At 38.9% G+C, this 130,189-nt stretch overlaps 2 protein-coding genes across 5 annotated transcripts; both read right to left on the bottom strand.

The window, feature by feature from the left end:
- Positions 1–29,760: 29,760 nt before the first annotated feature.
- On the bottom strand, positions 29,761–32,466 carry irx7 (iroquois homeobox 7). Its single transcript, XM_039735324.1, has 2 exons — positions 32,250–32,466; positions 29,761–30,891 (listed from the first exon to the last, which is right to left on the bottom strand). The coding sequence occupies exons 1-2, from the start codon at positions 32,451–32,453 to the stop codon at positions 30,040–30,042; spliced, it is 1,056 nt and encodes a 351-aa protein (XP_039591258.1). The 5' UTR covers positions 32,454–32,466; the 3' UTR covers positions 29,761–30,039.
- Positions 32,467–66,415: 33,949 nt separating this feature from the next.
- On the bottom strand, positions 66,416–123,617 carry LOC120514455 (ankyrin repeat domain-containing protein SOWAHD). Of its 4 annotated transcripts, none has more exons than XM_039734846.1 (13): positions 123,410–123,617; positions 104,622–104,686; positions 104,274–104,495; positions 101,019–101,120; positions 86,957–87,013; positions 82,862–82,963; positions 80,343–80,354; positions 78,783–78,785; positions 72,503–72,587; positions 71,032–71,039; positions 67,312–67,384; positions 67,149–67,229; positions 66,416–66,898 (listed from the first exon to the last, which is right to left on the bottom strand). In XM_039734846.1, the coding sequence occupies exons 2-13, from the start codon at positions 104,640–104,642 to the stop codon at positions 66,711–66,713; spliced, it is 954 nt and encodes a 317-aa protein (XP_039590780.1). In that variant the 5' UTR covers positions 104,643–104,686; positions 123,410–123,617; the 3' UTR covers positions 66,416–66,710. The 4 variants fall into 4 exon arrangements, with proteins under 4 accessions (XP_039590780.1, XP_039590781.1, XP_039590779.1 ...); XM_039734847.1 differs by lacking the exons at positions 71,032–71,039; positions 78,783–78,785 and adding exons at positions 70,281–70,283; positions 77,124–77,126 and having other exon boundaries at positions 72,501–72,587; XM_039734845.1 differs by lacking the exon at positions 78,783–78,785 and adding an exon at positions 77,124–77,126.
- Between the last annotated feature and the right edge of the window lie 6,572 nt (positions 123,618–130,189).

The following is a 130,189-nucleotide window of genomic DNA, read 5'->3' as shown; positions in this document are numbered from 1 at the left end:
AACCTCGCAATTGAGGCTGCAACTTTCAGATGGGATTTCTCATTATCCCAGGATTTAAAGGGGCAGGGTCTTTGAATTTACATGGAAACCTGGGTGATTAGCAAGGGAGAGGCTCTTTTCATCTGTCCTCTGTTAAAATATTCACCCCGGGGATCTGTGGCTTAATCCCCACAGCCTATATGTCAATAAGACAGACCCTGCAGGGCCAATGCTCACCAGCTTTCCTCTAACTTTAACTTCAAAGTCAGCAGAGGAGATGGAAACATGAGCAGTCATCTGAACTCAGTAGAAGGCTATGAAGAAATAGAGAAAATCATTTTAGGGCCAAACGAAACCATTAGCCAGGTAACTATCAGGTAGTTGAAAACTACTGCAACCTTAACCCAGTGCATTAAAATAAAGAAGCAAATAAAGCACATGGAGATTTAGGAGGTTTTTAGGAGGTATTCTGTTGCTTCCACATATCCTATATAGACAAAAATTCACAAATCATCTTTTAAACCACTTGGTTTTGTTGTGGGTCATGGGCATAAATTCCAGTCATCTAACCAGTTCAGGCCTTGGTACAAGACAGGAACAAACCCTGAATAGGATAAGAGTCACCTCATTTTAATACCATCAGATGTTAAAGACACAATTTCAGTTTCAGGCCCTGACTTTTAGTCACCCTAAAACAGGATGGTGTACATTCAGATGATGGATGGATGGAGAAAATTTCTTGGGTCACTGTTCTTGTTGGCTACACTGCTCACCACTGCTCCAGAGTCCAGGCTTCATGATGTTTGTGTGGTGTTTGCATTCCCTCCCTGATTATTTGAATTCTCAGTGACTCTAAACTAGACTGGTATGAGTAAACATTGGTATGAACAGTGGCTACTGAACTTGACTGGCATGCCATGCATGACTAGTTGCAGCCTTGTACCTGATAATACGGTGATGGCCTCTGCTCCTATGTGAATTTTTATTATTACATTTATAAATCCAATTCATAGCAGAGTTGCAGAGAGCCAGATCTTGGCCCAGTAGCAAGCGCAAGGCAGGTTCAGCTCCTGTTCTGGAGATGCCAGTCCATCACAGGGTATGCCATATACAAACCGATGGCCCAATGTAGAGGCACCAAAGGATCCCATAAACCTTGGAGAAAATCTACACAAATACAAGGAGTGCATATATTTTTGTACAGACATTCACTGGATCAGGAATGCTCTAACCACCCATTATTATTACGGACTGTCCATGTTATTTAGTCAATTCAGTTCTGAACCGCAGGGGCGGAGAGGGTATGGGGTATCATTCATTCGCTTCACTCAGGTCATTCAGGAGCAAACACGAGAAGCATCAAGCATAAGGTAAGATGCCACCCTGAACTGTACTGTGTCACAGATTGTAATTACAGTCAGCCCTTGTAAATCATGGAAGTTAGCGGCACAGGATCCCCTGCCAATAAGAAGATCCACGAATACATTCAATGACTCAGTGTAACACACATACACACACACACACACACACACACACACACTGATACATAGTAAGAGAGAGAGGGGGGCAATACACATACTGAGTGACTACATTATGACACAGTACTCTATTTAGGTAACAATAAAATACTAAAGTTTATACTGTATAGTTAGGACTACCTTTAAATTGAAAAAGCATTAATATCCACTTTCCCACAACTTCTTTCTCATAATCAATGAATGATTATTATAGATGATCTGAGTATTTACCCTCCCCTGGAGTAGCTGCTGCAACAGCTTCACAGATTTCCAGTTCCTTTTTCTTGATATACCTTACTGTTGAGTCATTAGTGCCATAGTGGTGAGCAACCCCAGCTGCTGACTTACTGAGCAAAACATATCCAATAATACAACCTTTTTTGTAGGGTCATCACTGTCGTCTTTCACGTGGAATCACATTCACAACCACTAGAAGCTACTACTATGTTTTAGACCCATGATTATATTCTAAGTTTATTAAGTTGCAAAACTCACACCGTAATTTCCATTTAATTACTGATGACAAACCCGTGATTAGGCGGATCCGTGAATCCTTAATCCTCAAATCACAAGAGCTGACTGCATAATCTATCCGTTATGACCAGTTGGGCACTCTCAAGTCAACCCTTCATATAGAATGACCTGCAGACACCACACCGTCCTGTCACAAGGGTTTGTATTTATAGAATGAAGGGTACCACTGAGGTACATGGTTACATGAAGACAGAACAAAAAACACTCACAACTTCAGAGCCAATTTCTCTCTTTTGTCTCTCCCCAAGGTTGCTGGTGGGTTTCTCTCCACTTTCTCCAATTCCTTGCCAAGGGAGAGCTCTTGGCTACCTTTCCCAACTCTGATCACTCCAGCTGAGGGAAAGAGTCTACTTTTAAAGGGTAGCCCTTGACTACTTCAGGGGTCACCCAACCCTTTGGGAAGTATACCACTGACTACTTAAAGGGTCAGGCACCACTACATTTTCCTGCAACCTCATGACAGGGGAAACTAATGGGTGCTCTCAAATTCTCCTTCTGCAACTTTCACTACTCCATCTGAGAAGTATTCCCAGTTACCACAAACTAGTTTGCATTCTGTCTAGGCAGTGGTCCCAACCAGGTCCTAGATGTCATATTGGTTTCCAGTCCAGGCAGTGGTCCCAAACAGGTCCTAGATGTCATATTGGTTTCCAGTCCAGGCAGTGGTCCCAAACAGGTCCCAGGCAGCACAAAACCCTTGCAGTGCGACTCTGCATCCTGCTGACCTTCACATGATACATCCATCATTTTTTAAGCCATTTAATCCAAGTCATGGAGGGTCAGTCTTTTATTTATTCATTCAGTTTCTTAGCTCTGTTATTCTAATACTGAGTCCCAGTGACAGGACTACAGTATATATGAGCAGTATCAGGCACACAACTCTGGACTGGACACTGGTTCTTCATATGTTATTGTTAAATGTTACTTATCCATCTATCCACTCATTATCAAATCTGTTCCATCCATTTGAAGAAGCCAACGTCTGTTGGGTGAAATGCAATAACCAACCCTGGATGGGGTGGCCAATCCATGAGAGGCCGTGTCTCACCCACACACTTATCAAGATCACCCACACTGACACAGAGAGAAAGCGTGAACTCCACATTGACTATAACCAAGAATTTGAACCTAGGACGCAGCAATCATTTAACATTTCTTGATTTTCAGCAATAGCACACTAGTAGACAAGTCAATTTAAGCAGATAAATGCAATAAAAGATACTCCAAATACATAAGGAAGTACACAGTGTAAAGGCCTTCCATGATTAAAAAATAAATAACTGAACGTACCTGGGTTTGATTGAGAAGAGGGATTAGCAGACACAGAACAATCTGTCACGTTGTAAAGCAAGTCACATAATGGCATGGCCAAAATGAAGCATTAGAGGGAAGAGTGGTGTCCTGAGGTACCATTTGAAGCTACACAAGGAAGGAGGCCCATGGACAGGACAAAATAACAAATCTGAAGTCTCATTATGAAACATGTCACAAAGATAAGGCCTTAACCTGCTGTACTGACCACCAGATTCAACTTTCAGTTTAGCTACATGCTCAAATCCTTTTCCGAGTAAAGTATGCCAGGGTTTGGCTTGCAGGCCCCATGACACTAAACTGTGGGTTCAATAATGTACAGCAGGCTTAGTTGTTGTGGAAGGGTATAAATGTGTTGCTTTGATAAAAAGCTGTTTAAGAGGTTTTTAAAGTCTAATGCTACATAACTTGCAACCAAGCAAGTTGTGTTTAGCAGAGCAGCAGCAAAGCAGTGCATTTTCATTGTGGCCCATTAGTTAAGGCCCTGGACTATAGAATGCAAGGATGCCGGTTCAATTCTTGCCTCGGCGTGAACAATTCCACTACAAGTTTCTTGTCCCCCACCTGTAGATGATAAACTGTATGTGTAAAGTTAGTTGAAAGTACTCATAACAGTTCATTGTTTGACTACACCACCTAAGGATTTGCAATGGCAAGAACATAACAAGCTACACTCTAAAATTTTAAAATGTTCAAAGTAAATGGCACATATTTTCTATGCCAGTTCTCCTCCCTCATCCCAACAACTGGAATGACCCCTCTAAACTGACCCTACATGAGTGAGAGAGTATTTTTACCCTGCATTGTGCTTGTACCTTTTCCAGGGTTGGTACCAACCTTGCATACACTGTTGCCAGGGCAGAAATGGAGCCCTGAGCTTAATATGCAGGTTACAATATAGATGGATGGATGGAAGACATGACATGGCACAAGTCCACAACCATAATACTGGTCACTTCATACTGGTTCAAGGATTGCCAGTTGTAAAGTGAATGGCACAGTAGTTAGCATTGCTGCAGCCAGTGCTGGTGCTAGTTTATTTTGTGCTCTAGGCTAATTTTATTAGTGTGCCAACCGACTGTTCGGTGGTTAACCTGTGTGGCTGCACCCCCTTATAATCTGCAATGTAGGCAAATGCTTCATTTACTTTAATGGTGGCACCAACCCTGGTTGCATCAGAGCCTTAGACACACAGGCGTGAATACTGTCAATGTGAGGTAGGTGGATTCTTCTGGGTTCACGTGGGTTCTATCCCAATATGCCTACTTCTGAAAAGCATGTACATTATTTTGACAGTAAACTTGATGCTATGTCTTAACGTGAGTGCGAATTTGTATGCCAATGTGACCTTGAAGGACTGAATTGCACCCAGTGTTACTTGGATAGGCTATCATCCCCTAAGAATCCTAGCATTGCAATAAGTAGGTTTTAAGTGTCAGTAGATTTAACCTACAATGGCTTAGAGTTCAATTTTAGGACTGATTCATGTCATGTGTCTTTACTCCTGAGACAGGCTTATTGTACTTGTGTGTTCAGAAAATGAATGAGTGGAGGAATGAATGAATAAATGAGTGAGTTTGCCTTGGAATGGACTGACATCCCATCCAGCGTTAACTTTGCAAATTGTGAAAAAATGCAAAAACTAGAACGTTCAAAAGGAGCAGAGCTCCATAAAGCTCTGCATTATTGTAGATGTGTGTTGTGTGACACCCATAACTCTTATCATGTCTCATTGGATTTGTCACATCATATGCTTCAGTAATTGGTTGGCATATTCATGTTGTACATGCTTTATAGTTAAATTCTTAACCCACACACCCGACCTCAACAAACACAATGTCTAGGACTTTGTATATATGGGTTTCTTGTGCCTGCTCTGCATTCTCTGATTTTGCTATGACTTTTGATAATTCACTTTCACTTTTTGGTTGATGTTCTTGGAATGTATCATGGCACCAACCATTATTTGTTGAAAGATGTTTGTGCTCTGTGGCTACCAGTGTCAGTTGAACTGTTTAATTTCTTACCCAAGTTTGCAGGTCACTGACCATCTCATTATGATTGAGGACCTGAGTGGCTGGACCAGACCATAACACCTGGCTGCATCAGATATATGGTGTGACAGATAGGGGGCGCTATCGCTCCCTTGAACCCTTGTCCAAGTCGCCAGACACCAGATAAAAGTCCAAATGTTGACTTTATTAATTCAGCACAGTGCACAAAGCATCCTCCTCTCCACAATACCTATAAACCATAATACAAATCTCACTAATCAACAATCCTCCACTTCCAGACGCATTGCCACCCTTCCACCCAGCTCAGCTTGCCGTCTGGGAGTTCCCAGAGTCCTTTTATAGTCCCTGACCCGGAAGTGTTTCCCATCCTTCAGTCCATGATTCTTTATCACTTCTGGGTCAAATAAAAAGTCCTTTTCTTCACCCCGGAAATACGTCATCTCTCCTGTCGTTGTGACTAAAAAGCAATTCCGGGTTATAGGGGACAAACGACTCTCTGGGCCTCCCTGCAGCGTCCTCTGTTGGCCCCTGTGGTATCCAGCAGGGCTGTAGAGGAAAACACCATTGTCCATAATTCCCTGCTGGTATCCTCCATGCTGCAGGGAGCGCTCCATCTGGTGGCCTGGGTATTGGCCGGGATGAAAAGCCGGCCATGGACCTCAATGGTCATTTTTGGGGTGTGAGTCTGGAATGTGTGTCTGCTTGGGGGGTTTGCAGAACCAGTGCATGCTCCCCAACGTGAACTACCCTGATATGTGTGTTAAAATGTGAAAAGTCTTTGTGGCCATAGTTACTAAATTACTTGCTGTTTCAAATTTACTTTAAGAAGGTTGTTTCAACTTGTAAATTTTCCACTTTTACTGATCTGATAACCAATCCTGACCAAAAAATCCCAAAATAAGTTATTGAAATGCCAGCACATATGAGGTTGGGAAAATGTCATCAGATCAGTTGCTTGGGCAAACCTTAACATTGGTTTTTAACTCTCTATTTTGTACTTATGTCAAATTGTTTAAGTTTAAAGGAATACTCCACCCAAAAACTATATATATTTATTTTTTGTTTATGTAACTTACAACCATGTAGTTTCTGGTTGTGGTTAGTAGAGAGAGGAGGTTAGTAGCAAAAGCTGATACAATGCATTGCTGCACCCAACACATGACAAACCAACTAAGGATCCCAGAGCAGCCACGCAATGGATGACACCTCATGGAATGGAACCAGTGTGAGGTTTGTTATGTTGGCAATTCTGCCACCAACACCCAGATTTTCCCTGCAGGCCCTCCAACCTCCCAGGATGGAGCTATTGCAGGTTAAGGGCCTCAACAAAGTAGAGTCACTTTTGGCATTTATGGGATTCGAACCAGCAACCTTCCGATTGCCACTGTAAATCCCATCAGGTTGTGGGTGAGAGAAAAATTTAATCTCATGTTATCATGCAGAATGACAGGAAAAAGTTCATGACGTAAAGGTGACCCTTGCTGTACAACAGCAAACACCCATGGAAAGAGAAATACATTTTTCTGTTGCTCATGTTGCTTCTCCCCCTCTTTCATTGGTCAAGAGTCCTGGCTTCAATTCAGAAGCACAAAAATATAGGAATTTATTTGCCTGTGGATGGTTTATGATTTTTTCTGGAAGCATTTGTTAATAATATAATACCAAAAATGCATGTGAATGCAAATCTTGTGACACAAGTAACGTGAACATTTTTTTCTCTTTTCCATGAACATTTTTCACATTTATTTCCATTGTACACGAAGAGGGGGAAATAGTGAGAAAATATGAGGAAGGCATAAAACTGTGGTTTTTTTCTTTCTTCAATATCCCTTTACAGATTTATGCATTATCTAATGAGACTAAGTGTGCATTTTCTGAGTGAGTAAAATCTTGAAGGTTTAATGGGTGCTTGACATTAGCTTTCTGAACCTGATTCAAATAAAATAAATCAAATCTTGCCTTAGTAAAGGAGCTATGTGAATCTGGGCTCAACTGGGAATATCTTAATAGTCAGGGTAACAACACAGTTTAGTTGCATACAAGTAAGCAACACAACAAGTGCAGTAGGAAGCATCTGTTCTACATCTGCTATGCTGAACTGTTTTTCTTCCATGAAGGGTGACCAATCAGGGAGTAAGATGTTATAATGAGCAGGATCCAATCAGCAAAAGGTCACATATTTAGCACAAACAAATCAGAGTGCGATTAGAGTTTGTTTTTGAAAAACTGTGTTTAAGGCCGTCCTCATTACAGGGCTGTGACTGCATTTTCAGAAGTATACGGCACTGAAGAGCATTTTCGGTTTCCACTTTTGAAGAGTTGGAAACACCAGGGTGGGGTGGACGAAATACATAAATACAGACTGGTAGTGCGGACAGAGCCTACAGTATGTTGCTCTGACAAGAACTGGATTCATTTTATTATTCGAGTTGTAAAGATTGTTCAGAAGGATTGTTACTGTCGACCACAGTTAAAAACACTAAAAGCCACAAATTATTCATCAGATACAAAAGAGAATACTAACATGAAAGTCACCAAACAAAAGAAAAGTTGTAACCAGAATTCAAACAAAAATTCAATGGCCCAGAACTAAAGTCTTCTACCAAGCAATTCTTCCATTTTTTTTCCAACCAAGTGTAATGTTTCAGCCATCCTTAGATCATAAACATTTTCTTTTATTTTAAAGTTGTTTTTCATAATATTTTATTTATTCTGTTGTTAATTTTGTTCTTGGTTTTGTCTTGTCTTTATTGCATTCATTTGTAAAAATCTCTAAAATCTCATTTTGCTTTGTCGTTCTGGAAAATTGAGTGTTGTTTGAAGAAGGAAAAAATAATTTAGATGATTTTAGCACAACACAGCAAAATGTGAAAAAGTGAAGGGATCGGAGTAATTTCTGAACACACTGTAATATCCAATGAAAGGTAAATAGCCGGTGGAAATGTATGCTTGTAACAGCAGTCTGCTAAGTTAAGAAGACAAAAATGTGGCTTTCAAGCACCCCAGTGTCACCCCACGAGCCCTCCTGTGACTGCAGCATTGTATGTTGAGTGCATTACCGTCAGGGGTTTCTGGTTTTCTGGTTTTGTTTTTGAGGTGCAGTGGTTTAAAAAAAACAGTTATTACTGAATACGGATAGATTCTGAAGCACAAATGGCTACAGTGGCTGCCTTTTGTTGTAATGTACTTCTTCAGACAAAATGAACGCTTTTTGATCACAAATGACTGCTTCATTGCACATCCCTTTCATCGCCCCATCTTGTTTGTTTTGAGCTCCTGAACTGTTATTTGAATACTTAGCTTCCTTATTGAACTGTAATGGCCCTGTCACTTTTTTTGCCTGAACTGTTAGCAGGTCATATCTATCTACCTCACCTTCCCAATTTATGTGACACTAACTGTGAACTTTCTCCACACTGTGAAAAGGAGTTCATTAACTGGCCACTGGTGATGTGGCTTCCTTTCAAATCTGTTAATATGTGCTTCCTCTGGTGAAATGATGCTGCATCCAGCAAGTCCTAACTACAGCGAATTAGAGAGCTGCAATACCTACCCACCCATTACTGTAAGCTGTGTAGTGTGACACCCTCAGCACCTCAGTCACCGTGCTTTTTAATAGCCCAAACAACTCTCTGTGGTGTGTCATGGTAAAATCAAACTAGTTTCACTTGCTGTATGGTAGCAGCTAGGAAATCATAGGGGACTCTTGTGCCTGGGATATTTAGGAGTTACGGGAGCAGAATGCATACAATACCTAGAAACAGGGAAAAAAATAACAACTACCAGGAAAGCAGTAAAGCTAGTGTTTTGGACTGTGCAAATGTGGGAGTGAACATTGGAGCCACTGCAGATAAATGTTCAATTATTTGTTTCGAGAGCACAGGCTACAGTTGAAGTGACAAATACAGTAACGTGAAAAAGTACATACACCTAGAAACATGGAAACTGTTGACTTTTTTAACATATCTCAATAGGAAATTGGTAGGTCTTCATGAAAATAGTGCCCAGAGATAAAGGAGATTTACCTGAATAAAAACACAAGGAAAATTTGCCTTTTCAATCAATTGATCAACAAAAATATCAACAGATGTGCGCACTCTCATCTTTCATAAGCTTTTTGTAGGTGCTCCTCATAACTGCCCATTAGGCTCTAACATCAACTCAGTGATGTTTTTGACCTCTTCTCCATGCAAAATTATTTCAGTTGCAAGATGTTTGTGGGTTTTATTGCAGGTACTGTCCAATTCAAATCTCCCCACAAATTGTAAGTCAGGTTCACATCAGGGCTTTGCATAATACCTCACCATCCATTTCTTGTTTTTGAGCCATTCCTTGGTGGATTTGCAATTGTGCTTCAGGTCATTATCACAATGAAAGATCCATTTCTGGTTCATCTTCAACTTTCAGACAGACGACCTCACATTCACCTCAAGTACACTTTGATATGATACAGAATTCACTGTTGACTCGATGACTGTAAGTTGTCTAAACCCAGATGCAGCAAAGCAACCCCAAAGCACAACATTTCCACCACTATGCTTCACAGCTGGTATGAGATTCTTCTTCTGAAATGTGTTCAGTTTGAACCAAACATGCCTACTGCTACTGTGGCCATACAACTCTATCTATCTCTGGTTCATCTGTCCAGAGCATACTGTGCCAGAAGTCCTCACATATAGTCTTTACCTATATGTTCAATGGCAAACTGTAATCTTGCTCTCATGTTCTTTTAGGATATGAAAGACTCTGTCCCCGGCACACCTGAGATTGTTCACAGCCTCTTTATTTTGGTGAATGCATGCACTTTAACACCAACTGTGGCAAGAGTTAACATCAATGAAATTTTAGAGTTCTTGGAGACTTTTTTTAGTATCAAATGTTCGGCTGTTGGACAGAATTTGTTGGGCCAGTCAGTCCTGGACAAATTAACAGTCATTTGAAATCTATGCTGCTTGTTGATGATTTTCCTTGCAGTGAAATGATTGATTTCAAATAATTTGGTAATCTTCATAAATCCCATGATAGACTACTATGCGTTCCCAACCTTAATTGTAAGGGCCTTAGAGAGCACTTTTGATCTTGCCATGATGGCACCACATACGCCAATAGCAAAGAGGACATCAGACCCTAGATATCAACTGTTTAAGTAAGTCAGTTTGACCTGCACACTCCCTAAGGAGTTTCTAATCATTGACACCTCATCAGGAACACATTTTTCTAATATGATGAATTGGAAGAGGCGATAAACACAGCAGTAGACTTACATTTTACTTGTGATACATCTGCATTTTTGTTAATTTAGATAATAAGAATGAGTACACCATGTCAATTTTATGTGTCATTTAGTCAAGTATATCACCTTTACGTGTAGGTACTGCTGCCTAAATATTTTTTGTTCGCCTGTTCAGATATGATGAAAAAGACAAGTTTCTGTGGGTGAACTTAATTTTTCACATGACTATACATACTTGCTCTCCATACTGCCAAAATGAGGAAATACTCCTGCTGTGAAGTATAAATTTTGGAAACATAATGAATCATTATGAATCAGTTGGAACCTTTGAATCCTAATAGTAAAATCTAAGAACAACAACAAGATTGAGCAACTGTGGTTGTTAAATTGCAAACCGCAAGTAATTACTTAGCATGCCCACACTGGCTATAAAAGCAAGGAGAGGCCTGCTTCAAGAAAGGTGAAGAGCTGCCCTCATATATCTATCTTCAGAGGTGGACACTAGATGCTCCCCTGCTCCAACATCACACTGGCAGTGACATTGCCAAGAAAGCAGTGGTGGAACACTTGCCCCAGACCACACCTTTATGGTTTACCCACAAGCATGACAAGATTCTGGTATAACTCCGGTTCTTAAATCCTTACACTGGCTCCTGGTTAAGTTTAGGGCAGATTTCAAAATCCTCCTTTTAACATATAAAGCATTAAATGTCCAAGGTCCAGCTTACTTGTCTGAACTTATCATGACTTACAAACCAGAGCGCACATTAAGATCTCAAGATGCCGGTCTGCTTATGATTCCAAGGATTAATAAAATAACAGTGGGAAGTCAAGCTTTTAGTTACAGGGCCCCTAAACTGTGGAATGGTCTGCCTGCTACTATAAGATGCCCCTTTAGTCTTACCTTTTAAATCCCGGCTGAAGACTCACTACTTCAGTTTAGCATATCCTGACTAGAGCTGCTGATTAACTGTGAATGTGAACAGGTGTCTGACATTTATTAACTCTGACATGAATGCTATATTTTAAAATTGAAAGCACAGTAACTATATTACCCCAAACGACTATGAGACCCCTTGATCTAATTTTATTTCCACAATCGGAAACCTGTTGTCACTTCTGCTGCTGACTAACTGTACAGACTGCATCTCTGTTGCTAGTCATTAGGACTACAACATAAGTAACATGATAGTTATAGTTTGTTACTAACCCTCACCTATTCTGTTTCTCTTCTCTGTACTTAAATGTGGCACTCGTGCCACGGCCCACCTGCCAAGTTGTTTTGCCTTCCTAAGGTAAAGTATTCCCTGATGGAGGATCGCAGGACTCGTGGGAAAGAGGGGTCCTTGCATCGGATTAGCGATATTTCAACTGTGAAATGGCCAAATGGGGGAGGCAGCTTGACGGATGACGTCTCTAGGACTCTAAACAAATCCAAATCATATTGTGTGATATAATCTACTGTTAAATTCTACTTCTAAGACTTCTAAAATTTTTATTTTATACTGTATTGAAGATTTGTTCTGTTCTGTGCATTGTATTGTATTGAACACCTTCTTTTTGACACCCACTGCACGTCCAACCTACCTGGAAAGGGATCTCTCTTTGAACTGCTTTTCCCAAGGTTTCTTCCATTTTTCCCCTGCAAGTTTTTTTTGGGAGTTTTTCTTTGTCTTCTTAGAGAGTGTGCCCATTGTGGCACTTCTTGTGTGATTTTGGGCTATACAAAAATAAATTGTATTGTATTGTATTGTTGCAGTGGGCTGGCGCCCTGCCCAGGGTTTGATTCCTGCCTTGTGCCCTGTATTGGCTGGGATTGGCTCCAGCAGACCCCCGTGACCCTGTAGTTAGGATATAGAGGGTGGGATTATGGATGGATGGATGTATTGTATTGTATATTATAATTTGTGGCCCAGTGCTGGCATTGTTAACTTAGCCTCCTCTTTTAGGCTTAATGCTTAAAAACGCAGCTTCACCTAATGGCACGTACACTTATCCTGATGTCTCAACAGGTCCTATCAAGCATATGCTAAATCCTTGGAATTTCTGTGTGTTCTGTGCTAGGCATGCATGCCCACTAATGAGTCCCCTACCCAGTTCAAATTTCTTGTTCCACCACTGCTTCATGCCAAATAAAGAAGCCATAAAAAACATCCCAAAGTGATCTGAGAATCACAACCCTAGTTAAGGATGCAGATATTGAATCACGCTAGTATGCCTAAATCTGAGTTCCTTAGGACTTCCAACACATTCTCAGCCTTAAGCTGTCTAGTTGTTTTCAAGACCACCATGTCCAAAGGAAATACATGAAATGTAAATGAGTTCAAGACTGTAAATAACTGTTATGGTTAATGAAGTCAAGGACAGTGGCCAGGTGCACACTGTTATGTTGTCTTTTTGGACTGCCCACTGCAAACTGTTACTGTAGAATGCCCAGAAGAGGTTGGGTGTAGGTCTCCGGAATTGTGACTGCATCTAACCACGTCTTTTAACTTTGCATTTTAACCAACCATGAATCCCCAGAAGTTTATTTCCTCTCATAGCAGTTTTTGTATTCCTCTCCACTGTTGTTAGCTGGCCTTAGCGCAATGATACTGTCAAGAGAGCCCACTTAAAATAGAATGGCCAGCCTGATCTAGTATTTGCCTTTACTGTGCACAGCAGCTCTTTTTTAGTAGGGCTGCACTACCAGGTTTATTAGTCAGTACCCATCGTTCTCACCCTGAACATATTAGGTGATCTGCTGAATCTGATTCCCCAATGAGACACTTTAACTGCTATTGCTAGGTCATGTTGTAATTATTGTTCCACCTCCTTACGCAAGTTGACTGGGATGCCATGTAAAACGTTTGCAGAAAAGTTGATAGGTGGAATTCGGCCAACCCCCGACACTGAAAAATAAACCTACAAAAGATCATTAGCTGGAGTTAAATGGATTAATTACTTGTTACCCGAAAGAGACAATGCAGGCTTTTTATTCTTGCTAATTTGAGAAGATTTAGCAAACTCTCTTCTGATATGCAAATCCTCTAATGGTACTAATCATGGATTGAATGACCAACAGGGGATAACAGCAAAGCAGAAGCAAAACAATAAGAATTAAACCCTCAGGGTTTGAGAAAGACTACAGTCAACACCCCCACCCAAAAATACACACACATACACAGTGAAATTCCTGCTCTCACAGTCTCAGGTCAAATAGCAGGAGGAAAGCAGAAGAGAGGACAGGAGCTAATCTCTTCAAAGCACCTTCTGCTGATAAACTATGCAAATGCGAGCCTCGGAAATGTTAAAAAGCCACCAAGTAACAAAAGGTGGAAACAAAGGGCCGGGCCTGAGATTCTCCACTCCTGTGCAGAGGGGTAAATCCCCCCATTCTACCAAAGACTAATCCTGTTGATCTCCAAATCTCTGACTTTGCCATTATGTACCATTTCACTAGATGCTCAGAACCCTCTTGGCGGACACATTTAGACATGCACCAGATGCCCAGTTTTACTGTAAGGGGCAGCAACTGCCAGCTAAAGTATGCTTCACTCTGAATAAACGATGGTGACCATCCATGTGTTAGTCCAGTCAAGGGCAAATACAATGTCTGTTAGGACTTGGGCTTCTCAATTGATTAGTCATTAGCGGTGTGCAAGTTACCTGCCATTCTGGCTGAGAGAACTGCAAAATGTTTCAATGTAGTTGTAGGAGGTGTTAACAACATGTTCAGTTTTGTAAAAAAAAAACCATAACATTTTCAAACCCATTTTTTCCATTTTAAGGTTTTGGTGGGGATGAGTCTTATCCCAGCACTTAGCACAAGCCCCTATCCTATAGGACAGGGTGGCAGTTCACCACAAGGCTCACTCACAATCACACAGACAAATCTGAACTTACTGAACTAATCGAAGATGCATAATTTTGGAAGCCAGCATACCCAAAGGAAAACCCACAGACACAGGGAGAACATGCAAACTGCACTCAAGCAATAACCTGGCCAGTGATTCAGAATCAGTATGCTTGATCTATAAGACAGCCACGTGCAACACACGCACGTCTTCTATAGAAACTTGTTGGTAATCACTTCATAATAATTGTCACTTTTTTAATTAGTAAACCTTTACAAACCTGCAATGGAAAAATAGACGCAACTTTAGATGTGATACTGCAAAATCATCTAAATTTACCTTTACATGTATTTGCTTGGGTGGCACGGTGGTGCAGTGGTAGCGCTGCTGCCTCGCAGTTAGGAGACCCGGGTTCGCTTCCCGGTCCTCCCTGCGTGGAGTTTGCATGTTCTCCCCGTGTCTGCGTGGGTTTCCTCCCACAATCCAAAGACATGCTGGTTAGGTGGATTGGCGATTCTAAAATTGGCCCTAGTGTGTGCTTGGTGTGTTTGTGTGTGTCCTGCAGTGGGTTGGCACCCTGCCCAGGATTGGTTCCTGCCTTGTGCCCTGTATTGGCTGGGATTGGCTCCAGCAGACCCCCGTGATCCTGTGTTCGGATTCAGCGGGTTAGAAAATGGATAGATGTATTTGATTATGAGATGTTTTTATTTAAAATGACTTACAAAAGAGGTTAACATGAACAAGTAAACATCAGCATGAGGGACTCTTTGTGAATGAATGTTACAGGACAAGGGGCCAAAACTGGTCATCAGTGAAAAGTTTTAAACCAAAACAGAGCACAAAACTATGTAATCATTCCTTAGTTACAAGAACCTATCAAAGTCATTATCGATTAGACAGATATTAACAAAATAAGAGACTTCAAACATGCCTTAGACTCATTGAAGGAGTCAGCAGTTAGAATAAAGGTGGGAAACTCACTCCACCAGCACAGAACTACACAAGAAAAAAGTTTGGATTGAGATTTGATACCATGTAGAGGTGTATCACCAGACACCATTCATCAGAAGACCTGGGTAGTTGAGAAGGAGCGTAGGCACTCACAAGTCTCTCCATATATAGATGTTGACCCATTGACTATTCGTTGGGCAAGTATCAAGGATTTTAAACTTAATATGTGTTGCTACAGGAAGTTAATGTAATGATCTGAAGAGAGGAATGATATGTGCCCACCTCGGCCACTTGAACAGCAGACATGCCACAGCATTTGTGATTATCTGCAGCAGCTTGCTAACAAATGGCAGTACTCCAACCAGGAGAGAGCCGAAGAAACCCAAATATGATAACACCAAAGCCTGAAGCAGGAGTTGTGCTGCATACTCTGATTTCCTGAATAAAAAAATATGTAAAGCTGTAAAGAAGCAGTATGTGTTAGTTAATGACTTATTAATGAAAGTTATAATGAAGTTACCTATGCATGAATTATAATTTATGAATTTTAGCTTTTTGAAGGTACATAAACTACTGACCTGTCAATATTTCTTAATGACTTATTAACGAAAGTTATTGTAAAGTTACCTATGCATGAATTATTAATTTGTTGCCATTTTTAACAATTTGAAGAGACATGAACTAATAATCTGTCAATGTTTCTTAGTGACTTATTAATGAAAAGTATCTACATATTAATTTTTGCCAAATTTTTATTATTGAAGATATGTGAAATAATAATCTGTTTAATGACATATTAATGAAAATTATCATAAAGACACCTATGCATGAATTATCCATTTTTTGCCATTTTATACTACGTAAAGACACATGAAGCAATAATCAGTTTGTGTTTCTTCATGATATTTTAATAAAACTTATTATAAAGTGCTACTGCTTGTCTCCAGTTTTGTTCTACAAAACAAGCTTATCATCCCTTGTAAATTTCTGGTTCCCAAACAAGGTTCATGACTGTATGGTTAATGGAGACTTTAATTCCATTTAGGCTGAAGTATCGCATCATGTAAGGAGAGAAGTAAGACATGCAGAACACATGAAGGCAGCATTTGCATAGATAGTCTGCGTAAAGAATGCCTGCAAAAACCAACAGAGAAATTGTTGCAAGGTCATCATTTTGGATTACAAGTAGTGCATGCTATATTTAGAGCACTGAATGTTTTCTCGTCTTTTCTTTTCCACCTTTTGCCACATCCATTGTATTCACAGATTTGTGATACTGCAGCTGCTGTAAATGAGTAGCAGTACTAACTGGATGATTAACTAGAACATGTCTGCAACGGTATGAGCAGTAAATACAAACGGTAGTTCTTTGGGTCCTTTGGTTGGTGTTATAAAAGTTTAAAAAAGAACACAAATGCTAGGCTGTGCTGTGGATCAATATACCTCCCATAGTTCTTCATTTATATCTGAATCTGAAAGCAGGTAAAGAATATCATAACCAGATATTCTTGGACCCACTTAATTCAATTCAGTGTCAAAGGCAATCCTAATTGCATTAGGTGCCAGGAAAAAACCACCCCTGATCCAGGTGTCTGCCCATTCACACACAGGACCAATTTGAAAACCTTGATACCATACACCTCAGTAGGTTTGTGGGAGGAAATGGAAGTGTCAGTCAACATATACAACATGAACATTCTACACACTAACAATGACTGGATTGGGCCCCAGGATACTGGACCTGTAAGGCAGAAGTGCTAACCACTCCATCACTCAAGGCATGCAAACTTAACTGAAATTCTATAAAGAAAAACGCATAGCCTACGTAATGTTTTAACCCTTTAAAGTCAGCCCTATTTTTGTCCATGTCCTGCTACTTTGGTTTTACTGGCTATATCGTTATCATCCTTCACTCAATAATAAGGCCAGACAATTATTTTTCAGACTTTTTACAGCTGGAGAATTAGTTGTTTTGTATACATATGTTACAGCAGAATAAGATGCAAATGTCGGTAACATTTTTACCAAAAAAGTACTTTGAATGTTATTCTTATTTTCATAGGTGTTGGAATAAGCTTACAAGCACTATAAAAGTGTCAATGGATGTGTTAGGGGCACCCAAAAATTATTATTAAATATCTACAAGTGATATATCTAGCTTTATTGCTTTGAATCAGTACAAAAACAGTACAAAAACACAGGATTCAATTTTACTGCTTTCAAATAAGTATCCATAGAGTACAAATCCATTATTGATGTATGTATCATTTGTAAGGGCAACAACAACAACAACAACAACATTTATTGATATAGCATATTTTCATACAAAAAAATGTAGCTCAAAGTGCTTTACATAATGAAGAATAGAAAAATAAAAGACACAGTAAGAAAATAAAGTAAGTCAACATTAATTAACATAGAATAAGAGTAAGGTCCGATGGCCAGGGAGGACAGAAAAAACAAAAAAAAAAACTCCAGACGGCTGGAGAAAAAAATTAAATCTACAGGGATTCCAGACCATGAGACCGCCCAGTCCCCTCTGGACAATCTACCTAACATAAGTCAAACAGTCCTCTTTGGATTTAGGGTTCTCACCGAAGGACCTGATGATGATGGTCACGTAGACTTCTGGCTTTCAGTCCATCAATGTTGGTGCATCATGATGCTTTGAGTAGGTGGAGGTGGTGCAGGCTGCCACTACAAAGAAACCGGAAAAAGAAACAGAAGAGAGAGTTGGGGTCAGTATGGATTTTAGAGCCACTATGAATAGTTATTATGAAGAATTGAACATACAGAGTATCAGGATTAAGTTAAAGTGAAGTTATGAGAAGGCCATGTTAAAGTAATGTGTTTTCAGCAGTGTTTTAAAGTGCTCTACTGTATTTGCCTGGCGAATTCCTATTGGCAGGCTATTCCAGATTTTAGGTGCATAACAGCAGAAGGCCGCCTCACCACTTCTTTTAAGTTTAGCTTTTGGAATTCTAAGGAGACACTCATTTGAAAATCTAAGGCTACGATTTGGGATATAAGGTGTCAGACATTCCGATATATAAGATGGAGCGAGATTATTTAAGGCTTTATAAACCATAAGCAGTATTTTAAAGTCAATTCTGAATGACACAGGTAACCAGTGTAGTGACATCAAAACTGGAGAAATGTGTTTGGATTTCCTTTTCCTAGTTAGGATTCTAGCAGCTGCATTCTGCACTCGTTGCAAACGATTTATGTCTTTTTTGAGTAGTCCTGAGAAGAGTGCGTTACAGTAATCTAGTCGACTGAAAACAAACGCGTGAATTAATTTCTTAGCATCTTTGAATGATATAAGAGGTCTGACTTTGGCTATGTCTCTAAGTGAAAAAATGCTGTCCTAGTGGTCTGATGAATATGCGATTTAAAAATTCAGGCAGAATATAAATGTGGTAGTAAAAATATACTGTGCCTCCAAATTACAACACCAAGAGCTTCACGATTCAAAAACATCTTTATAAAAAGAAAATCTAAAATATAGAAAGGGGAAAACATAGAAAATGGAATTGTGAATTTCCCCTTGGGATTAATAAAGTATCTATCTATCTATCTCTATCTATCTATCTGGTGTCATGTGAAAGTTGAGACACCCCTATCATTTAGCTGATGGCCATCAAATTATATGCAATTGAATTAAAGTATTCAAAAATCGTGGAAGAGGAGGTTGGGGGCATGTGTGGCTGTGATGCAGCAATTCACACATCTCTAAGAGACCAAAGGTATCTAGGTGTGCAAAACGGCATTTTAATGGCAAAATACTGAAATTGTATTACAGAATTGAGGAAAAGAATGATTGTATGCAGTTTATTTTTTATTTTGAATTATTGTACAGTCTCATTGGTGGGTCCCAAACAATGGGGCTGAGTTTAAACAGTTCATTATTCACAGAATTACAAGCACCTAGAATCCCATAAATGAAATAGATACATTTTAAAGGACACATTAGACATGACTTCATTGACCTGTGAAAAAGGTGCCATCTGAATAAACTTTAGAGATAAAAAAAGAAAATAGTATAATATTTTAAATGACAAATGATAACTTAATCATTTTCTGATATCCATCCATCCATTATCCAACCCGCTATATCCTAACTCCAGAGTCACGGGGGCCTGCTGGAGCCAATCCCAGCCAACACAGGGTGCAAGGCAGGAAACAAACCCCGGGCAGGGCGCCAGCCCACCGCAGGATTTTCTAACATGTATTTGTAAATGATGAGCCTGCTGAGCCTGTGGAGTGGAGTCAGTATTTGGGCACTCCTATAGATAGATAACCAGCTAAGTGTCACTGACTCCAAGTCGAGCTCGTTTCTATTGTGGATGGCAATGAGCTTCAAGGTGTGTGAAGGCATTTTGTGAAAAGGCCCATAAAGACCTAATTGACAGCATGTTCCTTTCATTACACGACTGAATGGTTTGGAAAGCTGAATGTAAATATAAAAACAAGCAATCAAGGTTTGATGGCGGCTGGTTAGGCAGGCAGAAGGAATAACTTAAGTGACAGTTACAAATCTTCTGTTATGAAAATGGGCACGTAATTAGTGGTGATACCTCTTATCTGCCGGGTTTGAAAGGCCACCATCAGGAAAACCACTGGAGTGCCCCAGGCTCACAACAAAATATTTACAAAAGAATCCTTTTCAAACGGCTAAGCTTGTTGTATCTAAGTTTATGTTTAAAATAAAAAAGAGACATCTTCCAAGTGTATGCTGAAATATATGAAAATATTTAGTACTATTTCCATATTATATAGTTATTGTGACCACATGTGTTAGACTAGTCCTTTTCTTGTGATTAAATTAAAACAAAATATTCAGATTAGAAATTATTTTTTTACATTATTTTATTCAGAGGCCACATTATGTGATGTGCTGTTGGATAAAGCATTTGACACTAACCCGGGCTCACCAATTATATATACTCCAGTTATAAATGTAAATGTTCAATAGATGAGTAAAGAACTGACAGAACAATTATCGAAGAAAACATGGCTTTGTATCTTAAAAAAGTCAGACACGTCCAGCACCAGCTGTAGGGTGTTTAGCTTTGTGAGTGCAACAATGAAAAGGCAAATGGCAGAAAAACATAGTCAAAAAGGCAAATGTTAGAATGCAGGGACAGTGAAAGAGGAGGTGAAGTGTCAGGGTCATTTTTGAATGACCACTTCTCTGTATTGAATAATAAAGTGCCTGCTCACGAGTTTATCTGACTTCAGATTATGACGTCAATCCAAAATGGCGGTGTGCTCTGCGAATTATAGCGAAAACTGTAGTATTACACTGTTTATTAGCACTTCTGTGTATTGCGTCTCATTAAATCAGTCATACACACAGTACAATCCAACTTATATCTATGGACATGCTGCAGCTGTGTTTGGATACACAAAATACAGTGTAATGTGTTGTTGTCGCTGTTATTTATTTTGATTGAGCGAGCACAACAAAGTTTTTCCTGGACACATCCGCATTGAGTTTCCAAATGTTGTTCTGGAACACTATCATCTCAGGTATGACATCATTCCCAGGTCTGACTTCCGAAGTAAATGAAACAAAGCATAAGTCCACAACGCGACTTCAGAAAAAGATGTTTAAATTATTAACTCGATTGTTTCCATCTTTTTTTTTTTGGGAAGCAACTTTTAAAAATTCTTTATTATCATTTTTATTTTATTCTTGCTTTTTTGGTAAAGAAATCAAATGCTAAATGGCTCTGAGCTGTTCCTTTTTTCATTTAATCAACACTTTTAGCCATCCATCCATCTATCTTTCTAACTTACTTGTCCAGCTCAGAGACATGACACAGCTGGAGCCTATTCTGGCACTCACCAGGCAAAAGGCAGGAATAGTACCAGGACAGGGTGCCAGTCCTTCACAAGGCAACAAAAATGTGTTTGTTTAAATGAGAAAAAATAATCAAACAGATTTTTAAATAAGTCAAAGAAAAGATAAATAATTAAACCCAAAATTCAATAAACTTAAAACAGCATGGCGTGAAAATTCTAATGGGATAATGTTAGAATTTTACTGCATATGTACTATAACATTAATATTAAACTACTACTATCTAGTAATATCTGTCCCTCTTTGTTCATGAATAATGAAACATGCAAATGCACACACATTTCACTTCATAAAAAAATCATTTCAACAATGGGATGGTGGATCCTGGTCTTTCTTAACTGGCATCAGATTACCATGATATCCTTTTACAAAATACAGCCATATTAAATTAACCATAAAGTGAAAGGCTCACCCACCCACTACTTATGAAAATGTATTGGGTATGAATGGCCTAAAAATAAATGGCAACACCTTAAATTTATATTCAAATGGCTTTGAGGAAAAACAAAAACATACATAACAATAACATGGAAAGACTTTGCATGACTTGAAGTAGACACTGCAAGTCTGGTAGCAGCCCCAAATACTTTGTGGCCAGATGTTTGCTGGTCAGCAATTGAAACAAATGTTTTCTTTGCATACACCTGTTCTTTCTGTAATAGGACTCTGAGCTTCCATGAAACAGAAACATGATACTTGACTACATTCTGGTTTCTTAGTGGATTTTGAAAAATTTAGAGCTGGTCCTCCTCAGTAGTGTGTTAAAATTCCTCCCACAGTCCAAATACATGCAGGTTAGGTGGATTGGTGAATCTAAATTGGCCCTAGTGTGTGCTTGGAGTGTGGGTGTGTTTGTGTGTGTCCTGCGGTGGGTTGGCACCCTGCTTGGGATTGGTTCCTGCCCTGTGTTGGCAGCAGACCCCCGTGACCCTGTGTTCGGATTCAGCAGGATGGATGGATGATCTCTGTTTTTTCAAAATACTGTAGGTACCTTCAAGGGAGCAAATAGTAATGGACTAGCTGGGATCCATATACTGTAAGGACACCTTACTAAAATAACAATGTGTACTCTAAAGCAGATGGTACTTGTCTATATGTGTGCCTTTTATGAATTCTAAATAAATGTCATTACAAAGACGTGCACATAGATAATACAATTTCTTTTAAATTGTATTGATTTTATTTGAAGAAAACAACATTCCATACAATCATGTCAAATTTAACAACTAGGTTTCGATCCCCACCCAAGAGAAAGTGAGGAGAGCCAACAACAAGAGCAAATCTTAAAAACAACAAAGAAAGGAGAATGTCCTTTTCTCCAATATAGATGCTTATTCTAAGATTTAATTTAATTATATCTTGCCATATGTTACAAAAGTTTTGTACATATCCTCTAAGTGAGAATTCATCCATCCATCCATTTTCAAACCCGCTGAATCCGAACACAGGGTCACGGGTGTCTGCTGGAGCCAATCCCAGCCAACACAGGGCAGGAACCAATCCTGGGCAGAGTGCCAACCCACCGCAGGACACACACAAACACACCCACACTCCAAGCACACACTAGGGCCAATTTAGAATCACCAATCCACCTAACCCGCATGTCTTTGGATTGTGGGAGGAAACCGGAGCACCCGGAGGAAACCCACGCAGACACGGGGAGAACATGCAAGCTCCACACATTTGATGTTAATTAATGTTGATTTATTTTGTTTTCTTATTGTGTCTTTTTTCTATTCTTTATTATGTAAAACACTTTGAGCTACTGTTTGTATGAAAATGTGCTATATAAATAAATGTTGTTGTTGTTGTTGTTGTTGTTATTGGCAATTACAATCAATTTGTCCTCGTCCACTTTAAGCCAGTCAGGGAATCCACCAAACACAGCACTTAATGGTTTAGGAGTGATTGGGACACTGAGAATATCTGATAGGCATGCAAAGATTTTTGTTCAAAATGTTAATTTGCTGCACACCCAGAATATGTGGCCCAATGAGGCTGGAGCTAGATGGCAATGTTCAATGGTCGAATGCATCTTGCCCTGGAAACATTTTGGACAATTTTAAACAAGATAAATGCACTTGATGAAAGATTTTTAAGTTGAGTTCTTTGTGCGTATGAACCTAGAGTGTACTTTCTGCATAGCTGCCTTCCAGTCATTTTTCTGAAATGTTAAGGAAAAGATCCTTTCCCCATCACACCCTGAGATTTTTGAAAGGAAGAATTTTTTAAATGTTTTTATATATTACAGAGATGCTGTCTGAGTCTTCAAGTCTGATCAGTATTGCCTCTGGAATAAAATGGGTGTTATTTGTTGAGCTAAGATCTTTATAGCCTTCTCACCGTATTCATAGTATTGATGTGGTGATTGAAAGATGAATTATCCCATTTCTTTTGTTGCCAAGAGGTTAAATTCTGATTGCAAAGCCTGTCTTTTTCCTATAAAGTGCCTCACTTGGAGATCTGACATATTCTTGATCTATTCTGGTAATTACATTGATTAGCTCTGACACCTCATGGCTTCCAATTTATTTTTTAGGAAAGATATAAAATTATCTGGCCTCTTAAAAAAGCCATCAACGTTTCCCATTGTATTCCTATAGAGACCTCTGAAGATACATTTGTCTCTAAAAAATAACCAGTTTGCTCAGAGATTAATTCTGTACAGTTCTCCTCAGCTAATGACATGGGGTTACAACATCAACAACAAGATGAGTGTGTAGGGCATAGAGATTTAAGCTCAATGATCAAAGGGGTATAATTGGAGATAACAATACTGACATACTTGCAAGATTTAACAGTGAGAAATAAATTATTATCTAGAAGGAAATAATCACTGTGGTGGGCTGGTGCCCTGCCCAGGGTTTGTTTCCTGCCTTGCACCCTGTGTTGGCTGGGATTGGCTCCAACAGACCCTCGTGACCCTGTAGTTAGGATATAGCGGGTTGGATAATGGATGGAAGAAATAATCAGTTCTTAAGTGTCTGTGACATACTGGTGAGAAGAAGGAATATCCTTCAAGTGCAAGTACATTTTAGGTGAAGTCTCCATCATACATACTAGGTGCGTAGATATTCATCAAAATTACTTAACTGAAATACTGTAAATTACCTATCACCATGACATATCACCCTTCAGGATCAGATACTAAGACTGATACTACAATCCAGTCTCTTTGCAACCAAAACTGGTCCATACTTAGTAAGTTAGTCTCCTGTAAAAATACTGTCTTGGCATTTAGACCTGTAAGGTGAGAAAATACTTTTTTTCTCTTTAGTTTGTGATTGAGACCTTTGACATTCCAGCTCACAAAGTACACTGTTTGGTCAGAGAGACCCTGCTTCTGAACTTACCTGGTCTTTTCTTGCAAACTAAATATTTCAATACTTTAAATCGTCAACATTGCAAACAAACTTATTTTGCTAAACTGGAAGAATCCCAACTCTCCTCTTTTAAGTCAGTGGGCAACTGATGTTTTATACTATTTGAAATTCGAAAAAATCAAATTCTCAGTTAGCGGATCTGTGCAGAACTTTTTCAAAACCTGGCAGGATCTACTCAATAATATTTTAGAATAATCTCTTAAAGCACAGAGGAAATACATTCTCTTCCATTTATCTTTATCCATCTATTAAACGCATCAATTTATGTATTTTTACAAGTGTTCACTCTGTTCGCCATGCTCTCTTTCTCAGGGGTAGGGGTTAATTTGTTTTCAATCCTATTTTTTGTAAAAATTGATCTATTTGTATGGATTGATTACAATAAAATCAATAAAATTAAAATAAATAAATAGTCAACATTACTAGCACAACCATGCTAAGACATACACTTTATACTGTATATGAATGACATTTTTGACAGAAGCAGTTATGTGCAGTAACTGGACAATGAAAATGTCCCATAAAAAAAAACAAACTACATTTCCTCTTATTTGTTTTGTCATTAAAGAACTTATGAAGAACATATTTCAAGAAAAACTGTTAGGGCATTTCACATTGGCATTATCATTCCCCAAACTGGTTCCATAGTGACTTGGAATGAGGCAGTGAGAATCTTCATTGAAGAGGATAAGGAGAGGGAGGACATGTAGTTCAAAACTCAAGAGTCGTCATTACCAAATGTCTTATTTATCTGTTATCAATAGTTAAAATACTAAACAAAAATCTAAGACCTTAATAACCTAAGCAAGTTTGTTAACCAGGACATTTTTATCACAAGAATCACACATCCACACTGTTTTTCTCCAATCTTGGATACAAGGAAATGTTTGGAGCTTACCTGTATACCCATTATCACATTACCAGCAATATCATTTAATAAATTTAAATAATCTTATGTCTAAGTAATGTCAATTAATAATTATGTAAAATGTACTCATTTGAAATAAGGTACAAATAATTCACTGAAAAAGTAACTTGGGTGTACTTAATAAAATTATGATTCCTATTTCCATTTAATTAACTGAAGTTCTTAAAACAAATATGTAGATGTAACATAAATTTATTTTGTTATTGAACACATAAAATACATCTTTGTATTTAATTTTCTATGCAGTTTCTCTGAGTTTATTTTCCAAAGAATTTAAATCATTTATGCAGGTGCATTAGGCCATAGCCCACTCCTCAGTTTGCATGTGGCCTGAGAATGACCAGAAACTAAGTAACTTCGCAGATTATAAATATAATTAGTGGATATTGTTGTTTGTTTGTTTGTTCTTTTTTTAATACATTTTGATTATCTGTACTTTTTCTGTGAAATATCATTGTTTCAGCTCAATAAGGAAGGTGACCTGTGATGCAAAAGGCACACCACATAGACAGGTGTGCACCTGTTATTCTGTACAATTTGGTATAAAATAGTCTGAGTGACTTTGGGTGGTAGGTTTTTATTTATTTTGTAGCGAATCAGCTTTAATGAAATTAATGTAAAAAGACGGCGATTTACATGTTTCCTCGTTCGTTTCTCAGTATATAATCCACATTGTTGAGGCCTAAGATATGTGTTGGTATTGCGGCTGATTTCTTTCAATACTGAATGGAACTGCCCACCCTACACATTCAGAAGTCCACCCTTGGGTGAGTTCCTTGTAATGCAGCTGATCAGAATTGGGAAAGAGAGTAATGTCACGTAACCTTCTCGTCTGACTAATCGACGAAGCCCATCTTGCTGATGTAGTTTAAATCAAGAAAGAAAGAAAGTATTTGAATGAATCATTAAGCGAAACTAAAACTGTTAAGGCTTATGTTTACCGATTCTCATTCTCATTAACGCCATGAACGAAATGTAATATAATGCATTGAAACATAAAAGCAGACAGTGGTAAAGGATCGATGTTCAGAATACTGCAGAAAATAAAAAGGCCTGCCTCCAATAATGTCAAAATGGCATTACATCAAATACCTTTATCGAGGGGAAGTTCTAACAGCCTGCCCGTCTGACATGACAGTCAAAGTCTGTAAAGATTCTGCATGACTCCCCTTATTCGCGCGGATTTGTCTGTATTTTCCTTTTTCTTCCTATAACCCAAAGTGAATGCTAATGAAGTTTGCAGTTGAAATTGGGTCAACTGAGAGTGTTCTGCGTTCAATGTGCCTGCTGGTGATGGACGGACCTGTCTGTTGCTCAATGCGGTTGGGCTAAAATCTCTAATTCAGGAGCCCTTCAATCAAAAAGTGGTGGGCGGAGGAGGATTAAAAGCTTCTAATTCCCCACTTTAGCTCAGGAATGATTACTAGAGTTATGTTTTTTCAGTATGTGTAGCCCAGATTCGCCTCAAAGTCAGCGGTCTCCGCTTCAGTGTCATAGAAGAACCTATTTTGTCCCAGATTAGGACATCTTCACCTATACGTGCTGTGGGGAGAAGGGCTGTAAATTCCAAAAAGAATCGGAATGTTTTATTACTCGGTGGTTGCAGTTTCTCTTAATGCGTGTCATTTAATTCTTTTAGGGATACTGTATTCTGCGCCTTGTGATTTAAAACCAATTGAGTAACGGTCAGTTTATTTAAGAGGGTTAAACACAGTGTCCCGATCTGTTGAGCCCGGTGCTACTGAGATACCTTTTCCTTCTTTGTGGTTGCCTAAACGGAGGGCAAATTGTAAAACTCCTTTCGATCCCCTATATATTATATTATATTATATTATATTATATTATATTATATTATATTATATTACACTTTTTTTCTGTCACCAGGTGTTTGGGCATTACGGATTGAATAAAACCACTAGTGCCTAAGTGTTGAGAAAATGCAGGATTTAACGAAAATTGCAAACTGCTGTCTCACAGTCTCATCTGCACGGTCACCTTGCACTGAACGCTGAATCTGTGACAATGTGTCACAACACAATGCAACGACCGCACAGTTCTTGTTTGTATGTCCCAACAGACCGTACACAGCATCCCCACGTCTGCCTTCGGTTTTCCTCTCACAAAAATAAGAATGTCCGCGTCACCTTGAGTTTTGACTCTAAACTGATCCCAGTATGTGACTGCTGGTGTCTTAACTCTGCCTATGATGGAGCGGCAGTGACCAGTGCTGCCGGCTTTGACACTGAAGGCACTTCACTTAAATTACGCGGAGTCAGATAGTATGTTCTCATAACCTTGTATAGAAAGATGCAGTGAATCCAACACCGTTTTATATCGGAGTAATAGCCAGCCATCCATTATCCAACCCGCTATAGCTTAACACAGGGTCACGGGGGTCTGCTGGAGCCAATCCCATCCAACACAGGGCGCAAGGCAGGAACAAATACCAGGCAGGGCGCCAGCCCACCCACACAGTAAGGACAATTTAGGATTGCATGTGGGACGGTGCACGGTGGGAGGAAATCGGAGCACCCGGAGAGGAGGACATGCAAACTCCACGCAGAGAGGACCCGAGAAGCGAACCCAGGTTTCCTTACTGCGAGGCAGCACCGCTATCATTGCGTCACCGTTCCGCCCTCCATAGCCATCGAAATCCACTTATACTGAGCAGAGTTGCGAGGAGAATGAAACATATAGCCCAGCATGTATAGAGCGCAAGACTGTTTATTGGAAAAAGTACATTTTAGTTAAAAGGTTAAACGAAAGAAAGAAAGAAAGAAAGAAAGAAAGAAAGGTCTGTATAAGAAACAGACAAGCTGAGCGCCCCAAATATATCACCTTTGGAAATCAAGAGCTGGAATATCTCTTTCAGTTTAATTAAGTGTGTGATGACGGCTGTATTTAGAAATCAGTAATGTGAAAACGCATTTCTGGATAAAAAAATAGAATTACGTAGCTCTGAGAATATATGGGCTTTCCTAAAGTAGGTTAACAGTTCTAAGTTACGCGAAACACATTTATTTATTTATTTATTGACTGTATTAGTTATTTGTATTATGTGTCTTCTTCTTAAAGCTATTGAGTTATATGTATTGTAGTAATCATAACCTGCATGTTTTTTTCCGTACGAACAACTGTAAACCTACTGTATACATGTGCGCACACACGTGGCCCAGTGGTTAAAGCATCAGATCGCAAACTCAAACATGTTGGTTCATTTCCTGTTAATTTTTTGACCTAATTAGGGGTGATTGAGCTGTAAATACGCTAACGATTCAATAGTTCCTTTTAACCGTGTTTCTCATATGTCGTTTTGTGTTGTTCTTGTAAATTAAAATTAATTTTCGGCCCTTAAAGTTTAGGCGACTATTAGTTTTTAAATAAATACATGTTTAATTAAAAACACGATAAAGCGCCCAGTGCTCGAATCCCCCGCCGGTTATCTGAATGATTTGCTTCCCACCTCTCTAAGGACGTGATGGTTGAGGTCATTCGTGACTCTCAGGGTGGTCCCGGTAAGCCCAAGTGAATGTCACCCCCTAACTGCAATCCAAGAATACATGGCTATGGTTTACCATCTTTACTGTGAAGGATATAACATTATTTTTTTTGATGTCACACATCACAGAAAATGTAATAGTATAGCCTTAAATGTTATTAAAACGCTCTCCCGGCCCTCCAATTGTATTTTTTTAAACTGTCAGCACATACATTACATGCATGTAAATCTATAGAAAAGAAAAGAAAATATAGGATATATTTCTCGATCACGTTTTAACTAACTTTCAAGAAGTGCATTAAGAGATACAGAAAAACACTATTAAACAAGTCATTGTAGAAAAATGCCCCTTAGTCTGCAAAATACCTGAGGGTTGTGGATTTCTATATTTTTAAGAAAGCATTTAGTGTTTGAAATAAAAACGGTATGAGCTTGAAGCCCCTTGAATCCTCCTGCCGCATGGCTCAGTGGCGATTACCCAAATACGCAACTGTCCGCAGGCAGCAATTGTTATAGGCCTAGTAGGTTTTCATATTTTTAAAACATATCCAAATATACCACCCATCCGTTTTGTAACTCGTATAATCCTGGTCAGCAAACCTGGAGGGGCCGCCAGTCCTTCGCAGGACCTCATTGTCTCAAAATGAGTGAATCGTCAAATGTGGAGACAACGTGAATAACGATAAGAAGTTTTATACAACCCGAAAAAACAGTTCTTAATAAAATTTATTACATAAAATATACAACCAAAGTCGAGTATACAAACTGTGTATTTACAAAATGTACAAAATTACAGAGCATCTACAGAACGTCGGTTTGACTTCTTTATGGACACGGAACGCCCCAAAGCCAAGGCTAAACGTTCGACTTTTAATTCCGCGATCTTTTAAAAAAGAGTTCCTTGGACGGTCTGGTATGTTCAAAAATGAAGTCATAAAAATAAATACAAATGTGTAAGTGCACGTGGAGAGAACTGGGGAAGGCAGGTTAGCAATTCCCCAAATCGCCCGCCCTCGCGCTTCTTTGAGGATCACAGGGGAAATGAACTGGAAAGTAGTGTCCGTTCCTGATGGCCAGCTCCGCCCACAAGGCTCCAATGTCCTGGTTGCTGTTATGACTGATGTTTGTTTTGTTACCCGAATCTGTGGCTGAACAAGAAGTCGCAGTCTCGGCTAAAGACCATATTTTAGGCTTAGGGGACTCTGTGCTCTCTTTTGGCCCCAGACCCTTGTGAGCAGCATCCTTTCGATCCGCCAGTCCGTTAACGTCTCCCTTGCCTTCCAATTTTTTGGGTGGCTCGTGTTTTAATGGCTTAATTTTGTTATCCACAGTAAGGCTCCTGTCCATTTCAGGGAACCCTCCTGTGCTCTGGTGAGGCTCATGGTTTGATGCCTCCTTCTCACATGACTCCACTGAGGTGTGCAATTCGATGTCTTGCTCTTCCTCCTCTTCCTCTTCCCCACTTTCTCCTTTACCCGTACTCTCGTCATCATCCCCATCACTCTCGTCCTCATCGGATTTGCTTCTTGCCAGCACCCAGCTCATCTTGTTCTCCTTCTTCAGTCGCCTCCTAGCGTTGGCAAACCAAGTGGACACTTGAGTCAGGCTCATCCTAGTCACGATAGCCAACATGATCTTCTCGCCTTTGGTAGGGTAGGGGTTCTTAAGGTGCTCGTTGAGCCAGGCTTTTAGGGCAGTTGTGCTTTCCCGGGTGGCGGCTTTTACCACTCGGCTTGGGTCTTCTGTCACCAGGGTCCGATAAGGAGAGTAAAAGGGGGTGCTCTGGCTCAAAAGAGCCTGATGATAGGGAGATGCAGCCTTCAGGTCAAAGGTTGGACTCTAAAAAATGCAAAAATAAATAAATAAATAAATAAATCAATAGGCTGTGACAAAAAACTTACACTAGCAAGTTTATTTTTATTTCACTGAATTCTTCACATTGTTAAAACTAGACATTTCAGTATGACCTGGATGCACACTTAACAACACTGGTTCTTCGATGGCATTTCATTGGGTTGTGTGGCTCCTCATGGAATTTGGCTGCACAAAAAACCATTTCATTCTAGGAAAGGTCCACCATATAAGAAATGGTATACGCAATGATTCCAGGTCATTATTATTATTATTATTATTATTATTATTATTATTATTATTATTATTATTATCTGATTCACATAAATGTATACCAAAGCTTTTACTGAAATGTAAACTTTTCTGAACCATTCAATCTTTTGACAAGCTTGCCTGACCCATGAGGAAAAACCTATTTACGTTCAATGGTGAAAATGGAATTTTACTTACACAAACCCATGGTTTCATTTTTAAGAAAACGGTTCACCAAATTTCATTAGCTTCACTTTGATGTTTTATAATAATTGATTTCAAAACCTGATGGCTGCTTATACGAACCAGATCGCAAATAGAGCGATAAAAAGGCAAATGCTTATAAGTCACATAAAAGGTAATCGAATAACAGTAAACCTTAACCAAATGTCTACTTAAAATGTTTGCTTTTTAAACAAGACACCCTACCGTAAGCCCAGCCTGAATTGCATCTGCCTGATCTGAGGGGCTGGTTTATCTATTGGACCGACAGGGCACGGACCTTTGTCTTGTGTGCACTGGAACGGACAACCTGGACTTGTTGTGCTAAATTAATCGAAATAAATTGGCGTCGGTAAATGCAGTATTTAAAAGAAGTGACTTTCTATCGAATAATCCGACTAACTCGACTTTAAGGTTTTGATACTTCCCTTGATGAAAGGCGCTAAAGACCGTTTCAACGCACTATTACTATTATTAGTAAGAAAAAGAGGTAAATACTGTATGAGAATTATAAAAAAAAAAAATTAAACAGTTTATCAACATGTAAAAACATTTACGCATGCAAATAAGTTTCCCTAGTGTTTTAATTACTTATATTTGGAAAAATAATGAAAATCAAATTCAGGAGATATTCGTGGGTAGTTTACAACAATGTCCATTACAGCATAACCAACATTAAAATTACACAAAAAAGCGGATATCTGCGAATTATGTATTTCAAAACCATCCTTTATAATGAACAGTCCTATTCAATTGCCTGTGTTTTACCGGTAATGTAAAATACACCATTTAGGCTGCAGCCAACTATAAAAGGCAATATAAAAAACCACCATCACATTTCATTGAAAAAGAAAACAAGCCATCATACTTACCAGTTGCCCCATTGGAGTCATGTGTGGGTAGGGAATGAAACGGTAACCCTGCACCCCAGTAGGCGGCAGAAAAGAATTCGGAGGTGCCGATGGATGAGAAACTGGCGGTGCACATCCCAATAGCACGTTCTGGTATCCCTGAGGAAGGCCCATAGACTTCCCAAACAAGAAGTCTCCAAATCCCATTTGAGAAGCCGCTGGCATTATTCCGTCTCTGTCGGCCTTTACAAAGTCTTGTGGTCGAAGAGGCAGAAGGACTGCGCTGAAATAGCCGAGAGCAGCGGATGGGCGGAGTCTATCCTGCACTTACATCGAAAGGGGTTGGCGTGGGGGTCTGGCTCGCTGACAATGTCCTGCTGCTGCCTTTTTTCAGGGTGGATTAAGTCTGTTTTAGGACCGGCTCCTTTCATCAAATTTTACTTTTAACTTATTATACTATACCAACGAAAAGGAGAGGTTCCCATGAAGTGAATGATCGTAGCTCAGTTGTTCCCAGAGGGGTTCTAATCAGACTGTTGCGCTAGCACGTTTTCACTTCGACTACTTTACAAGTCAGAGGCTCTTTTTAAATTTCTTTGAATTCTTCGTTAACTCGTCCTAAACGATCTGCACCAATGTAAAGTTACTGGTTTGTGTGTTTGATTTTCAAGTGCGTTTCTTTTCTAGACACTTAGTTCAAAGAAGTGTTTTTCTGTTTCTCTAAAGTCTTTTTTAATCGTCTGCGAATAGCAAGACTGACTAGTCGAAACAGGTGTGAATGAACAAGTGTTCTAGAAGTCACAGTCACAATTCACAGATCCACTGAAATTCACACTGTCGGTCATTTCAATGCAAAATTTGAAGATCGATCTATCTATCTATCTATCTATCTATCTATCTATCTATCTATCTATCTATCTATCTATCTGTGGGCACCTCTGTTTACCACCTTGCGTTTGGTGTCGCCGGGATCTAAAGATAGATGAACGGGTTCTTTTCACGTTACACCTCATTACACTTTATCGTGGTAACCGTGTTACCCAACCCCCGTTCCAACAATTTAAAGTCCTCTAGACTCGTTTTACAGCCTTGACAACAACTTTCATTTACATGCAAAACGAAGGCCAATGTAATGAAGTAAAGCGCTGCGCTCTTTCTGAGCTAATTACAGTTTATTTCATGCAATGGAAACTTTCTTTTCTTTAAACGGTTAGAGATGATTGATCCAAAGTAAATTTTGATTTATCATAATAACTTTTTCTTTAAAATCAAAATACTATTCCATTTGATTTCATACATTATAAACTGGATAATAAACAAAGACTAAATTATCACGTCAATTTGCTATAAATCAGCCTAACTAATCGTTTTACACACATTTCTAAGAGCGTTTTTCCATCGCACAGATACGCATTTTTGACGAGCCCCATATTTCAAAGCTAATATACATTGCATTGTTCTGCTAGATTGTTTTGAACACGTATAATCTTCTTCAGGTCGGTCAAATATTCGTTTGTCGTGGGTTAATTCTCTGCTCCTGTCACTGAATAATGTATTCGAAAATATTTGGGGAGTAAATCGGAGAGGCCTTCTGGTTATATATTAGCTTCCAGGAATCGAAATTTAAAAAATGATTAAACTTTTTTTGGGTCGGGGGATGCAAACATTTACACACTTATATATGGTTTGGGGGATTGCCTTTGTCGTCCGTGTATCACACAAAATAGATGTGTACAGCCTGTTTAAAATACAAGATAAAAACAACGTCAATTGTTGGCAGTCTTTTGATTACATTTCTCAATGGCTAGAAAAACATACTTGTTGGCAGTTTGTCTTTATTGTTTAACTCATTGATCCTTTGGGTAAAAATGTAACGACGCTCCTCTTTCATGTTATTTCTACCAAAGAGATTTGTAAGTGAATGGCTTAACGAGTAAACTTCTTTATAAACAGTTCCTTCATACGTATACGGCGTAGTGTGTGTAATCCCACAGGGAACACATATACGCGCGACACTTTCCTATTTAACTATCCCTCATTATTATTATGCCGTATAACTCGTATTAATGGTAAATGTCATTCTTTTCAGTACCTCTTAGATGTGTATGATTGTTTAGAAAAACATTCTATATTTAAGTGTGTGTAAACTTCAGAAACATCAGGAACCGAGAAAGTACAAAATTATAAATAATACAGCCGAAGTCTTTAACTTCTTTTCTTTCCGGCACGGAAATAACCTTTAGTAATTTTTAGGATACCTTTCGTTACAATACCAGAATACAGAACGGTCAATAAATTCGTATATATTTGAAATAGTTATCTCAAGATACTGATGTGTTCCAAACGGTACTTTTAATATTTAATGCTCAAAGTTTAAAACCCTTAAAATGCTTATAGTCATAAAAACTTACTAGCATTGCTGTCATTGTTGAGTTTTTAAAGATTCGTGTGCTGCAGTTCTAACAAAACGCAATGACACTAATTCTTAGGCAGATAGATAGATAGATAGATAGATAGATAGATAGATAGATAGATAGATAGATAGATAGATAGATAGATAGATAGATAGATAGATAGATAGATTATCCATACATGTAAGCAACAATTTATTATTGAAACATTTACGTTTTCGTTAAATACTAATCTTCACCAACGAACCATTAATGTTATGGTTCCTTAAATTAAAAGCGTGATCAAATCATTATTGATTAGTTAGCAATTGTTGGCTAAATTGGCGCAATACCTTTGCTATGTAACTTATGCTTTAATTTTACATTGCTCTTAGCCCTGGCCTTTTCATCTTCCTGTACAGTAGCTGATGTCTGATCTTTAAAAGGCGCTTAATGAGACGTGAAGCTACTAACCTAATCACCTAAAAGCGCGGAGAGCCGCTGGCCGTTTACACTTGTACTTGAAAGTAACAGAAGACCCCGAAATCGGATTAGGTCGAGTCCTTTGCACCTCTTAAAGTGCTCGGCCGTTTGATGACATTTCAAATACTCCAACTCGATGTGTGAGGTTATCATTATCTCGTTCTCTTCCTTGCATGTTCGAGTGTTAATTGCGATTTAAAGTCAATATCTGCGGCGCGCAATTTTGTATTTTAAAATAATTGTAACAGATAGATAGATAGATAGATAGATAGATAGATAGATAGATAGATAGATAGATAGATAGATAGATAGATTTGTATGTTTATTCGATGGAGCAAATCTTTATAAAATATTATTACATTGTAATAACTACATACAGATTTTCTTATATAGATTTTAGCCAGATTCTTTAGTCATACCCAATGTGATCAAGTTAAACTTGTAACTTTGCCAAATTGTGGATGTTAGTTGTACATCAGGTTCCCTCGATTTTTTTAGTTTAGCTAATCGACCTGCCTTTCTTAAGCAAGTCGTTTTAATTATTTTGTATAAAGAGCTCCGAGAAATTCTAATATACATCTAATGTGTGCCTAATCTTTAAGTCAATCACTAAAGCATCATTTTCTTTTATTTAGACAAAGACAAAATCCTTTGTTCGAAATGGATAGCTCCTGTTTCATTCTAACTGATTATCCTATAAGACCAACTGGGAATTCTATGCAACATCAGTGAATTACCTATAACACTTTATTGAACATACAACTTGATTCAGTTACTTCTAATAAGGACTTACACTCTAAAATAAAATTTTAAGTATTGGCATTAAATGTTCCAGTTAGTTAGAACATTAGAAGTAAGAGTTCCAATCAGTTCACTTGTGTTTGCAGTGTACTTCTAAGGAGAAGGACCTGACACTAGGGTGGGTTCAAGGTGTAAGAAGCAGACTGCTTGTGGTGTTACGCCTGCAAGCTTTGTAGATTGACAATATACAATGATCTGTATTCAGACACACACTGGGTTGGAAATCCACTTTATTTACAGTTTGACCTACAGCGCAATAACCAAATTACCTTAATGGACCATTTCATTTCTGTCTCTCTCTTTTGTTATAATCTGATTATCCAGACATGGCAGTGTGTTTCCCTTCAAGCATGCCAACAGGAGCATTTAGACAGACAGAGGCGTTGAATCTCTACTGAGTGAATGCTTTAGACGAGACCAAATATCTTCAGTGACATAACGCTTATGTGATAATGCAGAAAACTCAGCGCTGACATAGCAAAGGGCTCCTCTAAAACTCAAATGCTTCATACTGGGCTTTACAAAGTGCCAATGACCACAGACTCACTGTTGTCAAGCACTATTGTTTTTCCTTAATTCTTATCTCTGCCATTGCAGGGCAGTTTTCAGTATAAAGCAATTTAAATGACTGATCTCCTCTGAGGACAGAAATCCATGTTAAGACCATAACATCAAAGGTAACAAACAAAAAGATGTGGCACTACTAGGAGTAATTCTAAACCCAATAATACTAGGGTAATCATTACTACTAAGGCATTTATTTTACTCCCAATAATAAGAACAGTAACACATTAATAGCAATGCAACAAACATTCATGTTATTTCACAGCTCAGCCTGCGATGGTGCTGCACGTAGGTGCCCATGTGTGTCAGAATGTTATGCTTACTTATAGCAACAGAAATTATAGATGCAGCTGGCGAAACTGGATTAGTTCACTTAACAAAAATATTTTGACAGTGAAAAAATCCCTAATGACTTACCAAAACGCAGTATTTATGGCTTTAATGAAAAAAGAGGGGCTCTGGAATGTGAAAATCACATCAAGAATAAATTTGATGAGTTGTGTTATAAAGATACTTTTAATTGTCATATTGAATTGAATAAAACAATATTAAATAGTGCATTAAACAGAAACTTAAAATAAAAGTGAACTTTCAGATGTGCAGTGTGCAAAGTTTATAACAAGAAATGTAATTAATTGACCAATACAAATATGACGGACCTTCCGTTAAGAAGGCATCCTGGCTGGGTAATGTTGCTGGCTGTCCTCCATCTCTCTCTCTCTCTCACTACTCAAAGCGCTCAGCAATTGCAGGTTAAGGGCCTTGTTCAAGGGCCCAAAAGAGCAGAGTCCCTTTTGGCATTTACGGGATTCAAACCGGCAAACTTCCGATTGCCAGTGCAGATCCCTAGCCTCAGAGCCCTAGCCTATATATATATATATATATATATATATATATATATATATATATATATATATATATATATATATATATATACATACATACATATATATCTGAAACAAATAAAGAATCTAAAGTGGGAATTTGGAGAATGGAAATTGATATGAACAGGTATACTGTATATACTGTAACAAGGCTGTGTTCTTTCATCAGATATGTTGTCATTGTACAGCAAAATGATTTTAAGAGGTGTTGAAGGCAGGAAAGGAATAAGGGCAGGAGGTGTCAATGTTGCCAATGTGTGATTTGAGGATGATACTGTTTTTATTGCTGAAAGTAAAGAAGGGAGAAGGAGATAGTGAAATGAAGGGACTAAAACTGAATTGCAAGAAAACAGTTAGCATGATATACAAAAGACAAAGTAGTGCCAGAATGTCAGTTAAAGGTAAAGTCCGAAAATGTCAAGGTACTTTTGGCACCTGTAGGAGGTATATTAACATGAGATGGAAGATGTAATCAGGAAATGAAGAGAGGGATTGCTATTACAAAAACAACTTTTATGCAGTTAAAACATATACTGTAGTTATAAACAAACACATAACAATGTACTATTTGTTTGTGAAATGTTCACTGAGTGCAAAACAATGGAAGGTAGACTAGAGAGCTGTGAGGTGTGGTTTTCTAAAAGAATGCCTACAATTTCATGAACAAGTAACAAATGAAGTAACATATCAAGGAGTATTAAAGAGAACATAGGCGAAAAGATATTTATTAGGTGCAATAAAGAATGGAAAATTAAAATATTTGGGACACATTTCAGAGCATATATATACAGTGTATGGCGTATATGTACGGTATGTGTGTGTGTGGGTGTGCGTGTGTGTGTGTGTGTGGTTTCAATCATTGTTTTCTTAAGCATAAATATTAACTGGATATTTTGTTTGTCTTTACTACAACAGGCCTTACCTTTATACCATATCTACACATTTTGACCCAAACTGACTATAAATGGTTTAATATTAATATATTGTTGCTTACATGTAAGGATATCTATCTATCTATTATATAGTGCCTTATCTATCTATCTGTCTATCTATCTATCTATCTATCTATCTATCTATCTATCTATCTATCTATCTATCTATCTATCTATCTATCTATCTATCTATCTATCTATCTATCCTTGACATTCACATGACTAGGGCAGGAGAGGGGTCTGATTGGGGTAGAAAAACAAAGAGGAGTTATGGGTAACTGGTCCTTTAAGTAGAGTTCAGGGCCCATCCATTTGGTCACATCAGAATACATTGTGGTCTGTTGGCAACAGACCAGCGCTTCAGTGTAGAAGTGATGCTAGAGCTGCTCTAAAAGTCACTCCAGGTTTGGTGCCAATGGCTCCTAGTAAACTAAGTCTCTTATAACAAGCAAATTAATGCTAAGTCTCACAGAGAAGATGGTAACAGAATGGGCAATAAGAAGGGAGAGTGTTGGTGGCATCTGGAGAGAGTCAAGGGGACAAGTTTGCTAGAAAGCACACAGACAGATCATATCCTGGTAATAACAGGCTCAAAAACACTTTAAATAACCTTTAAAACAAATTCTTTAACAGAGTCTTCTATCAGTCTAGCAAAATGTCTTTGCACTTTGGGAGGAAACCAGCAGACCCAAAATGACACCCTTTAAAATATTTAGGAAGAGCATGCAGACTTTGACCAAGATCCAAAACAGGGATTTGAGTACTTGTAAAGGTGCAGCCCTTCGACACAATGCCAACCACTTTCAGTTGAGGGAAAAAACAGTGCCTATAAAAACATATTCACCCCTTGGAAGTTTTCATATGTTATCATTATACTGTACATTGAATATAGTGGATTTAATTTGGAATCAATAGAAAAAGACTGTTTAATGCTAAAGCAAAGATAGATATGTGCATAGTTGTCCAAGTTAATTTAAGATATAAAACGCAAACAAGTCCCTAGGGTTGAATACATGGGGTGCAATATGGACAGGGGTATGGATAAGAGGCTCTTATAAGTAGCAGCAGTTAATGTATACGTACCGATGAGTACTGGTATTTCGCCTGATTACTAGACTGTATTTAGAAAGTCCAACACTCTTCACCATCTCCCAATCTACAATAGTTTCATAAGTTATCAGCCAAAACACCAGGGAGTACCGCCAGTTCTTTGTGTTCTACTTCAGCCCCTGGTTAAAGGCAACCGCTGTACAGATAGTTCTGATATTTCTCCCTATATCCGATCGATAAAAGAGCATGAGAGATTTCTTGGTACCTTTGGTGTTAGGTGATCTGATAACATGATAAATCTGTGCTATATGAATACATGTTGTTATAAATGTTATTGTTGATACGTTTTGGCCCCCTGTGATAATGCATTGGAACATAAAAGCCTTTTTTACAGCCTTTTACCTGCTAGGTCACCCAGATTCTGGTTTACTAATTTTATTAAGGTTTCTTATTATTTGTTATTGTCTAATTACCAGTTTCTCAAACAATATATTTTTTATTTAGTATTAGCTTAAGCAAGAAATCCTGATTCGTCACAGAGCAAGAGTGTGATGCTCACTGTATCAAGGAGTAGGAAAGCAAAGTATGCCAGCACACTCCAGCTGCCCACTGATCTAGCCAGAGCATTTTAAAAGCCATGTGAAGTTGCAGCACGGCAGTCCCTTCAGCCACTTGCACCACACCTTGCTTGACAACCGTCATTTCATGCTTGTCCACCTCTTTTTCTCTCCCCCATCATCTCTATTTGTCACACACATCTCTCTGGAAGTCCTCCGCAGCTCATCTTCCTCTTTGCTTAAACGAAATATTGTATTGAGATGCCACACCACTCAATATTCCTGAGCCTCGAACGAATCAACAAATTAGTGTAACACACCATCTGCTGCCAGCTGATTACTAGCCGGCACGTAACGTTGTGCCATTTCTATTCAACGTCTGAACAGCCAGGCCAGCTTTGCAAATAGCAGAAGTTCAGAGTTTGTGTATTCAGAGATAAAAGAAGTAGGCTGAAAGTGGTAATGAGAAATTCTCAACATATTGGCAAACTGTGGCATTCTTCTGACAGTGCTGGACAGTGCTGACCCTTTGAGGAAGACTCAAGTGTCACAAATAGGGAGCGTTTGACCATGTGCACCACCGTCAACAGCTTAAAGTAAAATGGCAGCCCAATTTGCTCAGCTTGTCTCCAGGCCATTCCAGAGCCGCACTTGTGGGCAGAGCAGACCTGAACATCATGTGTAAATGAGTCGCAATGCTCTGGCTGCTCCGCCCCATGGGACCCCTTCATGTGCTCCACTACAGGTGTGTGTTATCCTTCCAACTCCTTGTAAATTGAATCACTTGTGTTTGCTCTCCTAATTGTGCAGCTTGTCGGCAGAGGAAAGGCTTGATCTGGGATTAGTGAGGGTCGCCTCCACAGTTTACTGACACCAGCTGTTGAGACTCTGGAAGGAGCCTTATGTGGCTCAGACTAATTAAACCTTAGCAATCCATTGTTTGTCCAGCTTGCTGCTGGTGTGTGTTGGGAATGTGTTAACTGCTGCCGGCTGTCCCCTTGTCTTGCTTGTGCTGACTAATTGTAAGTAAGCCTTATTAACAGGGATGCCATACAGAACTTTCTCTATTTTAACGGGTCATTTTGAATTCTATCCTTGTTTACTTTGTAAAGTCCCAAGTCATAATGTGGATGAAAGGTGTCATATAATATAAAGACCGATTGAGTGAGATCATTTAGGCCTCAGCTACTTTGAAGTGTTTTTGGATGTCTCATATTTCTGTACTGATATGAGTCAGGTGTGAAGCAGAAGTTATTTACCACACACTGACACACTTACACTGGGACAATATGGAGGCACAAATCCACTATATTTCGGGGGTGTTGATTGAAATCCGCATGAACATGCCAAGTACACAGACGACAAGTCTGTTGTGAATTGTGCTGCGATGGCCTCTTGTCAAAAGCCTACAACTGGACTGCCTGCTGGTTAAATGGCTTATCCAGGTTGTGGGGATTCAAACCCATAACTTCATGGTTTCCTGTCTAATGCCTTAGTCGCTTTGATACCCTGCCAAGAACAGTTAGTCCTGGGTGCACACTTTGGCATCTTCCCTGGATTCAGAAAGTATTCAGACCACTTCATTCTGTGCCCACTGTTAGGCAGTGCATTTTGCACTCTTTGAAACATAAGCATGCGAACATTGTGGTCTTTTCAAGCAAGCCAGTAAATGGTGGACATGTAGTGTTTGTCATTTGTCAAGTACTGCATTTGTGATGCACAACACATTTGAGTAACCTTCTCTGTGGAGTGTTGTGATTGTTGCTTCCAGCGACTACATTATAATATTTAAGCTCTTCACCCTTCATATTGTATATTGCAAACTCAGTGATCTGGATTTATCGAACAATTTTTATTCATAACGATTCTCACACTTGAATTTTACAAAAAGCTTTCTGAGAGAAATACAAATTAAAAGAACGAACTGCTAAGATGGGGGAAAGCAAGGGAGGATGTATCCATCTAGATAATTCTACATAAGTATAAATGTATGTTCACTATAACCTCTGAAAACTACCTGATCCTCTATTTTGTTGGTAGTCATTGGAGCAGCAGACATAGGTTCAGCAAAGAGGACAAAACCTGCAGGCAGGGAAGATGGGAAGATGTGCATTCAATTTGTCACAGTACTGCCATAAGACTAATATCTTAACTCTCCATTAAAGTAGTTTCTTAAACTGCCAGCATCTAAATTAGAAGATAAAAATGTAGTTGGACTAATGGCGAAGAAAAGTCAGAGATATGAACCTAACTTGAAAGTCAATAAAGAATCTGAAGTGCATGTCTCTGCATTCTTCATTTATATATTTTTGAAGGGAGGTGCTGTGATGGCAAATCCTGCTGCCTCACAGATCCAGTATCCCCAGACTGTGACCGTCATTTGCGCGCCGACAAAATAGCGCCGATTAAAGCGCGCTGTCAAAATCGCCCCGACAAAATCGCGAAAGTTTCATTAAATGTGAATTACTAGTTTAAAGCATATATAATAATGTTTATTTTAGAAGTCAATATTAGGCTATGAGACGCGGCATGCCATCAGCCCGGCACGCTGATAGTCCTTAAGATTACGCCCTGCATATGTAGGAAGAATTGCAGCAAGGGCGTCCCACTCTCTTGGCCTCTCTCGCGATTTTGTCTGCGCGCATTTGTCGAAAACTAGTTAGCGGCTTTGTCGGCGCACATTTGTCGGTCGCGGTTTTGTCGGTGAACCCCACAGATTAAATCTTATGGCAATTGTGTGTGTGGAGTTTGCACATTCTTTCTGTCTCAAGTATTTTTTCCCCAGGTTCTTACGTTTTCCTTCTACATCCTCAACATTTGAGCAGGTTAGACTAATTGCTGATTCCAATTTGGCTGTGTGCATGAGTATGGACTTTGAGATTGATGCGTGGTTTGTCTAGGGCTGTGCCTGTTGGTGAACAGACAGGCCCCAACCCATTGCAGCCCAAACTGGATAAACAGGATTGAGAAAGCAGTGTCATTTTTTCAAGGTTTGCACCTCTGCCAGGACAATGTCTGTGTGACATTTACACATTACACCAAGCACACACATCGTTTAGGAAGTGCCAATTAAGGCTATGTCATATTACATAACATTTCCAGTATTCTACAGTCTCATACTTCATTTACATAATTTAAGTAAATCATAGACAGTTCTCCTTTGAGTGACAGTCATGTAGTGTGACACACTATGCAACTCTGACCAACTAGTCTAACTCACTCTGACAAAATCAAAAAGATTTGTCTTAAATCATAGGGGCAGGCATTCTGAGTGTGTGTGACAGCTGAGAACCAATGAGCAATTAGCCAGAATTAAAATGCATAAAATGCCTTGGTAAGGAATAAGGAATGCCAATATTCGGCACCTGACAAATAGAAGACTTGTTTGTCTGATGTCGCATTTTACATACCAACATAGAATAGGAAAAATTTAAAAAAAAACAAAAAAAAAAAACCACATATTTTAACTGAATATGTCATACTTGCTGAGCCTTTGCACAGACATTGGCTCCATCAAGTAGCGTTATTGGCTCTCAGAAAAAGAATCAAGCTTGCAATACGTTAGAAATATGAAACTGCACTGGAAAGTTATCAGGTCATGTAAACTGACATACCCAGGTGACAAGATCAACAACTTCAGCCATCTGCTCTGACTAGAAGACGTGTAATGTGGTATTGGCTTTAGGTTAAATAGGGACTCTAGATTGGCCTCAAGTGAGTGTCTGAGAGGGTCCTGTGATGGACTGACACCACATTTAAGGTTTATCCTGCATCACACCCAATTCTGCCAGGACAGGTTCAATTTTTCATTTATCTTTAATTGGACTCAGGAAATCTGTGTTATCGGAGCCACCACCTTCTACTCAAAGCGTCATGATGCTCCAACATTGATGGACTAAAAGCCAGAAGTCTACGTGACCATCATCATCAAGAACCCTAAATACAAAGAGGACTGTTTGACTTATGTTAGGTAGGATGCCCAGAGGGGACTGGGCGGTCTCATGGTCTGGAATCCCTGCAGATTTTATTTTTTTCTCCAGCCATCTGGAGTTTTTTTTTTGTTTGTTTGTTTTTCTATCCTCCCTGGCCATCGGACCTTACTCTTATTCTATGTTAATTAATGTTGACTTATTTTCTTTTCTTACTGTGTCTTTTATTTTTCTATTCTTCATTATTTAAAGCACTTTGAGCTACATTTTGTGTATGAAAATGTGCTATATAAATAAATGTTGTTGTTGTTATGTTATGTTATGCTATGTTATCAAATTCCAGGTTGATCCTTGTGTGGGTTAAGATTATAGGCTTTTATCTTGATCTTCTCTTTTTTCTTCCACACCTCAAAGATGCACATCTAAAGGTAACTGGCAATTCAGTCTTGCCAGTCAGGAGTGAGTGTACCCTGTAATATGGTGATACACCATCCGGAATTGGTTGCAAATGTACACTTGCCTAATCTTGCTAGGACAAGCCTGTCAAGCAAGCATGTCAGAGAATCACCTTCTGGGCTCGTCTGAGATATGTAATTCCCCACAAGAAGCAAGAGGGGGCGCTGTAACTAATGGTATTGTACCTTCTCTTATCCACTGTGCCAAGAAGGGTGCTCATCCCAAGGAGTACAACCAAAACTGCTCTGGATGGAATCCTATAAGACCCAGACGTTCGGAAGGAGACATCTCATTTGGATTCGAATTTACCTGTGAACCAAAGCTCCAAAATCAAGAACTGAGCCTTTGATCTGTCGAAGTTGAGAAGCCTGTTTTCTTTAAGTTTGTTGTTTAGTTCAGTCTGAATGAACATTGGATTAAATGGGGTGACTTGGAGGGCACCTCAACATTTCTTTGGACTTTCCCTGTGTCTTTGCTCATCCACAAGTCATTGGATTAAGCCAGTTCACTAAATGGATGGATGGATGATTATCTATTTATACAGATTTTGCATTTAACAAATAATCACAATTAAAATACATTCTTTCTCCCTCAAGATTCCAAAAGTCAATAAAGAGCTTCATCATTTGGTTCTCACAAACATGTTACATGTTTGTTCTGTTTCCTGATATTTCAATGGATTCCTCCGGGGCAGCTTAACTCCCTCCTCCCCACGCAAACACCGGAGCCTCATCTCCTACACTTTGTGGAGAGTGGTAGCATTGTGGACTTCACTTAATCCACATCTCTGTCATTGTCAAATCTCCAGCACACAATGAGCTCAGCCCTAATGTATCCTGAGATAAATCCACTGCTCTTTCAAGAAGGAAACAACTTGTAAAGCTTTTGATGATGAATGCCTGCATTTCTTTAATCACTAGGAATTAAAGATCAATCAGTCAAGTGATCAATCAGTCAGTCACTTGGAAGACAATGGCTGGCACTTTTGCAATCATTTCAAAATTAAAGATTAATCAATCAGCCCCCAAGTCATGTACTTTCCTCCCCTACTCCCTCGCGACATCATCCAAGTCCAGTTATTTGCAACTGAATATGAGTTAGAATTCAAACATTTGAATTAAACTAGATGTTTTGTCATGACAAATAGAAAACAGTAACGAAGAAATGCTACTTACAAATGCTGGCCTATTCATTCTTCTGTGCTTATCATTGCAGTCTTCCATGAAACTGGAGATCATTTTAATAGCATGACGCACAAAGCAAGAACAAACCCTAAATGGGATGCCAGACAGTTTTCAGTTCACCTGGACTTTGGGAAATCTTGGCATCTGGAGAAGACTCTACTTAGATGTGAGGTGGACACAGAAACTCCATCCAGACTAAGATTTTAGTACTCAAACCCAGGACGTTGAAGTTGTGAGGCAGCAGTAGTAGGCACTGTGTCAGCTTTCCGCACCTTATTAATTCATTGTGTAATAATTAATTAGGTATTGCATGCTAATATTTAGGGGCGGCACAGTGGTAGCACTGCTGCTTTGCAGTAAGGAGACCTGGGTTTGCTTCCTGGGTCCTCCCTGTGTGGAGTTTGCATGTTCTCCCCGTGTCTGTGTGGGTTTCCTCCGGGCGCTCCGGTTTCCTCCCCCAGTCCAAAGACATGCAGGTTAAGTGCATTGGCCCTAGTGTGTGCTTGGTGTGTGTGTGCCCTGCGGTGGACTGGCATCCTGCCCAGGGTTCGATCCTGCCTTGCGCCCTGTGTTGGTTGGGATTGGCTCCAGCGGACCCCCGTGACCCTGTGTTGGAATATAGCGAGTTGGAGAATGACTGACTGACTGATGCTAATATTTATTTTATATGGAACCTTCTTGGTGATCACTAAGCAAACAAACAAGAATAAAATAAGTTGCCTCCTACATTTGGGATCTTTTATGCCGATATTGTGTTCTCATCAAAAGAAAGGCCCAAACTCTGCTAATTTGAAATACAACACATCTCTGTGATCATCCTTTTGAAAACTGTTCTTTTGCAGGTGTGTGGGGTGTACTTATGTTTGAATTTATATTAATGTGTTCTTACTTCAGGTGTAAGTCATAACAATATTACAAAATATCTGTTAGGTGAACCCAAGCTTAATGCTCACCAAATCTGAACAATCCACTTAGCTTAATTTAGATGGTAAGACCTCTGGAATATGTTTGCCCATAGTGGTAGCATTCATTGTGAAAAGCAGTATATCATTATTGAGCTGATGTCTTTACCCAAGGTGATTTACAATATTTGAGATACAACTGGCTACATTTCTTTTTTTTTTTTTTTCTTCAATTGGAGCACAGTATTAGGATTTGAACCCACCACCTCACAGATTGAAGATCAAAGCCTTGCCAACTACACAACACTGGCCTGGTATTAAACACATCAGACAATGTGTGTTATAGAAGAAACAAAAGTAAAATGTGCAAATTCCTACAAACACAAAGGCAAATCAAGTTCTTACCCTGACCACCATTTGACAACCAACCTACATACATACTGACAGAAAAAATTCTATGGCACTCACAAGTGTTCAGCTACAAAACGGAGATAAGATCTCCATATGGAGAAGTGGAGAGTTGAGAAGGTCAGCGAATGAAGTGGACTGACAAAATCCATCCACAAAGCTCAATGACTCAAGCGTGCTGAGGTGTACTTATCATTCTTTAATTCAGTTATCCCTAAACCTATCCCTGTGAAGGGTAAGTTCAGATATATGCAGGTGGATAAGTGTATGGTGTCCTGGATAATGGACTATCTGTTGGGCAAAGTAAGTTTAGATATATGCAAGTGGATGAGTGTATGGTGTCCTGGATAATGGACTATCTGTTGGGCAAACCACCATGTGTGACACTCAAAGACGGTGTGTCTGATATGGATGTGAGCAACACTGGAGCACCACAAGGAACAGCCCTGTCTCATTTTTTTCACTCTGTACACCTCAGGCTATAAATATAACAGCGGATCATGTCACTTGTGGAAATCTCAGATGAGTCTGCACTTATGGGTGTATTGATAAGGGTGATGAGACAGAGTATAGGAGTCAGGTGGAGAACTTTGCTTTATGCTGAAAAGAGAATTATCTGCATATTAACATCAGCAAAATCAAGATACTGGTCATTGACTTTCTCCACACCAGATAGCCACAATGTCTGGTCACTAATCAAGGAATGGATGCAGAGATGGTTCACTTCTACAAGTACTTGGGGGTTCACATTAATGACAAGTTGGACCGGTCATGTAACACAGAGGAGCTATATAAGAAAGGGCAGAGCAGGCTCTTTTTCCTTAGGCAACTGCGTTCCTTTAATGTGGGAAGTGACACTCTTTATATCTTCTCTAACTCTGTGATAGCCAGTGTGATTTTGATGGATGTGCTTTGTTGGGCTGGTAACATCACTTCAAGAGAGGCCAACCAAATCAACAAGAAATTTTAAAGAGTAAGTTCAGTTATGGGACACACTCTGGACACCCTGGTGGTCATAGCAAAGAAGAAAATTAAAACTAAGTGCCATTATGAACAATGCTACACATCCTCTGTGTGACACACTAAAACTGAGGACTTTCAGCCAACGAGTTGTTGAGCAGAAGTGAGTTCAGAAACAATACTAGGACTCCATTACACAAACAGCAATATGCCTGCATAATGCCACACTGGAACTGGGACTGCCAAGTCAAACATTTTCTTTATGTTTAAATTTTCTTTCTTTTTAGTCATTCGGGTGTGTTTACAGACCAGAGTGTGTATTTATTTATTTATTAATTAATTTATTTATTTAACTTATATACCTACTTAAATATTTACTTTTTTAAAGAGCTTCTGTAAAAAGACAAGTTTTTCCTGGTGACAAATAAAGTTGTATCTAGCTCTATCAACCCTTGCGCAGATATAACTGGTGAACTTCTCCATTCTCAATAAGAGACGACTCTAAAGAGCTGTAGTGAGTGGTGGTGGAGTACCCTTCAATGGTCTCGATGACTAGTCAACAAGATATATGCAAACGGCAGTCGAGTTATGCAAGCCATGAAAAGAGTTCTCCAGAGCTCCGCCTGCCATCCTTCCATGTCATTAGCTTTATCAATCTAACTCCGTCACTCCAGGGAGCGGTCCTAAAATCCCTAAACAGATTAAAAGCATGTCTTTGGTAATGGCCTCATAATTGTTGGGCGCTTGATGGGCAGGTGATTGACAGGCCTCATTCGTTTACTCCCGACAAGCATGGCACAGAAAACGCACTCAGGGTCTCCCCTGTGGCTTCAGGCTGCAGACCTTTGTTTTAATGATCTGATAGGCCTCTTGTGCAGAGAGTACCTCGTTAGTTGAAACAAAGCGGTCAACGCCACTCCCTTCCAGCCAGGCTGATTGATGGCATTTGTACTGGGTGGCCTTGCTGGGTTGCCAATTTCCATTTGCAAAGTCCAGATCTGAAGGATCTAAAAGGCTGGTTGTGTGAGGAGGCTTTAACAGAGGGGGGCAGACAGAGAAACTTGACAATAAAAGTAAAAACAGCTTTTAGGACTTTATGCACTTTCTTTGCTTTTCACACTATATATTGAAGTTTTGTCATTTTGCTACATGGTCACTGCTGTAGCCCCATCTTTAAATCCCTAAATGTTTTTGTTTTCTAAATCACTAAGACTGAGATGAAGAGTTTTTTCAAGTCCAAAGTGACTTTATAGCTGCAGTATCTTACTACAGTGAAGACCCCTGGGCACTTAGACATTAAAAAGCTAAGGGGGCAATTATAAGCTACCAGAGAAAGAAACACAAGATGTATTTGTTTTAACAGTTAGCATGTGCCTTTCCGTTAATCTGTGTAATATTAAATTATATTTTCCCCTTCTGATCTTTTGTATTATTACATAGAGGTCATGGATATTATCAAATATTCAGTAAAAATCTTATATTTAATAAATAAAGAAAATCCTTAAAAAATTATTATAACATTTATTTATTGCAGGCAATTGCAAATACATAATGCTCTTTGAATAATATATTTGGCCTTTAAACTCAATAGCTGGTTATCCAACCTTGTGCGCAGTAGTTGCTGTAAGCCTGCTCCACTTTATAAGATTGCTCTACCTTCATGATGTTTTTGCGCTTTTAAGTATGGACTGTCGGTTTAAGGTACTATAAAATGTCAATTGGATTTCACTCTGGACTTTCAGCAGGCCACTGAAAAACATGAAAAAAACACATTTCTCAATACATAAATCTTGGGGAAGTGTTATGCTGTCATACCTGGGAAAAACCCACATGGATATACCAGATATGTCTGAGTCCCTGTGGGGCTGCACAGTGACGTAACCCCTGGAGCAACAACACGAGCTCAGAAAAATCAAAAAGATAAGATGCGCCAGTTTGGAGACTAGAAGATTAAAAGTGCCAGAGGATATAGAGTAGATTATTGGCCAACTTACCCCAAAGGTTCTCTCTTAGTACTCTACTGCTCTTTCACATCCAAATTCAATGATTTTAGGTTTTGCTTAAACTGTAAGAGGTTCCAGTTTGCATGTGGCTCATTCAGGGTGGGTTCCTACTTTACACCTAGTGCTGCTCTGGTTCCTTGTGGCCTTGAATTGGAATAAGCAAGTTTAGAAAATGAGTACATGAGTAAGGAATCCCAGTTTTGATTAAAATTGGAATGTATACAATTTCAAAGCAAACAGCAGTGTATGTATAATGGGTCTTAGGTAGAATACAATAAAAGGGGTGACTAGGGAGCAGTTTACACTACAGCACTCCAGAAAGCCAACCTGAGGATTGTGTACGTGAGTATCTATAGTGCCTTCTGTGGTAAACATAACAGGTTGGTTAAGACTTTGGGTCATCAGATGTTTTACAGTGGTCAACCTTTAAAAGGTTTCTTTATCATTCACACTTTTTAACACAATCTTTGGATATGTGTCTTCCTGTTTTAATGATGCATTAAAGGGCAAAGAAAGTTAATTTAGATCAGAGTCACTTTCAACTTGTCTTAAGTCTCTTCCTCTCTGTCCATCCCTGTCATCTTCCATTCTCAATTATGTCCTTTCCTGTCCCATTTATTCACTTCTCAGCTACTTTATGCCTATTTCTACTTAAATGTCAATCACAAAGGAAATACAAAAAAGAAAAAAAATGAGAGTCACCTCTGTAGTTTTTTTCCACTTTTGCAGATGCATACTTATGATTAAGCTCTTCTCTTACTAAGTCTGCTATAAAATCAAAATGTACTTGAATATGGGTTTCTATTGGCATTACATAAGTCTAGACAATTGTTTCTTGTAAACTCCATAATTCTATATTATTTACTGTTGTAAAAATATATTCCTATGTCCACACTATTTCTTCTCTCGCACACTTATTTTTATATACATGACATATGAGGTATCTATCTATCTATCTATCTATCTATCTATCTATCTATCTATCTATCTATCTATCTATCTATCACCCATATTCATGTATAAATAAGGCAGATATGAAAGGCACTTAAGTTAGATAAATCAATCATATATATATTTCAGAGAGCTAATCTAAGTATTGTTACAAAGCATCTATAATGCTATATTACACAAGTGTTACCATTCAAACTTTGTTTTTCCTGCTGTGCTCTGCATATCATGCTGGTGTATTTCTAATGCACTTACTAAGATTTGTGATGTGACATCTACATTTGAGAACATTTGTTAAGTCAAAATGAACACAGAAACGGAGAGCCCTTGACACCCCAGCTAGTGCACACAATACATGACAAGGCCTGAGAGGGGGTGAAGAGGGGAGGTATAGGCCTGATTAAAAAGAACAACAATGGCTGACAATGTGGGCCCTAATCTCTTCAAAAGGAGAGAATCTGTTACACCACAGTTTGTGCTTTTCAAGAGTCTTTTTTATTATTGTCCTTCACACACACACGCACGCACACACACACACGCAACCCAGTGCCGACAGCCAGCACTTAGTTATTCGAGAGCATCCTTTACCTCAGCAGGGTGCAGAGGGGGAAGGGGGTATGGGCCTCAAAGCCTGGGATTAAAGTTAATGTGCCTCCCTGGGTTTATAATCTCTTCAGAGGGGGCTTTGTTTGAGATCTGGAAGGTGGCAAGATAAGTATCTATTACAGATCCCTGCCTCTTATCTAACCTCACCCCCACTCACCAACACCAGAGCCTAGAGCATCTCCATGTCACCCTATAGTTTCTTTTTCTGATACCTAAAACTGAAAACAAGTGCAGCCTTTTTCAGCTAATCTGGAATTAGCAGTTAAAGCTCTTAAAGAAGCCACCAGGTCCCATATTTACTCCATCTGTGCCCCTCAAACTAAATTACGGTAGACTTTGTAGATCAAAGGCACTTTGTAAAAATCAGATTATTGTGGTGAATAGGAAACAGGGTATTGGGCTTTGAGCGATGGAGGTTTGATGCAGCTGAAGGTTGAAGAATTGATAAGGGCTGATCTCATTAGGACACCCCTGGGGCGTAAAAAAACTCCCATTTTATTAATTAAAGTCCCCAGGGCTTGGCAGGGGAGCCCTGAACCAAGTCCTGTCCTGCCCCTCTGCTGTGTTCAACAGCCTAAAGCCATTTGTACTATTAGTTGGAAAGCAGGCATATGATGCCTTGTACCTGTTAAATGATTTCAAAGAGCCTTGTAAATGGAGCTATATAGAATAAAGAGCACATATTTAATGGATGGAAAAGTATAATTGCAAGGTTCTACAATGGAAGTTCTTGTTATATTTACCGTACTAAAGAATGATAAGCTATAGCTTATGAGTACATTTTTGAGCAGGACCATGACAGTTACTCTACAAAGGACATCAGGTAATCAGATACACCATGCAGCCCTCTTAAAATTGCTTCAACTACAATATAGGTCTTTGGTATGAGATACATTGAAATTCTAATCATTCAGAATTCCTGTGATCTCTTCTCACATTGAGCAACATCACTTGAATTTGATTTTACTCAAGTCTGGAAACAGTAAGGATTAACTGTCCACAGTAGATGTGGTCTAATGAGGATTAGTCCTTTGGTCTTATTTTGGATGCATGTTCAACCATTAAGGATTAACTCTTTGTCATATCTGGGCCATGATGTCAGGGTCTGGTGGACCAGCATAAGCTTCAGGCCAGTAGACTGGACACATAAATTGGTCATTCCATCACAGCATCAAAGTGTTGAGCCACCAGTTTAACATCTGGCCTTTGCTTTCATTTCTTCTGTATTAGAACACATGGCACTATTAGGGGGTCTTGTTATTCTGGCAAACCAATCCAGTTGAGATATTTAATGTAATGCAGGATTAATCCAAAGTAATTTTGTTAATAGTACCTTGATTTTGGCAGGCTTTATAAATAATGTGCTTGTAGGGATTTCACAAAAAGCATTCATAATAAAGATGCCACTACATGATTTAAATTACCTTATAATATCTATCCAGATCTCACGCAGTATGGAGAATTTAATCAAACTAAAACCAGAGGCACAACCTATCAGTGATGTAGAGCTGCTCACTCAGAAACAGCCATTAAGACAATGATACAGGCTGCCCAATCAACTGCCTGTGCAGTTAATATAATTATTATATACTGTATACATTAATTCAAACTTTTCCATCCATCGATCCATCCTCTTCCACTTATCCAGGGTCGGGTCGTGGGGGCAGCAGCTTGAGCAGAGATGCCCAGACTTCCCTCACCCCGGCCACTTCTTCTAGCTCTTCCGGGAGAAACCAAAGACGTTCCCAGGCCAGCCAGTAGACATAGTCCCTCCAGCGTGTCCTCCTCCCGGTTCGACGTGCCCGGAACACCTCACCAGGGAGGCGTCCAGGAGGCATCCTGATCAGATGCCCGAGCCACCTCATCTGACTCCTCTCAATGCGGAGGAGTAGTGGCTCTACTCTGAGCCCCTCCTGGATGACTGCTCTTCTAACCCTATCTTTAAGGAAAAGCCCAGACACCCTGCGGAGGAAACTCATTTCAGCCGCTTCTATTCGCAATCTCGTTCTTTCGGTCACTACCCATAGCTCATGACCATAGGTGAGGGTAGGAATGTAGATTGACTGGTAAATTGAGAGCTTTGCCTTACGGCTCAGCTCCTTTTTCACCACGACAAACCGATGGAGAGCCTGCATCACTGCGGACACCGCACCAATCTGCCTGTTGATCGCATTTCCATTCTTCCCTCACTCGTGAACAAGACCCCGAGATACTTGAACTCCTCCACTTGGGGCAGGATCTCACCTCCAACCCTGAGAGGGCACTCCACCCTTTTCTGGCTGAGGACCATGGTCACGGATTTGGAGGTGCTGATTCCCGTCCCAGCCACTTAACACTCAGCTGCGAACCGATTCAGAAAGAGCTGAAGATCACGGCCTGATGAAGCAAACAGGACAATATCATCTGCAAAAAGCAGTGACCCAATCCTGAGCCCACCAAACCAGACCCTCTCAACACCCTGGCTTCGCCTAGAAATTCTGTCCATAAAAGTTATGAACAAAATCAGTGACAAAGGGCAGCCCTGGCAGAGTCCAACTCTCACTGGAAACGGGTTCGAACGCACCAAGCTCTGACACCGGTTGTACAGGGACCAAACAGCCCTTATTAGCGGTCTGGTACCCCATACTCCCAAAGCACCCGCCACAGGATTCCCCGAGGGACACGGTCAAACGCCTTTTCCAAGTCCACAAAACACATGTAGACTGGTTGGGCAAACTCCCGTGCACCCTCCAGGACTCTGCTAAGTGTGTAGAGCTGGTCCACTGTTCCGCGATCAGGACGAAAATCACACTGTTCCTCCTGAATCCGAGGTTTGACTATCCGACGGACTCTCCTCTCCAGAACCCCTGAATAGACTTTTCCAGGGAGGCTGAGGAATGTGATCCTTTGTGGAACACACCCTCCGGTCCCCCTTTTTAAAGAGGGGGACCACCACCCCGGTCTGCCAATCCAGAGGCACTGTCCCCGATGTCCATGCAATGTTGCAGAGAAAACTTTTACCTTTTATAATTAGGCATATAATCATTCCCAATTTTGATTTAGCAGCACCACTCCTTTAAAATTAGGAACAAAAACGTATTAGTCTTTCCCTGAAATACCTTTTAAAAAGTCCACTCCCTCTCTCTGTTATACTGTACATATATAAAACACATGTAATGCCAGTGTGGCATTTGTTTATATGTGACTGGAGCTAGAAGGGGGACAGTCTAGAGTTTTAGGGCAGAAATGACCTTAGTTGTGTTCCGGTGCCTTCTCGTCCATTGTAGATCAAGAAACATAAATGTGGTTAGTGGATGCATAATGCCCTCCACCTTCTTCTTGTCTGTCATTTGTCTAGCACCCAGCATGACAAATTATATATATATATATATATATATATATATATATATATATATATATATATATATATATATATATATATATAGTCACACACGTACGCATGGGAGGCAGCTAAAGAGCTTGAGTGAAGGCAGTTCTGAGGCATGCCGGGATGTGGCAGAGTGCACTGACTCTTTTTCTCCCTTCCCTGTAGACCATTCCTGGGAGATTCCACCTGGCTCTCGACAGCACTTCTGGGACCAAACCAATGGAAACAGACCTTACCAGCTCTGGCCCCTCTGATGTCACGTCCAGGCTTGATCCAATGAGTGATAAACACGTGCCCGATCCTTATGACAGCGCTACCACTTAAAAAAGGCGATTTGCAGCCAGGATACCACATTATACGGGTTACTGCCCCAAACCTTGATATGTCTCAGTTTGTGTTTTGTGACACTGGCGTAGTCGGCAGGATGGAGAAGTCTCAGAGAAGAAAGGGACAGGACCTGCATTATACCCCAGTGGGGTCGTACCGGGGCCGAGTGTTCAGGCGGGGAGTGTGTCCAGTGGTTCAGCAAGACCCGGTACGGGCTCTGCTCCCGGCACGCTTAACCAGGCAACCTAGAGAGTCCAGGGAGTGCGTGGGAGGGGCTCACAGAGGTGGGCTGCTTCAGAGGGGGGAGATAAAAGGGGCTTACTATGCTCTCTTGGAGGGGAGTGCCCGCCTTCCTGTGAAACCAGAGCCCCAAATACCACCTAGGGGTGCCCCAGACTGGCAGGTGGAAAAGGTAAAAAAGTGGAGGTTGGACCGAGAGCGGCCGACCCTCAAACAAACCTGGTCCTTCTGGGCACTGGTAGGGCAATGGCTACGACCATTTGAGAACAAGCCCTACCACATAATAAAGCAGGTAGCTTGCTATCTGCTCCTGAAAGTGCTTCCCCCAGGCTTCACCCAGCCAGTCTGGGGCAAGCAGTTTACAAACATGGAAGAGCTCATAGAGCTTCTGGAGACACAGAGAGCAGCCTCACACTCTGGGGGAGCAGAACCGTCCCTTTGTCGAACTCGGCTGGAGTACGTCCCAAGACCCAGCCCCTCCCTGTACAACCCGGAGCTTGTATCGGTGTCCCCGGAGCCGCAGTCGCGCGAACCGCTTGGAGGCAAGGAGGAATACAGGTGGAAGGCGAGGAGGGGTTGGTGTGCTCTGGCTAATCCGTTGGCGGTCCCACATACTGGCATGGTGATCGTCAACGGACACAAGACCACAGCCCTATTTGATACTGGCAGCAACATTTCCATTGTTGCCCGCCGATTTGTGCTACCGCAACAATGGTTGAAATTTAAGGCCGGTATAACCTGTGTCCACGGGGAAACCCGCTGGTACAGGACCGCTGCTTGTGTCATCGGCTACAGAGGATCAGTTCAGAAAGTAACTGTGGCAATCCTTCCTGATCCTCCACACCCGGTGATACTAGGGCGGGACTTGCCTAATATCAAAAGCGGTGAGACACCTACCACTCCCGAGGTTAACTTGGGCCTAGTCATGGACGGAGATGAGCCGTCTCAAGCTGCCTCCACGCCGTGTAATCAGCCGGCAGAGAGAGACGAAGCGGCCGTCCTTGGTGACGTGGAAACTCCCGGGCCATCGCGTAGTGACACGTCATCCACCAGAGCCGCAGCAGAGTGGGAGGAAACCACACCCATTGAGGTCAGTGCAGACCCTCTCTCCCTTTTGAGATTCCAATTTAGAGAGACGCCGGCCTCCTTTAAAAGGGAACAGTGGAGTAACGACTCCCTGAAATTTGCAAAAAATGCAGTGGTCCTTGTCAATGGCCAGCGCACTGATCAGTCGATGCCACAGGGCCTTCACTTTGTTAGCACTTTGCTGCTAATTCCACGTACCTTCCGGCGGCAGGTCTGTGAGCTAGCACATGCCCACCTCCTAGGTGGCCACTTGGGCACCGAGAAAACTCTGGTGCGGATCAAGCTCTGTTTCTACTGGCCGGGAATCAATGAGGAGGTTCGTCGCTTTTGCGCTTCCTGCCCGGAGTGTCAACTGTGACAAATTCCTAGGAGGGACCGTGCTCCTCTCGTTCCTATTCCCCTGATTGATGTTCCCTTCCACAGAATCGGGGTCGACTTGGTTGGACCCCTAGAGCCCTCAGCCCGAGGACACAAGTACATTTTAGTCCACGTGGATTATGCTACACGATACCCCGAAGCTGTTCCGTTGCGCTCAGCTACCTCCAAAGCCATCGCACGGGAATTACTAGGGGTCTTTTCGTGCGTGGGTATTCCCAAGGAAGTCTTGACAAACCAGGGGACATTCAAGGAGACTGCCAAGTTACTGAAAATAAAGCATTTAAAGACCACGGTGTATCATCCTCAAACCAATGGGTTAGTAGAGAGGTTTAATCAGACTCTCAAACAAATGCTGCGTAAGGTGGTCAGTGAGGATGGAAGGAACTGGGATCAGCTCCTCCCCCTCGTCCTTTTTGCCAATCGGGAAGTCCCACAAGCCTCCACGGGGTTCTACCCTTTTGAATTACTGTATGGGTGACAACCTTGGGGCATATTAGACATTCTAAAAGAAGGATGGGAAGAAGAGGCTCTTCCCTCTACAAACATATTAGAGTATATCGCGCAGTTACGCGATAGATTTGGAAAGATTCGGCCTCTCCTTAAAAGTCACATGGAAGAGGCTCAAGCAGCACAGGCCCGTTACTACAACCGCGGCACGTCTCTTCGGGAGTTCCACCTGGGAGATCGGGTCATGGTCCTAGTGCCTACCTCCCACTCTAAGTTGCTTGCCCATTGGCAAGGCCCCTGCGAAGTTAAGGAGAGGAAGGGGCTGGTCAACTATTTGGTGAGTCAACCCAATCATCGGCCGAAGGAGCAGGTTTATCATGTGAACTTGCTGAAACCGTAGAAGGACAGGGACCCCGATCCCTCCTCCGGCCAGCCCTGCTCACTCTTCGCTCACACACACAGCCTTAACTTCAGTACGGACTTAAGTCCCAGACAACAGCAGGAGCTGGAAACAGTTATCCGGGCCGTTCGAGAGGTAGTCAGTGAAAACCCCGGAAGGACCTATCTGGTTGAGTGCAACATTGTGACAGAGCCCGGGTTTATTGTACGAGAACGCCCGTATCGTCTTCCCGAGGCAAAAAGGGCTGAAGTGGAGCTTGAGATCCAGCGCATGCTGGAGCTAGGTGTGATTGAGGAAAGTTATAGTCCCTGGTCCAGCCCAATTGTGCTCGTCGGTAAGCCTGACGGGAGTTGGAGGTTTTCCAATGACTTCCGTCGGTTTAATGAAGTCTCCCGATTTGATGCCTATCCAATGCCGCGAGTGGACGACCTCCTCGAGAGGTTTGGACAGGCTCGATATTTGACCACACTTGACATGACAAAAGGGTACTGGCAGGTTCCTTTAACCGACTTCGTGAAGGAAAAAAAACGCGTTTAGTACTCCTAGCGGACACAGTATCATGTCCTTCCATTTGGGTTACACGGGGCTCCAGCAACCTTCCAGCATCTGGTGGACAAAGTGCTTCGGCCTCATAACTCATACAGTGCTGCCTACCTGGATGACGTGGTCATCTATTCCAGCACATGGAGGGAACACCTACAGCATGTCCGAGCGGTATTGTGGACACTTGGTGAGGCCGGGCTCTGGATTAATCCCAAGAAATGCTTCTTTGGATTGAGTGAGGCCAAATATTTAGGCTACTTGGTGGGCCGGGGTACCGTAAGGCCACAGTGCTCCAAAGTTGATGCCATTTTGAAATGGCCCAGTCCGCGAACCAAGCGGCAGGTCCAAGCCTTTCTCGGGTTAGCCGGGTACTACCGCCGGCGCCCTTGACTGATTTAACAAAGAAGAGGGCCCCGAACATTGTGGTATGGACTGAGAAGACAGGCGCTGCATTTGGTGACTTAAAACAGGCCCTTACGTCCGCACCTATTTTGATGGCACCTAACTTTTCTTTGCCTTTCATCCTCCAGACGGACACTTCAGACACAGGCCTGAGCCAAGTGTCGATGGTGTGGAACACCCCATCATGTTTCTGAGCCGGAAACTGTTGGACCGGGAGACCAGGTATGCAGCGGTGGAAAGGGAGGCTTTGGCGATTAAATGGGCGATTACTCAGCTTAGGTACTACCTGTTGGGCCGGGAATTCACACTTGTCACGGACCATGCACCTCTATAGTGGATGGCCCTGCACAAGGAGTCGAATCTGCAGATCACCTGGTGGTTTCCTGACCTACAGCCGTATAAATTTTCGCTCGTTCATCACCGGGGTGCTCTCCATGCCAACGCTGATGCTCTTTCTCAGGTTCACGACCTCTTGGTTAGGGTCGTCCCGACCCAACGGGTCTGGGCTAAGGGGGCCTTGTCACACACGTGCGCATGGGAGGCAGCTAAAGGGCTTGAGTGAAGGCAGTTCTGAGGCATGCCGGGATGTGGCAGAGTGCACAGACTCTTTTTCTCCCTTCCCTGTAGACCATTCCTGGGAGATTCCACCTGGCTCTCGACATCACTTCCGGGACCGAACCAATGGAAACAGACCTTACCAGCTCCGGTCGCTCTGATGTCACGTCCGGGCTTGATCCAATGAGTGATGAATACGTGCCCGATCCTTATGACCTCACTTCCTGTCTTCCCCTTTAAAAGCCTGCCCTTTTTCCCTTTTCCCTCAGTTCTGTATTGGACTCGGTTTTGAGCACAACAGTGCTGCCACTTAAAAAAGACGATTTGCAGCCAGGATACCACATTATACGGGTGGCTGCCCCAAACCTTGATGTGTCTCAGTGTGTGTTTTGTGACTATATATATAGTACAGGCCAAAAGTTTGGACACACCTCCTCATTCAATGTGTTTTCTTTATTTTCATGACCATTTACAGCACTCCATCACTCTCCTTCTTGGTCAAATAGCCCTTACACAGCCTGGAGGTGTGTTTGGGGTCATTGTCCTGTTGAAAAATAAATGATCGTCCAACTAACCTGACCTCTGCACAACACAACTGCTGGTCCCAACCCCATTGATAAAGCAAGAAATTCCACTAAATAACCCTGATAAGGCAAAGGGTGGCTATTTTGAAGAAACTAGAATATAAAACATGTTTTCAGTTATTTCACCTTTTTTTGTTAAGTACATAACTCCACATGTGTTCATTCACAGTTTTGATGCCTTCAGTGAGAATCTACCAATGTAAAAGGTCATGAGAATAAAGAAAGCACACTGAATGAGGAGGTGTGTCCAAACTTTTGGCCTGTACTGTATATATACATACTGTATATATTTTATCTATCCTCCCTGTCTCTGCCTGTGTAGTAATGAAACAGGGCAAACTTTAAAAATCAATAAACAAACAGGTATTGCTAGCTAAGTGGAGGAAAGGTGCACTCCAGAACATGGCCAGAAGTAGAGCGATTTGAATGTAGGCTGGCACGTGAGTAAGGAGGGCCTCATCTGGCTCCCCACTCCTGACATTACGCTTCCCTCTCCCCTCAGCCTGTCTCAAATTAGCGAACTGTGATACTTAGCGTGATGAGAGAAGTCGCAAAATCAACCGCAATGTTGAAATAATAGAAAAAAAAACTTGATCTAAATCCGTTAAGCAGTTCTCTCATGAAAAGCAGACAGACAGACATTGGATTATATATATATATGTATATATATATATATATATATGTATATACTGTATATATATATATGTGTATATATATATATATATATATATATATATGTCAGGGATGCCAGGGGCAACGACCCGGCCGGGACGTCGTGAGGGACCGGAAGAGGGTCAGAGCCCACCCTGGATCATGTGGGGGCCGCCTTTCTGGTTGCTCTGGGGGCCACGGGTACAGGGCATGGAATCTCCACTCTGTAGGGGCCCGTGGTCACCGCCAGGAGGCGCCCCAATGCCTTGGAAGTGCTGGGGGTAAGATTTAGGACGGCACCCGGAGAGCTGGCGGGAGGACAGCCGGCACTTCCGCCACCCTGGGGCGTGGCCAGAGGAGGAATGCCGGGAACACCTGGAGCTCATCCGGGAGAGTATAAAAGGGGCCATCTCCCTTCATTCAAGGCTGGAGTCGGGTGGAAGCAGGACGAGGCAGAAGAGAGTGTGGATGCGGCCCGAAGAGAAGGCATTGAGTGGCCAGGACTGTGAATTGGGGTTTGTGCACTAATGTGACTGTGTCTGAGTGACATAATTATTGTAAATATTGTATATAATAAACGTGTGGTGGTGATTAAGAACATGTCCATCTCTGCAATGGATGGACCGGGGGAGAGAGTGTACTCAGGGTATTATCTTCCCAGAGCGCTAGGGGGAAGCCCCCCATGGTTGCTGTGGTACTATGAACTCCCACAGGGCTTCAGTGGAGTTGGAGTTTGGTACAGGTCTACTGGGTCCTGTGGGTGGCGACAAGGGGTGCTGTAGCAAATGCAGAACGCTTTATTGCAGCACTTCCACTAAACCCAGAAGTGCTGCCAGAAGGAAACTAGAGGACACTTGGAGCACTTCCAGGTGCTCTATAAAAGAAGCCACCTCACTACATTCAGGGAGCTAGAGTTAGGAGGAAGAAAGATGAAGCTTGGTGGGAGGAGTGGAGGCAGAAGGAGAGACAGAAGAAGAAAATACAGAAGAAAAGTGTGCTTTTGTGCCATTTATTCTGTTTTTGAACTGTGCTGAGCAGGTGGGAAACAAAAGTGTGTTTCCCACTGGACAATAAAGAATTTTTAATTTCAATCAATACTTCTTTAAGTTGAACACCAGCCAAAATACACAAAAATAATCACAAATTCTTTCCTACCACCTCCAATTGAGTGTTGACCTCTGTCTTCCGACTCCGACTCCCTGACCAGATGCAGGAGGCAGTGGTCATCCAGTGCACTTCCATGTCATACAGAAACCAGGGATGTCTTACCTCAACAGTGCCCTGTAGCAGCACCCAAGGACCCTGACAGGGCTGCTCTTCGAAACTCCAATTCCCATGCAACCATGCAGGAGTTCCAACCGGACAAACCTGGAGGGATGCGCAACCTATCATGTTGGGGAATGAACTGCCTCTGGCATCCATGATTGCCCTGTTCATCCATTATTGCTTTACCCCAACTGGGATAAGGAATGCCAACCATCCCAGCTAGATTGCAGCACCTTCCATGCCATCCTTCTATTATGGACTCCAGGCCGAGCAATGGCTCAATCTCCATGCCAGTCTATTCACCTTGGCATCTATATATATAGCATGTACTATCATTCTAATCATTGGATCAAAAACTTCATCCATTCAACTAGGGACAAAAGACACACTAATTCAATATTAAATTTACAGCTGTTTAATTTCTGAAAAGAAACCACTGCAGGTAACCTGCATAACCGTAATGTTGTGACCTCTTTTGCTGAAAAGACAAGGTGAAGGCACCAAACGTACTGTATATAGTATATTTCTGTGAGCAGGGATAATAAAAAGGTCCAAAAAGGACATATGGAGGAATAGGATAGTTATTCATACAGTTTCCAATTCCCTCTCTACAATGGAGGAATTCCAGCAGGAAGAGGACAGCTATTCAACCTCTTTTATCAGGCCTCAAGTTAATGGGATGTATCACAACTACTATGTAAGTAACTGAGTACTTTTCTGTGTATAATATTTGTTTTTCTCCTCCCCAGGGGTTAATATTATTAGCTGACTGGAGATCCGTACCCTTGAACATGCTACATACAATTTCACAAAAGTAAAATTTTCTTACAGTAGGCCAATTCTTACTTTTCCTACTGACTGATTTTGGCCTTTGATAATGGTCATTACAAAACACATTTTAAAAGATGCTGTGTTCTTTTGAATTCAAATACAGTAATTAGTAGGAATGATGGGAATTTTTGGAATAAATATTATTTCACCCTGTGGCAGATCCTGTAAAAGTTGTAGCTTCAGTCAGATTTGAATATAACACTTTGATCTCTAATCTTGTACCATTACAAAGTTTTGGAGGGTTTAGATCAAAAGCAATATATATTGAATCATGGTTTTCTTTAATGTATTACACAGAGCAATGACATTTATAGGAAGTGCATTTATGTGGAGGTTCAAATAAATTAATGTTTAAAAAGACTATACAGATAAGAACAGGCAAAAAAACCAAAACAAAATACAGTAAACTACATACAATATCCACCTCCATTATCTTCTGTCTGAGGGGACGGCACTAGTGATCTGTGCAGGCATTTAAACTGACCATAGCATACAGTGACATATGTTGTACTCAGGGCTTAAAGTGGGCCGATACGCTGTGTCAGAAGTTTCCTGTTTCTGCTTTGCAAACCTTATCACATCATAGTGGCGAAATCAGAGTCTGACCTGCAGGAGAACATCTTAGTTCTCTGCGATATCATATGTATTTTACCATAAAAAAAAAACACCCTCAAAACTTGCTGAAGATAGGAATGGCCTGGTTAACACACCTCAGTTTGTTACTGATATGACCCTCATCAGGATATTTAGGGTGAAATATGATGATGATGATGTAGATGCAGCTTGTCTAAATAGTCCTCCCTATTTGACTTTTGCAAATGTCACAACATACCAACTTACAGTAACACTGATTGGTTGTGTAGGCTATTTGATGCATATACAGTTAATACAGACTGCACCCTCAACATCATAAACATATTGTGCACAAAGACTTTAGTGCTAAGAAAATCACCACATTTCATTGTTTCATTTTTAGTTTGGACTTTACGTCATAAAAAAGCAACCCTAGTTTCAACCCTAACCCTGGTTATGAGATGTTTATAAAATTTCTCATAAGCCTAATTCATTAGCTTAAGATTCTCCACAAAACATTGAACGAACATTCTTTTCTCATGTTCACTTGTTCATAAAGAAGGAGTTCACTGAACCAGCCTTAATGCCTATGTCTCCTGTCTCATGGGCTCACTCTTTCATTTTTCATTGCGATTCATTCCAGTGTAACATTTTCTTCTGCAGTTACGGTCGAACATTGGGTCACCTTCAAGAAATGTCCTACCATGATGAAATTCTGCAGCCCAACATTTCTAGCTTCTACGAAAACAAGAAACATACACTATGAACCACAGATGCTACAGATTTGTACAATAATTGACACATTTTACTACACTGAAGCTAACCCTTGGCCACTTACAATATCAGCAGTATAAAATACCTCCTTCGGGTTCAACAGGAAAACATTTTGATTATACCTCATATGCAAATATGGCTGAAGTATTTGTCCAAAGATGACTACAGATCATAAACACACACTAAATTATTTTCTTTATACAGTATTGAATATATCTTCAGTCAGGAATGCATGGTGGTATGAGTTGTTGCATCACAGCACCCCAATTAGAAAGGTGCAGTGGTAGGGATACATTCATGTATAAGAGGTTACAATTAGTCCAACATAGATTACCAGGAAGTTACCAACATTTTGTGGTCACTCGTGTCAAAATAGGCAGTAAGACTGTGGAGTGGCAACATTCATAAGGCAATTATTTGTGATTTGAAAATGAGACTCATATATGCTGCAGTGGGATAGAAAGGCAGATTGGATAGATTCATAAAAGTGATTAACAGACAGATGTGTATGAATAAGGGAAGAAACAACAAACACCTATGGTTTTTCACAAAATAGAAAGATTAAGAAAGTAACTTGGAGAGAACATATTTTTAAGAAGGTCAAGATTTTGGCTTCTTCTAAACAGAAGCTACAACCTTAATAGAATCAGGAACTTGAATAAAATTAAACAATGACATGGAGCATGGTGAAAAAGAGCCACATAAAAATAGGAAGGCTTGACAAGAGGTCAAGGGGTAAGGCAGATGATCCACAGTAGGAAGTGTATTGTGAATAATAATAATAATAATAATAATAATAATAATAATAATAATAATAATAACAAGTTTTATTTATATAGCACCTTTCCCATGCTCAAGAAGTAAGAGGAGTCTTTAAACAGATAGATGTACATAAAAGATGGATAAGTAGCAGGAAATGAAGATGGCAACAATTTATAACAAGGAGTCCATGTGGAATATATGAAAGAAAAGTATAAAAGTTACCATGAAGAAAGAAAGTAAATATTGCATGTTGAAGAAAACAGGGGAACTGTCTTTTACTCAATAATTGACAGTTTAAAAAGACACTTGGCATTGTGTAATCCTTTAATGATCACCACAGAGCAGAACACAATAGATGCACTAGTTGCTCATTTTCCCTGTTTTAAGATTACTGTCATACAAGAATGAAGTAATAAAAATAGCCCATTCCCAATAACACACATACATACTGTATTTTTATATTTTTTTAAAAAAAGGGAAGCAAACAATTTATTCAGTGAAGTTCTATGACTAGCTCATCCAAAGTAAACAAAGAAACACGATTCTCTGTTCATAAAGTGCTTTGTTCTGTTTTCTAAGCCCATTTTTCAATACTGTGTGATGGTTGGTTGGCTTACTCTGGCATCATCAGATGTATAATGGGATTCAACCCATACTATGGCCTGTTATGAGTAATAGTGACAGCCCATCCACGGTGACACAAACTCAGAATGGGTTAATCAACCAAACCAAAATACATTTGGTGGGGTTATGTGAGAGGAAACTTTATTATGAAATTAGTGCTGATAAATACTGATTTATGAGTCTCTTAACTATATGACAGATTACCCAATATCCATCCATCCATCCATTTTCTAACCCGCTGAATCCGAATACAGGGTCACGGGGGTCTGCTGGAGCCAATCCCAGCCAACACAGGGCACAAGGCAGGAACCAATCCTGGGCAGGGTGCCAACCCACCGCAGGACACACACAAACACACCCGTGCCAATTTAGAATCGCCAATCCACCTAACCTGCATGTCTTTGGACTGTGGGAGGAAACCGGAGCGCCCGGAGGAAACCCACACAGACACGGGGAGAACATGCAAACTCCACGCAGGGAGGACCCGGAAAGCGAACCCAGGTCTCCTAACTGCGAGGCAGCAGCGCTACCACTGCGCCACCGTGCCCCCTAGATTACCCAATATCTGCATCTTTATATCAACAATCATCAGCATTTACAATTAATGAAAAAAGGCATTGTGCTCCCTTCAGATATGAAAGGAACTTTAAACACTATGCAAACAATAAAATTAAACCTGTAGTACAGTACCTGGTGATTGGATGACTAAATGGTAAATCGATGGTAATTCATATTCTGTAGATGATGTAAGGATTTGTAGATTCTTGTCAACTGAACGGCAAAAAGAACTGTGCTTTGCTGCTTCACATTGAATTTGTTCAAGCTGCTGTTTTAAGTTGCAGCAGAAATGATGACTAGAGGTTGGCAGAGTGGGAGAAACATGAACAATAAACAGAATTTAACCTTATGCCCTGTATCAATGGCAAGTATGCAGCTTACAAAATTACGGGTTAATAGGGGTTTCACAATTTAAAAAGTTATCAGAAAATTATCTTATTTATTTTTTATATTTTCTACCCTGGTGGTATTTTCAGGCAATAAAGTCTAGGGGTTAAGGTATATTCATTTTTGGAAATTTGATGTTATTATTGTCTGCGTACAATAATGCATACAGTTCCCTTTTGATCACAATTACAAAAGTTAAGATGCAATAGTGTCTTCTCACCACTAAAGATTTGCACTGGACAAACTCAAGAGATGTTCAATTTGTCCCCAGTGAAGACAGAAATGTTTAAATAAATTTGAGCATAAACTCATTTTATAAATATGAGCTTCTAAGTCTATTAATATAACCACAATTCTAAGTAATAAAGCAATACATTTTGAACAATGTATGTGTATTGCAGCCTTCAATTATAACAAAAAGACAAATACATCCATCATAAAATCAGTAATGATTATATAAAATAAATATTATAAATGTAGGAATATTTGGTTTAACATACAAACACTGACATATATAAAGGTAATTTATAAATAAAATTGTATATTAGCAAACCTTAAAACATTAAAATGGAATTTGCACTTAAAAAATGTAGCTTTGGTACAAAAACTTGTAAAATAACTATTATGAAAATGGTTTTCATAAAAAACAGTTTTGCTTTGAGGATTTCTGCTATCTGGAGAATTTCCTGGGCCTAAAAGGAGGCAACAGCAATGTCTGAGATGTTCCAGCCCTTTCATCTGTACTAGACAGATCTTCTGCAGAACCCCACTTCTTTTTCGAGGTCCCACTGCTCCTGTGCAAGAACAGTGTGGGCAACTTTTTGTTTTTGCGCTCAGTAGCATGAGAGACTGTGAATTCTGGGGAAAAAGGCATCATAAGAAAGATTACCAATCAAAACGTAATATACACACATATAAGTACACTGGGCAATCAATATTTTGCTATCCCTTTACATCTGTCTTACATGTCACTCTTTTTTCAGCACAATTTATTCCTTTTAATTCTCATTTGCTATAAAACTGACACAGAACATACACCGTCATAATAGGCTAATAAAAACTAAACAATCAATATATGTCCATTGCATAACTCAAGTGCATTTCTCACCTGCATCGCCCTGCAATTCATGCATTTTAAGATAATGGTGAGGCAAACGGCCACTATAATCCCGTAGATTTTCTTTGGCTCCTTGAGAAAGGAGAAAAAAAACATTGTGAAGAAATCCTAGATTCAAATCTTTCAAACCATACAAACTTATTATGAGTCTCACCGTAGACATCAATAAGAAGCTTCATGATATGAGAATGACCATGCAGGGCTGCAATATGTAGTGCTGTATAGCCCTGCCAAGATAATACAAAGACAAATTTTGAAGAAAACTCTGCGACTTTACGAAGTAAGCAATAAAAGTATCAGCTACGTGGTTCTCAAGCATTCATTAGGATGCTTCATGGTGAAATGCTGACAAAAGCAGAGGAAGAAGAATAAGAGCAAACACAATACAAATGTAAAAATACTGATACACCTGAAAAAGCACAGACAGCATACAATTAAAATTTGTTTATTGTTAGAATTAATTGTATCTAAATATATATTAAAATCATTTTGGTATATACATTATCTATGAAAAGAATGAGCAGTAAAGAAACCACCACCAACCATTATGTGTTACACAAGAAAAACTGAATGTAAACGGCAAAAAAAGGAAACTTTGTAACATCCCTAAACACTGTGTCACTGACATATAAAACTTTTATTTTGCTGCTCAAAGCAATATGACTTTTAAAATCTGTTATTTTCATGCATGGTGTTTTTCATTACTTCACCACAGGAAGGCACTACAAGAACACTTTTTGCTAAAAAGAGTAAGCTGATAAGTCCCTGTATTTGTAGTTTTTCACCTTTCACTGATTTTACTCCAAGAAAGGTTAAATGAAAAGGAGGACAGGACAGGTACTTACTCCCTATGGAGTCCGCATATCAACCACAGAGAGACATGAAAGAGAAGAGCATGAAGATGAGATGTCAGAAAATAAAAATCATTTAATGTCACAAATAATGAATGAAGACACCTATGTTGTACTGCAAAAACACAAAATTCAATGCAAACACAAACATACATTTTTAGGTATATACTATACGGGACTTTCCAATAATATTTTAAGGCAAATTTTGTTAAAGTCTAATAATCAAATTCCAAAATAACGAGGAACCCCCACCAAAAAAATCTAGAATGCATTAAAACCACTGATACAAAAAAAGTTTTTGCATCTTAAAAATATGTATATACAGTACTATCTAAAATTAATTTTCAAACAGTTGTTTAATCCATTATTCATTTCAACTGACTCTGTAGGGCCACTGCATTAAAATCTGTCTTCATAACACAAATAAATCCTACCTCACACAAAATTAATTTAAAAGAGTCATTACCTTTCAACAAGCCTTACATATCCATGCACAGACATTTAAGAAGATGGATAGCAGAACATGCAATCACATTTACAGAAAAACAAATATATAAAAATACACTTTAATTCTCACATAGTCTCACATTCCTACAAAGTGCTGGCTTTCACATAAAAAGCATTATGTTAAAATGAAGGGAAACAATATATTTCCCAAGGTTTTATATTTACTATAGTCAAATACAAATCCACAAGACTTCCTATTCCAACACAAACACAAAAATGATGGCACATAACGAGACAAAGACAAGTAGACAGATGTGCTGACAGTACCATTCCCCAAGGTGTGCATGCCCAGTGCATCAAATATATATTCTACATTTATATGTCTGGTAAAGTAGCCTGTATGGTACAGCTGAAAGTTACTCTATCAGATAAGATCGCTCTTTGTGGTTTGCTTACATATAAGGGTAACCACATCCCTTGTAATTCACACCATACTGACATATCTGGAGACTAAACCTTGTGTTGGCAGGGTCCTTACTATAGTTTATAGTTCAGCTCTTAACATTGTTATACTAGCAAAGCTGAACACCAAACCCCACAGTTTAGGACTTAGTGGCATCGTCTGGAATTTAATTTTGGTCCTCTTAACTGGCTGACATCGGCACTGAGTGAATTGGCAGTATCACATCCTCAACACTGACCCTGAATATTGACACTCCAAAGGGCAGTCGACTTGTTAACCTATGAGTGTGTGGCCTGATTGTCAACATTGATGAGACAGCTTTCAATGAGGTTTACCTGCTGACCCAATAGTGCCAGGGCAGCAATCTCACCCTTAATGTCAGGAAAAATAGTAGAGCTGGTCATAGACTTCAAAAAGCACACCACACTCCTATCTACACCAGAGGGCATGCTGTTGAGAGGATCAACAGCTTTTCATTTCTTGGAGTGACTTTTACTGATGAGCTGAAGTGGGCACAACACATTTCAGCTCTTGTCAAGAAGGCTGACCAACACCTTTGCTTTCTTGTGTGCTTTAGGGAAGGTTGAATTCCTCCATCTGTTCTCACTAACTGCTGCAAGTGCACAGTGAAGTGCATCCTCAATTGCTGCACAACATCCTTCACAGTGAGAAGATTGTAAAGCTCTTCAGAGGATGGTAAAAGCAGCTAAGAATGTTACTGGCATTCAACTGCCTTTTGTAAAAGACACACTGCAAATAACACAAGGTGCCTTAAATAAATCAATCAATATTAATAAAGTCCTTGGCCATTCTGCACAGTGACTTTTCTCGCTCATCCCTTTGGCAAAGGTTCAGGGCTAAATTCTGCACCTGGCTGTGAGGTTACTGAACAGCCAATCATAACAAATGCTGTTCATGTTCTTAACATGCAATGGTTCTGAACAGCTAGTTATAATAATGATCCTGTACAGGTTCTTATACTGTATATATGTATGTTATATAATTGTATATATAGTATTTGCTTTACTCAATGTATGAACATTATTATATGTAAGTATGAATATGATATGTAAGCAAGAATTTCATTGCACTATATAAACTAGACAATACATTTTAACTTAAAAACAGATTTGTTAAGGGTTTTTAATTACTCTCACATATCAGCCTTGCAGTACAGAGTGTAGGCATTATGGTGTAGTAACTGAGGTGCTGGACTATAGTCCTCAAGGCTGCTGGTTCAATCTCTGCTCTTGTCTCATGTGTGACCCTAGACTGGGTACTTAGCCTCCAGATCTCATAAACAATCATTGATAAAGGAGTTAGTAAAATATATTATAATAAAATACATCTCATTCTACTTACATGCTGCAAAACATACATCCAGGAGCCATGATGTAAAAGGAAAGCAGAAAATTACATATTAGATTATGATGATATAAATGCAGAATGAGAATCAACTGTGATAATTATATATATAACCCATCAAAAATAACACTGGCCTCTGTGATTTTGGATGAAAAATGTATCTGTGCTAAACTAAGGGAACACTTAATCATCACAGTCTAACACCAACTCAATTAAGCATCAGGGATATCAATCTGTCCAGTTTGGAAGCATAAGCAGTTATGAATCAACTTCACCTGATTTGGTGCAAATGAAAGTGACAACAGGTGCACTGGAGAGGCAACAGCAAGACAACCCTAAAAAGGGAATAGTTTTGCAGGTGGTGGCCACGGACAATTGCTCTCTCCTTATCCTTTCTGACTGATTCTTCTCTGGTTTTGCTAGTATCCTTGTCACTAACGGTTGCATGAGGCAGTATTTACAGCCGACTCAGGTTGCACAGGTAGTCCTGCTCCTCCAGGATGGCACATTCAGACGTGTCGTCTCAAGAAGGTTTACTGTGTCTCCTAGCACAATCTCAAGAGCATCAAGGAGATACCAGGAGACAGGCCATTCAATGAGGAGAGCTGAACAGGGCTGTAGAATGCATCAACCCAGTATCTGCTCCTTTGTGTAAAGAGGAACAACAAGAGCATTGCTAGAGCACCACAAAATTAACTCCAGCTGGCTGCTCGTCTGCATGTTTCTGACCAAACTTTCTGAAAGAAACTCCATGAGGGTGGCATGAGGGCCCAACTTCCACTAGTGGGACCTGGGCTCATAGCTCATCACCATGCAGCTTGACAGGCATTCACCAAAGAACACCACAATTGGTAGTTCCGCTGTTGGAACCCTGTTCTCTTCAGAGATGGGAGCAGGTTCACTCCTAGCACATGTGACAGACATGAAAGAATCTGTAGATGCCATGGTGAACATAATCCGGCATGACTGGTTTGGTAGTGGGTCAGTGATGGTCTGGGGAGGCATACTTTGTAGGGTTGCACAGACCACCACTTGCTAGATCTGACTGCTGCTAGTTACCTGTATGGCTCCTCTGAGCCATTGTCAGACCTTATGCTGGTGCAGTGTGCCCTGGGTGCTTCCTGGTGTAGGATAATGCCCAGCCTCATGTGGGCAAAGTATGTAGGCAGTTCCTGGATGATGAAGGCAGTAATATCATTGACTGGCTGGCACATTCCCCAGACCTGAATCAACTTTGATTTTGAATTCAACCTTCAGTTGTTTGGTGATTTTGGTTTCCAATGACTGTTGTTTTATCATTTTGTTCAAGTTTCACAACCGACATCTTAAAAGTGAATGAGATGCAACCCCAAGCATGAATACATATATACAACTTTACACTGTTTGCATATTCCAGATCTTGGTTTGTCAGTCTTCTTCCAACGTATTATACAGGGCAGCATACTGCTACTGTGGCATAAAAATCTTCTGAGAGCATACAATACATTTAGGTCAAATGCTATCATGTCTTGTTGGTGGTTGGGGAAAGCTGAAAGAGAATGCTGAGAAAGTGTGCATGCTTTTAATGAATAATGTTAATTATAGCATTGCCAAAAGTTTTTGGCATAAAAGATTAATTGCTTCTTCAAGTGTGTGTGTGCTGAGAAGTGACGTTCTGCCCTCTACGCCAGTCTAGTATACAGTACAAGAATATTTTTGACTCATTACTGGAACTATGTCCTACATGTACATTTAGTTTTTTGGAAAAGACATTTTATTCAATGTAAGCATATAATATAAAATGGTATTTTAAAATACCATTTAATTTAGTGTTCTATGTGATCTTAAACTGAACAGACTACATTATTTTTTATTACATTTTCAAGTGAAATCAGAGGCATAATAGAATTAAAGCATCAAACAGCAAATTCCAATCATATTTTTTTACATGTGTATAACAGAAGGAAAGATACCACTATTTACAAGTGAATAATAAAATTTGTTTCCTAATGAATAAGTTGATTTATATTTTTTCTTTAGGGGCAATTCATTTTATTATAATACAAATTTTAATTAATACATATTTTAACTGTACTGGTTCTGTTTCATGTTTTTTTTTTATAAAATTACAGCTTACTGCATATAACTAAATTGATTACCAATTATTTTGAGCACTGGGGTGTGCCCTCTAATTGATTCTTGAATTGTTGGATCCTTTGCAGATGTCTAAGTACTTACAGCTCTGGTGTTGACATCCACTCCAGCATTGGCCAGCAGAATGGCCATGTCCTCTTTTCCATGTTTAGCTGCCCAATGCAGTCCTGTCTGTTTAAATGATGTAAGAAGAGAAACAGTGGATACTTTACTGAAAGTAAGACTGCAGTTCAGACTATAAAATCTAGGAATCCACAAGATCAACTTAAAGTCTTTCATTTTCTGGCTGTGATAACCAGTGTGGGCAAAGCATACTTCACATTCTCAAGACATAACATTTTCTATTTAATAAAATTCTCTATGAAGTAAAATACAGGATAATACATGTAGTGTATTACATGATTCAACTATCACAGAAAAATAATATGGATTTATGTGACATAATGTGTTCTCTTAGACTGCTGTACAAAGATATGTGTGCTGGGTAACATGATAGTCTGTACAGTTAAGCAATCCACTTAAAAGGATCTTTTTGCATCCCCTGTTGTTAGCTGCATTACTAAAAAGTAGATACTCTAATAGAGTCATTTTCTTTTTAAATGCTATGGTATCCAGATATAATAGTACCAACAATGGAGATATTAAGCATGATGAAACACATTAATTGCTAGAGACCTATGTAAAATAAAAAGCAAAACTCAACATCCACCATTACATTTTTAGAAAGCACTGCCTGGATTCACTAGAAAAAGCAGCATAAATAATAGATTAAATATGAAAGCCAGGTCCTGTCTTTACTGTGTGAATACAAACAGATGTCGTAAAAATGGGGCATCAAATTTTTAAATCTCAAAAAATTACACTTTGTCGTGAACTGTTTGATATGTTCCTTCTGTATGACACAAGTAAATCTTTTTATGTTTTGAACTGTAAAGGTAGTTCCAAAAGTGGCCCAGGGACACAGATACCAAAACACATTTGTTTGGAAGAGACTGGGGAGAGTTACAAACAAAACACTGAATGCTACAGTAATTTATTATGTAGCAAACAAGATAAAAGCTAATTTAATAATCTATCTCACTCAAGACTGAGATGATTTCTATTCAAAAATTTAAGACAAGACCCCCAACTGTACTTAACAGTACAAGCCTTTCTTGCTATTAATAGAAAAGGAATATACTGGGTGATGGGGGGTCTGACAAAACTGGCTGTGTTCATGCACGCGTGTTTGTGTGTGTTTTGAAGGAGAAATGAGTGACATTTCCTGCGATTCAGAGAAGCTAATTACAAATCAACAAACTGAGCGTGCTCACAGCGGGGGAGGGTGTGAATGGCTGTCAAGGGAAAGGTGATTGATGATGTTAGTATGACCTGCAGATACCTAACCTCAAACCTACCACCACCCTTGTTGTCAGAAACAGGGTGGGGGAGGGATTCAAGCACCAAACAATTATCACCCCTTACATTAACTCTAAAAAGTAGAACCAGAATTACAGAAATGGTTTCTGTATATTTTACTGATCTTTTTTTCTTCCTCTCTAACCTGTTGCAATTATGCATTTCTGATGCCTGAGCCTCCTAAAACACCACTTCATTGCCTTTTTATTCAAACGCTTGCTTTGAAGTGTTGAGACTTCCAGCTGAAATATATGCTTTGCACACATGAAAGCCAACAGTTCACAATGTTTGGCATGGGTTTAGGTATGCATTGCTAGACACATGACTTGAAGACTGAATTTGCAATGTGTCTGCCACTCAAATGCAATTTAATACTTCGATATACTTCAGCAGCATGACTATATGTTCAATAAAAACTAGTATCATTCATCTTCATGAACTGAAGAGAGATTAGGAGAGGAATATTGGATATCAAATGCTGTGAAATCGGTTTTGATATAAATGAAGACACAAGTAAATGGCATACTGAGCATTACAAATGTGTTAGTGACTGTGCTGAAAGGTATAAGGGAGTTAAAGAATGAAACATAAAATCGATTGACCTGACACAAAGATACAAATGCAATCAAAGAAAGAAGTACAATTTAAGGAGACACAACTTCACAAAGGAAATCTTGTTTCTCAGTTTGTAACTCAATAAACTCATAATTTTGGCTGAGTTTGGATAACAATTATGGAAAGATACTAGAAATCTAACATCAAGTGAACCTCCAATTGACACACTGATTGATTACTCCTAGAGGAATGGGGTTCTTTTGTGCACACATTCTACACTTCACAATTAACATATAAACTACAACAGTGACACCTCATCCAACATGTTCCTTGTAACAATGCCCATTAGGTACAAAGAACTTCCTGGTGGTAGAAAGAACTTCCAGGCAAGGCAATCAGCCAAGTCTGAAGACATACAAGTCAGACTCAAAAAAAAACCTGTAAATATTCTTTTATTACTGCTCTGGCTGTATTGTTAATTACATTTGTAATGAATTACATCAGTTTTCACGATTTCACCAACAATTAATAATAATAGATATGAACGAGCTAGAGTTAATCAAAACAGGGGCAAGCAGCACTGATATACATATGTTAACTTTTGTGGGTAACCATTTCCTGAAATGTTTATCAAGGTGGATATTTAATAGATTTTTCAGAGCTTTCATAATTTTTTCTCTGAGCTTTGATATTTTTTTACTTTGGTTATAAACCATAGAGAATGTAAATATGTATGTATTTTTATCTAATTATATTGTTTAGATTTTAGTAATTTTTTTATAGTCAAGATTATTCCGGCCTGTTGCTCTGACGTCACATCTGATGAAGACCATGGAGCGGCTGCTGCTTCACCACCTGAGGCCACAGGTCCGCCACGCCCTCGACCCTCTGCAGTTCGCATACCAGGAGAAGGTGGGAGCGGAGGATGCCATCATCTATATGCTTCACCGATCCCTCTCCCACCTGGACAGAGGCAGTGGTACTGTAAGAATTATGTTTTTGGACTTCTCTAGCGCCTTCAACACCATCCAACCTCTGCTCCTTAGAGACAAGCTGACTGAGATGGGAGTAGACTCACACCTGGTGGCATGGATTGTGGACTATCTTACAGACAGACCTCAATATGTGCGTCTTGGGAACTGCAGGTCTAACATTGTGTGCAGCAATACAGGCGCGCCGCAGGGGACTGTACTTTCTCCGGTCCTGTTCAATCTACATACATCAGACTTCCAATATGACTCGGAGTCCTGTCACGTGCAAAAGTTCGCTGATGACACTGCTATTGTGGGCTGCATCAGGAGTGGACAGGAGGAGGAGTACAGAAAGTTAATCAAAGACTTTGTTAAATGGTGCGACTCAAACCATTTACACCTTAACACCAGCAAGACCAAGGAGCTAGTGGTGGATTTTAGGAGGCCCAGGCCCCTCATGGACCCTGTGATCATCAGAGGTGACTGTGTGCAGAGGGTGCAGACCTTTAAATATCTGGGAGTGTAGCTGGATGACAAATTGGACTGGACTGCCAATACTGATGCTCTATGTAAGAAAGGTCAGAGCAGACTATACTTTCTGAGAAGGTTGGCATCCTTCAACATCTGCAGTAAGATGCTGCAGATGTTCTACCAGACGGTTGTGGTGAGTGCCCTCTTCTACGCGGTGGTGTGCTGGGGTGGCAGCATAAAGATGAAAGACGCCTCACGCCTGGACAAACTTGTTAAGAAGGCAGGCTCTACTGTAGGAGTAAAGTTGGACAGTTTAACATCTGTGGCAGAGCGACGGGCATTAAGCAAATTCCTGTCAATCATGAATAATCCACTGCATCCACTTAACAGTGTCATCTCCAGACAGAGGAGTAGCTTCAGTGACAGACTTTTGTCACTGTTTTGCTTCACTGACAGACTGAGGAGAGTTCCTCCCCCACACTATGCGACTCTTCAATTCCACCCGGGGGAGTAAATGCTAACATTAATTTTATTTTAATTTTTTTCATTTTTATTACTAGTTAATTTAATATTGTTTCTTTGTATCAGTATACTGCTGCTGGATTATGTGAATTTCCCCTTGGGATTAATAAAGTATCTATCTATCTATCTATCTATTAAATTGCCACAATGCAACACTGTTTTTAATGGACGTCTCCATTGTGAGTAGCCAATGTTATATCTAACACGATGACTTGTTGTTGGGGGCATGGCCATGGAGTGCCACTCGTGACATCACTGGTGCCATGATAAATAAGTCTGTAATTCTCTGTTCAAGATTAAAGATAAAATAAAATAAATAAAATAGTTTGTTTATGAAAGTATTTTAGGCTAAGACTTCTTGCTTCAAATTGTTAGTTCTCTGGGTTTGGAATAGTGTTGTGGCTTTGGTGTAGATAACTTTGACTTCCTGGTTTTGACACTTTGCTTTGTTTTTGACTTAGACTTCATCTCCTGATGCTCTTTTCCCTTTGATGCTTTTTTGACTTTCCAGTTTTTCACCTGTGGCCGAACAGGCGACATTTTGGCCTAATGTTTTACATTGTTATGTAAAAATTACTTTTTTATGTGGTCTACTCGCTTCCACATTGGATTAAATGAAGTTTGAGTGGCATATGTGCTTCTGCCTCTTTCTTATACTTCTTTATACTATGATGCTAGCACGTAAAAATTACAGCTTTCCTGTCTTTACATCCCCAAATAAGGAATAATCTTTGACAAATGTCTTAAGAAATTAATTAATGAATCATAACTGGAATAGGAAAATACTTACAAACTGTAAAAGGGTTGAAAATAGCCAAGATGAACTGGTCAGGATCAACAGAAACAAACCTCAGGTAGGCATGTTAGCGTCAATATAAAAGCATAAAAGGACAAAGAGAGGAAGCATATGTGAGTTACTGCTATGATTATCCACAAAAGCAATGCCAATAAATTCAATGCTTGAAAAACTACTGCATCCAGTAGTCCCAATATGATACTGAGAGATAATCTATAATAACAGTAACTATCATAATAAATAAAAATTATATATATATAGAGAACTGAAAATAATTCTGATACTGAACAAAATGACACGGTATACAAATGCTGATAACCAGACTTTGTTAGCCCATAAGCCAAGCTTCTGTTTTCATTATAGGTTCCTTCTGAAGCATTAACACAGAAGGCTTAAAAACAGTAACAATCTACAGTGGTGTTTGTATTCCTGATCTTGTACTTAGGATGGCAACTTTGTGTCTGGTTATCTATTCAACCAACTTCTTAATGCTAGGTTAAATCCTGCCTTGTTTAATTGTGTCTTGTATTTAGCAGCTTACTTGGGAAATTATTGTAAATGTGAAGGTGCATTTAAATTTTCTAACAAGAGTTACATAAAAATATACATACATTAAGACAAAAGAAGAACAAAAACATACAATATAAATATCAAGTGGAGCAGAAACTGAATTTTTGAAAAAAAAAAAAAAAATTATAGTTGTATAGTTCAAAGCCCAAAAAATCGACATGTTAAGCTACATTGCTTTTATGATTCAGTCAGTTCATATTCTGAGTTTCATAAAATTTCTGGATTGTTCATTTAAGATGAAAAGTAATCATGAATAGGTGTAACTAAAAATTCACTATGCAAAAGAGAAGCAAATTTAGTATTGTCTAAACACCATTAAGCATTATTACAAGAATACTTAGAAAGAAAGAAAGGGAATAAGTCTTCACAGTGATCCAAAAGGATGAAATAAAGCACATTTTTAAATATTTATTAAAATACGGATCATATACTGATGGGTATAAAGAAAAGCAATTTGCTTTCTAAAAGTACTGTGTAGCACAAATACAGTGTTATAAAATTTAGATTCTCTTTAGCACAGAAAAAAAGTTCAAAGGGAAACCATTCCAGAATGGGATGTGCATTAAAAATCAATCAACTCCTCTGGTATTCTCTGCCATTTTATTTTAATGACAAAGATATCTGGTTAAGAGAGAAGCTGCTGGAAAAACAAACAGAGATAGATGGACCATAGAAAACAGTTCATGTGATTTTATGCTACAAATCACATGTGCTGGACTTCTTTGATATTTTTGTTGTTGTCCATTTTATTAATGAAACCAGTAACTGAACACGGTTACAACAAGAAAGTGAAGAAAAAAAGATCATTTATATAAAGTGCAATAAGGGGCGATGTCATTTATAAAAATTTAATCATAATGGTGACAGCTTAGAAACAATATGGTTGCTGCATAGCCAACTGTCTCAAAATAAATAAACGTGACTAGCTTGATTATTCTCAAAATGGAGTTATTCAGGTTATATTAGAATATGATATATTACAACTTAAGGGAAAATGATTTTAGATTTGGTTATTAACAGTAAAGTTTGAACATAACAAAGAAGATATTATAAAAGCAGACTAATGAACAATTTATGACTTACCCCCTGGGATAGTAGCCAAAAATGAGGAGGCAGGAGGACCAACACCCAGAAAGAACAGAAGAGATCATTAGAGTCTTACAGAAATCACTTCAGATTTAAGGAACCATGTGCAAGCAGAGGAGGGGAATCCACCTGGCCTACAGACCTTAGAACCAAATCCTTATGAACCAGGAAAAGATCTGTTTTGTCTGTAGGTCATTTAAGACAGAAGAAGGTAGCTACATAAGCAAAGTAAGGGAAATGATATAGAGAGAAAATAAGCAAAAGCATTAGAAGTAGAAATTAAAGATGGAAAAAAGTGTGATCACTTTAGTGTAGTGATAGACATGGGAAGCAATGATATGACCAAACAGTAACACAGACAAAATGAAGATGAGAATTTATTAATTGATTGCCATAATATAAGATAAAACTGCCGAAAAACTGTATAAAGAGAAATCTAAGAATATCAAAGAAAAAATAACCAGTGGTAAGAAATTGGAGAAAAACATCATGATGGACCAGTCAAGCATTCATTTTTAAGAAACTCTTTAAGCAATGAAGAAAATTAGGTTATGGCATTTTTCAGAGCACACAAGAAAAAAACATGAAAATATTATTGAAAAAAATCGAGCTATTCCCAAAGTTCCAAAATTAGCTCGATGTCCAGCCTCAAACGTAGCACGAAGCAAACATTGGAAAACAGAGGAAAATAGTGCATCTACTTTGTCCTGCTGCATGCATGTTTTCATTGCTTACATCATATTATTATGTGATGATTCTTTAATTATGACACAAACCTCTTCTTATATTTTCATATCACATATTATTTCTTTGTAAGTGAGGGAAGGAAGGAGGGACACACTTTTAGTGTGGTAATACTTTCATACTGCAGTCCCTATGTAGGAAAGCACATCTTTGTAGTGCACAATTCAATGATCTATTCTTATACTTGGAGTAAATCCAACTATTTTTTTTCACAAACACATAAAATGGTGTGTTGTGCATGTATGGAAGTGTATGCTGATTTATGAAGTTTTCATTCCATTAATATAATCATGGTTTGTATCTGCTATATTGTTTTACTTCAGTATGTTGATAAAATGTAAGGACCCATGCAACACTAAATTATCCTCTCCATACAACAGACTCAAAGTATCTGCCTCTGTTTTGCTGAAGATGATAAACATACTCTAAATAATACATTCAGGCAATTAAATAAATAAACACAGAATGAGGGCAACTGGGACACAGACATGGACAAGGTGTGAACAGTTTACTAGATCTAAATAATATAACTTTGCAGTTTCTAGGCCAAGCCTGGAAACATGAATATATAATAAAGATTGAAGAAGGAAAAGTTTAAGGGAGTAAAATGAGAATGATATCAAAGTTAACAAAGAAAATAAATAGAACTAAAGGTTCAAAAAGAAACATAAAAACAAACAAGCACAAATAAAATACATAAATAAGAACACAGTGAACATAAATAAGAACATAGTGAAGAACATAACACTGGATAAAGTAGTAAGAAAAATAAGCAAAATGTAAATGTACGTTAATGAAAATTAAGATACTTACAGAGGTGAAATCCTGTTTTAAAAGCACAAGACAAAAAGAAGAGACAATTAGTTTGACCCCATTCTCCACTCTAAAATAACTCAGTGGTACAGTTCAACAGCTATACTGTTGCTGATTTGGTCTAGTGATAACCTTGAAGCTTAAACATGGTTTCAGGATACATAATTGGTAAGCAAAGACCTGTTCAGACTCAAAACACATACAGACTAGGTACAGCATTAAAAACCATCTGCCTAATATTGTGTAGGACACGCTAGTGTTGCCAGAACAGCTCTGACGTGATGAGGCATGGGCTCCACAAGACCTCTGAAGGTGTTCTGTGGTATCTGGCACCAAGACATTAGCATCAGATTCTTTAAGACCTTTAAGCTGCGAGGTGGTTACTCTATGGATCAGACTCCCAAGATGCTTGATCAGACTGAGATCTGGGCAATATGGGGGGCAACACTTTGAATTCTTTGTCATGTTTCTCAGTCTGTTCCTGAACTACGTTTTCAGTGTGGCAGGACACAATTACCTTGCTATAGAAGTCACTGTCATCAGGAAGTACCACTGCCATAAAGGGGTGTACATGGTTTGCAATACTATTGATGCAGGTGGTATGTGTGTCAAAGTAACATTCACATAAATGCCAGAACCCAAGGTTTTCCAGCAGAACATTTCCCAGAGCATCACATTGCCTTCTCTGGTTTGCTTTCTTCCAACAACACATCCTGCTGTCATCTCTTTCTCAAATAAACAATGTACAGTCGTTCACATGATCTTAAAGAAAAAAGTGATTCATCAGACCAGACCACCTTCTTCCATTACTCCACAGTCTACTTTTGATGCTCACATGCCCATTGTAGGTGCTTTTGGGCACTCTGACTCATCTGTAACTACCCAGTCCCAAATGCAGCAAGCTGCAATACACAGTGTGTTTTGACACCTTTCTCTCATGGCCAGCATTTAAGTTTTTTAATATATTTCTGCTACAGTAGATTTTCTGTGGGATCGGACCGGACAGGCCAGCCTTTCGTTTTATACACACATCAAACAGACTTAGGCGCCCATGACCCTAATTGCCAGTTCACTGGTTGTCCTTATTTGTCAAATTCAATCAGATCCTTATGCTTGCCAGTTTTTCTTGCTTCCAACACATCCATCAAGAACTGGCTGTTCACATGCTGCCTAATATATCCCACCCTTTCACAAGTGCCTTTGAAACAAGATAATCAATGGTGTTCACTTCAGTTGTGAGTTGTGTTTTAATGTTCTGGCTTAGTATCCAAAAATCTCAAAAACACTTTGACTAATATAACTGAAACTTGGTGACATTATAGAAAAAAAAAATAGCCAACACGTGTGTTTTCTTTGTTAATAGTTGTTGGTAATAAACCTCATATCCTAATTCTTGCCCATTTAACCAGCTTCTAACACAGAAGAGCTGACTGTTCACATGCTGTCTCATATATTCCACCTCTTGCCAGGTGCCATTGTAAAGAGATAATCAATCTAATTCACTTCATTTGTCATTGGTTTTAATGGTTGGCTGATGTTATATAACATAATATTAATAAATTTGTTTATAGCAAATTCAAGGTTGTAGTATGTCAGAGGCTATTCTGAAAGCACTGGGTGCAATGCATGAATCAGCCCTGGTCATTGCACCAGTGTAACACTGGGCACATACACAGGACCTATTTGGAATTACCCATTAACCTAATCTTAATGTCTATGGGGCTGTGGGAGTACCTGGAGAAAAACGCATGCAGAAAACTCACATGAGAGTATTTAACACAGGGCTAGTAGTTGATAATGTTAGCTTAAATTAAAACTTAAATGTCTAATATCATTTTACCATAAGGGATATTGTTTAGTAGGTTGAATAAGCAATTTAGGCCAATGTCACATTACACAATTAGGTGCAGTATTACATGACATGTCAAATTACAAGACTATGTGATGACTTTCCAAAACAGTTTCACAATTCTAAAATAGTGCGAGCTCGCCCCTTTTTCTGACAGTCAATACCAAACTGCCTGATGGAGTCAGTGCCTATGTAAAGGTTTAAAAGTTACTGCAAGTTCAGCCTTTTCTTATATTCTATTGTGGTACATAAAACATGAGACATTAGACAGGTAAGACTTCCTTCTGTTTGTGAGGTCCAAACCACCCGCATTCATTATTCTTCATTACTGCATTATATACATTATACTTCCCAGTATTTTCATTGATTGTCAGTTTTTGCATACAACATCCCTAAGACTTAGGAAACCTATTTGATTTTAATAAGGCAAGACACAAACTAGTTGTACTGTGTCATTGGGTATGTCACATGGTCACAGGAGCGTGCCATAACTTACTGTATCTCACTAAGATTACGTAAATGAAGTTTGCAACTGAAAATCTGGAAAAAGTCATGGAATGTGAAATGGCCTGTACTTAATTTAAAATGAGCTGCTTCATTTTAGTCTTTGTTTCTTCAGACATTTGTTAAATACTGTCAGCATCAACAGTTCTTTGATAAATGAACTCACCTTTTTGTGCACCAGATTTGGCTCCTGCTCTAAGAGGTGAGATAACACTGGGAGCCTTCCACAGGCTGCAGAATAAATCCACTCCTTTTCCAAAGGGTCTAGCTGAGGACACACAAAAGAAGGAAATGAATCTCCTGTAAGAAAAGGCGCTATATTGAGCCCAACACAGATTCACACAGGAGGCATGTGTACAACCAATAAACTGTTTATTTTTCTTCAGCTGGAGGGCATGTCTTCCCCATAATCTCCTCCAGCCATAACACAGTCCCAAGCACAGTACAAAAGTCTCACCAAGCACTTCTCTCTTCCACCATCTCTCCTCCTCAGCAAGCTTTGTCCTCTTTTCACCCGACTCTGGCCCCTGAGTTGTGGTCGCTGGCGACCTTTTACTGGGTACCAGGAAGTGCTCCAGGTGCTTGAATGGCGACATCCGGCTGCACTTCCAGGTAAGATGAAACTAGTGCCCAAAAGAGGCCAGGAGCTCCTGCTGCAGCACCCCCTGGCAGTGCCTGCAGAACTCCACAGGGTTGCACAGAACTCCAAACCCCATGAAGCCCTGAGGGTCTGAGGCACTGCTGCAACCCAGGGAGGCTGCCATCTAGCGTCCATGGGGAGATACTGGGCTTCCCACCCTTGTCCACCTGGCAGATGAGGTGAAGGGGCGTCCCGGCCAGGCATGGGTCCTCGCCATCCGTCACATTCCATAAACTACAACTGATGTTCCAAAGAAAGCCTATGATCACATATGTCTGTCCACTGTTAGTAAATGCAGTTTATATAGCATTTTAGCCTTCAGAAAACTTTTCTGAAGAACTAAACAATGGTGTCAGTAAAGTGGTAGAACAAGCAATTTAGTATTCCTATAATCATTATATACTGTGGCCTACTTGAAGACCCTGAAGTGAAGTGAATCTACATGTTTCTTCTGAATTACTTTATCAGGAAAAAACACAAAGACGTAGTAACAAATTTACAAGGCCAAGTAAAATTTGAAAAGCAAGTCCAAACATCAAAGAAATATTAGTTATAATTAACAAAAAGATAAATATAGAAGTACTTAATTCTAATTGTCCATTTGAAATCTCCCCACTAATCCAAAAAATGTACAGGTAAAGAACTTCCCAAAAACTTGAAAAACCGCAGTCAACCTTCTGATCACTACTATTGGGCTACCACCTTTATCCAAGGAAACACACAACATTTGAGATATAAAAGAAGTTTAACCAATTATTTTTTTCAATTGGAGAACAGGTAGCAAGGTGAACATAGGTTTGCGCAAGGGTTCTCACTGTATGGAAAGTGCTTTGAGTAATGAAAAAAGTATTATATAAATGTAAATAATTATTATTATTTAATATAATTTGGTGAAGAGACTTGCTAAGGATCATACAATGCCAGTAGCAGGATTTGAATTTTAAACCTCAGGCTTTGAAGTCCTACGTTCAAAGCCTTAACCACTGCAACACAACAATACTGCTTGTCAATATTACCCTTTGTTAAATAAATCAATCAATCAATCAATCTCTATTGTAAAAGAAAATCTTGAGACAAGACTTTTGGCAAGAGATTTTTTCATGTCCTGCGAGATAAGACTTTTGCCAAGAGATTTTTTCAAGTCCTGCCCTCCTCTCAACCATTTTCAACCACGCCCAAGGTCCTCTCACCTCTCATTCGTACGAATGCTTTTGTCAGACACAGTTCCTGTGTTCTCACCTCTAATAAATTTTTACATTTTCCTCACTTTAAGTTCCCATTAAAGGAAGATTTATGTCCAAATCTTATTGAAGAATTTCATCCCGAAGGGTTGTCAACAGAAGAAATGAGTACACGGGCAATCCTAGCACCGAGAAACGATGAAGTCAAACAAATTAATGTGAAAATTGTAAAATGGTTACACAGCAAATTGGTTAAATGTGTATCAATAGACTATGCTCAAACAGTTGGTGGTGATGTTGCAGAAGATGAAAACATCAGCTTTCAATATCCAGTAGAATATCTACAACCGTTAACACCGACAGGTCTTCCACCGGCTGAATTACTGTTGAAAGAAGGATGTATCGTAATGTTATTGCATAATTTATGTCTGAGTGACAGGCTATGCAATAGGACTAGATTAGCTGTATTCAAAATTGGTTGAACAATTCTGACATGTAAAATTTTAACAGGCAACAAGAAAGGTAATGTAGTACATCTTCCGCGGGTAACATTAGACACCAAATCTTGATATGCCATTCGTATTAAAACATTTACAGTTTCCTGTTAGAAAAGCTTTTGCTATGACAATTAACAAATCACAGGGACAAATATTCGAAAATGTCGGTTTATTTATTAAAGAGAAAGAAATGATATTCACTCACAGGAAGTCATACGTTGCGTTGTCACGATGTAAGTCCAAAATACGGAATCAAAATTCAATGCGATATTGAAGAAAAGTTAATTCAAAAAATAGTTTTTACTGAAGTTTTACAGTAAAAATATAAGTTTAAAAAATATTTGCATGTTAATTTCAAAGGCAAACAGAACAAAAACATATAGTACAACAAATACCTGTAACGCAACATGAAACATAATTTTCTTTCAATTAATTACGTTTTACTATTTTTTACTATGGTCAATTACTCTCTGTAATGTAAAATAGTTAGTTCTATAATGCAAATGTAACAATCCCCATGAAAATAACAATCTGTTTAAATTGTACATCTGCCTCCCCATATGCGAGCGGCAGATTCGCAAAAATTGGCTAGCTCGTAGCACCTGCCCGGAGGTTGGCGAGTGAAGCGAGCAGGGGTCTGAGCCCCTTATTAAATAAATAAATAAAAATGGTATGCAGAAAAGTACTTAGTTACATAGCAGTTCTGATATATCTGATTAACAGGTGTCACTATAATAGAGACCCATTGTCTTATGAAAATTCATGGGCAAAGTCAGATAACACAGCTTGTTTAGTATACATATGTATATTGTCAAACACGTGTGCTTGGGAGGCAGCTAGAGGGCTTAAATAATAGTAGTACCACGCCAGACCAGAGGGTGGCGAGCTGCACTAACTTTCTCTCTCTGTCCTTTGCAGACTATCCTCAGGAAATCCCACTAGGTGGCGGCGCTATTGATGACATCATTTCTGGTTCCGGTGCCATTGATGACGTCACTTCCGGTCACAACACTCCGGCTGACATTACTTACGGTCTCGATGACATCACTTCCAGTTCCGGTCCAAATGATATCACTTCTGGTCACGGACATTTTACCAAACTAAAATCAGTTCTGTTTTGGACTTAAACCTATGAACATCTCAATCATTTCAACCCTTCTTGCAGCGAAGGCACAATGTATGGGTGGCTGCCCCAAACCTTTTGATGACTGTGGTCTGCTTTTGTGATAATATATATCATGCTGTGTATAGTTTTTTATTTACTTATTTTTAGACTGTATTGTTGCTAGATGTTTTCAGAGGACATGTAAAAAAGAATTTCTTTGGACCTACGTACACAATGTACTACTGTAGGTGCACATGACGATACGCTTGATTTGACTTGAGAAATGACTGACAAGCTGTCCTGGGCTGGAGCCTACATTATGTTATTGGCTCCTAAATACACTCTAATAGAATAACAGGGTTGAGAAAATAATTGAAAAATCCCAGGATTGCTCTTGACCTTTCTAATGCTTATTTTTGAAGACAGAAAAAGACTTTACCAGTACATACTATGAACTTAAGCAAGTAAATGTAATAATAGTGGTACTAAAAGATTAGCCTGCAGAAACAGAAGTTCCCTATAAATGCCTGTATCTTTTAAAATGTTGAACATTATACTCGTGTTCTCTGTTCATGACATAACAGCATAACGAGTTCATTGTTTAGAACATAAAATTTAGTATTTACTGTAATTAAAGGTGATTAAACTGAATTTAAAATGAAACCTGCATCTACAAATGACTTTTTAAAAAATAGTATTTTCATTCAGACCATTAATTCACACAAGAGAATATCTTGATTTCTTAACAGATCAATAAATATAATATCAAACTGTGCGTCATTCAGTTTAAGGAAGAAATCTTTTATTTTATTCAAGACCTTGAATTAAAGATACTTACTGCGTCATTGGCGGACCTTATGGTCCCCATAACTTCATCTTCATGTTCATGGTGAACCTGAAAAATAGAAAAAACTGATGATCTTCAGCTAAAGTAATCATCTGCTGTCACTTATGCATAATATCTCTAAAAAAATAAAAGGCATGTTATCAATTTTACCTAACAAACTGAATGGTTTATATCCATATTTTGTGTTTTTCACAGTTCTTCTGTCGTCACTAGTTGCAACTTAAACTCTTTAATGATGCTATAGGAATTTACTTTTAAGCAAGACATAGTCGTTGTCCTTCATTTTCGCTTTGGTTGCTTCTCTCAGTGCTGCATGTATGAAACAGAGCTTTCAGAAAATTCTGAGAATGATCTTCAAGCCCCAGTGTAGCAAGAAGAGTTCCATGTAATATACAGCTACATGCATCATAAATTAGAAGAAATTACAATTGGTTTTAAAAATTATGAGTTTTACTTGAACATTTTGGAACACACTGAAACAAGCCTCAACAAACTGTCTTATCACTTCTGCCGATCAGTATTCTCCCTGAATAGCAGCTTTGTACTTTGCAGAGTGAACACAAGCTTTAATTTGTAAGTGATAGAACTAAAACATGCACATTCAGCTCCCAACTTGTTTCCAAGTTGAAAACTGGACATTATTATTTGAAGTATTTATTTTACTTGTCGGTAAATGTCCACTTTTTCTGGGCACTTTCTGTAGTAGTTGGTTTATAGCGGCTTTGCCAAGTCCTCCTAGATGTCAACTGCCATGTGTTCTTTTCTTTAAACAAATCCTATGCCGCATTTAAATTACATCATGTGCAGGCTCAAAACATAAATATTTAATAAATGGAATGGACAAAATATGTATGTCTATAGATGGTTTTCATAACCTGAGTAATGATCCACATAAATTCCTGGAAATTGTATGGACTTTATAAGTACTGTTATTTTAGATCTCAAAAACAGGACGAGTCCAAGAAAAGTCCAGAGGCTGCCTGGTCACCCTCTGGTCACCCTATATCGATTCATCTATCCATCTATTTATTCATTTTTTAATTATTGTAACCAATCTACTCAATATTATTGTTAAAGAGAGGAAAGGGGAAAAATGCCAGGAGCTGGTTGAGCGCTGTCAAGTTCAAAGTTTATTGTCATGTACAATTAAATTTTTTCTTTGCAGTCCACACCAAATGACAAAACCAACGTATAAAGATAAACATAAATAATAAGTAGCAGATAGATAATAAGTAACAGAGGCAGCATAGAGTATAAAAACAGAACAGCAGTATAAAGTGTACTTATGCAGGTAGGTGTGTGATGGACAAGTCAAATACAGTTGAGTGAGGTAAATAGAATGAGGTGGACCATGGTTGTAAACTCCAGTCAGTTATTTAGGCTTCTAATGGCCTTGGGAAAGAAAGAGTTCTTTAGTCTGGAAGTCCTGCATTTCATATGTCTATACCTCCTGCCTGAGGGTAGAAGTGTGAACAGTTCGTGTTGGGGGTGGGTGAGGTTCCTGAGGATCAAGGTAGTTCTCCTGCGGAGGTTATAGATGCTCTACAGAGAGGGCAGTGGGGTCCTGGTGATCTTCTCAACATTCTTTACCACTCTCTGCAGGCGTTTGCGGTCAATAGCAGTAGTGTTGCCGTACCACACGGTGATGCAGCTGGTCAAGATGCTCTCAACAATGCAGCTGTAAAAGTTGCCGAGGATCTTAGTCGACATACCAAACTACCTCAGTCTCCTCAGAAAGTACAGCCACTGTTGAGTCCTCTTCACCAGCTCTGTGGTGTTAAGTGTCCAAATGAGGTCCTCACTGATGTAGACGCCCAGTTATTTAATGCTGCTCACCCTACCACTTCAAGCTCTCAGATGAACAGTGGCTGTTAAGGTCTCCTCTCCTTCCTCATGTCCACTATCATCTCTTTCATCTTGTCTGTGTCGAGGGTGAGGTTGTTGTCCACACACCTTGATGCCAGATTGTCCACCTCCCTCCTGTAGGACGCCTCATCCCCACCAGTGATGTGTCCAATCACTGCGGCGTCATCTGCGAACTTTAGGATGATGTTATCTTTGTGGGAGGCGACATAGTCGTGGGTGAACAGTGTATAGAGGATGGGGCTGAGGACGCATCCCTGTGGGGTGCCTGTGTTTGTGACAATGATGGCTGAAATCCTATTACCAATCCTGACAGACTGGGGCCTGCCAGTCAGAAAGTCAAGGAGCCAGTCACATAGGGTGGGATGCAGGCCAAGTGCAGACAGTTTATGGGTGAGTTTTTGGGGGATAACAGTGTTAAAGGCAGAGCTGTAGTCAACAAAGAGCATCCTGATATAGAAGTCTTTGTTCTCCAGATGGGCAAGGGTGGAGAACAAGGTGCTTGCCTGTAGAAGTGAGTTGCAGAGGGTTCGCAGGGCAATCCTTGCGGAAGGCCTACGAAACCTATGGCATCATCAGGACAAGCAGGGAAAGAGCCATAAGGAATAACATGGAGGCTGCACAGAAAGCCTCCTGATGGCTCTGACGAAAGAGAGGAGAACCTTGGAGCTCCTGTAAGCCACTTGGACATAGCCTGAGGTCTCCTCAGCCTCAAATGGGTCTCCTGGAAGAGGGTGTATGATAGTTCGAAAGACCTGAAACATCCAATGATGTCAGTTTCTATCACTGATGATGTGTCCAAGTATATGCATCAAATGATGTATCATGTAACTGAAAAGGGAAAATCTACTGTACATGCTGTTTTTTTCCTGTTTAAGTTTCTTCTTGTTATGAATCCACTTTGGCTTTATGCCCAATTCAAGTACCTTTGGAGGGGAAAATGAATGCAGTCAGAGCAGAATGCAACCTTCTGCAGAAGTAAGCAGAAACGGGATGGAATTTTGTTGGGAGTAGCCAGAAAAAGGAAAAAAACTTTTTCAGGAGTGGTATCAAAAACTCTGTGCAGTGCAGACCTCTACTGCATTCCTTTCCTCCAAATCAGAAGATATGAGGCAGCAGGGAGGCCTACTAATCTCTATAGAGGGTTCAATTGTATCTGTTTCGTCACTGGCATCTATGACCATATGAATCATTGTGGTAAACACCTGCTATTCTTTCTCCCCTAGGCCTTGCTCCTGCCATGTCATACCGTTCGTTATCTGCCTGCAACATCTCTTACATTTAGGCACTCATCACATAAAGACATATTAGCATTGGGATGAAAGAGCCTCAGTATTACTCTTAACATACTTCTGCTGAATAATTCAGTGGCTAAAAGTATTGACTTACAGTGTTTAATACAGAAGATGTACATCATTGCTCATAATGACCATCAATTTTGTCTTTACTCATTCCAGAAGCGTGGTAGTACATCCTATATCTAAGCCTACCTTATTAATCAAATTGTTGATTCAGTGGGGTCTCTCTTAAAGTGATATAAAGCGGTGCTTTCCAACCTTTTTGACATGTGGACCAGCAGAATACTGAGAAAACCTTTTTATTGACTGGGAAGTGGAAAATATAATAAAGTTATTTACTCTATATCATAATTTTTTAGTTTAGTTTTTCAATTTTTAAAATTCTTCTGAAATGTAGCTGTGATATCTTTCACTTGGATGTTATAAATTGCATTGAGTAAGTAAAGCTGGAAAAAAATATTGGTTTGTGTGTTTTCATTTAAGGCTGTAACGCAAAAAAATGGGAATATTTCGAAGGGGGTGATTCTTTTCTATACCCACTGTACTTCCTGAACAATGCACTGGTTTACAAGCCTTTTGGTCTGGCAAAAGTCAATAATCAGTTCATTGATTTTGCTGAAGTTAAGTCAAAGATAATTCTATTTGCACCAAGGAACAAAGTCCTCCACCTGATTCCTATACCCTGTCTAATCCCTCTTATCAATACACCCTATTAGAGCAGAATCATCTTAGAATTTCTGCAAGCGATATGACCTGGTATTAAATTTATATTCTGTGGTGTGCAGGGTAAACAGAAACATAGACAGACTATTCCTTATGGTGCGCCAGTGTTGCTCACATCTGTTACAGAAACACAGTCTTTGAGTCTCACAAACTGCAGTCTACTACACAGATAAGTGATTATTGAGGACACTATAGACTCATCTACCTGCATATGCCTAAGCTTACTGCGTAAGTAGTATAGCTAAAGAGTATTGAAGACAAATAAGAAATCAAACAAAATCCTCACAGTGGTGTCAGCTGGGCCCAGATGGGATTAAGCTTTGTGGAACATATGCATAATTGCATCATCCACTCCAATCTTTCTTTGAAAGACAACCTGGAGTGAGTCCAGGACTATGCTTTCAAATGTCTTTATGATCTGGTCTGCAATCATTATTTGAAGAGTTGTCTGCCTTCTTCGTAACTGGAACATTACTTGGTATTTTCCATAGCAGAAGCGCTTTCTGGAGACTTAAATGGTGGCTTATAGTTGAAGCACCCAGGTAGTGCAGCGAAAATGGCGTTAGACATAGAGGCACACCCCTGGGCATTCCTGCAGAGCGCTAGGTTTTCACCATGTGCTGTGCATGGAATATTTTCTAACTACAGGGCGATGTAGATGCAGTGTTGTGCATCCAAAGTAGTGTATTTCAAGGACAGGCTGGTTATAGGAGTGCCAGAATGATGAAGGAAACACTGAATATGATGCAAATGGTAATCAACACGCAACACAGACATGCAAAAAATATCTGAAGTGCATCTATTCATTATGAAGGACTAGGAGACTATCAATACACTAGTCAAATGTGCCACCCCAAGTATGAATGTGTTTTGGTCACTTGGTATAAACAAGCCCTAAATTACAGACTGAACAAACAGCACAGGACTTTACAAAGTTGGTCAGCACAGGCCTTAAGTTCCTTAGGATTAACCCCATTTGGTCCTCAGATTTCCCATTATGAAGTCTCATCAGTTGTCTCCTCACTTGATGATCCATTATAGACACCCCATAATAATCATCACAAGAGAACTCATAACTGGCCATACTAGTTGAAGTGGTAGGAACTATTGATGCAGTGGAGATGGTGTGGGGGCCTGGTCATTGTACAGTAAGATGGTTGTGTCAGTGGGAGGGAAGGAAAATCTATTAAATAATTGGTTCAGGGCATAAGCTTTGTCCACATTCCCTTTAAGGAACCTGAGCTAAATAATTATGCCCACTACATTACAAACATCTTTCATAGGTAAGTTTGTTTCCTACTTTAGTTCTGTGAGCTTCCCTCCCTTTACTTAGCTTTGTCTTCAGCATTCTCTGTACACTCTTTAGAGTCTCTCTGTCATCAGAACAGGAAGCTTACTTCTTATCCTTCCTATCCTTCAGGAGACTCCATTGGCTTGTTGTTTAGAAAGTGTTTATGGTTTATGAGGGTACAATGTATCAGCATAGATGTTAACACTGTTTGTGATGCTGTGACATTAATTTCCCAACGTGGCTCACATGTCATTTGCCATCCTGTTGTTTACATACATGTCATTCAGAGCCATTTCAGCCCTCAGAGTCAACTTCCTCACTACTATAGTTGGCAATATGTGGTCATCAAATAAGAGTCTTTTAGATGGGAGTTAGATTGGGATTATATCTTCACAATGGCATCAATAGTTTAAATTTAAAGGTACACTATATGGACAAACGTTTGAGGATACCTAACAATCACACCTATATATTAGCTTATTGGACATTCCATTCCAAAACCATGGCCATTAATAAGGAGTTGCTCCTCTCTTGCAGATAATAGCATCCACTTTCTGGGAAAGTCTTCCACACAATTTTGGAGTTTGACTGTGGGAATTTCTGTCCATTTAGCCAAAAGAGTACTTGTGAGGTAAGTTACTGATGTTGGATGAGACGATCTGGCTCACAATCAGCATTCTAATTCATCCCAGTGGTATTCAGTTGGAAATGTGGTCAGGGCTCTTTACAGGCCACGCAAGGTCTACCAAACCAAAGTCATCAAATAACGTCTTTATGGACCTTCCTTTATGCACAAGGACACACTCCTACTGTATCAGAAAAAGACCACCCACAAACTGTTGGACAAAGTTGGAAGTACACAATTATCTAAAACATCTTTTTATGCTACAGCATTAATAGTACTATTCCATGCAACCAATGAACCCGAAAAACAGAATAAGATAATTATCCCTCCTCGACCAAACTTTACAGTAGGCACTATTCAGTCCAGAAGGTAGTTTTTCCTGGCAACCAACAAGCCCAGATTTCTCCAACAGATGGCCAGACAGTGAAGTGTGTTTCATCAAACCAGAGAACACATTTCCACTGCTCCAGAGTCCAATGGTAGCATGCCCGTCACCAGTTGAGGCAACACCTTAGGGGCTTGTGTGCAATTGATTGGAACCAACATAGTACAATAAATATAAAATATACAATATGTATTTACAAGCACTACATATCGATATATATTTTGTTGTACTACAACATATTACAATACAACTTTTACAGTAAACAAACTAAAAACAATGGAACATTTATGAAAATGTTAACGAATGATTATGATTTATTTGATAAAATGTAAAAAAATTAAAATAATAAATAAATAAAAGAGTAAATGTGGCATTTACAAACATTTGCACACCCTTTCGGTTGTAACGTCTCGGGACTTGTTAGGTCGTTACTCTATTTTTTTTTAGATGAGATCACAGGTAAGGTTTCCTTCTGATGGCTCTTCCTTGAATGCCCTGTTCATGTAAATAACACTTCAGAGTAGATCTGTGCATTATCATGTCTTCCTCAGCTAAGCCTGCTTGCATACTATGTGTTCTTAAAAAAAGGAGACTATAAGAATTTATGTACAATATTCCAGTATTCTTGGGAACCTCGAGTTGGCAAATGTGTTGCCAAAACAAGTGAGCAATAAGTGAGCATATGGGCTGAGGATAATTTTGAATATTTGGATTCATTTATCTCCCTGAATTAACCAGAAACTTCAAATGGCATATACTGTATCGAAAATTATCATCACTCTGCATCAAATTGCTAAATCTAAATTAAACCATGTAAAGAGAGTGCCTGACAGCCCAATGTAATTTTATAGCCTACGTTACAGAATACAGTGGTCAGCGGTGTCAAAAGCTGCGGTTAGATCTAGAAACATAATAACTGTATTGTCTCCTTCATCAGAAGGCATTCAAATATCATTTACAATAAAAGTTATTGCTGTTTCTGTCCTCTGACCAGTATGAAAGATAAACTGAATCTTCTCAAGTAAACTGTAATGAGTATGTTAAGACTGACGCAGTGTGGCAACTACTTTTTAAAGTACTTAAGAGTGAAAAGAATTTGAGATTGGCCTATTTTAATTAGGCATATTTTGGTCTAGCTCTTTTATTTTTGATAATGGTCTAACGACTAACATTTTAGTGCATTATGAACAGTCCCAGTAATTAAAAATCTATTGATAATGTTAAGAACGAATGGTGTCAGATCAGTGATTGAGTGTTAAACTAGTTTTAAGGAGAGGTAGTAGGTTTCATTTCAGAAATTAGAGTTATAATAGCCTGTTCTGCTATAAAGTTAAAACTGCCAATGCGGTGTGCGCAAGGACAAATATGGCATGACACTGCATAGTTACAATTGTGAGATGACTGGAAAATATGAGATCTTATAGTATTCATTTTTATATTTAAACATTTCAAATAATCTGTACTTCTAATATATGTAGGCATTCTACATGGTAGTTTCAACTTTCCATTTCTGTTTTCTTCTATTAGTTTAGAATAGCATTCAGAATGGGCCAGAAAAAGTTTTTTTTTATACCTTTACACAATATCTGTCCACACTATTCAGAAGACTTGCAATTTTATTGCTGTCCATTTGTATGACAGTTTTCAACATTCTCATTTAAGATCACATGTTATGATTTAGACATTGTTAAGTATTTATTATGTATTTAATATTTTTTATTTGGGATTCCTTTTGGCATTTTAGTGGCTTTTGAGTATCAGAGGATAATTCTGTATGATTACTTTGATATTCTTAAAGGAATACTATATCCCCAAAAATGTTTTTGTTTTATATATTTTATTTCCTGCATGTAGTTTGTAACGGAGGCAGAGAGAAATTTTTAATCTCAGGTTTTGTGGAGAAATTACAGTACATATTGGTAAGAACTTGCATATCTTTAGACAGAGGGAGAAAACCAAAGCACATGGAGGAAATCCACACACACACAGGAAGAACATGCAAACTCCACATAGAAAGATGACTCAGGACACAAATCCTCACGCCCTTACTGCAAGGCAGCAGTGCTGCCCTGTACTATAATTTTGTTAGGCTCAGGTTTTAATCTGAACATCCTAATGAATGCTAAATCACATAGATTTTTAGAAGTAATATACTGTATAGTTTCTGACATAAAATTATCTCAAGGCCTCTTCTTCAACCAATTTTTCACATTTATGAAAGAACGTAAAATTATTTGTTTCTGCTTCAACTAAAGGAAACAAACTTTTCTGGGCTAGGGTTCAGTAAAGAGACAGAAATTGGGTAGTGTACTTAGTTTAACATCATCAGGAAACACAGCTTTATTGCCATTGATTTTAGGTTTAGAAAACAGAATTTTAAACTACAAAAACATTTTTGATTTTATGTTTTAATAAAAATAAACTTACTAGTACAGGGATCCCTGGAACACAACTTTTTTATTCCTATTTCTCATTAAATTGTGTATTTGCTGCCAAGTTTTGGAAAAAAATGTAAAATCCCTCCAGTTAAGGTGAAGACAACTCTCTTAATGACCTTCCTTTTCTAAAAATTATCACAATTACTTATTATTCTTCTGATTGCATACCAGGTGTGATGATATTACTTCACCACTAAATTCTGAATTTAAACATGGTGTTCCTCAGGGCTCAGTACTGTATTTTGACCGTTACTGTTTTCACTTTGCATTCTGTTACTGCACAATATAATTACATTCCATAACATTTGCTTTCCCTGTTAATGCGGGTGGTATTCAAGCATGTCTTTTCAATGACATTTCTGCTACTGTGTTCTTTCAATGTGTCAACAGCTAAACCATTTGGATAAGCAATAACTACTGGTCTTTGAATAAAAAACGTAATGTTATTAATTAATGGTAACTGTACAGAGGTGGCACGGTGGTGCAGTGGGTAGCGGGGCTGCCTCGCAGTTAGGAGACCTAGGTTCGTCTCCTGGGTCCTCCCTGTCTGGATTCTGCATGTTCTCCCCATGTCTGTGTGGGTTTCTTCCGGGTACTCAGGTTTCCTCCCACAGTCCAAAGACATGCAGGTTAGGTGCATTGGCAATCCTAAATTGCCCCTAGTGTGTTCTTGGTGTGTGGGTGTGTGTGTGCCCCCTGTGGTGGGCTGGCTCCCTGCCCAGGGTTTGTTTCCTGCACTGTGTTGGCTGGTATTGGCTCCGGCAGGCCTGTAGTAAGATTATAGTGGGTTGGATGATGGATGGTAATTGTACAGTATAGACTGGAATGAAGACTTGGCCCGTCTTACCTCAGTAGGCCTAATCATTTATAAAACATAACACTATCGAAAAACAGTTTTCTAACTATGGAAAACAGTGATGTTAATTCATGCATTTGTTTCTAGTAGAACTGAGCACTGTAATGTATTATTCACGGATTGGCGAAATCATGCAACTAATTATATTTAAAATGCTGGAGGAATAACCACTAATAGAATTGTGGTGTACAATTGCATCACTCCTGTTCGTACGTATTTATATTTGCTTCCAGTAAAGTCTACAGCTAATTTCAAAATCCTTTTTGTTAAACATAAGTTTTAAATGACCTAGACCAGGGGTTCTCAACGTGGGTCCTGGGGACCCCCTGTGGCTGCAAGTTTTTGTTCCAACCAGATTCCTAATCAGTGACAAAACCTGATAGCACTGATCTCATTTAATTAGCTTTTTTTTTTTCTTTTATTTGACATTCAGAAAAGCATAGCAGCATGATTTTTACATTTATAAGACATTTATAAATATTTCTGCTTTTGCTATAAATGCTTAACTCTCTTTTGTTTGCCCAGAGGGGACTGGGCAGTCTAATGGTCTGGAATCCCCACAGAGTTTATTTTTTTCTCCAACCATCTGGAATTTTTTTTTTGTTTTGTTTTTTCTGTCCCCCCTGGCCATTGGACCTTTACTCTTATTCTATGTTAATTAATGTTGAGTTATTTTCTTTTTTTACTGTGTCTTTTATTTTTCTATTCTTCATTATGTAAAGCACTTTGAGCTACTTTTTGTATGAAAATGTGCTATATAAATAAATGTTGTTGTTGTTGATTTCATTATACTTTGCTCTTTCTCTGTGCAGTTTTTCCCCCTTCATTGTATCTTAATAATGACAACTTAAAACGAGCAGAGCAGACACCCAGGCAAACAACACTGAATAATCAAAAGCTGCAGCTACTTTAGCATCGGACCCACTAATTAGTAAATAATGGATTAATTAAACAATTAGAACACCTAGAAAAGTAGAATGAAAATCAAGATGAAAATACTGTTAAAAAGAAAAAAATACATTATTCCTATATAACTGCTTGGTACATTTTAATATTTTTTTTTTAGCAAACTTAGTTTTCTAATTAATATATTGTTCCTTAAACACAGAACTTGGGAAATATCAGTTCACTTAATTAGCTCAGGAGTTCAATTAAAAACAGAAGCTGGTTGGGACAAAAACCTGCAGCGACAGGGGGTCCCCAGGACCGACATTGAGAACCCATGACCTAGACCCTATTTACTTATCCTTCTATATAAAAGTGGTCAGGATTGTTCTTCCGTCCTGTGAGTGCTATGCAGGCGTGGAGTTTCACACACGCCCCGCCCATTTTGCAATGCACGATGGGATTTGTAGTTTCGTTTTTCCAGGTAAAACATGATTTTCTACTCCAGACTGTGCGATATCTTCTTCTTCTTTCTTACTATATAAAAGCAGTCGGGATGGTCCTTCCGTCCCGTGAGTGGAAAGCGCAGCGGTATTCTGCTTATCACAGACTTACTACTTGTAGTTTGCGGTACGAAGCAACATGATGTGAGCAGAGTTCTGGTGCTCCCATCGTTCCCTTGCTTTTGTGCGCGATGCGCTGGAAAAATAGACAAAATTATGTCTCTGGAAATAATTAATGTTGATGGAGTACAAATGCCTCACCGCGTAGTAAATATCAGGGGGGTTCAAAAGGGCGACCTCAATATAGAAAAAAAGTTTAAATTTCATCACAAAAATAACAAAAACTACGAGTATTAAAGTAATACCGCTCAAATGCAAAATAACCAAATTAATGAGTTTGTATAAAATTATCAAATTGATCATCATATTGAATTGCCTTAAGAAGTGGTCAACTTAAAAGGTCGCCTTAAAAGGTGGGTCAGCCTAGTTTGAGATAATCAGTGCATAGAAATCTCGTCTCAGGATGCTAGTCTACTAAAGATTTCAGTGATTAATAAAACAACAGTGGGAGATGTACTGTAGCTTTTAGTTATTGGGTGAGAAAATTGTGGACTAAACTGCCTGCTTGTGTTAGGGATGGCCCATCAGTAACAGTAGAAAAATTCAGACTGAAGTTCCACTTCTTTAGACTGACAAGGCCTGATTTGAGCTGTTGACTAGCTTTCATGTTTGTTATTGATTTGCGCAAAACTACTGTGATAATCATTATAACCTTTTAAGGATAGTCCACTAATCTGTTTCTCTTCTCAATATCCTACTGTGGCACTTCAATATTACTGCTACATTCTAAGGCTATTATTCTCGTCCATGAGAGCTGACGCAGACATACTGACAGTTTTTGAAATCCAAGAATACAACCTTTCTATTAGTCTACCCGGAACACGTACAGCATGCTTGGGTTGTTAACTGCTCATAAAAGTGTGGGTGTCATTTGGTCAATGATTGTATAACTGTGACCTTTTCTGATTTTGACTGTGACTTTGTCTATTGAAAGCAACCTTGGACACTCCCCTAAAGGTTTATGTTCTTAAATGGAGTTTTTGTTTTCTTCACTTCTGTTGTCAACAGGCCATTTTGGCAATGAACAGTAACTGATTTTTATTTGACCGGATTAACCATATATAAAGTATTTACTGGCAAAGTGAAAAATATGAGTGCTTTTTGAAAAAGGGAAACACACACAGCATTATTCCATTCTGTCACAAGCAGAAGTACAAAGGGTTTGGAAAGGTTGGATCACAATAGTTAATGCTGACCTAATACAACATAACTGAGAAATACCCAGATGAATGCCTTACAAGTCTGATAAAAATATTCAACATTCAATGCTCCTCTAAATATCCTTATTTCCCAAATCCAATCCTTCTATTGAATGAGACTTCAGTTACATTGGATGGCAAGGTGTATCTAATAAACTGATGACATTATGCATACTATTTATAAAGTTATATTAACAATGTACTTTCTAAAAGTGTAACGATTAAGCAGTGTGTAGTCAGTGTTACACTGCAGACTATAAACAAATGTCCTCAGCCCATTTGCCCGCTTCACTGTACAACCTGATACTTAAATGACAGAGAAGCAAGACAGAGTTTTCTATTATCAGGAAATAAATTTCTGCAAAGAACTAAAGTCACATAGATTTAATCTCTCCAAGGCGCATTGGTTCTATAAAGCTAATGTTATACTTTTTATTCCATTTTACTTTAAGGAAAGAAAAACAAACAAAGTTAAAAAGGCACTTGACACACATTAAAGACTGCTTGAGCACAGCAGGGGCTCTTTGTGTGGTGTCCTGCTTCTGACCGATCAGTTAAAGGGCTGTAATTACGAACACAAACCATAATAGTCACACATTATTCCAAATTGTGAAAAATTGCTGCCAATTGGAGAGAAATGATAATTGCCTGAAATGTTGGGCACTGCCTTTGCTTATTGAACTCTGATAGCCCCATTCACTTATCTTTTTCTTTATTCAAACTTCTACCCACTATTACCCCCCAAAAACATCAGTACTCTGTTAAGAAGAGGTCAACACAATTAAAAGAAAAACAGCTATTTAAAACACAATTTAGGCTGATTAATGCAAGGTGCAAATAGCACTTTTATTTTCTGAAACACTTGATTGCTAATTGTTCTCAGATTAGGCATGAGTATAGTGTTCTCCTGAAACGCAGTTCTTTCAATGTCATCTCCAAAGATAATGGTTCATCTTAGATACTGCCAAACAGATCTGGTTTCATATGCTCACAGTTAAGTACTCCCTAGCAACAGAAGAAAAGAGGCATGTGGCTATGTGGATCCCAAAAATGAGCTTCTGTGACTCTCTTGCTATAGTCACAATATCTGCATTTAATGGTTCTAACAGAAGGTGATACAAACAGGATCACAGCAAAAATGCTGGTTATATTAATGAAATACGACTTCATGCTCCGTATGTGTATGAGTCTGATGAGGTAGTATTTCATCAATTTTAGCTGTTAGTGTAAACATGGTGCTGAAATGCAGTACAGCATGTTCTATAAACATGTAGCACTAACCAGATAGACATTTAGTTACAGGAGCAAAATATTAAAACACTAACCTTACTTTCAAGCTTTTGTTTTGCTCTACTTTTATGTTTCAGTGAATTAAGTTAAGCATAGCGATCAGAAGAATATGTAAAGCCAAAGGAGAAGTATTTTGTAGGGAAGCTGTTCAAATGCAAAAGCAGGCCAGTTACATACTAGCCTATAATGTTGGTTTGGCAACATTAATGCAGTACCATTCAATACAGTTTTAACCTTAGTGTGAATATATTTATGGCATAACGCAGACCAATTCACCATACCAAGATGTAAAAACATGTCAGGGTTAATAGTTCAGACACCAAGATAATATCAGGCATTTTAGAGCTTTTCAGATGTATGAAGACGACATGCATGAGATCACTGTTCAAAGCATTTAACTAGAAGGTGCAAAAGCAGAACAATGAATTATCAAGAATGAATGGCTGAATCTGAGAAACAGGATAAAATACTACAGTACCTACAAAAAGTAAAAGGAGCTCACTTTGAACTGTTGTATTAAAGTCTTAAAAGTGATCAAACTCTTAGTACACAGCTTATGCTGAAGCAACAATCTCACCTTAAGTGCAAACTCTGGCCCCATCTCTTTGTCTTTGGTCGCCTTCATTTCAACCTTAATCTGGCAGAGGCTGACCTGCTCTCCCTCTAGGGATAGTTTCTTCTGTAATAAATATTTAGTGAAAATATTAAACTGTCAGTTTCACTATATGGTATAGCCTAGCAATGTCATGGTATTCATGTATGACTTTAATCCCCTTGTATAAAAAAGTTCTTCAGAATAAAAAAACTGAGACCAGCATTGTTATAAGATGACAAAAATGACAGACCTGACCAAAGGAATACTTGCTTTTTGCGGGATGAGCTGAATGTCACTCGTTTTGTGAAACATTAGGCATCATTATATGTGATATGAGACGTCCAGGGAAAAAATCCGCAAGTCTATGCACAGACTACCATATAATGCAAAGGACTTTACATAGAATTAAATTGGATTAGGTTTGATATTAAAAGAAATTCTCTGTAGTCTTCAAATTACCCAATCAATTCCATAATCATTAAATTCTCTTACATCTCTGGAATTCAACGTTTCCCACAGACCCAAGATAATGGGCAAACCTCCTTAGTTTAAAAGGATCTGAGCATACTACATTTTATGTTCTTAACTAAGTAGACCATAAGGATTTTTGTATAATTTTCCAACATTATGGCTATGTGTTACTAGAAAGATATTTTGTAAATATCTGGATTGCCAGTAATGTTTTCTAAATCTTTATATTCATTTATTGTCCTGAAACAACCAGAAACTTCAAATGGTATAGATTTGAAGGTGTTGCGTTATTAGAGGTATCTAAATTCTTTCTTCCTTTATGTAACACAAGACTTTGTACCTTTTTAAAATTAAATTTATTTAAACAGACTTTTACATTTTTTTGAAACCTCTAAGCATTACAGTAAGCTATGATGTTACCGGAAGGTTCTTTGAAGTCTCCATACACATGAGAATCTAAGACTGGTGTATATTTGAAACTGTTAAGATCTTTGGGAAACAAAAAAAAATACCAGCTCTTCTCTTTCTTTATTTAAAAGAAGCCATAAAAGCTGATATAGTGGACTGCAAACATGTATGACTCAGCCTATCTCCATGCATAGCACAAGAAGCTAAATTTCCTTCAAGATTATCAGTATTTCCTGGAAATAAATCATTTAGAGGAGGATAGCTGCTGCAAAATTTTCTTCTGCCACAAAATTATATAAGTAATGAAAATCCATAACTATTTCTCATGCCACATTTAATGCTTTTGAAATTCATGCCATTAAAATTAATGTCCAATTATTAATGTACTTTCAGTAAGGGCTGTCAATATTTATCTTATATCGATCTGTTGCTAGGAATTTAAATTACATTATAGCTCCTTGTTCAGACAGCAACACAACCAAATCTTTGTCAAGGTATGCTGTTTCACGCAGGCTATTCAGAAAATACAACTGTACAATTGTAAGTTGTGGATGCGGTGTTTTATAAGCAACCTCAGATTTGCAGTGTGCAATAAAAAAAATTTTGCTGTAACTTTACTTAATTGTTTCATCTTTAAGATTGCTCCTGTAACACCCATTAAACTGTTAGGGATGTATTTATCAAAAGTGATTTATGTTCGTAACAAGAAAGGAAAAAAAGACACTGTGACTTATTAGTGCAATATTTTATTAAACTGGCAACTTAGCTTACTTCACCACAGGTTAAGAAAACTACTCTATCAGACAATCAAGGGAAATTTTAATTTTCCAGGAAATATTTTCCTCAGGAAAGGACGGTACAGATGTGACAGCCATAGACTTATCTAGACATTACTTGCATGTGTGCAAAAATATGTACAAAAAACACAATCCAAGAGTGAAAGGCTTGATGAAAACCTATATAAAGTTGGTCTTTCATTATTCCTAGCATCCAAGATTGTGGTTATTGCAGCAAACTTTCATGGTGTTAGTCAGCAACAAATCTTTTTAGGAAGTAAAAACACTGCCTGAAGATTTGGGTTGCATATCAAGCTCTGGTATCTTTGACTTTTTTTGGTGATGACTTTGCTAATGGTATTGGCTTTGTTCCAGCCTAACCAGAACAATGTCGGTATTGGTGACAACTTGTAAATGGGTAATGTCAGTTTTACCTGCCAAATTGGAGGTTTGACTGAAATGGAGACAAATTTTGTACATATACAGTATTTAAACAGTAGCCAAAGAACTACAGAAAATATAAGGACTTATTTTTATATGTGTGCCTTTTAAAAGGAAACTACAAATGTTATGGGTGTTTGCCTGTTGAGTAATTTCAGCAAAATTCAAGTCTGTATAGAAAATCAATTGATAAAGAAAGGACTATGTATTTTAGAGAAAGAACTGTTTGACATGGAACAAAATCACATTTTTCGTTATCAAAGAAAAACATGTGCATGGCCTTCAGAGTAGAATCCGGAGCTTTTAGATTTTCCATGAAGAGTGTGGATTGTAGTTATATTGCTGACAGCTCCCACAATATTCAAAGTGACAGTACCCACAATATTCTTACAGAATTTGCCAGTGTTATTGTTGTTGTTAGTGATTTATTAGTTATTGCTTTCTGATCACTGGTAACAGTATACAAGACTGAGGTGTAAAAGAAATCTATCACAGGGTGTAATAACACAAGTACATGCATTTGTATTGTTTAATACAGAGAATTCCAGATGATATATCCTTTGAACTGAAAATATCTATAAACTTTAGCTTGAATTTTATTTTGAAACTAATTATTTATAATAGTAAGCCTAACAGATTTGTGTATCATACCACTAGAATTAATTTTTTATGTTGAAGCTACAGACATTTTTCATAACATAAAAACATACATTATGGAGTACCAGCCTTCTATTTTTGACTGTCTTTGGCTATTATCTAAATAATATTGTTTGGTAGTGCATTTAATGACATCATGCAAAGAGAAGAAGGCCCTCTAGAGTAGACTCATACACTACCTACAGCCAGTAATACATTTCCGCATTTCTCTCTTTCTTGTCTCTGTTTGGCATGGGCTACTAACTTGCCTAGCTGTTATGCATTTTTAATGCATTCTTTTGAAAGCAGAACCTTTCCATATTAAGTTCACTTTGTCTCTTATCAGTCCTTACTTGTACATCATACAACTGGAAATAAGCAGATGAAGCGAGCTTTAAATCATATTATTGCATGCCTCTTGATGGTAGCTGTTGCCACATGACACACTCACAGTCTCACTTAAGCTCATTAAAACCACGTGCACATTGTTAACCAAATATTTTACCTGTTCTAGAGGATCAGAAAAAACGGAATCTTCTGTGACTGTGATGATAGGGGTGTCTCCCCAAAAGCTCATGCTGTTGTTATATGTTTCTGGGTGTGATGTTAGCTGCTCATCACTCGTGCAAAGGCTTTCACAATCCAAGGCCAATGATAACATTGACCTAGAATCACCACCTGCCGTGATCCCAAGGTGCTGTTCCTTAATTTTCTTCTTAAGAACATTCTAAAATGGTTACGAGACATGTAGATAAGAAAAAACTTAAAAAAGACACTCAAAGGAAAAGATTGTGCTATACTGATAAAAAAAATCATAGAAAGGTCATCCCAAAACTGACAATGATATACTAACGTATTCTGTTTTTTTATCCATGGTGACTTCTGAAAGGACTGCAGCAAAGTTTCTTATTCCCTTATCTGTAGAAAATGAGAAAAAACAATAATAATCACACACTGGGAGTAAAACTGGTATCTTACGTATCTGTTATATCCTTGTGTTTCATTATGTTTCTGTTTCTTCCCTTCACTAAAAATGATTCATTGTATTCAATACTTCATTTCTTTGTTGTTTAGGTATGGAATCTTTATCCTCTTTCTAAATTACACTAGAAAGTTGTCATAATTAAACTATTAAAACTATTTTAAAATAAAGTAAAAAAATAAAAAGCCATGGGAGGTAGGCTATGCAGAGTGAGGAACTGATTTTAATATCAAATTAAAGTAATAAGAGGGAAGGATTTGTAGGCAGCACCATAAATATTACATAACAAATAAGTCTGAAAGAGACAGTGTATCCATCTGCTTATCATAATGAAAGCATTCAGATCTGGCATTGGAATAACAGTCATGAGAATCCCTTCATCACGCATCTACAGTATTACAGTCTAGGCATCAGAAATATACTTACAAAACACAGACAAAATATATATATAAAAAAACACCCAACTCCTGAGGCCTATATTAAATGGAGTAGGGCCAGATACCTATGCCAGCGGGAATTGATAAAGACATTTCTGAAAGTTTGTTACATAGTGTTAGTTTCCACAGTAGTTATTCCACGAAGATAACAAAATAGAAACAGGAAAAGCACAGGAAATCTGCCTTTGGAGGCATCCTGATATTCACTTTGTAAATTGTAACTGGAATCATTCCTAAACAGACATATGACAACTCTGTGTGTTTTATTTGGTTTCCACTTCTCAAGCTGATGATGCTTCCTGGAAAAGATAAGGGACTTATTGTACATGTTGTTGAAGTGTACAGTTGTGACAACTATAAAAAACAGTGAGGGAAACTCACTTGTCTAACTGGAAATGAATTGTTACACACAAGCCTACACAGCACATGTTCAATGGGCAGCTAAGTTCTTTACTAACACCGTGCTAGCAGTGGTGTAATGTAACAAAAAAAAGAGGTTTTGGTTGGGCAGTATGCAGGAAACGAATTGGGAATTAATAGTGGATGGGAAAAGTTGCAGTAAATGTAATAGACAACAAGAGGGAAAGAGAGGCACGGCAACTGATAAAAGCAAACACAAACATAAACAGACAGACATATCCTGCGGTATTAAAGTTTCTGAGGAAAGATGAGACAACTTGATAAAGCAAAAATGCTGTCTAAGATCCACTATCAGTTGTGAAGCTGAAACAGATATAGGTTTAAGTTTCATGGGGCCAGAAGCCTAAATCAGACTTTACATTAATGTTACAGCCAGTGAGGGATGTGGTTCAGGTGTCTTTCACAGCTTTACAAAGCAATGTGTGAAAAGCAGGGCTGCATTGATTGTGATTTTTGTGGCCACTTCCAATCGCTGATTAGTAGAAAGTTGCCTTATTTAGAATCTGCTTGACAGATTTACTGTAAGAATCTCTCACTTGGGTAATTTTGATTAAAAAAAACAATGCTATGATTCTGCATTTGAAACCATGATTAAAACAATGACTATTTTGTGCAATCCTAAAAGAACAATTTGAAAACAGCAATTTTCTAGCTATTCATTTACAGACAACCCTGGCAGCAATGCAGGACAGTGCAAGATGCAGCACCAGACACAAATCTGGGAAAACTCATGCTGCCCTTTTGAGACCCCAGTTTTCACAAACATTAAACATTAACTTTCTACAAAAAGTGCTAAAAAAGAGCAAAAACTAAGCCTCCCTCAAAGTTTTATTTTCATTATGACCCAAAAAGCAGGGTATGTGAAGCATGAATTTATTATTAAAATGCGTCACAGCATTGTGTTTAGCCTATAATACTGCACACAATGCAAATGTCAAACCAACTACAAATATATAATCTTTAAATAATTTGTAATGTTTAATGTCACACAGAGTAAGTGCACTGTCCACATTTGTATTCATATATGCATGTGCGCTTATTTTCAACCAAATCCTTAATTGTTAACTTATTAAGTCAGTTTTTCAAGAGAAGCACAAAGCAGAACAATACACCATCTTTCTGAGTTATTAATGTAAAGTAATGAATAGCTATCAGTATCTGAATCAGCACTTTCTTATACTTTAAGGGGTTTGTTTAATGTAGATTTCATTTTTGAGATATTTTTTCTTTTAAGTTTATTTTGACTTACATTTATCTTTCATTTTGTGATGTTTCTGTGCCTCCATTTTGTACTTTGATTTTGATAGTGCATTTTTGAATGGCTGCTATTAGTGTTGATATCCTGTTGCTAAAGCATGATGTATGACGTTATTGAAGATGTTGGCAAGCTTCAGCTAGCGTCCAAGTTTTTTGGATGTGTCGAAGATATGTTCTTTTTGTTATTTTAAAGCTAGCTTAAAATAATTTTAGGGAGTAAGGAATTTGCAAACATGATTTCTGTATTTTGGTTTATTACATTTACTGTAGCTAATCAGTCTTTTGGCTCAGTCCCTTTTGGCTTGTTTTTTGTCCTTTTATTCTAGCTAAACATGCATCTCTGGGATGCTAGATGCCCCATATTCCCGCAGGGCACCCTGGGATCTAGAGTTCAGCTTCACAGCCCTACTGGGTACCGTGGGTGCTACCAGGGGACGCCACAGGGAGACTGGGGAGTGTTTACTAGTAGTGGTACTCCAAAGTCACAGGGTCAGAAGGCCCAAAGTGCTTCCAGGCTGAAGAAAAAACAAGTTCCCCATCTGACCACGGAAGTGCTGGCAAGTCATGTGGACAGAAGGACAGAAGTACTTCCAGGTCAAAGACTATATAAAGGAATGCTGGAGACCCAGTAAGAAAGCCAGAGTCGGAAGGAGTGTGATAGAGCTTGTTGGGAGGTGTGGAGGAGAGATTTAAGTGTATTGGTTATTTAATTGCATGTTTATTGTGGCTGGGGTGCTTGAGTAGCACTGTACAAGAAGAAAATAATTAAACAATCCTTGGTGCTTTTGTGTTGTCAGTGTCTGTGTGTTGGGTTAAGCGCTGGTATAGCACCATTTTGTGTTACAGTGTCAAGTTAATTTGAAAGTTGCAGTTTTGACCTGTGTCAATCATGATGTAACACCATAAACAAAAAAGTAAAAATACTGGTAATATTAAAATGAATAAAATATATAGTATAACCATAAATGCAGTACTCAGAATTTTTACCATACAAACTAGTATATTCAAATAGATACTTATTTAACATGAATATTTCATTCTTATTTTTGGGTAACTCGACAACCTTGCTGTTCATTACAGAAAATGCCCACCGAAAATTAAGTTAGTTGGTTTATTTGTGTCATTAAATAGCCTAATATTCATACAAGAGTACTTCTATAACATTCATACAGGAGGAACAGGCGTACCTTAAGGATGTCCACTATGGCTGGGTATCAGCACTGATGTCCCGATTTGGTTTGATTTTAATTTACAATGCCCCGATTCAATTTGATTTCGATTTTGTCTTGATTCAGTTACTGTAGCAAGCACTGATATATTTGAAGTGCCAGCTTTTTAGAGATTACTTAACAATGCACAGAGAATATTAATAATTAATATTCATGTTTTATGAATCTCATTGTAGACACCCTTCAACTAAAAAGTTACTAAACCGTTTGCCAAATTTATTTCCCTCTTGGACATTTAAAATAATTGTGAATTAATCAAGATTAAAGATACAGCGGGAAGACTAGTGTCTTTGTATAATTCTACAATTACATATATCTTCAGTTGCTCCTGTGTAGTAGTTCATCTTGAAGATGTGTCCTCACAGTTCCTCCTCACACAAAAAGTAAGTGTTTTAAAACAAGGATCTAGAGCTAATGCTTGTTGAAAGTGGCAATGAATGAACAGAACATAAAAGACAAAGAACCAGCCATTGTGACTGACAATGATGCAGCCCAGTTTATGGAGCTATTGCACGTCAGCTGCTTTGCGCACACACTCACTTTGGTATCGCAGGCTCCTCTGAATTCCAACAACTGCCCACTTGCTCACCCGGGTGAGGCATGTTGAGAACTTTTTCCACAGTAGCAGTACAATTAGCAACATGCCAAAACATAAACCTATGATTGATGCTGTTCCGCGATGGAGATGTTAGAAAGGTTTTGGGAGCAACAGCCAGCCATACAGGCAGCAAGGTTACTCCCAGTGTGCCTGTCGTGTAACACTCTTATCTGCAACAGGTACCCAGTTGTACTGTATTTAATGTAGTGACATGATTGTTATGTAGGAATCTGCTGTCCTGGATGTCCTCATGTTGCAAGTTAGGGCTATCTCTCCACTGACCTGAGAAATATGGCGATGCTTTAAGAGCTTCATAAAGCCTTGGCCAAATTAACATTACTCATCTGCTTTCTGAATGGTATAGCCTACTGCAGATCCTAAACCTGTATCATTTTTCGAAAGCCCTCATTTTCAACAATGAAGTAGGGCCTCTTACTTTTAAAGGTAAAAACTTCTATAGATTCTGTCATTTTTTTGCCTTCAGGTGAATTAAATGGAAGCTTGGACATAAACATCGTCTCCAGTGTAGATTTAGGTTCTACTTATTTGGATGTCGACTGAGATTGTTTATTGGTGACATCGGAATAAATGATTTGACAAATATGTTATGTTACAACTAGGGCTGGTCAATAAAATGATAAAGATAATTATCACAAAATAACTTTTCCTCAAAAGAAGTATAGAACTCATTCCACCCATGTTTTGACAGGCAACATGAAAAACCAATGATCATGAGAATAGCAGCATGCTAAACCAGTCATGTGGCTGAAACAGAGTTACAGCCATGTCACGTTTGGTTGACGCACACAGCACTGGGCCTAGGAGTAGTGTTGTGGCGAAAAATTGTCACCACAAGGCTTTTACCTGAAATGAAGGCTATTAGGACTCAGGATAGGCAAACAGAGTTTATAGCTTTATTGCAATAAAACAATAACACAGACTCAACCCAATTCGGCCAAATCAGATTGAGCCCCGAATAGTTCAGAACTCAAAACTTATATAGTAATTTCTTATCACGCCGACCTCGCTCATATTAGCTCATTTGCTGTTTTTCTCTGACTCCCATCTGCACCTGTCCGGCCGATACCTCGAGTTCTCATGGGAATCATTATTATCTCTTGACTTCCCCCTGCAGCTGGCCTCCAGTATTTTTACTGTCTATTGTCCATCTTTAGTTTCTGTTTTGCTTATTTTTTTATTGGCCAAGGCTGGTACAGACGTTCCCTCTCTTCCATTTATGGGCTTTCTCTTATCACTTCCCCTTCCTTGGCCTTCAAGCTAGTTTATTTAGTGCCCAAAGCTAAGCTTTAATTAAAAAGAAAAATGGCATGTGCCTTTATTTAATCATTTGCTTGGCATGCCTGACTCACAGTAATTTTTGCACTAAAGTTAATGCATACATATTTTTCTATATTTATTTATACTAGTACCTGAATATACTAATTTTAGTTTTCATGCATTACATCATCTTGACCTTGTTAGTAGCAATGCCTTTTGCTGTTTCTGCTGATTCACTATTCCAGCTGGCTTAACACGTGCCTACCAGGACCATTTTTCTATATTATGTCATTGATATCGTTCCTCATCTTCCTAACTTTTGAACAACAGGTGTACATGTTCTTCTGTCCTCGATTGTTTCTGTGCGTCATTCTCTTTCTATTCTGTCCTTCCTTTCCCAAATTGGTAATTCTGCTTCAAACTTAAAAATAATGCAGTATGACTAATGTTTTTTATTTAACTATTTCATTGACATATCTTATTTGCTTGACATTCTAATTTATGCTAAATCTAACACTTCAGAAGCTGTTAATTACTTTTATGGCTATTTATGCTAATATATCCTATTTATGATAATATATAAATTTTTATCTTCCATAGTAGCAGCAGCACACATGCTAGTAATTGGGCTACAGCAGCCCAGCTCACCAGTGTGTCAAGGGTGGGACTGATATAAAAGAGAAAAAGACAACAGAAAACGTTAATGAAAACTTGGAAAAAAAATCAGCGTTACTGAAGAAGACACTCCAACAGACACAGCCAAAGGCTCAAAAAATGAGGACATTGTTGAAAAGAAGGGTCAGAGCATGTAGTGTGGAGATACTGTATTTTGGCTATTTAATGTCTGACAAGAAGCAGAGTAGGTTCCACTATAAATTGTGTGAAATGCATGTTGCCACAAAGACTACCACTAATCTTTTGTACCAACTGAAAACATTGCTATCCTTTAGGGCATGCACAATGCAAGACTATATAGTTCCATACCCAAGTAAGTGCTGCACTAATGGGGATTTCTCATGCCTTTCTTTTTTTGCCTTGCAGCATAAGCCGACCACAATTAAGTGAATATGTCAGTTTGGTCTATGTTCTCCTTCATTTGCAGTTGAAAGCTGTTTGAATTTGTACTGAGGATATATACAGATTTTACTATTTTAGAATTAAGATTTTATTATATTTATTTGGAGTTGTCCAAAAAAATTTCATGTGTTCTCCTGTAAAACTTGAAAGCTTTTGACTGATCAGAATTAAGATTTTAGATTATTTTATATACCTGTTTTATTTATTTGAAATACAGTTGTATAATGTTCTACAGTACATTTGTCACGTTCAGCTTCCGACAGAAAATAAATATGTTAACCAAAATTAACCTTATGATATCTTCACATCTCACTTTAAACTTGACAGAAATAATGACTTGATTTATGTTGTAATATATATTGATATTGACTGATAAAAAAATTATTCTGATAAGATATTCTTTCCGTATAGCCCAGTCCTAGTTACAACAATACTTAACTTTTGGGTTGCACAGCTTACATAAGGCTTAGCTTTTAATCCAGTTTTTTTTTACCAACGCACTGTTTCAATCCATAGTAAGTCCACACATATGATTTAAGCATTGAAGGAGCTGACTTCAGTTAAGGAGGACACGCCATTTTATGCAAAGTAGTAAATTTACTGGATCAGACGCCAAAAAAGAAGAGAAGCAAAAGTCTACATATAGTAATTGAGCAATTCACAAAATCAATCTCGAGAGTTTAAGAATCAATATTGAATCGTTTAAATGAAAAATAAAGATTAATTGGAAAATCAATATTTTTACGTAGGCCTAATGCCCAAACAAAACTACAGGGAATTTTTTTGAAATTCTTTGGATAGTGGTGAGGCTAGGAAATAAATACTAATTTTGGCTACATTTTTCCACCTGTCTTTTAAAAAAATATTTGTTTATATTAATTGTGGCAATCCACAATAATGTAAAATGTATACAATGAAAAATACACATTGAAAAGTATTTATTTCAGTAGAAATTTAATACTAATAGATTTAATATTATTATCTGCGCCCCCTATCCAGAGTTTGTTCTGCCTTGTGCCCTATTCTAGCTGAGATAGGCATAGCCACCAAAACCCCTGAAACCCCTCAGTCTACAAACACAACATCTGTGACAGGCCAACGGCAGAAGACAAGATGGAGGTCAAGCAAGTAAGCTGGGGCATCCATTTGCCCATCTATTTTATGACTCTTTATTAAGTGAAGGCTAGTAGTCAATTTGTTCTGACTTGTTTTACAATAGGGAGCAACAAGAATATTGCTGTCTTTAAATTAATACTAATGTATTAGGAGTTTTATAACCAATGATACATTATGAAAATTGTTTTAATTTCATGTAGTCCATAACAATTATTATGATGGACTGGCACCCTGCACACCAAATTTGGCAGTGTTAACATTTTGGTGTTACTGATTTCAGAGTTAGAGTGTTTAGGTTATAGTGTTGAAAACCAAATATGTAACATCAGTCAGTGTGAAAATTAGTTGAATGGAGTTGCATATCTTGGAGTTAAACATTTATCACCATAGAGTGTTAATTCCACATCTGGGATCTTTTCGTGCTGGTCTAAGAAGTTTCTGGAATAACACTGTTTTTCTGAGAAGTATCCAGTCTATTGTTTTCTATCAAAGTTGGCAACCAAGGAATACCAGGCAAACTAACTTTAGTTTTGTTAGTGTTATAGCCATTTCAGTGTTTAAATTAACTTTTCATAACTGTAATACTACTCAAACCTCCTTAATGAGCAAATTCATAATAATGATAACATTAATACACGCTGGCAAGCATTTTGGACTTCAACAACAAATTAAATATGTAAATTAGCTTCATTTAGTAAGTTTATAACATTATCTGCATATCACATGCATTTTCTTTGTTATATATAAGGTGAGGTTTTCTTAGGAATGACAGGTATGATTAACATTACTGGTGGTACAGAAACCATGTTACAGTTTCTTGTATACATCCATCTATCCATCCATTGTCTAACCCGCTATTCCCTAACACAGGGTCACGGGGGTCTGCTGGAGCCAATGCATTTCTAAAATGTATATTATATTAAAGTCATAATGAAAGGACTGACAACTTTTAAAAACATACACAATTCTTTGTTAGTCAGCCAGTCATTTTTGGACTCACTTTACCCTGATCAGGGTCGTGGGCATACACCATTTTCTCTCTGTCATGGGACTTCATTCTTGTTGCATTTACTGATCGAAGAATGCCAGGTACAACTAATTTCATTTTTGTTTTTGTTATTTTAACTAATTAAGTGCTAAAATTAACTTAATTACTGAACTTTTACTTAACTGAAGATCTTAACATAATTAATTTATCACAGGTCTGAGCTTGAGAGTGCTAACATTAGCTGGCACGCATAGTTTAAATAAACAAAACACCTAAAGATTGGAACCTGTTCAAATATGTTCTGTTCAGTAAATTTCTAACATCACGATTATAGTTTACATGCATTATGTATGAGGTGAGGTTTTGGTAAGAATGAAAAGCATAATTAACATTATATTGGCATCAGAAGCCATGTTACAACTTCGGGTAAAGAGTACTTTAGTTGGGTAAGTCTCAATAACGGTAAAGTTACCTTCTTGTTTACTGCAGTTCTAAAGAACATATTACAGTTGAGTCTGAATGACATGATTGCCAACTTTTAAAAGCACTCTGGAGAGACATCTTTGACCAAGGATGGGGGTCTAAAAGAAATAATCCAAATGTACAAATGCACCATTAACTCCAGTGATTATTATAGAGTTTTTATTTTAATTTAATGTAACATAAAAGTATTAGTAAACCTCATTGTTTCACCAATCCCCCATCCATGCATCCCCATGCAGCTGCCAGTGTGTTATCAGTGAACTAAAAATGGTCAAAGTTGGTCCCAGCATCATAAAGGCTGAGAAATATTGCTCAGTCTAATCACCTGGCTTCAACCAGCACCTAACACATACTTTGACCCATGACCCACGGCTAGCTGAGTGTAGTCCCTTGCTCTCAAATGCAGGAATTTGGGACCAGAGATAAATCGATGATATAAAAGTACAATTACATGCTTTTTATATGTTGAAGACTGGATGTGTAGACTGAGTGTGGGTGAGACAGATCATTTACATGAGTCTCATGTTGGTAGACCAGGACATAAATGCAAAAATGTTAACGTTTATTTCTGTATTTAATATTTCAGCAAAGCACATCTTAAGGTTAGCCCTGTCCTCTCTGCAGGATATCTATGCCAAGCGCTATAGGATCAGGGCAATTGAGATAGTTATGGACTTAAAACACTTCACCAACAGATTGTTCAGCCTGCTCAACGTAGGCAGGTGGCTGTACTGCCTAATGGCAAAGACTGAGAGACTCAAGATGAGCTTTTACCCTTAGGCCATTTGGGTCATAAAATCTGACATGCCAACAAGCATTCAAACCCAAAACTCATTTTGTACACTCACTTTAACTTGCTGCACAGTCACTTTACACATTTTTTACTGTTTCATATTTCAAATTATAACTTAATTTTCATCTAATTTAATCTAGTTAATTGTATTTAATTTAGTAATGTTATTATCTTCTTAATTTTATTTTTTTCTAGTATGTGTTTGCTTTGTTTTGCACAATCTTGGAGTAGGCTAGCTTTTTTCATTTCACTGCACATTGCACCTGTACAACTGCATGTGTGACGAATAAACTCTCTTGAATTGTGAATTGTTTCACTTTTAAAGTCAAAATTTAAAGTAATTCAAATGATTATGAAATATGAGATATATCAAAATCTGGGAGCCTACTTTGATGAATTCATCTCTATTGGTGAGAATGAGAATAATGACTTAGTATATCAACAGAAAGTTATAGCTTGAAACTGTACCTTTTGGTTTAACTTTTTTTAAATTGTCTTTTCATCAGTAAGAAAACGTTTACTATTCCTCTGGACAAGACAGTTAAAATGTCAGATGAGGCAGGAACAGAGGTTGATGAGGCTGCCTTTGAAGATTGTGTGAACACCAAGGACAATAATTTCATTTAATAGCTTGTTAGTGCTTTAACTCTGCTATGTCAGGTAATTCTCATATCCTCGATTTTCTTCCCCTTTCTAAGGATATCATCCAAATGATTTGAAGGCTAAAATGGAGGAGTAATTCTCAGTCCTTCACTTTTTTTCTCTTCACTTTCCTTCCAAGTGTTTAATTAAACCCAATAGTGCATGATAAACACACAGAGGTGGAAAAGGTATCAAGCTAAATGGAGACATGCTGGTCTCTTTTGTCATTTTCATGTTATTGCTAATTAGGAGCAATTAAAAACCAAGAATAAGACTAAAATAAGCAATAAGGGTTCAAAATCTTAACGAGCAAGACAACTAAAATGAAGCAGAAGTGTTACTTGAGCAATAAGTGCTTCTGATTAAACAATTGGGATGGAGCAAAAACCTGCACCCACTGCGGCCCTCCAGGACCGTGATTGAGGACCTCTGTTCTATTGTTACCTTAATATACAGAACTTCCATTTATGCAGTACTGTGCTGATCTTGTTAGCCTTTGGCTTTTTGCCTTTAAATACTATACTGATACTGAGTGGTATAGCACTTTTTCTTATACAGTAGATTATACTGTAAATGATTTTCTACCTGAATATTTAGCAAGTTGTTTAGTTTTTCTTAATGTTTGGGCTACTTTTTAATGCAGAACAAAGTGATGACATAGCTTCATTTTCATTTTTTTTTTGTTGCCCCAGCTCCATCCTATTCCTGTGCATCATTCATCACAGATACACTCTCAATATCAAGTCGCAAGAGTCACGTTGATATTATGTCCTCCACAAGCAACGCATGATGTTTTGGATACTTCAGAAGGACAACAGGTGAGGTGCTCAGCTAATCTGGTCCTCAGTGAAAGAGATGTTGAAGTGCAAATAGCTAACATCTGTTCACTCATATTGCCATGGAAATATTTTTGTATTGTGCAATCACTAAAGGTAGTTTTGCACCATTTATAAGTGTTAGGAAAAAAAAAAACATAATTCTAAGATATTTAAGATTTTATGATGATCTTAACTGAATATAAGTACGGTATTTATTGCTTTGTGCCCTCCCCCACCATAACTTATCATCTATGGGAGCAGAGTGAAAGCTTTAGACTTGCCAAAAATTTCTATCTTTGGGTTTCGCCGAATCTTGACATTTTAGGGTCCCCTGATGCTGAAAACACTGATATCTCAATGATGAGTGTGTATCTGTCTGAGTGTGGGTGTGTGCCTGTGAGTAACAATTTCTTGAGGACGGTCTAGAGCCAAAACTGCTGGACGGAAAAATACCAAACTCGAAACTTAAACCTGTTATGAGATGGTGATGTGCTGATTAGTTTATGAGCCAAATCATGCAAGACACACCCTAGGTGAACCCTCAAATATCGTACTTCTGCAATTAATTATGAATTCTTCTTGTCAATTGCTATCATAATTGTCTACTTTATGATAGGAAAGATCAGCATCACAGCAGTAAATAATTACTGAAATGTTATAGAATAGTTTGGGTAACTTGGTTCCTGGGGCGCAAAGCCTACTGATGCTCATATCCAAATTATGTTTTATGTACTTACTTTCAAAACATGTTTTGATATAGTGTGTTTTTTTTCTTTTTTCTTTAATTGATAAGGAGTATTTTATTTCAAAAATCGGGAGGTGAGACTGTAGTAAGGAGTATGATGAAATTGGAACAATCTGTGTCCGCAAAAGGCGACAAAATGGTCAACATCCTTGTAGCTCATATGACTGAGGCTGAGGAGCAGGATTTACTAATGCAGCACCATCTAACACTAAATACATGTAGATCACTCTTTCAGTGAACTTGAATGAATTAATTCATTTTTTGTTAGTGATTATGGGAGTTCAGATCAGCATGCTTTAGTATAACACCTCATTTTATGATTTTTATTAATCAGACTTATGGCTATTCTACTTTTGTTTTTACTTTTTAATTTTAGTTTTTTTTTTGTAGAACAATCCCTCATTAATTAACAAAAGAAAAGTATGCCTTGCATATCATTTTTTACCAGCCCTCAGACATCCACTGTCCAAGAAATGATACGTAAGATTTTGTTTTCTTAAATATTTCAGAGGTTTTAATTACTTAATATATAAAGTAAATAGAAAAAGATCTGAGAACCCTTGTAGATAAGCATATGTTTCAATGATATAGTTGTTGTGATGACTTTTTTTAAGTTGTGTCAGGGAGGTCAGGGGCCATGACCCGGCCGGGACGCCAGGAGGGACCGGAAGAGGGTCAGAGCCCTGCCTGGATCACGTGGGGTTTGCCTTCCGGGTTGCTTTGGGGGCCACGGGTCAAGGGCATGGAAGCCTTTCCCTGTAGGGGCCCGTGGTCACAGCCAGGAGGCACCCCAGTGCCTTGGGGACCTGTTACCCCAGCACTTCCGCCACACCAGGAAGTGCTGGGGGGAAGATTTATGACGGCGCCCGGAAAGCAGCCGGGAGGACAGCCGGCACTTCCGCCACACTGGGGCGTGGCCAGAAGAAGATTGCCGGGAACACCAGGTGCTCATCCGGGTCCTCTATAAAAGGGGCCGTCTCCATTCATTCGAGGCGAGAGTCGGATGGAAGGAGGACGAGGCAAGAGGAGCTGTGGAGGCGGCCCGAAGACAAGGCATTGTGGCCAGGACTGTGTATTGGGGTTTGTGCACGTGATTAGGTCTGAGTGACCATTGAACTGGGTCTTTGTGACCATTATATTAATTGTAAATATTGTAAATAAACGTGTGGTGGTTTGAGAACAACATGTCCGCCTGTCTGTGTCCGGGCCAAGTTCACAGTTGTTAGTATTTTTCTGCTTCCTAATGTAAAAATGTAGAATTCTTACTGCAACTCAGGCTGGTGGTAGAACCCCAACTATCTCCAGAAGAAAAAGAGTGTGTGGCCATTTTGATATACTATTAGTTTAGTGTACTGATGAACATATTTCCTCCAACATATGAAATGTTTTTTGTCTGTTTCCATGGGTGTCAGGTGCATTACTATGACACTAGAAGTGGGAACGTTTTTTTGGCTTGGCATTTAAAAACTGTTGAGCAAAAGATGGGTCCTGGTATTCAGTTGCAGTCTTCAAAGCCTGAAGGCGCTGGAGGCCCAGTGCTTACACAGACAATGAACAATCTGAACAACCAACTACAAGACAGAGCCTGTGAGGAAGCAATATCTTTAATGAGCCACACAACTCACAGGGAGATCATTCTGCAAAAGATGCAGTACAAACAACATCTCATCCATAATCCTGAGACTTTGAGCACTGTTCTGTCTGTTTTCCTAAGATTCTTGGACACTAAAGGGCTCGTAAGTACACAGTAAAAGTGATGCAGTGCTGAATGACAATACACAAAGTTAAATGATCTACTTTGTCTCAGGTTGCATAAAGGATTCATTTTTCTTACGCTATGTTTGCTTTGGATATTACAAGATTTTAGCACACTGTCTGGTCCTGAAAGGACTGCCAATATACTGGAGAAGTGTCCCACATCTTTTAAAACAAAACAAAACAAAAAATCTGCACCCCATATAAATCATCTGTTAAACTCTGCTAGGGGCCAGCAAATGTGGAAGGACACACCAACCAAATTCTTAAATCTTCAATATTTTTGATCAATTATAATCAATCATGTTGTTGCTTACAGAACGGGATTTTGATATGTCATCGGTTCTGGTCTTACTACATATCCTGTCACACCAGCCTGCTGCACATAAGAAAACAACAAAAATGAGTGCATGTGATGCCATGGATCATCTCATGATGTTCCACAATGTAAGAAGCAGTTGATGAGCCTACATCAGTTTACCTGTCAGCCATTAGCATTGTAACACTACTATTTCTGTTTGTCCCTTTTTTTTTCCTCAGTGTAGTGAAGCTCGGAGGAACATCTTCAGAGGGAGGGATGCAAACAGCCATACCTACTCGTTTGAGGAAAGACAAAACAGGACGTAATCAGCTTCTACATCAATCTGGATAGAAAAACTGATCCCATGTCATGGGAGCACCTTTTTGACTGTCTTTGAGAAACACTCAGTAGCATGTACACCTTTATGCATATAGCCATTTTGAACAGTGACGCTGGCATTAGCAAAGAAAGCTAGGTGGTGAAGCATCTGGGAGCAAAATTCTTGCATGATGTACAGGTGTTATATTTGCAGAGGAATGCATGGGACAGTATGGTCATTAGTTCACCATCTTAAGTTTTTGCATGGTTTGTATACAGGAAAGCAGATTCAATTTGAGCTGTGCACAAGATGGATGTTCCTTACAATTCAAAGTACTTTTTAGGTTTTAAGAAACATTTAACAAATGTTGTGTCATGTAGTGATGCTGTCCTGCTCAGACCTCAACCAGACTTAGTGTTCTGAGTGATCCCCCACAAGCCAGCACATCTAAGTTGCCTCAAAATGGTTTTGTTGAATCTGAAAATACCCTGATATCCAAAGACCAGAAAACAAAAATTTGCGCATCCATTATTGTAAAATTGCAAGACTGTGATGTAGCCAACACTGTAATATTGTCAGTTGTTGAAAGTATGGAAGAGCACTTAAATGAAGTTCACTTAAGCTTTAAGAACAAAGTGCTCAGAGTAATACCTCCTGACAATACAATACAATACAATTTATTTTTGTATAGCCCAAAATCACACAAGACGTGCCGCAATGGGTTTTAACAGGACTGCCTTTTGACAGCCCCCAGCCTTGACTCTCTAAGAAGGCAAGAAAAAACTCCCAAAAAAAACCCTTGTAGGGAAAAAATGAAAGAGACCTTGGGAAAGGCAGTTCAAAAAGAGACCCCTTTTCAGGTAGGTTGGGCGTGCAGTGGGTGTCATCCCAGCAGAAGCTCAGTGGAAGAAGTTTTTGAAAATCTACGTAACTCTTCACAGGTTTAAATACAAAGAGCAAATAGTGGAAATGTTTTAATGAAAAATGAGGTGTTGTTGAAGTGCATCTTGGTGTTAGATATGTTTGTAGGAGAAATGCAGGATCTGGGCTATATGAACAAGTACCAGCTAATGACACATGCATTTGTGTACCATTATTAAAGACCTTAGAGCTCATTTTTTTCATTTTTAATTAATTATTTATTTTAATGGAAGCTACTTTGTTTAATAATTGCATTTGCAATACATTCCTGTAAGCAATAAGAACTGTTTGGGCTTTATAGACAACATGGATGTGGCAGCTGTCAATTGTTGTATTAAAATGCTACCAATGTAACGTGCTGGTGTGTTTCATTATTAAAATAAATCATTGTTTATTTCACATGTGCTGATATTTAAACTGCATTAACACTCAAAAAGATATCAAATAAACACTAATCAAATAGTGTTGAACACTACAGGTACAGGTTAGAAGCAGGCACTGAAACAGCACACTGCCACATGACAAACCAACTCAGGATCCCAGATTAGGAATAGAGTGCAGCCATGCAATGGGTGACACCTCAGTACCACCCTAGTTCAGATGGAATGGAACCAATGTGAGGTTGAACACTACATGGGTGTAATATTTTATATTGTTGTTCTCTGTTTTCTTCTCAATGCTGCCTAAGTGGGCTCTGGCACCTGAAACCCTAAGAGCTCAAAAACCAAATTGATGGGTGGGCATACTGTATAAAAACTGTCTGCTTTGTTCCACTTGTTTTGCAGTTATACAGGCAACAAGCATAAAAATATGTTCTTCCTGATACCAGCCCTCTTTAGCTCCCTTCAAAACTATTATAAAAATGCTTACTATTTTCTAGCACTTGTTCACAAAATGGGTTCCAGCCTTAATGATGCCAAAGATTGTACAAATTAGGAAAAAGGAATTTGGAGAGGCAAACGGCCAGTCTGAATAAACACAGCAAATGGCTGATAGTTGAAGCTGTTAGTTGAAGACTGTTTGCTGTCTGTACAGTAAAACTAAACAGAAACTAAAAATTTGCCTTGGAATGATAACATATTATTATTTTTATTATTATTATTAATAATATTAATAGGCAGATGTCATTATTTAAAGCATCTTACAATATTTGAGGTCCAATTGGTTACATTTCTTTTGTTTATTCCAATTGGAGAACAAACAGGTGAAGTGACTTGCTCATGGTCACACAGTGTTAGCAGCGGGATTTGAACCTGCAACATTTCTATTAAACTGTTAACCAAACCTTCACTGCTAACATTAACCAACAGCATGACAAAGATAATGGTCTCTTGTTCTCTGCTGCCAAGAATTTCATTACAGGTTAAAAAGTACATGGTACCAAGCTGGACTCACTGAAGATAAAAATAAGAAAATATAAATCTTGAATCTTTCCACCTTCATAAAAGGACTTATAATCCAACTTGTTTCAGTAGTGGAAGATTACTTTGCATGCACAAACAGATGTATGGAACAATAATATGTTAAAAAACAGACTCAAACTTTAAAAACAATATATGATTTTTTTTTTCCCCTAACAATAGGACAGAAGAGTGCCACATTGTTTAGCAAAGCTCTCTCTGCGAGTGTTAATGTGAGTTTCGGCAGCACCAGTCCTGGGTGTTCCCTGCGATGGACAAGCTGCTCACCCTGAGGTTTGTTCCTGTATTAGGGCTGAATGTTGCAAGCAGGGATGTGGAGTCAGAAGCAATTGGGTTACTGGAGCCAGAGTAGGTAAAAAAAAATGTACTGACTCTGACTAAATATAAATTGAAAAACACGATGTTAAAATTTCCAGTTTTACATATAGCAATTCAAGGATAGATTAAGATCCCCTCAGACCCCTTGGTGACTTAGCACCTTAACAGCAAGTTTAACATACTTTTAAAAAAACCGCAGTGCATGGACACCTAAATCAGTTTTGATTTCATCAATCCTTGATTGTTTCAGCTCCCCACAGGGAATGGGAGGGTCCCTCCTGCTCATTTCAACACTGGAATACTCAATCATTTCATTGGGCGGCGTTTGTTCTGTTTATCATTCCGGCCCATGGATATCCCGTGGTTTCATCAAGTTTGTCTTGTAAAAAGGCCCCTTGCTGTCATGGGCCCCTGGGCGCACACCCAGAACCACCTGGTGGCAAATCCACTCCTGTACTAACTGGATTAAACTATTTTTCCTTTTAGCCTTTATATAAAAATATAGCCTTTGTTTTAATTTGTAAAGTTTTGTCTTATGTTTGTTACTGTGTGCATGTTTGCAACTTCTTTCGTAAATAATGTAAAAAAAAGCCACAAGAGCCTCTACAGCCTTTAAAACCAAACTTAAAAGGTTAGTGTGCTAAAAAGTAGCGTGATAATTAATGTTGTCAGTCATGAAATGCTTTTATCTTGTATGTTATGTGCTTTCAATTAACAATTTAAATATACAAATCAAACTATAAACTGTGGAGTCAGGGCCAGTTTTATGACAAACTGAAGAGTTAGAGTTGGAATTGTAGGTTTTGTGTATTGACTCCACAGCCCTGGTTTCAAGGACAAGCTTGAGCCCCCAGCTGCAGAAAGTGAATGTCTGATCCTGGATCAGAATCATTTTATGAAAACCTCTACATGTACCACCTATAAAAGCACAGCAGTCTGAATATTACTGTGTTCAATAAATAAATAAAACAAAAAACTAGTATAGCTTCATTTTCAATGTGTTGGACCCAATGTGACGCTGAAAGGACTGTGCAAGGTTGGAAAAGAGCCAGAATTCGACACTGATTCGGACACATATAGCCATTATTAGTGGGTCTAGTTTCTAAGGTTGTCTCCAACCTGGATCTCCTGCACTCAAAACGTTTCCTTTGCCAAAATGACTCTTAGTGACTTTTCGGCTAACGATCATTCAGCCTCCATTGACGAATTAAAGTTGAAGATTCGACTTGAGACAATGTATCCTTAACCTTTCCTCTTATCTATGTTGGCTAAATCGTGAGTAGGATGCGTTACAGAAGATGCCAGGCTGTGTGCCTGCTGAGCGCACCCTCGGTGGCATTAGTACGAGGATATGCGCCCTGCCTCTCCCTTCAGCGTGACATAAAAAAAACGAAAAGCTACCACTGTTTCACATACCATTGGTATACGGACACACAAGTGAGTGAGGTTAATGATGAACCGAGCAGATTTTTACACTTCGTACAGAAGAAGGGAGAAGGGTTGGTGAGTCCAGCGGGGCCCTGTGTGACGGCTCGCCAGCTACGTGAACATCGCGATCGGCGGGAAGCACGCGATCTTACTTTCTTTTTGTTTTCTTTATTCCGTCTCTCCCGCCTGGATGTCCCAAAATTTCCAGTTATTTTCGCTATTACTTCTCACACTAATCTCCTCACACACATACACATATTTCAACTTTATCCTTTTCTCACCGCCTTCCCCAACGAACTCCGAAAGACCACTCACCGCCTCGATCGCCGCCTGTCCCCGCTGTCTGTTGACCCTTTACGGCCTACGGCGCATGCATGTCTTCACCTTGATTCATTCCGCGGGGAGGAGGGTGCTGCTTTTTATTTATTTTTTGTTTAGATTCACCGCTTCTCCCACTGATTATCTGCAGCTTTACTCTAACAGCTGCTGGCCCGTGTCGTTCTGTACTCGCAGCAGGAATAGATTTGCGCCGCCTGCCGTCTGGACTGTGGCGTCAGCGCCGATATTAAACCGGAGGATATTAAACTACAAAGATGTTACCATTCCCATAAGATAGTTCTCTAAATCCTAAAACCTTTAAGACAGACGTACGTGACACACCTGACCTTAGCTGGAGCTGACTTGACAAAGACAGGGGTGCAGATCTCGCCAAAGCGGATAGTATTATGCTACGGTAAGTGTAAGAACACTTGGAAGTGTAAAACATCTACGCTATATGTTCATAAGCCTACATGTCACTGAGGACTACAACAGTGAAAAAAAAGAATACATTTATTAGATGATCATGCGTCAGACAGGTAACACATTGGTCACCAAGATCTGGCAAGATTCAGCCCCGAGTTAGTAGAACAGGATGATCCTGCATTCTGATTAAATCAAACGTTAAATCAGTTAATCTACAGGCAAGTAGGCAAGAAACAATAAAACTGCCAGTGAGTGAAGCTATAGGATAAATACATTGGGTGAAAAAACAAAACAGAGGTAAAAATCAAACCACAAATGGGAGAAATGGAAGGATCTTGAACTCCTGCTAGATCAAAGACATGTCAGTGAACCTGCTGAGTACAAGGGTAAAAAACAATGAATATATTCATCCATCCATCTTCTCAACCAAATACCCAGGGCAGGGTCATGAAGCAGCTGGAGCTTATGCCAGCAATCGACCCAAGCAGATACACATGAATAGAACACTTTGCTGTTAAACTGTTGAAGACACACATACACACAGGGCATATTAGCAATGCCAATCAATTTAACTTGCATGTCTTTGGGAGGAAAGCAAAATACCAGGAGAAAACATACAGAGACACAGGGAAAACATGCCAACTCCACATAGGGAGTACCCAGGATATGAACTTCAGTCTTCTTACTGTGAGGCACACAATGCCACCCCACAATGAAACATCTAGTGAATAAACCTATAGGATAAATAAATGAGGCAATTTTGATCTGAGATCTTCAAATCGCAAATGAACAAAGCCACAGGATGTTGCATTTTGACAACATTGAACTTCCTTATAAATCAGCAGAATACTCAGGTATGAAACAGGGAAACCCCAATCTTGCAGGATCATGAGACCAAGAAGGAAAAGGCTACTGAGACTGGACCAGTTCAGACAGAAAGTAAGTAAAGATGCAGCATAGGGATGATGTGAGCAGAGTTCAAGGATCATGTACAGTAAAAGGATACTACCAGCCAGACAAAGGTGAAGGTAAATCAAAAGGCAAAAAACAGCCATAGTGGAAAGCACAGAGTCAGAGACAGACTGATAAGTTTAAGACACAAATGAAGACAAAGCCTATTACTTTTATACCTGAGAATCCTGTTCTTTTGTGTGTTTTGTTATACATACTTTTATTTCTAATTACATTGGTTTGAAAAAAAAATGTGTGCCCATCAGAAATATTAGGTATTCTTTAAAGATTCTAGGCTACTGAATCCATATTTGGTAAAAGAATTGCTCTATCATATCCAGTCTTTGAGAGATGAAGGTGTAAAATGAAGAAAACACTATTTTTAAAGGGAAAAATTTATATATTTTTAAATTAACTATTTAGACTTGAAAGAATATTATTACACATATAATTGTTTTACATATAATTATTACTTACACAAAGTCAGGTCAAGTTGGGGAGCATGCACTGGTACAGCATTTTGCAGCACCCACCGCACAACAAAACAGCTTGGGATCCTGGTTGGCAACCCCCCCAGTCAAACATGCAATCCATTCCCACCCTCTGAAAATGACCCTCTATCTGCCACAGCCAGGTGTTACGTGCGCGTCCCCTTGGCCTGATCCAGCCACTCAGGTCCTGAACAATGAAGATCCTACGAGCTGGATTACCCTTGGGGAATCGTGCCTTATGGCCATAGTACTGTAACTGACACTCCCTCAGAATGCAGATAATGTGTCTCATTCAGGACTCTGTGAGCAAACACTCGTTCAACACAAAGTCAAACCAGTGATACCTAAAAATTCTCTGAAGAGACACCATACCAAAGGAGTCCAATCTTTGTCTCAGGTCACTGGATAGTCACCTGGTAGATTTTTCTTCTTATGATCCTCAGGAGGTGTTTCACAGTGGAATGACCAACAGATGTCTGCTATCATGGACTCACTCCACTTTCCACTATAACATCTCTCCATCTGAGTGGTGAAACCTCTTCCCATGTTTTTGAGGAAAAAATTAAACAAGTGTATGAAATGGATTTTTTTAAGGCATGTTGCAATCATTTGCATTTGAATAAAAACTTTCTGTCTTTTGGACTAAAAAATGTACCTTTCTAACCTTCTAAATTAAAATTCCTGGCTATCTTGAAAGAACAAAAAGAGTGAAAATAGTGCTGATTCACAGCAAAACATGTTTAGTAAATACTTGATTTTCAGTTGGGGTGGCGCAGTGGTAGCGCTGCTGCCTCACAGTTAGGAGACCCGGGTTCGCTTCCCAGGTCCTGTTTGCATGTTCTCCCCGTGTCTGCGTGGGTTTCCTCCGGGCGCTCCGGTTTCCTCCCACAGTCCAGAGACATGCAGGTTAGGTGGATTGGCGATTCTAAATTGGCGCTTGGTGTGTTTGTGTGTGTCCTGCGGTGGGTTGGCACCCTGCCCAGGATTGGTTCCTGCCTTGTGCCCTGTGTTGGTTGGGATTGGCTCCAGCAGACCCCTGTGACCCTGTGTTTGGATTCAGCGGGTTGGATAATGGATGGATGATTTTCAATTGTTTTTACCTCAACTAGTATTAAGAACAAGGAAAACAGCCATTTTCAGCTCAAAATATACTTTAAATAATATTTTGAGCATGAAAAATATTTTTTACCATTAAACAAATATAATGTTTTTTTTTAAAAAAATCAACAATATTTTTTTTTCAAAAGGGAAATTTTCTTACTGAATTTAATATCTCACGGAAATGGTTTGTGTTAAATAAATTCCAATTTCAGAAATCGATTCCACATACCTATAAAGTTAATTTTTTTTGTGCCAGAGGATTTTGGTGCCAACCAGTATTATTATAAACTTTGTTTTAATACTGTGACTGCAATGCCGTTTTGTACTGTTTCTTCATGGTGATACACTGTTGTGTCATGTAGCATGTACATGTGCATGTAGCAAGTCACATGACAGGTGATGTCATTATGCTCCTTCTATTGAAGATGGTGGAAGACCTGTTCTATCCTCCTAGCTTTGGATCACTTTACTTTTCCCACATCTGAACTATCAAGAAGAATTTAGTTGTAAGACCTTTGGTTTGTTTGCCCTTCGTTTAATGCATTGTATATTGGGATTTGATGATCAGTTTGCTGTTTTTCCCCTCTTGTATCAACTTCTTGCCAGTTTCCTGATGAAAACTTTGTCTGTACCTTTCAAGATCCTTCATCTCCTGGTCATTTTTCTTAAACATTTTCTGCAATTTTTCTTCCTTACACATTCTTAGCAAGGTTGAAGCAAAATATTCCTGATTATTTAATATTGTGACCGCTGGTGCAGGGGGATGCATCAGCCCTCCAGAAACCCCCTCTTAAACAGTTGTTCAATGGGAAGAAAGTCACTCTTACAGCTCCTCTTTGCGGGATCAGCTGCCGGCTTGCTGGCTTGCCGCACGATGTGTTCCTTGTATGAGGCTTCATACGTTTAAAAGGCCGAGCCACGGCCATTCTGAGGTCTCACTTTCCTGTCTCTCTTTCACCAGACTCCCTCTGCTCCAGCCACTGCTACCAGGCCGCTGGACCCCCTTGATGAAGAAGACTTTGTGTTCTTTTGAGCAGGAGTCGGGGCCAATGTGTCAAGTTTGACAGCTGTTCCTCATGAGGCCAGATTGCCTCTGTAAGAAATGTGTGTTTGTATCTGGCAGAACAGCTATAAAGTTTATACTCCTTGAAAAACCTGCTGAACTCTCCTGTGCAACTTTTTGACCCAAGCTTGACAATATTCTTTCTCTATATACGTAACTACAAGACAAATTCATATTTTGTAATTGAATTTTAATACAAAACTTGGATATTGTGCAACCCCATCACCTTAAATATCCTCACACAACAATGTCACACTCAATCAACATTGTCTAATCACATGAACAGCAATGGACACCGTTAATGTAAACAACAAGTCTAAAGCAAGAAAAACTAAGTTCAAAATGGTGCTGCCCTTGCTGGAAACCAACAATAAGATGGTGCTGTGATGATGTTCCAAAAGAAATCATAAAAAGTAATAACCATAAGAAATATATGGTAAAAATAAAGAAAAAGTATTTTAAAAAAATCCAAGGGTTCATAATATTTGCTGTTTGACTAGATCAAACGTTATTCGATTAAAACTGAAGAATCTTGAGGTGTGAAACTGCAAGAGGAGGGGACTTGTAGGCCACATTAATCAGACAAGATAAAATAATTTGTGAACAAAGCTGCAGTCTAAGATCTTTGTTGAATGCAGGATACTGAGGTATGATACACTGAAAAGTCACATGGACAATGCTACAGGATGAAGACCTCTTAAAGCATAAACATCACTGGGATAAAAATGGATTTATTTATCAAGTTCTCAAAAGACAAAATCAAAATCAGCATCAGAGCAGTCTGACAAGGTCACACTTTGGTCAGTGAAAGCGTGTAACTTCGAGGAATGAACACTAAAACCACAAATGAGTCAAGAGGACAAACTACAAGTGTATGCAGATTAGTAGATTACTGCAGTCTACCTGGACGAGACAGGACAGGTAAAAAAGGAAAATTAATCTCTAGTTGAGGAGAGCTGCACAATGAAGCTGTATGAAAGATTCTGGCACAAAGATGATTAAGGTGCACCACATCAGCATCTCACAACATGGTGAAACTGCAAAGATGTATGAATGGTTCAAACATGTAAAGGGTGAAGGTGCAGCATAGCTGTGACCTAAGGGCATCTCGCTAAAGCTGGTTAGTGAACTTTTACAAGGGTGGCATGGTGCTGCAGTAGATATTTTACTGATATCTCACAGCTCCTAGGTTTGAATCCCGTCCCAGATTTTATTTATGTGGAGTTTGTGCTTAATGATTCTGCATTTTTTCTTCTCCCTGTAATTTTCAACTCTAAATTGGGTCTAGGAGTGAATGCAAGTGTAAGTGTGCACTGTGATCGACTGATTCTCTATCCTGGGTTGGTTCCAGTTTTGTGTCCAGCGTTACAGGGCTAAGCACCGGCTCCTGTAATAATGACATAGTTTTAAAATGAACAGACAGTGTTATAACGCTCTGAATTTCCTAGGTGAGTGAAGTTGAATGTTAAAGATTGGGGAAGAGTAAATCTCAACTAAGACAATAGCTAGGATAACATTCTGGAAACTATTTTAAGAGGATGTTGCTAGTCATTTTTAATTTTTTTAATTACAAGTTTGGGTTAATGACTTATAACTCAGTGAATGAATAAAAATGCTGCCAGGCATACAGTGCTATCAATTCCTTCTTCTCCACCCTGTCCATGAAGACCAATAAATAAGACGATTTAATATGAGATTTTGGGGCAGCAAAAGAGTAGGAGGAGGAGGAGGGGGAAGAGGAGTACAGTAGGGTTGCCACATGCACAGAGTATAGTAAAATTCATATTTGCAAGTCCAACCAACCTGCAACAAGTTGCAACTCTCCACTCATGACAAATAAGAAATTATTATGCAGTTATAGTAACACTATATTAAAATACACAACTCTGGTTTATCTATATATATAATTCACTAAAGCAAGGCACCCATGGAAAGCACGCTGGAAGGGGCGTGGATTCACTAAACCGCCGACAAGTGAGACACCTATGGCACACTCAGGGAGGAGCCACACCCACCAACTCCAAGACCATTGGATACGACGACAACTCGCAGAGCCACGCCCACCAACTCGGGCGCGACAACACAGAAAGAACGGCGTCATTTAAATTCGTCTGTCGTAGAGGCCTCATGTACCTCCGAGCCACCTTGACTGTTCATAGAGGCATGTTTCTCGTGGAGGTGAGTCGCCATATGCAGCGTGTAAAACAGTTTGCGAGGGATATCCCATGGGATCCTTAAAACAATCCTTTACAACTGAGGTTAAAACACAATGAAGTAAGCAGTCTTTAAAAGCCGAATTTTCGGTTACGACGCACGACCATGTGCACCACAGCAAACTGTTTTACACGCTACATACAGCAATTCGCATCCGCGACAAACATGCGTCTTCTTCACTCACGGACAATTATATGTTGCTCTCTCCAGAGTTCCATCTTTTCATTCACTTTATGTTGTATCCTCAAACCCTCCCTTTTTAGACAACTGTGTCTTTCCAGAAGTGTTCAACCATCAATAAATAATTATGCAGCGTTTCTTATGCCGCGGGTTCACTATTGTGTTGTATTTTGCTCTCTCCAGAGTTCCATATTTTCATTCACTTACTGTTGTATTCTCACACCAACCCGTTTTAGACAACCGTGTCTTTCCAGAAGTGCTTATCATTCAATAAATAATTATGCATGAGATTGAGCGTGTGTCTACCCAGCGCAGAGAGGCGTGGGTAAGCCGTTGAACCTCATTCGGGCT

The sequence above is a fragment of the Polypterus senegalus genome, chromosome 14 (genome assembly GCF_016835505.1).
Source record: "Polypterus senegalus isolate Bchr_013 chromosome 14, ASM1683550v1, whole genome shotgun sequence".
NCBI lineage: Eukaryota > Metazoa > Chordata > Cladistia > Polypteriformes > Polypteridae > Polypterus > Polypterus senegalus.
The sequence above is the reverse complement of the archived record's forward strand: the minus strand, read 5'-3'. Positions and strand labels throughout refer to the sequence as shown.

Bases quoted from the DNA above. Each gene is read 5' to 3' on its own strand.
- irx7 (XM_039735324.1), bottom strand. From the start codon at position 32,453: ATGCCAGCGGCTTCTCAAATGGGATTTGGAGACTTCTTGTTTGGGAAG. The intron at 30,892-32,249 runs GTAAGTATGATG...TGCATTTTTTAG, and splicing joins TGACTCCAATGGGGCAACTG to AGTCCAACCTTTGACCTGAA.
- LOC120514455 (XM_039734846.1), bottom strand. From the start codon at position 104,642: ATGGATAAAAAAACAGAATAC. The intron at 82,964-86,956 runs GTAAGTATCTTT...GTGTGTCCTCAG, and splicing joins TAAGGTCCGCCAATGACGCA to CTAGACCCTTTGGAAAAGGA. The intron at 67,230-67,311 runs GTGAGACTCATA...TCCTTTCTCAAG, and splicing joins GCTTCTTATTGATGTCTACG to GAGCCAAAGAAAATCTACGG.